Here is a 144179-nt window from a genome sequence, read left to right as displayed (position 1 = left end):
ATCACAGGAGGAACAAACTCCAACCAGAGACAACTATAACAGCTAACTCCAGAGATTACCAGAGGGTGAAAGGCAAATGGAAGAATCTTACAAACAGAAACCAAGACCACTCACCATCATCAGAATCCAGCACTCCCACCTCAGCCAGTCCTGGATACCCCAACACACCTGAAATGCAAGACTAGGATTTAAAATCATATCTCATGATGCTGGTACAGGACATTAAGAAGGACTTTAATAACTCACTTAAATACAGGAGAACACTGCTAAAGAGGTAGAAGTCCTTAAAGAAAAACAGGAAAACACAACCAAACAGGTGGTAGAATTGAACAAAACCATACAAGACCTAAAAAGGGAAGTAGAAACAATAAAGAAAAGCCAAAGTGAGACAACGCTGGAGATAGAAACCCTAGGAAAGAAACCTGGAACCATAGATGTGAGCATCAGCAACAGAATATAAGAGATGGAAGAGAGAATCTCAGGTGCAGAAGATTCCATAGAGAACATCGGCACAACAATCAAAGAAAATGCAAAATGCAAAAAGATCATAAGTCAAAACATCCAGGAAATCCAGAACACAATGAGAAGACCAAACCTATTGATAATAGGAGTAGGTGAGAATGAAGATTTTCAACTTAAAGGGCTAGCAAATATCTTCAACAAAATTAAAGAAGAAAACTTCCCAAACCTAAAGAAAGACATGCCCATGAACATACAAGAAGCTTACAGAATTCCAAATAGACTGGACCAGAAAAGAAATTCCTCCCGACACATAATAATCAGAACAACAAATGCACTAAATAAAGATAGAATATTAAAAGCAGTAAGGTAAAAAGGTCAAGTAACATATAAAGGCAGGCCTATTAGATTTACACCAGACTTCTCACTAGAGACTATGAAAGCCAGAATATCCTGGACAGATGTTATGCAGACACTAAGAGAACAGAAATGCCAGCCCAGGCTACTATACCCAACAAAACTCTCAATTACCATAGAAGGAGAAACCAAAGTATTCCACGATAAAACCAATTTCACACAATATCTTTCCATGAATCCAGCCTTTCAAAGGATAATAAAGGAAACACACCAACACAAGGATGGAAACTACACCCTAGAAAAAGCAAGAAAGTAATCCTTCAACAAACCTAAAAGAAGACAGCCGCAAGAACAGAATCCCAACTTTAACAATAAAAATAACAGAAAGCAACACTTACTTTTCTTTAATTTCTCTTAACATCAATGGACTCAATCCCCCAATAAAAAGACATAGACTAATAGAATGGCTACACAAACAGGACCCAATATTTTGTTGCTTACAGGAAACCCATCTCAGGGAAAAGGACAGATACTACCTCAGAGTGAAAGGCTGGAAAACAACTTTCCAAGCAAATGGTCCGAAGAAACAAGCTGGAGTAGCCATTCTAATATCAAATAAAATTGACTTCCAGCCCAAAGTTATCAAAAAAGACAGGGAGGGGCACTTCATACTTATCAAAGGGAAAATCTACCAAGATGAACTCTCAATTCTGCATCTATGCTCCAAATACAAGGGCAGCCACATTCATTAAAGAAACTATACTAAAGCTCAAAGCACACATTGCACCTCACACAATAATAGTGGGAGACTTCAACACCCCACTCTCACCAATGGACAGATCCTGGAAGCAGAAACTAAAGAGAGACACACGGATAATAACAGAAGTTATGAAACAAATGGATTTAATTGATATCTACAGAATATTTTATCCTAAAACAAAAGGATATACCTTCTTCTCAGCGCCACATGGTACCTCCCCCAAAACTGACCTTGGTCACAAAACAGGCCTCAACAGATAAAAAAATATTGAAATTGTCCCATGCATCTTATCAGATCACCATGGACTAAGGCTGATCTTCAATAACAACATAAATAATAGAAGGCCAACATTCTCGTGGAAACTGAACAACACTCTACTCAATGATTCCTTGGTTAAGGTGAAATAAAGAAAGAAATTAAAGACTTTTTGGAGTTTAAAGAAAATGAAGCAACAGCATACCCAAACTTATGGGACACAATGAAGGCAGTCCTAAGAGGAAAACTCATAGCCCTGGGTGCCTCCAAAAAGAAACTAGAGAGAGCATACACCAGCAGCTTGACAGAACACCTAGAAGCTCTAGAACTAAAGGAAGCAAATTCACCCAAAAAGGAGTAGATGGCAGGAAATAATCAAACTCAGGGCTGAAATCAACCAAGTGGAAATAAAAAGAACTATTCAAAGAATCAACCAAACCAGGATCTGGTTCTTTGAGAAAATCAACAAGATAGAGAAACCCTTTGCCAGACGAACTAGAGGGTACAGGGACAGTATCCTAATTGACAAAATCAAAAATAAAAAAGGAGACATAACAACAGAACCTGAAGAAATTCAAAACATCATCAGATCCTACTACAAAAGGCTATACTCAACAAAACTAAAAAACCAGGATGAAATGGACAACTTCTTAGACAGATACCAGGTACCAAAGTTAAATCAGTATCAGATTAACAATCTAAACAGTTCTATTTCCCCTAAAGAAATAGAAGCGCTCTTCCGGCCTGACCAGCACCTGGGTAGCTAGAGCGCAGGGCTGGCTGACACCCTCCAACTACCCACGACCCCCACCACAGGATTTTGAGACTTCTGGTGAGTGGAACACAGCTTCTGCTCCAGTCCAATCACGCGGGATCTGAGACTGCTTTGGTTGGGGAGGCAGAAATCCGACCTGAGTAGGGCCACAAGCCTCTTCCGGTCAGAACAGCACCGGGGTAGCTAGGGCGCAGGGTCAGCTGACACTCACCAACTACCCATAACACCCGCAACAGGATCTTAAGACTTCTGGTGAGTGGAACACAGCTTCTGCTCCAGTCCAATTGCTCGGGAACAGAGACTGCTTTGGTTGGGGAGGAAGAAATCCGGCCTGAGTAGGGCCACAAGCCTCATCCAGTCTGACCAGCACAGGGGTAGCTAGAGCGTGGGGTCGGCTGACACCCGCCAGCTACCCACGACACCCGCCACAGGATTTTGAGACTTCGGGTGAGTGGAACACAGAGTCTGCTCCAATCTTTAAACAGTGACAACGATAACAACTAACCCCAGAGAGTACCAGATGGCGAAAGGTAAACATAATAATCTTACTAACAGAAACCAAGACCACTCACCATCATCAGAACCCAGCACTCCCACTTCGCCCAGTCCAGGGCACCCCAACACACCAGAAAAGCTAGACACGGATCTAAAAGCATATCTCATGATGATGGTAGAGGACATCAAGAAGGACTTTAATAACTCACTTAAAGAATTACAGGAGAACATGGCTAAAGAGTTACAAGTCCTTAAAGAAAAACAGGATAACACAATCAAACAGGTAGAAGTCCTTAAAGAAAAACAGGATAACACAATCAAACAGGTAGAAGTCCTTAAAGAAAAACAGGAAAACACATCCAAACAGATGATGGAAATGAACAAAACCATACTAGACCTAAAAAGGGAAGTAGACACAATAAAGAAAACCCAAAATGAGGCAACACTGGAGATAGAAACCCTAGGAAAGAAATCTGGAACCATAGATACGAGCATCAGCAACAGAATACAAGAGATGGAAGAGAGAATCTCAGGTGCAGAAGATTCCATAGAGAACATCGGCACAACAATCAAGGAAAATGTAAAACGCAAAAAGATCCTAACTCAAAACATCCAAGAAATACAAGACACAATGAGAAGACCAAACTTACGGATAATAGGAGTGGATGAGAATGAAGATTTTCAACTCAAAGGACCAGCAAACATCTTCAACAAAATTATAGAAGAAAACTTCCCAAATCTAAAGAAAGAGATGCCCATGAACATACAAGAAGCCTACAGAACTCCAAATAGACTGGACCAGAAAAGAAATACCTCCCGACACATAATAATCAGAACAACAGATGCTCTAAATAAAGATAGAATACTAAAAGCTGTAAGAGAAAAAGGCCAAGTAACATATAAAGGCAAGCCTATCAGAATTACACCAGATTTTTCAGCAGAGATTATGAAAGCCAGAAGATCCTGGACGGATGTTATACAGGCACTAAAAGAACACAAATGCCAGCCCAGGCTACTATACCCAGCCAAACTCTCAATTAACATAGATGGAGAAACCAAAGTATTCCACGACAAAACCAAATTCACACATTATCTCTCCAAGAATCCAGCCCTTCAAAGGATAATAACAGGAAAAAACCAATACAAGGACAGGAACCACGCCCTAGAAACAACAAGAAGGTAATCCCTCAACAAACCTAAAAGAAGACAGCCACAAGAACAAAATGCCAACTTTAACAACAAAAATAATAGGAAACAACAATTACTTTTCCTTAATATCTCTTAATATCAATGGACTCAACTCCCTGATAAAAAGACATAGACTAACAAACTGGCTACACAAACAAGACCCAACATTTTGCTGCTTACAGGAAACTCATCTCAGAGAAAAAGATAGACACTACCTCAGAATGAAAGGCTGGAAAACAATTTTCCAAGCAAATGGTAGGAAGAAACAAGCTGGAGTAGCCATTCTAATATCTGATAAGATTGACTTCCAACCCAAAGTCATTAAAAAAGACAGGGAGGGGCACTTCATACTCATCAAAGGTAAAATCCTCCAAGAGGAACTATCAATCCTGAATATCTATGCTCCAAATACAAAGGCAGCCACATTGATTAAAGAAACTTTAGTAAATCTCAAAGCACACATTGCACCTCATACAATAATAGTGGGAGACTTCAACACACCACTTTCACCAATGGACAGATCATGGAAACAGAAACTAAACAGGGACACAGTGAAACTAACAAAAGTTATGAATCAAATGGATCTGGCAGATATCTACAGAACATTCTATCCTAAAACAAAAGGATATACCTTCTTCTCAGCACCTCATGGTACCTTCTCCAAAATTGACCACATAATTGGTCACAAAACAGGCCTCAACAGATACAAAAATATTGAAATTGTCCCATGCATCCTATCAGATCACCATGGACTAAGGCTGATCTTCAATAACAAAATAAATAATAGAAAGCCAACCTTCACGTGGAAACTGAACAACACTCTTCTCAATGATACCTTGGTCAAGGAAGGAATAAAGAAAGAAATTAAGGACTTTTTAGAGTTCAATCAATGAAAATGAAGCCACAACATACCCAAACTTATGGGACGCAATGAAAGCATTTCTAAGAGGAAAACTCATAGCTCTGAGTGCCTCCAAAAGGAAACTAGAGAGAGCACACATTAGCAGCTTGACAACACACCTAAAAGCACTAGAACAAAAAGAAGCAAATTCACCCAAGAGGAGTAGACGGCAGGAAATAATCAAAATCAGGGGCGAAATCAACCAAGTGGAAACAAGAAGAACTATTCAAGGAATCAACCAATCAAGGAGCTGGTTCTTTGAGAAAATCAACAAGATAGATAAACCCTTAGCCAGACTCACTAGAGGGCACAGGGAAAGCATCCTAATTAACAAAATCAGAAATGAGAAAGGAGACATAACAACAGATCCTGAAGACATCCAAAACACCATCAGATCCTTCTACCAAAGGCTATACTAAACAAAAATGGAGAACCTGGATGAAATGGAGAAGTTCCTAGACAGATACCAGGTACCAAAGTTGAATCAAGATCAGGTTAATGATCTAAACAGCCCTATACCCCCCAAAGAAATAGAAGCAGTCATTAATACTCTCCCTACCAAAAAAAGCCCAGGACCAGATGGGTTTAGTGCAGAGTTCTCTCAGACCTTCAAAGAAGATCTAATCCCAGTTCTTCACAAACTATTCCACAAAATAGAAACAGAAGGTACTCTACCCAACTCATTCTATGAAGCCACAATTACTCTGATACCTAAACCACAAAAAGACCCAACAAAGATAGAAAACTTCAGACCAATAGCCCTTATGAATATTGATGCAAAAATCCTCAATAAAGTTCTTGCTAACCGAATCCAAGAACACATCAAAACAATCATCCATCCTGACCAAGTAGGTTTCATCCCAGGGATGCAGGGATGGTTCAATATACGGAAATCCATCAACGTAATCCAGTATATAAACAAACTCAAAGACAAAAACCACATGGTCATCTCGTTAGATGCGGAAAAAGCATTTGACAAGATCCAACACCCATTCATGATAAAAGTCTTGGAAAGATCAGGAATTCAAGGCCCATACCTAAACATGATAAAAGCAATCTACAGCAAACCAGTAGCCAACATCAAAGTAAATGGTGAGAAGCTTGAAGCAATCCCTCTAAAATCAGGGACTAGACAAGGCTGTCCACTTTCTCCATACCTATTCAACATTGTACTTGAAGTCCTAGCCAGAGCAATTCGACAACAAAAGGAGATCAAAGGGATACAAATTGGAAAAGATGAAGTCAAAATATCACTTTTTGCAGATAATATGATAGTATATATAAGTGACCCTAAAAATTCCACCAGAGAACTCCTAAGCCTGATAAACAGCTTCGGTGAAGTAGCTGGATATAAAATTAACTCAAACAAATCAATGGCCTTTCTCTATACAAAGGATAAACAGACTGAGAAAGAAATTAGGGAAACAACACCCTTCTCAATAGTCACAAATAATATAAAATATCTTGGCGTGACTCTAACTAAGGAAGTGAAAGATCTGTATAAGAAAAACTTCAAGTCTCTGAAGAAAGAAATTATAGAAGATCTCAGAAGATGGAAAGATCTCCCATGCTCATGGATTGGCAGGATCAACATTGTAAAAATGGCTATCTTGCCAAAAGCAATCTACAGATTCAATGCAATCCCCATCAAAATTCCAACTCAATTCTTCAACGAATTAGAAAGTGTCTAGTCCCTGATTTTAGAGGGATTGCTTCAAGCATCTCACCATTTACTTTGATGTTGGCTACTGGTTTGCTGTAGATTGCTTTTATCATGTTTAGGTATGGGCCTTGAATTCCTGATCTTTCCAAGATTTTTATCATGAATGGGTGTTGGATCTTGTCAAATGCTTTTTCCGCATCTAACGAGATGACCATGTGGTTTTTGTCTTTGAGTTTGTTTATATACTGGATTACGTTGATGGATTTCCGTATATTGAACCATCCCTGCATCCCTGGGATGAAACCTACTTGGTCAGGATGGATGATTGTTTTGATGTGTTCTTGGATTCGGTTAGCAAGAACTTTATTGAGGATTTTTGCATCAATATTCATAAGGGCTATTGGTCTGAAGTTTTCTATCTTTGTTGGGTCTTTTTGTGGTTTAGGTATCAGAGTAATTGTGGCTTCATAGAATGAGTTGGGTAGAGTACCTTCTGTTTCTATTTTGTGGAATAGTTTGTGAAGAACTGGGATTAGATCTTCTTTGAAGGTCTGATAGAACTCTGCACTAAACCCATCTGGTCCTGGGCTTTTTTTAGTTGGGAGACTATTAATGACTGCTTCTATTTCTTTGGTGGATATAGGGCTGTTTAGATCATTAACCTGATCTTGATTCAACTTTGGTACCTGGTATCTGTCTAGGAACTTCTCCATTTCATCCAGGTTCTCCAGTTTTGTTGAGTATAGCCTTTGGTAGAAGGATCTGATGGTGTTTTGGATGTCTTCAGGATCTGTTGTTATGTCTCCTTTTTCATTTCTGATTTTGTTAATTAGGATGCTTTCCCTGTGCCCTCTAGTGAGTCTGGCTAAGGGTTTATCTATCTTGTTGATTTTCTCAAAGAACCAGCTCCTTGATTGGTTGATTCTTTGAATAGTTTTTCTTGTTTCCACTTGGTTGATTTCACCCCTGAGTTTGATTATTTCCTGCCGTCTACTCCTCTTGGGTGAATTTGCTTCCTTTTGTTCTAGTGCTTTTAGGTGTGTTGTCAAGCTGCTAATGTGTGCTCTCTCTAGTTTCCTTTTGGAGGCACTCAGAACTATGAGTTTTCCTCTTAGAAATGCTTTCATTGCGTCCCATAAGTTTGGGTATGTTGTGGCTTCATTTTCATTGAACTCTAAAAAGTCCTTAATTTCTTTCTTTATTCCTTCCTTGACCAAGGTATCATTGAGAAGAGTGTTGTTCAGTTTCCACGTGAAGGTTGGCTTTCTATTATTTATTTTGTTATTGAAGATCAGCCTTAGTCCATGGTGATCTGATAGGATGCATGGGACAATTTCAATATTTTTATATCTGTTGAGGCCTGCTTTGTGACCAATTATGTGGTCAATTTTGGAGAAGGTACCATGAGGTGCTGAGAAGAAGGTATATCCTTTTGTTTTAGGATAGAATGTTCTGTAGATATCTGCCAGATCCATTTGATTCATAACTTCTCTTAGTTTCACTGTGTCCCTGTTTAGTTTCTGTTTCCATGATCTGTCCATTGGTGAAAGTGGTGTGTTGAAGTCTCCCACTATTATTGTATGAGTTGCAATGTGTGCTTTGAGATTTACTAAAGTTTCTTTAATCAATGTGGCTGCCTTTGTATTTGGAGCATAGATATTCAGGATTGATAGTTCCTCTTGGAGGATTTTACCTTTGATGAGTATGAAGTGTCCGTCCCTGTCTTTTTTAATGACTTTGGGTTGGAAGTCAATCTTATCAGATATTAGAATGGCTACTCCAGCTTGTTTCTTCATGCCATTTGCTTGGAAAATTGTTTTCCAGCCTTTCATTCTGAGGTAGTGTCTATCCTTTTCTCTGAGATGAGTTTCCTGTAAGCAGCAAAATGTTGGGTCTTGTTTGTGTAGCCAGTTTGTTAGTCTATGTCTTTTTATCGGGGAGTTGAGTCCATTGATATTAAGAGATATTAAGGAAAAGTAATTGTTGTTTCCTGTTATTTTTGTTGTTAAAGTTGGCATTTTGTTCTTGTGGCTGTCTTCTTTTAGGTTTGTTGAGGGATTACCTTCTTGTTGTTTCTAGGGCGTGGTTCCTGTCCTTGTATTGGTTTTTTTTCTGTTATTATCCTTTGAAGGGCTGGATTCTTGGAGAGATAATGTGTGAATTTGGTTTTGTCGTGGAATACTTTGGTTTCTCCTTCTATGTTAATTGAGAGTTTGGCTGGGTATAGTAGCCTGGGCTGGAATTTATGTTCTTTTAGTGTCTGTATAACATCCGTCCAGGATCTTCTGGCTTTCATAGTCTCTGGTGAAAAATCTGGTGTAATTCTGATAGGCTTGCCTTTATATGTTACTTGGCCTTTTTCTCTTACTGCTTTTAGTATTCTATCTTTATTTAGAGCATTTGTTGCTCTGATTATTATGTGTCGGGAGGTATTTCTTTTCTGGTCCAGTCTATTTGGAGTTCTGTAGGCTTCTTGTATGTTCATGGGCATCTCTTTCTTTAGATTTGGGAAGTTTTCTTCTATAATTTTGTTGAAGATGTTTGCTGGTCCTTTGAGTTGAAAATCTTCATTCTCATCCACTCCTATTATCCGTAGGTTTGGTCTTCTCATTGCGTCCTGTATTTCTTGGATGTTTTGAGTTAGGATCTTTTTGCATTTTACATTTTCCTTGATTGTTGTGCCGATGTTCTCTATGGAATCTTCTGCACCTGAGATTCTCTCTTCCATCTCTTGTATTCTGTTGCTGATGCTCGTATCTATGGTTCCAGATTTCTTTCCTAGGGTTTCTATCTCCAGTGTTGCCTCATTTTGGGTTTTCTTTATTGTGTCTACTTCCCTTTTTAGGTCTAGTATGGTTTTGTTCATTTCCATCATCTGTTTGGATGTGTTTTCCTGTTTTTCTGTAAGGACTTCTACCTGTTTGATTATGTTATCCTGTTTTTCTTTAAGGATTTGTAACTCTTTAGCATTGTTCTCCTGCCATTCTTTAAGGGATTTTTGTGCTTCCTCTTTATTGTCTTCTGCCTGTTTAGCAGTGTTCTCCTGTATTTCTTTAAGTGTGTTATTAAAGTCCTTCTTGAAGTCCTCTATCATCATCAGGAGATGTGCTTTTAAATCCGTGTCTAGCTTTTCCGGTGTGTTGGGGTGCCCTGGACTGGGTGAAGTGGGGGTGCTGGGTTCTGATGATGGTGAGTGGTCTTGGTTTCTGTTAGTAAGATTATTACGTTTACCTTTCGCCATCTGGTAATCTCTGGGGTTAGTTGTTATCGTTGTTACTGTTTAAAGATTGGAGCAGAAGCTGTGTTCCACTCACCAGCAGTCTCTAAATCCTGTGGCGGGGGTCGTGGGTAGCTGAGAGTACCCCGGTGCTGGTCCAGCCGGAAGAGGCCTGTGGTCCTACTCAGGCCGGTTTCTGCTTCCCTAACTAATGCAGTCTCAGGTCCCGCGCAATTGGATTGGAGCAGAAGCTGTGCTCCACTCACCAGAAGTCTTAAGATCCTGTGGCGGGTGTTGTGGGTAGCTGGCGAGTGTCAGCTGACCCTGTGCCCCAGCTGCCCTGGTGCTTTTCTGACCGGAAGAGGGTTGTGGCCCTATGTAGGCCGGGTTTCTCTCTCCCCAACCAGAGCAGTCTCAGGTCCGGAGTGATTGGACTGGAGCAGAAGCTGTGTTCCACTCACCAGCAGTCCCAAAATCCTGCGGTGGGGGTCGTGGGTAGCTGGCAGGTGTCAGGCAACCCTGCACTCCCGCTACCCCGGCGCTGATCCGGCCGGATGAGGCCTGTGGCCCTACTCAGGCCGGTTTCTGCTTCCCTAACTAATGCAGTCTCAGGTCCCGCGCAATTGGATTGGAGCAGAAGCTGTGTTCCACTCACCAGCAGTCCCAAAATCCTGCGGCGGGGGTCGTGGGTAGCTGGCGGGTGTCAGGCAACCCTGCGCTCCCGCTACCCTGGCGCTGATCCAGCCGGATGAGGCCTGTGGTCCTACTCAGGCCGGTTTCTGCTTCCCTAACTAATGCAGTCTCAGGTCCCACGCAATTGGATTGGAGCAGAAGCTGTGCTCCACTCACCAGAAGTCTTAAGATCCTGTGGCGGATGTTGTGGGTAGCTGGCCCAGCATTTTCAACAAATGGTGCTGGCACAACTGGTTGTTAACATGTAGAAGAATGCGAATTGATCCATTTCTATCTTCTTGTACTAAGGTCAAATATAAGTGGATTAAGGAACTCCACATAAAACCAGAGACACTGAAACTTATAGAGGAGAAAGTGGGGAAAAGCCTCGAAGATATGGGTACAGGGGTAAATTCCTGAATAGAACAGCAATGGCTTGTGCTGTAAGATCGAGAATCGATAAATGGTACCTCATAAAATTGCAAAGCTTCTGCAAAGGAAAAGACACTATCAATAGACAATAAGACCATCAACAGATTGGGAAAGGATCTTTACCTATCCCAAATCGGATAGGGGACTAATATCCACTATATATATATCAAGAACTCAAGAAGGTGGACTCCAGAAAGTCAAATAACCCCATTAAAAAATGGGGCTCAGAACTGAACAAAGAATTCTCACCTGAGGAATACCGAATGGCAGAGAAGCACCTGAAAAAATGTTCAACATCCTTAATCATCAGGGAAATGCAAATCAAAACAACCCTGAGATTCCACCTCACACCAGTCAGAATGGCTAAGATCAAAAATTCAGGTGACAGCAGATGCTGGCGAGGATGTGGAGAAAGAGGAACACTCCTCCATTGTTGGTGGGATTGCAAGCTTGTACAACCACTCTGGAAATCAGTCTGGCGGTTCCTCAGAAAATTGGACATAGTACTACCGGAGGATCCAGCAATACCTCTCCTGGGCATATATCCAGAAGATGTCCCAACCGGTAAAAAGGACACATGCTCCACTATGTTCATAGCATCCCTATTTATAATAGCCAGAGGCTGGAAAGAACCCAGATGTCCCTCAACAGAGGAATGGATACAGAAATTATGGTACATTTACACAATGGAGTACTACTCAGCTATTAAAAAGAATGAATTTATGAAATTCCTAGCCAAATGGATGGACCTGGAGGGCATCATCTTGAGTGAGGTAACACAATCACAAAGGAACTCACACAATATGTATTCACTGATAAGTGGATATTAGCCCAAAACTTAGGATACCCAAGATATAAGATACAATTTGCTAAATGCATGAAACTCAAGAAGAATGAAGACCAAAGTGTGGACACTGTGCCACTTCTTAGAATTGGGAACAAAACACCCATGGAAGGAGTTACTGAGACAAAGTTTGGAGCTGTGATGAAAGGATGGACCATCTAGAGACTGCCGTATCCAGGGATCCATCCCATAATCAGGTTCTAAATGCTGACACCATTGCATACACTAGCAAGATTTTGCTGAAAGGACCCAAATATAGCTGTCTCTTGTGAGATGATGCCGGGGCCTAGCAAACACAGGAGTGGATGCTCACAGTCAGCTATTGGATGGATCACAGGGCTCCCAATGGAGAAGCTAGAGAAAGTACCCAAGGAGCTAAAGGGATCTGAAACCCTATAGTTGGAACAACATGATGAACTAACCAGTACCCCGGACCTCTTGTCTCTAGCTGCACATGTATCAAAAGATGGCCTAGTCGGCCATCACTGGAAAGAGAGGCCCATTGGACTTGCAAACTTTATATGCCCCAATAGAGGGGAATGCTAGGGCCAAAAGAATGGGAATGGGTGGGTAGGGAAGTGGGGGGCGCTATGGGGGACTTTTGGGATAGCATTGGAAATGTAATTGAGGAAAATATGTAATAAAAAATATTAAAAATTGAAAAAAAAATAGAAGCAGTCATCAATAGTCTGTCAACTAAAAAAAAAAAAAAAAAAAAAGGCACAGTACCAGATGGGTTTAGTGCAGAGTTCTAGCAGACCTTCAAAGAAGACCTAATTGCAACTCTTCTCAAACTATTCCACAAAATAGAAACAGAAGGTACTCTACCCAATTCATTCTATGAAGCCACAATTACTCTGATACCTAAACCACACAAAGATCCCACAAAGAGAACTTCAGACCAATTTCCCTTATGAATATCGATGGAAAAATATGCAATAAAATCCTCGCAAACCGAATCCAAGAACACATCAAAACGATCATTCATCATGACCAAGTAGGTTTCATCCCAGGGATGCAGGGATGGTTCAATATACAGAAATCCATCAACGTAATCCACTATATAAACAAAGTCAAAGACAAAAACCGCATGATCATCTCATTAGATGCCGAGAAAGCATTTGACAAAATCCAACACCCATTCATGATAAAAGTTTTGGAAAGATCAGGAATTCAAGGCTCATACCTAAACATGATAAAAAGCAATCTACAGCAAAGCAGTAGCCAACATCAAACTAAATGGAGAGACACTCAAAGCAATCCCACTAAAATCAGGGACCAGAAAATGCTGCCCACTTTCTCCCTACCTATTCAACATTGTACATGAAGTTTTAGCTAGAGCTATTTGGCAACAAAAGGACATCAAGGGGATACAAACTGGAAAGGAAGAAGTCAAAATATCACTAATTGCAGATAATATGATAGTATATATGTGACCTTCAAAATTCCACCACAGAATCCTAAACCTGATTAACAGCTTCAGTGCAGTAGCTGGATATAAAATTAACTCAAACAAATCAATGGCCTTTCTCTACACAAATGATAAACCGACTGAGAAAGAATTTAGGGAAACAACACCCTTCACAGTAGTCACAAATAATATAAAATACCTTGGTGTGACTCTAACTAAAGAAGTGAAAGATCTGTATGATAAGAACTTCAAGTCTCTGAAGAAAGAAATTGAAGAAGATCTCAGAAAATGGAAAGATATCTCATGCTTATGGATCGGCAGGATTAATATAGTCAAAATGGCTATCTTGCCGAAAGCAATCAACAGATTCAATGCAATCCCCATCAAAATTCCAACTGAATTCTTCACTGAATTGAGTTAGAAAGGGCAATTTGCAAATTCATATGGAATAATAAAAACACATAGAATAGCAAAAACTATTCTCAACAATAAAAGAACCTCTGGTGGAATCACCATGCCTGACATTAAGCTGTACTACAGAGCAATTTTGATAAAAAAACTGCATGACACAGGTACAGTGACAGACAGGTAGATCAATGGAATAGAATTGAAGACTCAGAAATGAATCCACACACCTATGGTCACCTGATCTTTGACAAGGGAGCTAAAACTATCCAGTGGAAAAAAGAGCATTTTCAACAAATGGTGCTGGCACAACTGGCGTTTATCACGTAAAAGAATGTGAATTGATCCATTCTTATCTCCTTGTACCAAGCTCAAGTCTAAGTGGATCAAAGAGCTCCACATAAGATTGGAGACACTGAAATTAATAGATGTGAAAGTGGGGGGAAAGCCTCGAAGATATGGGCACAGGGGAAAATGTCCTAAACAGAACAGCAATGGCTTGTGCTATAAGCTCAAGAATTGACAAATGGGATCTCATAAAATTACAAAGCTTCTGTAAGGCAAAAGACACTGTCAATATGACAAAATACCACCAACAGATTGGGAAAGTATTTTTACCAATCCTATATCTAATAGGGGACTAATATCCAATATATACAAAGAGCTCAAGAAGCTGGACTCCAGAAATTAAAATAACCCCATTAAACATGGGGTACAGAGCTTAACAAAGAATTCTCACCTGAGGAATTCTCACCGAATGGCTGAGAAGCACCTGAAAAAGTGTTCAACATTCGTAATCATCAGGGAAATGCAAATCAAAACAACCCTGAGATTCCACCTCACACCAGTCAGAATGGTTAAGATCAAAAATTCAGGTGACAGCAGATGCTGGGGAGGATGTGGAGAAAGAGGAACACTCCTCCACTGCTAGTGGGATTGCAAGCTTGTACAACCAATTTGGAAGTCAGTCTGTTGGTTCCTCAGAATATTGGACACATACTACTGGAAGATCCAGCAAAACCTCTCTTGGGCATATACCCAGAAGATGTTCCAACTGGTAATAAGAACACATAGTCCAGTATGTTCATAGCAGCCTTATTTATAATATCCACAAGCTGGAAAGAACCCATATATCCCTCAACAGAGGAATGGATACAGAAAATGTGGTGCATTTACACAATGGAGTACTACACAGCTATTAAAAACAATGAATTTATGAAATTCTTGGGCAAATGGATGTATCTGGAGGATATCATCCTTAGTGAGGAAACCCAATCACAAAAGAAGTCATTAGATATGCACTCACTGAGGAGTGGATATTAGCCCAGAATCATAGAACACCCAAGATACAATTTGCAAAACACAAGAAAATCAAGAAGAGGGAAGACCAGTGGGTGGATAGTCCGTTCCTCCTCAGTATAGGGAGCCAACACGAAAGATTGGACTATCCAGAGACTACCCCACCCACGGATCCATCCCACAATCAGCCACTAAACCCAGACAGTATTGCATATTCCAGCAAGATTTTGATAAAGGGATCCTGATATAGCTATCTCATATGAGGCTATGCCAGTGCCTGGCAGACACAGAAGTGGATGCTCACAGTCATCTATAAGATGGAACACAGGGCCCCCAATGGAGGAGCTAGAGAAAGCACCTAAGGAGCTGAAGGGGTCTGCAACAATATATGTGGAACAACAATATGAACTAACCAGTACCCCCAGAGCTTGTGTCTTTAGCTGCATATGTAGCAGAAGATGGCCTAGTCAGTCATCATTGGGAAGAGAGGCCCCTTGGTGTTGCAAACTTTATATGCCCCAGTACAGGTGAATGCCAGGGCCAAGAAGCGGGAGTGGGTGGGTGGGGGAGTAGGGTTGGGGGAGCGTACAGTGAACTTTCGGGATAGCATTTGAAATATGTATAAAGGAAATATCTAATAAAAATAAATATGAAAGAATATAGACAGCAGAGATTGGAATTATTTTTCCTTAAGAAATAAGTTAAATAACATGGAGGTGGTGTGAATCTGGAAAAATAAAATAAAATAAAAAGTTAGTTGCATGAACTTTGCTTCTTGGATTTGCTTCCTTTTCTTTTCTAAATAGCTATGTCAGCTGTTGTGAAGTACAGACTTCCTTTTTCATTTATGTTTTTTCCTTTTTCCTTTAGAATTTTATACTTAAATAAAAATAAAATATCCACTCCTCATTTTCTTCCTCCAAATCCTCCACTTTTTTCTCAATATGACCTTATCCCCACTTTATGCCTTTGGCTTTTATTTTTTGATAACCATCTAAGTCCAATTGGTGTTTCCTGTAAGCATATGGGGATGGGCACACTGGCAGGAGAACGGGAACCCCACCAGTGGCCACACCCTCAGGAAAGGATGAGAGTCTCCCCAAGACCCCATCAACTGTCAACTTCTGATAGCTCCCCAGTAGGAGATGGGTCCTGGAAGTTACTACCTTATCTATGCTGGAAGCTTGGAGTGGCTTGATCTTGTGCTGGTCCTGTGTAGGTAGTCTTAGCTGCTCAGTGCATGAGTGTTAACAGCCATGTTATGTCCAGAACAACCTCCCTTCATAGCACCTCTCCCCGGTCTCCTGCCTTTATAGTCTTCTTGCATCCTTTTCTGAGATGCTCCCCGAGGTGTGTTAATTGGTCTAGAGCACTTAGATGTTTATCTGAGCACTTGGATCATTTGTGTGTCTACACTGATTGCTAGTCACTGCACAGAGAAGTTGGAAACACTAACTGTTGTGCATTTTTGGCCTTTACCTATATATCCCTAGTTTCTAAAATAGTGATTAGCTCTTAGTGGATGGTGATGAATATTACTCAATTTAACTACCAATTTAGATGCCTTTTGTATTTTATAGAACATCTACTTTAACCACATAGACACACCTAAATAAAAGCCACTTAAAATGAAGATTTTTGCTGCATATTTTATTGGGTTGAGACTCTAGGCTTCTTTGGTAAATCATTGCTTTTAAAAATATATCAGAGGTGTTTCACAAGTTTAGGGCCAAGGAGAAAAATTATTTTACTTATACCCTGATATAAGTTCTTATATATGGCAATATCTAATATACTTGTAAACTTTGATATTTCCAAAAGGGACCAGTGTGCAAATCTAAACATTTTGTGTCACAATCTGGCTATATTTTTTATACTAAATAAGTTCCATTAGGCTCATAAAAGACTTAAAATAGGAGAAACTCCTAGATATTCTTTTCCACAGGTTTAAGGAATGGGTTAAATGGGTTCACACTGGATGTAGTTGTATTTTAATAGTATACTTAGCAGGCAACATTTATATTCTCTTTCTTCATTAATTATACATCTTACTATATAGAGACACATCATTGTATTTGATACTATGAAATTTAATTTCATTTGATAATATGATAAAGCACAGACCCTCAAGTTTGCATGCTTTTTTCATGGAGTTGATATTTGGGTATTGTCAGGTTTTTTGTTTTTTAAGTTTTTTTTTCTTTTTATTTCATGTGAATTGGTGTTTTGCCTGTAGATATGTCTGTGTGAGAATGTCAGATGCTCTAGAACTGGAGTTATAACCAATTGTGAGCTGCCATGTGGGTGCTGGGAATTGAATCTGGGTCCACTGGAAGAGCAGCCAGTGCTCTTAACTTCTGAGCAATTTCTCCAGATTACAACTGTTAGATTGTTTAAGAGCATTCAATTACATCTTGGATTCACTGCCAAAATACTTGACAGAATAAATAGAGAGAGATCTCCTGATTCCAATTTAGCCGTAATTAGGAAGGAGGATGACCACTCACTAAGCTATTTATCATAGCCAAAGTGTAAGGGTTTTCACTCTGATTATTATTATTTTTTGACACTTAGCTGTTAATTTCAGATGCTATGTGTGCCATAGTGGTCTTTATGGTTTAAGTACTGGATAACCCTTCCATATAACAAAACTATAGAGATGAGTTAGATATCTTTTAAAAGCTAGTTCCTAGACACAATCCATGGACAGCAGAGGAAGAGGTTTAAACGATACAATGATGTAATTTGGTCATTACATGCTTATGGTTGTAGAGGTGTCTGGAGGTCAACATTCTGACCCTCTTACTTGGAGTTAGTGATGAGATCACACAAGTTGTCTAAAATCAGGAACTCTTCCCTTTGCTTTTGAGGTCCAATTTCTTTGGTAATGCATAATTAATTTTGTTAAATTTGTTTTCTTATGTTTCAGATTTGCCTGCCATTTTCATAAGATGGCAATTTGCTTAAAGTCTGAGATTGTATGGCTCCATCCATATAATACAAACAAAACCAGCTGGCTTCCTAGGATTCTAGGATTGAATCAGACAATCTGATACCAACTTTGAATTTGGAAATGAAAATGTGTGCCAGGATGTGTTAGAAAATCGTTTGCGAAAGCTTCCTTCTTGAGACTCTGAAGATAGAGCAAGATGTCCCATTGGAGGTGCCCATTTCTGTCTTGGGAGAGACTTTTCTAGAGATGTTTGTCCTGTGGATATGAATCAGGTCAAACCAGGCAGCATGCACTGGGTGCTTGCCATGTTCTGCTGAGCTGAGGTGCTTAGTAACTCAATTCAGTCTCACAATGAATCTGTGATGCAGGCACTAACACTCTGCTCATCCTACAGATGAAGACACCAGGTCATATGTTACACAGTGTTTGATACCAGAAAGATATGTGCTCATTCATAGAGTCAGGCTCAAAGTTCTCATCACATGGATTAGAACGCACCTCACAAGTACCAAAGAAATTCAAAAGCTTTTTTTTCCAGATAAAGATGTTAGGGTTTTTAATTAAAATAGAATTACATTACTCCCTCCTCCCTTTTCTACCTTTAGTGCTTCTGAGGTACCTTCCTGTCAGTGTCTTCCATGTATCCTGTCAAGTTGTTAGATTCTTTTTCCAATCATTATTTATTGTTGCATACATACATACCTACATAATAAATAATAATAATAATGATAATACATACGTACAGTTGTAAAGAAGCCTCTCTGCAACAAATAGAGATCATCACAGAAAACTACAGCTGTACACATTGCCTGAGATCAACAGATTGTACAAAGCCTAGCCCCAACAGATATATCTATACCACAACTTCTGCATCTATGACTCAGGAAACATTACAGAAGAGGGGACAGAAAGATTGTAAAAGCCAGAACTCCAGGAAGTCTTCTGAACTAAACAAAACACCACACCCCCAAACCTCTCCTAGAAATGACTGCATACACAAGACCAAAGCAACAGCAAGGTCAATAGACATGCTAAGGTGGAAGGAGGAAAATGTCATGGGGTCCCACCCCTAGGACAAGAGCTACAGGAAATGAGTGACTTCTGGAGAAGTAGATTTAGCTTTTCCTGGGGGTGAGGCCCTTTATTCGTTGTCCAATGCAGACTGCTCAGTCCTGGAAGCACATGCACACAATAGCAAAAAGAGAGTGGGCAGGCTGAGCCCCTTTTTATGTAAGATAGAATGTTCTCAGATAGAGAAGGCTGAATCTCTATAAAACGTCTGTATATATTATCAATGTACTTAATTTATCTTTGTACCTTTCCCTCAACATAGGGGCTTGTGTCCTAACTCCCACAGCCTGGGCTTGGGTATGGTAAAAGAGAACAAGGCTATGGATGGAATTAAGATTCTTAATCAACTGATCTAAGAATGGGAAGATGTTCTTGGATTGTTCAGGTGGGATAAAGTCATCACAAAGATCCCTTAAAGATGGACAAGGAGCCAGAAGAAGAACCAGTGCTAGAAACGTGAAAGGTAACAGACTCTTGACTAGCCATAAGGAGAGGCTTTAAAGACACAAGGAGTCCTAAATCTGTGATGGTGGGCATCTTCTATAAGATGGAAAAGACAAAGAAATGGATCTATTCCTTGGAACGTTCAAAAGCTTCATAGCTCTGGTGCTTCTTGTTTGCAGTCTAGCAAGACCTGAAGAATTACAACATTGTTCTTGACAGAGAGTCATTGCAGAGCTTAGCTCTTCATCAGAATGGTGAGTGTGGACAGCTCTCAGTAACTGCAGTATGCAGCAATGTTGATAGAGATTCAGATTCCAATCGTGGCTGCCTCCCTGTATAGACACTGCCTATGTTACATAATTTTCTGCACCAAGAGGGGATTTGCTACAATGGAAATAGAAACAGTTACTTACTCTATTTGGAATATTTTATAATGCTTATTTTGCCCAAGTGAGGTTAAGTTCTTACTAAAAGCGACTAATGACTGGGCCATGGATAGCTAAAGAAATAGAAAGTGGAGTCACTGTTTGGTGGCCTAGATTGCTTAGGTAAGTGATGGACTTTTGGGGATAGTACTCTAAAGGACTGGGTGACAAAGTTTAACACAAGATAGAAGAAAGGGCTTTTTATGACACCCCACCACCAAGTTTGGCAGTATTCTAGAGCCAGAGGATTAGAAAAAGCTTTCTCTCTCTCTCTCTCTCTCTCTCTCTCTCTCTCTCTCTCTCTCTCTCTCTCTCTCTCTCTCCCTCCCTCCCTCCCTCCCTCCCTCCCTCCCTCCCTCCCTCCCTCCCTTCCTTCCTTCCTTCCTTCCTTCCTTCCTTTCCTTCCTTCCTTCTTTCCTCCTTCCTTCCTTCTCTCTCTCTCTCTCTCTCTCTCTCTCTCTCTCTCTCTCTCTCTCTCTCTCTCCCTCCCCCTCTCTCTCCCTCCCTTCCTTTCTTTTTTTTGTTTTTTGTTTTTGTTTTTCATAAACCTAATGTTCTGAAATGGACATCTTTTGTAGTGGTAACAGTGGAACACCATGAAGAAACTGTGTAAGCATGGTTACACACTCACTCGTAGACATTATCTTATACTTACATGTACCCCACACTCTTTAAATAAGAGAGCATTATGTGTGTATTAAAAGAAATAACTGTCAGTTAGATGGACCAGGCCTGAACCATTGATAATTATGAAACTATTATAAAATAGGCTCTTATTATCTTCATTAATTAGTCAATAACTTTTGTTGAATAATCACTATGTACCAGGTACTGTGCTATGTACTTTTCATTAATTTTCCACAATTGTGAATTAGATTTCTCATAAGCTTTTTGTCTGTACATGCTTTCAAGCACTGAATGCTGTGAAGGAAGACCCCCACTTTAGGGATACATTATGACTGATGATCGAGAGCCTTTCCTGGTCCAGGTACCTAAGATGCCATCAGCTCATGGGCAACTGCTCACCCAGGCATTTGGAGCATCTACCTACACTTTCCAGGGACCAGACAAAACTCATTTTGCTTTCTCGCATCATGGTAAGAGTTGGTGACTTAGAAACTGTGAAGGGAACTGTTCCATGCTGGTCTTGCTCTACCCAGTTCATCTCAGAATGGCCCAGCTGTGTCTTCCACACAGGGTGGCCATGATTAATATAGTAATAAGGAAAACTGAGGACCCATAGAGTCTGATGGCTTTTCCAAAAAAAATTCTAAGATTCTTTTCTAAGTTAGTCATTTGCTTTTCCTCATAATCATCTCTGAAGCTAGAGCTTTGAATGGAAACTTTGTATAACTCAGATGTCTTCTACCATACATGGTATGGCAACACTAAAGAATAATTCACAAATTTTACTGTAGAAACAGACTACTCATCTCTTCATTAATTCGTCAGAAGCTTTTTGAGGGAAGGCCAGAAATCATTCTGAATGACTGAAAAAAAACCTATTAATTTTTGAAGGAATAGTTATAGTATAATCTAACCCAGGTTAAGTGTCCTATTGCTGGAGATAAGAGCAAAATGGTCCCATAGAAGAAGAAGAATGTTCAGGGCTAGAAGTATCACATGTCAGGTATAGCTCACCTGACTTCAAAAAGCATATGGCATTTCACTAAGCAAAGAAGAGACTGTGCTCTGTGCAGGGAGGTGATGTACTCTGTGGCTTATGTCTCTGAAGTGAATGAGTTAGCAATACAGTGGTGGGGACTGCAGCTAGCTGTGTTGGAGTAGTGTGTAATTATCTGTGGAAGGAAGATGGCAGTGGGGTGGAGAAAAAAAGGTTCTCACATAGAAGTTAAGCTCAAGATTTCATTTGAGTATACCTCACCCTTTAATTTCAAGTTATGGACTATGATTATTGACACAGGGGACCTCCAGGAATAAATCCAGATGAATTGTCACTCCTGGGAGGAAAGTGTTTCAAACAGTTACAAAAGGAGATCAGGTGGAACTGAAAACTGGTCCAATCACACTGGAAACCAAGGTGGCAAATTGGCTGTCCTTTGAGAGGCTCAACATGCAGCTTAAAGGGTCAGATGCAGACACTAGCACCCAGTCAATGAACAGAAGATGGGGACCACTGCGATTGAATTGGGGAAAAGCTGGATGAAGCTGAGGAGGAAGGCAGCCCCATGTGAAGACCAGCAGTTTCAAGCAATTTCCCAAGGTCTCTCAGACACCAAGCCACCGACCAGGCAGCATACACCAGCTGATATTAGGCCCCTTGCACATATCCAGCAGGAGACTGCCTGAGACAAGATGGACCTAACCCTTGAGAGATTTGAGGCCCCATGGAGTGGTGAGGTCTTGAGGGGTGGGGGCATGCTCTTGGACACAGAGGAGAGGAGGTATGGGATGGGGAGCAGTTGGGGGGCAGATGAAGTCTGGACTGTAAAAAGAGGATCAAAGAATAAGAATAAGAATAAAAAGCTAAAAGTAAATCTACTAGGTGACTCAGATATAAGGCTCTTTGACATATGCCCAGACTGCAAATGCTACTTCACAGGTACTTGCTCAGCCATATTGATTGCTGCTTGAATCACAATATCTAGGAAACAGCATAAATATCTGTTAACGAACAAATGTCAATGGAGATGTGGTACATGCACACTAGAATAGAATGCTATTCAGCTATAAAGAAAAATGAAATCATGAATTTCATGGTAAATGGATGGAGCTAGAAAAGATCACATACAGCAAGGCAATCTAGACCTAAAGAGACAAAAGCAGCCTGTTTTTCTACATTTGATGTTCCTAGCTTAAAATCTTCTACTGTTGGAATATATCTTAAAGTAACTTCAGAAACCAAGAAAGTAAAAAAGAAACCAGTACTGAGATCTAGGGAGTGTGAGGAAGCACCAGACAGGAGAATAGAAGGGTATAATGATATGATGGGGCAAATGGGCTCTAATTTTGAAGGTGGAGGGCAATAAATAAAAAAGGAGAGAGGGGGTAAGGTAACAGTAAGGATGCCTGAAAAAGTCATAGGAACCTGAGATTAACTATCTACCTAAAGGAACCTATAAGACATGCAAGTCAGAGTCTGAATAAACATATATAATTTTAATAAACTTTTCTCATCTGGGCTGACAGTGATTCCTCTGAGAGACAGAGACAACCTAACAAAAAACCTCAATACAAGACACGAGAGTTCCTCTTTTGAATTTGTCTAGTGCTGGTTCAGAGATTCCCAAAACATACACGCTATTGCGTTCTCTATTACCTCTTTAGATGTCAGACCCTACTGGCAAAGGCATCATGCTCTTCAGGGACAGGACCTATAGATTCATGATCTGGAACTAACTAGAATACTTCCTCCTTAAGTGGTAGATTTCATGGTAGAATGTGCCATGAACCCTTCCAAAGAAGGGACACAACCAAGAGTCCTATCCAGCTGTGATGCCTATAATCCATAGCTTCTGCCAAGCATAGCACAAGTGTTCAAATGTAGCATGCATACTTTGGTGGTAGCCAACAGCTCTCTGATTGGAATTGAAACACACTCTACAAGAGGTAAATCATGGCTGCTGGAAACCTAACCAACAACCTAATGCTAGTGAAGTCACGGATTTCAGAGAAGATCCTGCAACTGGCACTTTACTAAACCAGCATGATCCCTAAGTAAATGATAAATAGCTGTACTTACAACCCAGATAAGTATATTCCTTGCCTCTTGCCAAGGAATCTTCCCTTTACCACAAAAAGCCACACCAATCAAAATGCAGAATTGTGGCATCTAGTTTCAGTGGCTACATCAATAAAACAACTTGAGAAGATAAGGCTTGGGAACATTATGAAAGATGGGAATGGGAATATTGTAAGAGTTATGAGATTCTGTCTCCTAGCAGTGTCAGAAGCTACACTCACAAAAATCTCACCAACGGGGTTTCCTGAACATAAGCTGAACAAGGGTGACAATACACATGCTAACATGGTTGTGGGGCGGGGAGCTCGAGACCTCAATCCTACACAAAAACATACAGGCAACAAAGGAAAGCTGAGAGCAATAGAAATAGTCTTTTTTTTTCCCAGTGAAGAGCATACTAATTTGCTATTCAATACCTGGTAGTCATCCCTAAAAGATACTTACAAGGAACACAAAACAGACTGAACATGTTATATTTATGTAGGTTGTATTTATGTACCACACATGTAACAATTATTAATATGAGAAGAGGCCATGAATTTGAAAGAGAATAAAGAGGGTTCTATGGCAGGGTTAGGAAGGTGGAAAGGGGAGGGAGAATTGTGTAATTATATTATAGTATCAAAAAGAAATAATTTTTAAAAATCCCAGCAAAGTCCAATGCTCTGAGATCTCTTATTTTAAGCAGCAGATCAAGTCATTTTTGATAAAGGAAATGATTGATTCAAATAACAGAGACAATTTATTTTGAGAGTCCAGGACATCCACAGACCTTTCCTAAGCCACCCAGTGCTTCTTGCTTTCAAATTAGAGAATTTCCACCACATCATGTATTTCTAGTATAAAAATCTCGTCTTGTACCACAGCTTTTTTTTTTTTTTTTTTTAACCAGAGTGGAGATATCTGCTAACTTCATCTGAGACATGTTTCTGAAGTTTGAAAACTGAACCTGAATTTTAGTGGAGACTTACTGGAAACTGGTCAAAAGGAGAGAGAACATTCTAGAATCTTGATTTTTTTCTGTCATATTTTTTCCCCCACTAAATCCAGATTTAGAACTCTATGCTCAGAGGTGGCTCAGATAAACTCAGGCTCTTTAGGCAGCCTTTAGTTTTAGTTGCTCATTAAGACAGTGTTAGCAGGTGATGAGCAATCCCCTGAAACTAGATAGGCCCAGAAGATGGTGAAACCATTCCTTCTCACACCACTGGCTGGGAGTTTATTTCAAAAAGCATATAGCATGACACTAATTGTGAGTGAAATAAGACATCAAAAGAATCTTCATAATTAACTTAAATAGTGATCATTACCATAAGAAAATGAGTCATACAGAAAACACATATAATTGCACTCTTCCTGTGTGATGGGAAGCCCAGAGACTGAAGAGCTACATTATGGGAGAGGAATAGAATAGACCATGGTGACATTTGTCATAATAAAGAAATGGGCTTTGCCATTACTGGCTGTGGCATATGACATGTGCCCAAGTGAAAACACATATTTGGGAACCCGGAGGTTGGGTGGATGTCCTGTAATTTCATCCCTGCTAGAGAAAAATGAAAACATGGTGGTGGAATGTCTGATACCCCAGCATTAAGCAGATCAATGAAATGTAGGCCCCCAAGCCAGGCAAACCTGTAAGAGAGGCTTGAGTTTTTCTTCTTGGCCTGCTCCCTTCCTCTTTGATGATTCTAATTGCATAATTTTCTTTTCAAATGTTTTCTTTAAGGAGTAAGAGAAGGCTCTTGTTTACCAATTGTACCTCTGTGTCTATGTAAATAACTATATATCTTTTAGGGAATACTTGCATATTAATTCTTTCCCCTAAATACATCACAAAAGCTCTGCATTTTTTTTTCTTAGAAGAACTTTGGAAATTAGTATAAAAAAGAGGAAGGCAGATGAGACTGTATTTTTCTTAGTGCCTAAAAACATCCCATCTTGGACTTGCTGGGCACACGTTAGAAGAGCTGAGCAGGTAGAGTCACAGAGAGCAATGGAATCTCAGAATAGTGTTCAGTGGGAAGGGATGGTTTACAAAGTTAAGTGAAAGAGATCAGTTTATGGAGTAGATCCTATATTCTTTGGGAAAATTGACATGTCCAGCACAGAGATTACTGATAAACAGAATTGTCATCTTACTTCCAAACAGTAAAATTCACTTTGTTGTTATCGCCTATTAAAATATCTCCTGTGTTTGTATAGCTACCACTACCACCACCACCAGCACCACCACCAGCACCACCAGCACCAGCACCAGCACCAGCACCACCACCACCTCCACCACCACCACTACTTTGGTATGGGATCTTGCTATGCTTCCTAGTCTTGGATTTCTGGGTTCAGTTGTTCTTCCTCCTTCACTCTCTTGTACAGTTTGGGCTACAGTCATATGCCAACATACCTAGATCTAGTTGCCTTCTTTTCTTGGTAGTTTTAACATTTTTAAAATTAATTTTTATTTTATGTGCACAGGTGTTTTGCCTGCATGTATGTCTGTGTTCCATGTTTATGCCTGGTGCCTCGAGAGGTCAGAAAAGGGCATTAGTTCCTCAGGAACTTATGTTATGGATGATTGTGAGTCACCATATGGCTGCCAGAAATTGATCCCGGGTCTTTTGGAAGAGTAACTAGTATTCTTAACTGCTGGACAACCTTTCAGTCCCTAGGTGAGATTTTAATTTTTTGTTGGTGCTTTCTGTCAGATTCAATGCAATCCCCATCAAAATTCCAACTCAATTCTTCACTGAGTTAGAAAGGGTAACTTGCAAATTCATCTGGATTAATAAAAAACCTAGGAAAGCAAAAACTATTCTCAAAAATAAAGAACCTCTGGTGAAATCACCATGCCTGACATTAAGCTGTACTACAGAGCAATTGTGATTAAAAAAAAACAAAACAAAACAAAAACTGCATGATACAGGTACAGCGACAGACAGGTAGATCAATGGAATAGAACTGAAGACTCAGAAATGAACCCACACATCTATGGTCACTTGATCTTTGACAAGGGAACTAAAACCATCCAGTGGAAAAAAGACAGCATTTTCAACAAATGGAGCTGTCACTACTGGCGATTATCATGTAGAAGAATGTGAATTGATCCATTCTTAACTCCTTGTACCAAGCTCAAGTCTAAGTGGATCAAAGACCTCCACATAAGATCGGAGACACTGAAATTAATACAGGTGAAAGTGGGGAAAAGCCTCGAAGATATGGGCACAGGGGAAAAATTCCTAAACAGAACAGCAATGGCTTGTGCTGTAAGATCTAGAATTGACAAATGGGACCTCATAAAATTGCAAAGCTTCTGTAAGGCAAAAGACACTGTCAATAAGACAAAAAGGTCACCAACAGATTGGGAAAGGATTTTTTCAATCCTAAATCTAATAGGGGACTAATATCCAATCTATGCAAAGAACTCAAGAAGCTGGACTCCAGAAATTAAAATAACCCCATTAAAAATGGGGTACAGAACTAAACAAAGAATTCTCACCTGAGGAATTCTCACCAAATGGCCGAGAAGCACCTGAAAAAGTGTTCAACATTCGTAATCATCAGGGAAATGCAAATCAAAACAACCCTGAGATTCCACCTCACACCAGTCAGAATGGTTAAGATCAAAAATACAGGTGACAGCAGATGCTGGTGAGAATGTGGAGAAAGAGGAACACTCCTCCATTGCTAGTGGGATTGCAAGCTTGTACAACCACTTTGGAAGTCAGTCTGACGGTTCCTCAGAAAATTGGACATAGTACTACTGGAAAATCCAGCAATACCTCTCTTGGGCATATATCCAGAAGATGTTCCAACCGGTAAGAAGGACACATGCTCCACTATGTTCATAGCAGCCTTATTTATAATAGACAGAAGCTGGAAAGAACCCAGATGACCCTCAACAGAGGAATGGATACAGAAAATGTGGTGCATTTACACAATGGAGTACTACACAGATATTATGAATTTATGAAATTCTTGGGCAAATGGATGTATCTGGAGGATATCATCCTTAGTGGAGTAACCCAATCACAAAAGAAGTCATTATATATGCACTCACTGATAAGTGGATATTAGCCCAGAAGCATAGAACACCCAAGATACAACTTGCAAAACACAAGAAAATCAAGAAGAGGGTTAGGGTTAGGGTTAGGGTTTGTGTGGATATTTCATTCCTCCTTAGAATAGGGAACAAAATACCGATGAAAGGAGTTACAGAGATTAAGTTTGGAGTTAAGTCAAAAGGATGGACTATACAGAGACTACCCCATTCAGGGATCCATCCCATAATCAGTCACCAAACCCAGACACTATTGCATATTCCAGCAAGATTTTGATGAAAGGATCCTGATATAGCTGTCTTGTATGAGGCTATGTCAGTACCTGGCAAATACAGAAGTGGATGCTCACAGTCATCTATAGGATGGAATACAGGGCCCCCAATGGAGGAGCTAGAGAAAGCACCCAAGGAGCTGAAGGGTCTGCAATCCTATAGGTGGAACAACAATATGAACTAACCAGTACCCCCAGAGCTCATGTCTCTAGCTGCATATGTAGCAGAACATGGCCTAGTCAGAGATCATTGGGAAGAGAGGCCCCTTTATATGTCCCAGTACAGGGGAACACCAGGGCCAAGAAGTGGGATGGGTGGGTAGGGGAGCAGGGCGGGGTGGGGGTGGGGTGGGGTAGGTATAGGGAACTTTTGGCATAGCATTTGAAATGTAAATAAAGAAAATATCTAATAAAAAAGAAAATAAATAAATTATCAAAAAAGCTATCAATCTTGTGAAGCTTACCTTTTGCTGAGTAAAATTTTAATAAATAAAATGAAATACTTAAAATTGTCATAAAATTAAAATTATTACTATTGAAAGATATTTATTAACATTTTTACAATTTTTGTGCTGTACATCTTATGAAGACGCTAAATATATGACCTGGTACACAGGCTTGGTGGCTACATAATTCCTGGTAGTGAGGAGCACAAATTCTATTTCAAGGTAACTGCTAGAATTTGCTTTTGTGGCATGGTAGTTCTGATGGAGGGAAGTTTCAGGTACTCTAATACTGCTGCAGTCATTACTTTATACAATACAGAGACATAGTGTATTTAATTAGGAGTAAAAAGCTTATAGCCTATGTTCTGGGCTATCACATCTTTTAGCTTTAGTCATCCTGTGACCTCAGAGTATGTGGTTTTAAATCTAGCAACCCTGGCTGCAGCTCTCCATGAAGCTTTTAATTGTGGTGTAGTGTTCTGCTCTATCTTTTCACCTTTAAGAGTTCAATGTGCTTACCTTTAATCTGGGAGCACACGGAGTACAACAGGAAGCAAATGAGTAGAAGAAATGATGTAGCACACATGCAACCGACCGGAAATGCATGTTATAACGTGTTCAACCGTTCACAGTTCACAGCAGGTGTGTATTTACTAACAGAAAGAAAGTTAAGGGTGTTAGATTAGATGATATGTAAAGTTTAGTCTTGTGCCTGACAGAGTAATGTAGTCTATTAGTTCCAAAATGATTCGAGAGTGGACACACAGTGGGAAATGGATTTCCTACTTTACACATATCTGAAATGTGCCCTGAGTCCACTTGTCTGAAGTTAAGTAATTTCTAAGTATGTCTAATTGTGTGAAAGAAAGACTTGCAGTATGACATTTACTTTTTTAAATTAATTTTTTATACTACGTATTTTATTCCCCCACCCCATCCCCATCCACCCTCTGACTGTTCCACATCCCATACCTCTTCCCCACTTGTCTCTACATGGATGTTCCCGTCCCCCACCCCACCTGATCTCTAAACTCCCTGGGGCCTCCAGTTTCTTGAGGGTTAGGTGCATCATCTCTGAATGAACACAGACCCAGCAGTCCTCTGCTATATGTGTGCTGGGTACTCATATCATGTGGCATATGCTGTCTGTTTGGTGGTCCAGTGTTTGAGAGATTTCAGGGGTCCAGATTAATTGAGACTGCTTACCCTTCTACAGGATCATCCTCCTCCTCAGCTTCTTTCAGCCTTCCCTAATTTAACAACAGGAGTCAGCTGCTTCTGCCCATTGGCTGGATGCAAATATCTGCATTTGACTCTTTCAGCTGCTTGTTAGGTCTTATGGAGAGCAGTCATGATAGGTCCCTTTTTGTGAGTGCTCCATAGCCTCAGTAATAGTGTCAGGACTTGGGACCTCCCCTTGAGCTGGATCCCACTTGAGCCTGTTGCTGGACCTTCTTTTCCTCAGTCTCCTCTTCATTTCAACCCCTGTAATTCTTTCAGACAGGAACAATTATGGGTCAGAATTGTGACCCATCCCTCACTTGATGTCCTGTCTTCCTGTGGAAGGAAGGCTCCATAAGTTCCCTCTCCCTACTGTCAGGCATTTCGTCTTTGAGTCCTGAGAGTCTCTCACCTCCCAGGTCTCTGGTGCATTCTGGAAGGTCCCCCAACCTCCTATCTCTCAAGGTTGTCTGTTTCCATTCTTTCTGTTGGCTCTCAGGGCTTCAGTCCCTTTCCCTCACCCAACACCAGATCAGGCTCCCCTTTCCCTCCCACTCCCACCCACCATCCACTTTCCCTCCTAGGTCCCTCCCTTCCTCCCCACTTGGGATAGCTTTCTTCTCCCTCCCAAGTGGGACTGAGGCGTTCTCCCTTGGGCACTTCAGCTTGTTGACCTTTTTGAATTTTATGGACTGTATCTTGGGTATTCTGTACTTTTTTTTTTCATTAATATCCACTTATTAGTACACACTGTGTATGTTGGGTCTGAATTACCTCACTCAGGATGATATTTTCTAGTTCCATCCACTTGTCTGCAAAACTCAGGATGTCCTCATTCTATTTATTTATTTATTTATTTATTTATTTTCAATTTTTTATTATTTTCTTCATTTACATTTCAAATGCTATCCCGAAAGTCCTCTATACCCTCCCTCCTGTCCTTCTCACCTACCCACCCACTCCCACTTCTTGGCCTTGGCATTCCTCTGTACTGGGGCATATAAAGTTTGTAAGACCAAGGGGCCTCTCTTCCCAGTGATGGCTGACTAGGCCATTTTCTGCTACATATGCAGCTCTAGACATGAGCTCTTGGGGTACTGGTTAGTTCATATTGTTCCACCTATAGGTTTGCGGACCCCTTCAGCTCCTTGGGTACTTTCTTTAGTTCCTCCATTGGGGGCCCTGTGTTCCATCCAATAGATGACTGTGAGCATTCACTTCTGTATTTGCCAGGCACTGGCATAGCCTCACAGGAGACAGCTATATCAGGGTCCTTTCCGCAAAATCTTTTTGGCATGTGCAATAATGTCTGCATTTGGTGACTGACTACTGGAAGATCCAGCAATACCTCTCCTGGGAATATACCCAGAAGATGTTCCAACTGGTAATAAGGCACATGCTCCATTATGTCCTCATTCTTAATAGCTGAGTAGTATTCCATTGTGTAAATGAACTACATTTTCTCTATCCATTCTTCTGTTGTGGGACATCTGGGTTGTTTCCAGCTACTGGCTGTGTAAAATTGTGTAAAAGAAAGAGTTGCAGCATGACATTTTCATACACATAATGCCCTTCGATCATTTCTCAGTTGCCTAGTGTTTTGAGCTTCAAGACTGTAAGACAAGTTTTCAAGAATAGGTACCAAAACTCATACTCAAGTGATGTAAAATAATTTGTCAGGGTCTGCATGTGAGCAACTTTATAAGAAAATGATAATTAGTGATGTTCTTTCTTTCTTCTCTGTAAACCTAGGAGGAGGAGACTGACAAGAGAGCTGTTTGTGGGTCTCCTTGGAGACAAAGTCCGATCTGCACGTGAACCAGATGCAGCTTTACCCTCAAACCTCGAGCAGAACACGGGGTCCCAGGGTGGCTTCAGGCACATAGCTACTTGGCTTAAATGAGCTTATAGAGACAAAACATTATGTGTAACTTAGTATGTTTTGAAATTTTGATGTTAAACCTTCTAGAAGCATACATATTAATTTAAATAATATATTTAATTACCTCTTACATTCTTGTAATAATAGCTCTGTGTATAATGTACACACATACAACTTGATGGAATCTGATAACTTCTATTTTGGGGTTTGAGAAGTTACAATTAAGTTATTGAAGAAGTAGAACTTGCTTCAATGAAAATCTCATGGTCATGGAAGAGGCCAGATAAGGACATCACTCTACCAGAAGCATGCCTTTGAGGAGAATAGTACTATTTCCCTAGGGAGAAACCCATCATGGTTGGCTTGTACACATCACCTCTTGTGACTTACAAACATTTGATACGAAGAAGCATCTTCGTTAAGTGTAGCTGCAACTACACTGCTCATTTGTTTTTCAAAACTACAAGGTAAAATTTATGGCTCAATATATTTCTCTTTTCTAGTTCATTTTTTCCCTGATTGAACTGCACTGCCTAACTCCCTAAACTAAGCTTTATGTCTTACTGAAAGTAGAATTACAAATGCAAGTTACAAAACTCATTCAAATGAGGACTTAAAGATTTTTTTAACCATTGAATGTAGCAGGGTATCTTTAATCTACAGATAGAACACAATTGAGATAAAATAGACACCCAAGATGTTTGCAGTTGTGGTATTAACCATTTAACCCAAACTGTGAACACTCCTCTGTCTTCTTCCTTCTTGACTTTCCATTAGTATTTGAACAGGTGAAAACTCCCCCATCAGCTCCAAGTCCCTATACCAGTCCTGTTTCCCTTCTCTTTTGTTACTGCTTCCTATACCTCCCTTGAGATACTGTTTAATTCTGGATACTCTTCTCCATTATTCATATCTTATCTATATGATAGTACTTGTTGCCCAACCTTTCCATGAGTTACATTCTTATGGTAAAACTCAAGCTTTACCAATCTCTTTATCTGTTACCCTACGTGTCTTGAAATTTCAGATATTGAATTATTGTGAAAAGCAACAAGGCCTTTTTGCAAAGTGAAAGTGCAGGTCCTTTAACCCAGCTTTTTTTCTCAGGACTTTTAAGTGCGTTGTTATGCCACAATTAGCTTAGATATTTCCTACAGGAAATATCAATGCAATCCTAAGTTGTTATCAGGAAGTTATATCCACTTATCATTGTTTTTCAACCCCTTCTTGGACTACGAATTAGATGCAAACACGCTGAGACAGACCATTTGTTGATAGGCTAGTGGACAAAAAAGTATTTCTTTTGGCTGCTGTAGGAACTCATCAGTAGAGTCTCTGAAATAACTTTGTGTCCAAAACAGGTGGTCTTTTTACTGTCTCTTAATTCATGTCATGTGGACAGCCTTATATAAGCAGAACATGTTCAGCCTTTCCTGTATGCTGCAAAAGCACTGAGAACTTCATGAAAGCACTAACATGTAGCTTGCTTAAATATTCATTTTCTGTCTCAGACAGACGTATGTTTTCAAGGATCTGCTCATAGTAATAGGAACATGTTACCATGAGGTCTGAGAATTACTGACATCTATAACAGAATTATCTTTGTATTAATTACATTTGGGATTTGATTCTGCTTTAATATCCTAATAGTGTTCACATCACAAAAGCAAGTTACAAGAATAAATATTTTAATCTACCTGTATTAGTTAGGTTTCTCTAGAGGAACTGATAGAATATCTCCATCTATCTATCTATCTATCTATCTATCTATCTATCTATCTATCTATCTATCTATCCATCTATCTATCATCTATTTATCAGAGGGACTTACGGGCTGTGGTCCAACTATTTTGGTAATGACTGTCTCCTGACAGAAAGTTCACAAATCTAGTTGCTCAGTTCATGAGGCTGGATGTTTCTGCTGGTCTCAGTTACACTGACATCTGCATGAAGTAGTTTCTAACAGTAAAGGGATGCTTCATCAGCAGGTGAGATGAACTTACGTTTGCCAGTCAGAGTGAGGATAAGCCAACAAAAACCAAACTTTCCCTTTCCATATCCTTTTATGTAGAGTGTCACCAGAAGGTGTGGCCCAGACTTAGTGTGGGTCTTCCTACATCAAGTGATCCAGTCAAGAAACTCGTTCACCTTTGTGTCTTGCTACTTGGATTTTAGTTGATTCTAGATACAGTCCAGGTGACAATGAAGATTCACCACCATACCTAACCCAGTGTAACTAGCACTTTTAGGGCTTAATATGATTTTAACTCCAACCCTAGCCTTCAAGGATACTGGCATTTTTTCACTATTAGTATCAATTTCTTCTCTTAATACTTAAATATGTCCCACATATATAATTTACATTATTGTTGATACTGATAGCAGTTATTCAGAAGCCTAGAAGCAGGATCCAGTGCAAGTGATTAATTCTAATTTTGAAAACATGTTTGACATTTGCACTTTATGTCTTAGACTCAATTCCTCAAAAAATTGCCTGATTCAGTCCTGCTGCTCTCCTTGGTGTCTTATTCAGAGTTTCTATTCCTGCACAAACATCATGACCAAGAAGGAAGTTGGGGAGGAAAGGGTTTATTCAGCTTACACTTCCATACTGCTGTTCATCACCAGAGGAAGTCAGGACTGGAACTCAAGGAGATCAGGAAGCAGAAGCTGATGCAGAGGCCATGAAGGGATGTTCCTTACTGGCTTGCTTCCTCTGGCTTGCTCAGCCTGCTCTCTTATAGAACCTGAGACTACCAGCCCAGGGATGGCACCACCCACAAGGGGCCCTCCCTTCTTGATCACTAATTGAGAAAATGTCTCACAGCTGGATCTCATGGAGGGACTTCCCCAACTGAAGCTCCTTTCTCTGTAATAACTCCAGCCTGTGTCAAGTTGACACAAAACCCAGCCAGTACACTTGGCCATGATACCTGTGACCCTTAGCTGCAATCACATTCTATAAATGAGCCCATGAACACAGTCTAAGAAGTAGAATATGGGTCAGGCAAGTAACTTTGGAGGTAAAGATGCTTTCAACTTCCTAATTTTTGGTTGATGCTTAAAACCAGTCTAAAGCTGATCTTTTTAAGTCATGTGTGGTAGCTCATGAAATGAGTACTTTTTCAATTAGATTTTTCTGAATTCACAAAAATGCCAAAGTTAAAACAACTGACATTAAACAAATTCTTCTGAAAATGTGTGGTATTTTGTTTTTGTTTTCAGCTGTTTATCAGAAACAAAGAAGTCCTTTTACTTTTAAAATTGAGTTGACATTTCTTTTGTTCATTTGTTTGTTTTTTGTTTGTTTGTATGTGTGTGTGTGTTTGTTTTTTGTCTTTTGTATTTCGAGACAGGGTTTCTCTGTGTAGCCCTGGCTGTCCTGGAACTCACTTTGTAGGCCAGGCTGGCCTCAAACTCAGAAATTCGCCTGCCTCTGCCTATCGAGTGCTGGGATTAAAGGCGTGCACCACCATGCCCGCTGAGTTGACATTTCTAAGTTATCATGTAGTTAGATAGCATACTATCTTATTCAAAACTGAAATATTAAAGTCCAAATTAATGGAGAAAAGTTATGTAATCAGTGATTTATTCACATGCTGGTGATTCATTTTATTGTTACAAATAATGCACTGTTCAGATGCTTTCGATCCATAAAAGACTATCGTGACTCCATTTGTGCATTGCTCCATTCTAAGAGACAAAGTATTCCACAGCATTATATGCCCCTAAACAAAGAATCATTTAAAAATCAATATTGCATCTTTATCACAGAGACTGAAGTTCACTGTATTTTACTCAGCAAAATACAATCCTCCTGCATGAAAATTTGGATCAAACAGCTTTCTGTCTTGGCAGACATTATCACAACCACATAGTAACAAGGAAATGAACAGAAGTTTTTTTAAAAAAAAATAGCTAAAGATCTAAAGGTGGTTTGGTGGGTGATTTTCCTGTTCTTATTATCCTACTGGTAATGAGAAAATAGCATGGATATTCATACATCATCTTTGGTCTTAGGTTTCTATGGATTTATAAGGAAGAAAGACAAGGGAGAATGATTTGAAATAGATGTTCAAATGCTTTACTCTCTGTGAAGGCAGAAGGTGACCCCATGTGATGAAATACTCTAGAACATCTGGCTGTCTGTACCCAAGGGGTCTAGAGATGGAAAGTCACTTGTAATTTGAGGGGAAACATAAAGTTTTGGAAATATCATTAGCATGACATAAAGAAGACACCACTGACATTTCGTGATCCATTAGTAATGCCATCTTCATTTTCGGACTTAATTTCGATTTCTATTCCTTGTCAATATTATTCTAGAGATTTGGGGGAAGCGAAATGTGTTGTAGGCTATTTGGCTGAGCAAGATCAAACTCTAAGGAAACAACTTAACACACATAAGCAGATGGAGAGTCTGGTCAGCACAGAAGTGGATGTCCTGGAAAATATGCTTTCTGATAAGCTCATAAGTGCCTGACTGTTGACCTCCTTGAACTAACTTATCAGGCCTTACTGTCCAAGAGCTTGCACACACCCACAGGTTCTCTAAGTGATGCTCAAGAAAAAAGGATTCTAAATGACTTTTATAATTTTCCCAGTTCTTCACAGTCATTCAAACAGGGACTCATGATATTTTCTTTTTAAAAATCATCGACAAACCTGTCTTTAATAAAAAATCAATAATACAACTTAATTTAAACATTTAATATAATAAAATACAGATTTATCCAAAAGCTTGATTATTTTGGAGAGATTCTCCAAAACCTAGTGCTTTGATTTGAATCTGGAATGTCTCTCACAGGCTCATGGTTGAATACTTGGTCCTAGCCTGTAGGGTATTACTTTAAGAGATTGAGCCTTGCTGATGGAAACAAGCCACAGAGGCAAGCATTTAAAACTGATATAGCTCTCTCTAGAGAGGCTCTGCCAGTGCCTGACAAATACAGAGGTGCATGCTCTCAGCCAACCACTGGACTGAGCACAGGGTCCCCAATGGAGGACCTAGAGAAAGGACCTAAGGAGCTGAAGGGGTTTTCAGCCCCATAGGAGGAACAACAATATGAACCAACCAGTACCCCCAGAGCTCCCAGGGACTAAACCACCAACCAAAGAATACACTGGAGGGACCCATGGCTCCAGCCTCATATGTAGAAAGAGGATGATCTTGTTAGACATCAATGGGAAGAGATGTCCTTGGTCCTGTGAAGGCTCCATGCCCCAGTGTAGGGGAATGCCAGGATAGGGAAGTAGAAGTGGGTGGGTTGATGAGCAGGGGGCAGGGGGATAGGATAGGAGGTTTTCCCAGGGGAAAGGAGGAAAGGGGATAGTGTTTGAAATGTAAATAAAGAAGATATCTAATAATTTTTTTCATTTAAAAACGAAGTTATTCCTGTCCTGGCTTCCTGTTTTGCTCCGATCCTTGGTCTGCCATGTTGTGCACAGCCTGTTGACATGATCTGATTGGCTCACTGTGCCTTCCCTGCCAGAATGGAGTGAAACTTTCAAAATCATGAGCCAGATTGATCTTTCTTCCCATAGTTGATTCTGTCAGGTATTGTGGTCACAGAGTTCACATTCCTCAGGCAAACCCTGCTGTCCCTTCATACGAGGTCTTCTGGGTCTGCGAATTGACTCAGGTCTGGAAGTTGGTTCACTGGCTGGAGATTCTCTTTTGCCATGGTCCAATGGAGATTTCTTTCACTTGTTTGTACATTTTTCTGCTTACACAGATCAAACAAAAATGTAGTAGGCTTCTTATCTATTTTCTGCCTAGAAACACAATGATTGATTAGCTAGTACCAAAGGTCTATGTGAGTCATGCCACCATAAAATTGACTTTGAGCTGCCCTTTATGGGACAGGACGTCATGGACATTGCAATCGATTATGACTTATAATAACTACGAACACCTTACATTTTGCTCGTTAGTGCTGCCACCTGGCTCCTGCTCTTTTGAGGCCCAATTACACCTATTCACCAATCATCCAATTAAGCAACAGCATCTCTGACCCTAAGGTCTAGCACAAGGAAAAGTGCAATAAAAAAGTCTTCAAATGCGCTGGTGCCCTTCTCACCGTTTTGTGTCTTACAGGTCTAGTGAACGGCACATCTTCTGGGCCTTCCCATCGTGGAGGATCAGGTTTTACACAGTGTGCCCACTCTAGTGCTGCAATTTCCATGAGCCTTAAGATCCCTCATCAACACTAAGCCAAGGGATATCAGGCATCTCCAACTCTTTTTCAGTGGGTCATATTTTGACTAATCCTTCAGCCAATCATTCAAGCAAACCTTTACATGTATATATTTTTTAAACTGTGAAGGCTTTTACATTAAATCTAGACCATCCACTCAGAGTGCTCATATCAATAAGCCCATCTACATCCAGTTTTCTGCTCCTTCCACCATTATGTCACATACTAAAATTCATTCCTACACATGAATGTTCTTGAAGGAATTAGCAAAGTTATTAAGCTCATTAGAGATGAAGTGAACCTCCTATCTAGGAGCCTACTTAGACTTAAGTCGAGTTATAGGTCTAGAAGCAACTATTCCTGGGCTTTGAGGGACATCAGTATTGTCTTGCCTGGTAGCTCCTTCAGAGATAGTCATTGCTGGATTATCATGCAATGAAGGAATAATTTTCCCAGTGAAAGGCAGAAAAGGCAATATTTTGGGGGGTAGGGTAGAATTTAACCACAAAAATGTTATCATTCCTTTTCTTAATGAATTCATTTCCATTCTAATTTTCTTTCATATTTTAATCTAATGATTTTATCACTGTATAATTATATTTATGAATATCAAAGTAAATTTTATATGGTAGCGGCATATAAAGAGGAAACATAGCTCTATATTTGTATTGAATATTGCTAATTATAGGAATGAAATAGAGTTTGAAGTTCCATAAATGTAGTTTACAAAAAGAATGAAGGCTACAAAAATACACTGATTTCTTCCATATTCTCATGATTCTAAGCTTACCAAATCTGTGATAAGAATTAATTAGCAAACAGAATTTGGTGACCAGTGACAGCTGTCAGAAGACTTGGCATTTAATTGTAATGTATGCATGGCTCTATCCATGCACAGTAGTGAAAGCAGAGGTGCAGTAAGGTGCGTCCTGGTTGCTGCATTCTTTGAGTGAAACCAGGGGTCTGGACACTTCATTGCTTTCAATGGTTCCCAACAGTTTAGCTTTCGAATATTTAGGTGTAACCAAATTAGATGCTAATTTGAAGACCTCTAATTATCTACCATCTTTTACGAGTATAATTGATGCCCAGATGAAGAGAAATACAAAGAATAATATAAAATGTCTGTAGTTAGGAATGTGCATTTTATTTTTTAGTAGAAATTAAAATATCGAAAAGAGAAAAGGCAAGGCAGGCAAGATGGCTTGGTGGTTAAAAGCTACAAAAGACTGGTGGCTGGAGTTTGATAGTTGGAATTCATGTAAAGGTGGCAAGAAAAAACCTGTCCAGGGCTGCTCTCCAACCTCCACACATGTGCCGAGGCACACACAAGTGCACTCACACCCACATATACCACACATATGCAAACAATAATAATGATAATGAAGTTGAAGTAAAAAAAAAAGATAGAATGGATTGTTTTCAAAGTGAAAATAAAGTTCATGCCAGCAAATACTTCATAAATGTTTCTAGGAGACAAAAGGCAAATCAAACACATGTGAGAAAAATTGATTAGATTCTCATCACATTATCAGAAAGAGAGACACATGAAAACAAGAAAACCAAACTTGAGCACAGACGGCCAGTTGCCCCTTCCGGTCATTGAGTTTATCATGACTTTAGCAGTATACAGGCATGCATTGGCCAACTTACAGCCCACGGTGGGTGATGGGACTTGGTCACATGTTTTCTCATAGATTCTGGGGATCACCAGGAAAGATCTTTCTAAACCAGCAGACTTCCAATGGTCCATGTGAGGCCACTTATTCTAACCCAGTAGGCACCTGTGCAGACTGTGCTCCTACAGTCTCTCAAGTATTCAGAGATGTGTTGGAGTTCACAGACTACTCTGCTAGGACTGCAATTTAGCGTCAGTAATTGATAGGGGCAGCATGGCAATGAGAGTGGCCATGGGAAGACACTCAGAGCAATAGCTCTGAATCAGGGATGGGTGGGTTCAGGAGCTGCATCTTAGTTAGTAAATCAAGCATGTAGTTTCAGCTTGTATACTTGCGTATAATTGGTTTGGTGTTCATTTTTATAGATTATATTATGGACACTAGTTCTCCTTTTTCCACTCCTCACACCCTTCAGTGTCTCTCCATTCTTTGTGCTTATGTATATTAAGCTTAAGTCAGGTTATAGTCAGTTTGTAAGCAATGCAACAGTCCAATCACTTGTCCCTTTACTCATCTATCTAGGACATAGACGTACGAAGCACTTGGCTTTGGAAATAAATTGGTGGACGTGGCAGTGATTGTCTATGAGCTCATAGACTTTAAGATATCTTCAGATGATTCATTCCGTCAGGAAAAGAAGAGTCTAGTCATTATTCATGGTTGTATTTTGAGTGTTGTGGGAGTTACTTTGGATAGCATGGCCACATATAAATTTGTCAACTCGGTCATGGTTCTAGTCCCTTTGGGTTGCTCTATATCTCCCAGTGTATATCAGAATACAGGAAACTGGTGCTCAATATGCATGTCCTTATTCCTGCATTTGGAGCTGAAATGATTGATGACCAATAAGTTATTCTAGAAAATGATGCCCAGTAATTTTTTTCTGTAATTGTGTTTCAAGCCTGTGCCTGCAATTCTCATGGAAGCCACTGCCCTTCCCTACACTTGTGCTCCTGCCACAGTCCATGTTTAAATAAGAACAGCTAAATTCTTGTCTCTGATTGGTGGTTTATTGGTTACTGGCTTCATAGCATTGTTGTTCATGAAGACTCCTAAGAGCCTGAAAACAGCTTTTCAATGTATCTTTGCTTCACTTGTCCTGCCAGACAGCTGAGACTTCTGCTCCAGGCTGTGCTCATTTGCCTAGCCTTGAAGAGGATTAGCTGCGTGGTAAGGAGCACCCGTGGGAACTCAAGGTATTTTCATGTTAGTATAATGCCACAGCAAATAGTTGCCTATGAGTTGTAACCTGTTAATGAGTTTCTGTTTTAACTCAGTCACTAAAAAAACAAACTATTTTTACCTTGTTCTTAGCAGTAGGACGTGGTTGTAGGTAAACACTTTTGATTGTATCTTTCAAAGGGCATTGAACATCTGCCTTCTTTATGGTCTACCAGGACACACATTTATTATAGGAACATGCCCCCTGTGGACTTTTGTACAATATCTGTCTTTGCCACCGGAAATAAGACAGACTAGACAAAAATTCATTTGTGTATATTTTCTGCATATCTTCTTACTCTGGGGGCTTAAACTATGCTATAAGTGAGCCAGTAAATGAATATATGTAATTACCAAATATGGTGCTATTTATGATGAAGCTTTCTCAGGAAACTCACAAAAGCTTTGACAAAGAATTCTGTCAAAGGTTTTTCTACCCAGGATACATTCCATAGAACTCAAGAAGGTTAACAAGCCAAATGGCCCACGTGAGGATGCTTCAGTCCCACTTGGGAGGGAGAAGAAAGCAATCATGGGAGGCAGAGGGAGGGAGGGATCTGGGTGGGAGAGGGGAGCTGGAGAGGCAAAGGGGAGCATGATCAGGTATTGGGGGTTGGGGGCAGGAGAGAAGCCCTGAGGGTCAACAGAATAAATGGAAATAACCTCAGAGGGTGGGAGGTGGGGCGACCCTCTAGAAAGTACCAGAGACCTGGTCGGTGAGAGTCTCAGGACTCAAAGGGAGGAACCTTAGAAGACATGCCTGATAGTGGGGAGAGGGAACTTGTAGAGTCTACGTACAGTAGAAAGACAGGGCATCAAGTGGAGGTATAGGGTTGCCATTCCACAGTCAAAAATTCTGACCCAGAATTGTTCCTGTTTAAAAGAACTGCTGGGACAAAAATGGAGAAGAGACTGAGGGAAAGGAGCTCCAGTGACCAGCCCAATTTGAGATTCATCTCAAGGGGTGGCTCCAAGGCCTGACACTATTACTGATAATATGGTGTGCTTACAGACAGGAGCCTAGCATGGCTGTCCTCTACAAGGCCCTACCAGCAGCTGACTGAGACAGATGCAGATCCTTACACCCAACCATTGGACTGAAGTCAGGGATCTCTGTGGTTGAATTAGGGAAAGGCTGGAAGAAGCTGAGGAAGAGGGCTACCCTTTAGGAAGACCAGCAGCCTCAACTAACCTGGACCCCTGGGATCTCTCAGACACTGAGCCACCAACCAGGCAGTGTACAAGAAGTGGTCTGAGATGATCCCCCTTCTCCCCCAGACATATATACAACTGAAGACTACCTGGTTTGGCCTCAGTGACAGAAGACTCACTTGAGAGTCTTGAGGCCCCAGGGAGTAGGGAGGCCTGGTGGGGGTGGGGTGGGGACATCCTCTTAGAGACAAGGGGAAGGGGGAATGGGATGAGGAAATGTGTGAGGGCTGACCAGGAGGTGGGTAATGCCTGGACTGTAAAAAAAAGAAAAGAAAAAAAAAAGAAGTCTGTTTCTCCTTTTAGTATGAAAACAAACAAAAAGATGTGAATTAAAGTCTTACCAAACACAGCTTCATTGCATGAATAGAATATAATAGAGCATATATTCCTTTTTTTTTTTTGTGGCGAAAAACTTAGTCTCTTAAAGCTGAATATATAATCTTGGAGTATGCTTTCAGGCAGTAAAACTGGATCAGCAACTTAAAGATTAATTGTTCACAATTTCCTGTAAGGGTTGGGAAAATCGCTTAGTGGTAAGTGCATGCCTAGTATGAATGATGCCCAGGGTTTAATATCCTGCACTGCCAACCCCCAAAACTACTGAACTGACTTAGCCTTTTGGATTTTCAGATAATTGAATTGTTAAAATTTTTAAATAGATTACCTCATGTTGTGAAGAAAGTAGCATAATACAGAAAACAATGTTACTCTTTTTATCTAAAAAAGAAAAGTATAGTTTATTTTGACTTTAGTTTTGGTTACACTTTAATACATTTAAGAACAACACTTCTCCCTTCCCCTTTCTTCCCCCAGCCCCTCCCATGATCTCCCACTCTCACAAAAATAGCTTTTTCTTTGCTTGGGTGTTTTTTTTTTTTTTTTTTTTTTTTTTTTTTTTTTTTTTTTTTTTTCCCCGAGACAGGGTTTCTCTGTGTAGCCCTGGCTGTCCTGAAACTCACTGTGTAGACCAAGCTGGTCTTGAGCTCAGAAATCCGACTGCCTCTGCCTCCCAAATGCTGGGATTAAAGGTGTGCCTCAGCACTGCCTGGCTTTTTTTGCTTGTTATTACAAATGTATATATGTGCAAACTGACAAATCTTGTTTTGTTGTTTGTGTGTAGTTGATTTCAGGATTGGCTGCTTCGTGTTGGCTAACTATTAATAAGAGTTTTTTCCTTTGAGACAAGCTAATTCTTCCAGGAGCTGGGATTAGTTACCTGTAGTTGTTTGTTTAGTGCTGGGATCCCCTGAGTTTTCCCCTTTCATATTAGCTCTATTGATATCACCATTGCTGTTCAGGTTTTGTTTGTTTGTTTGTTTTTGTTTGTTTTTTAAAATGAAGCTATTTCACAGCAGACTTCATGGTATTTTGAGTCTTTTAACCTTTCTGTCCCTTTTCTGTTATGTTTCCTGAGCATCACTGTACATTACTGCACTGGGACCTCCATGATCCATTGTCCTCTGTGCTGTGTCCAGTTGTGACTTTCTGTGCTGGTCCTCACTTGCTGCAAAGAGCAACTCCTTTGATGTGGCCTGGCAGTTACACTTATGTCAGATGTTTGGAGCTAAGGATCACAGACAGGTGAAAGGCACTAAGTTGGCATTTGTCTCTCTGTGTCTGCATTATCGTATTGGATATAATATTTTCTGTTTATGCATTTATTTCATTTCTTCTGTATCTGAATAGTATTGCACTGTGTATATATGTAAGGCATTTTAATAATTCATTAATCTGTTGAAGGTAATTTAGTTTGTTTCTCATCTACTGGACATAAGGTAGTGATAAACATGGGAGAGTAAATATCTCTATAGAATAGAATTCTGATCCCTTGAGAATGCACCAAGAAGTGGTATACCTGGAGCATATGGAAGATTTTATTTATTTATTTATTTATTTATTTATTTATTTATTTATGTCGAGAGGTTTTTTTTCATTTTTTTTATTAGATATTTTCTTCATTTACATTTCAAATGCTATCCCAAAAGTCCCCTATACCCCCACCCTGCCCTGCTCCCCAACCCACCCACACCCACTTCCTGGCCCTGGCATTCCCCTGTACTGGACCATATAATCTTCAGAAGACCAAAAGCCTTTCATCCCAATGATGGCTGATTAGGCCACCCTCTGCTACATATGCAGCTAGAGACACAGCTCAGGGGGAGGGGGAACAGGGGTGGTACTGCTTAGTTTATATTGTTGTTCCTCCTATAAGGATGCAGACCCCTTTAGCTCCTTGGGTACTTTCTCTAGCTCCTTCATTGGAGGCAGGCTTCTTGTATGTTCATGGGTATCTCTTTCTTTAGGTTAGGGAAGTTTTCTTCTATAATTTTGTTGAAGATATTTGCTGGCCGTTTAAGTTGAAAATCTTCATTCTCATCCACTCCTATTATCCGTAGGTTTGGTCTTCTCATTGTGTCCTGGATTTCCTGGATGTTTTGAATTAGGATCTTTTTGCATTTTGCATTTTCTTTGATTGTTGTGTCCATGTTCCCTATGGAATCTTCTGCACCTGAGATTCTCTCTTCCATCTCTTGTATTCTGTTGCTGATGCTCATATCTATGGTTCCTGATTTCTTTCCTAGGGTTTCTATCTCCAGAGTTGTCTCCCTTTGTGATTTCTTTATTGTTTCTACTTCCAATTTTAGATCTTGGATGGTTTTGTTTAGTTCCATCACCTGTGTGGTTGTATTTTCCTGTAATTCTTTAAGGTATTTTTGTGCTTCCTCTTTAAAGATTTCTACATGTTTAACAGTGTTCTCCTTTATTTCTATAAGTGAGCTATTAATGCCCTTCTTAAAATCCTCTACCAGCATCATGAGATATGATTTTAAATCGGAATCTTGCTTTTCAGGTGTGTTGGGGTATTCAGGACTCACTGTGGTGGGAGTACTGGGTCTCGATGATGCCGAGTGGTCTTGGTTTCTGTTAGTAAGATTCTTACATTTGCCTTTTGCCATCTGGTAATCACTGGTGTTAGATGTTCTAGCTGTCTCTTCCTGAAGCTTGTTCCTCCTGTGATTCTGTTAGCCTCTGTCAGCACTCCTGGGAGTCCAACTCTCTCCTGAGTCCCAGTGGTCAGAGCCCACCCTGGAGGCCGACTCTCCTCTGGTGGGGAAGGTGCCCAGAGCTCTGGGTCTCAGCTATGTGCTATGCCTCTTGGCTGAGGATGAAGGCCCGAAGGGTCCCTGTCCAAGAAGCTCTGTTGCTTCTGAGGCCTGCGTGCTCTCCTGCTTGGACTGGTCTCTGAGAGACCCGGGATACAAGATGGCAATCTCACCTGAGTCCTGGGATCAGAGCTCGAGAGTATTCTTTTTTTTTTTTTTTTTTTTTTTATTATTTAAGACCTTTATTAACAGGTGCTTGCAGTTTGTTGACTTTTTTGAAAAAATCAAGTTGTAAACTTTATTACAAATTAAAAATGAAGTTCTTAAAAATCTCAACTTGACCAGATATGAAACAATTTAAAAACCGTTAAAGGTGTATTGAGAAAAACCAGGCCTTTTTTTTTTTTCTTAAAAAACACGTTTGTCGTCATTACCAAAAAGAGACATCTTTAGGTAAAAATAATAAAAACCCCATGCTGCATAGATAATGCAGATAGTTCTAATGTTATCTGGTCAGCGGGCAAAAAGCAAGCACTTAAGGTCTTCAGCTCCAATCTTCGTTTATTTCTTATTGCTGGAATTTCATATTCATTTCTTCTTGTTGGATGACCAAACCGGATGATGGTAGAGATGGTAAGCCGGCATTTACTCAGCCCCGCCCTGCTCAGCCTCGGGAGCGGACGAATTCTCAGCTGGTGGATCGGCTGCTTTTGTCTCTTTGCCATCTTGTGGTTTAGGGTTCTCTGGGCGTCTGCGTCGGTAATTGAAGTTGCGGCGATACCGACGTTGAGGTGGCTGCTGACCTTGGGTATCATCTCCTTGGTTTTCTTTGTCCTCTTCATTGCCATCCTCTCTAGGCTGTCTTTGGCGAGGAGGACCCGTTCAGAATCGTGGTCTGTAACCCCGATACATATTCTGTCTCACTGGTCTACCTTGCTCTCCTGCACCCTGGTTGTCAGCACCCTCCATCACTTCTCCTTGCACAGGGGGGTTGGAATACTGTGGTCGACGCGCATTGGGTCTCCGCATGTAGTAAGGTGGGAACCTTCGCCTGCGATAGGGCCGGCGTTGTTGGGCCTGGCCTTCAGGAGCGCTTTCCGATCCCTCGTTCTTTTCCCCACTCTCACTATTCTGGTAATTTTGCTGGTAATTGCGCGGAGGACCCCTACGACGTGGATAGCGTCTATAATGGTTACGGTCTGCTGCGTATTTACGTATTTACTGCCTTGAACTGGAACTCCACCAGGGCCTGTAACATTTGCTGCCTCCGCACCCTTTTCTCCTTCAACAACATCAAACTCCACAGTCTCTCCATCGCCTACACTGCGAAGGTACTTCCTGGGGTTACTCTTCTTTATGGCAGTCTGGTGTACATATACGTCTTCCTTGGTGTCATTCCTGTTGATGAAACCGTATCCGTTCCTTACATTGAACCATTTGACTGTTCCCAAAACCTTCGTTGCGATGACCTTCTTGTCCCCGCCGGCGGGCGCCGCCGATGTGAGGCCGCCCGGGCCGCCACTACCCGCGCTGCTGCCCGTGGAGCCGGGCTTGGTGTCGGCGGCGCTGAGGGCGGCGGTGGGGGCGGCGGGCGGCTGCTGGGTCTCGGCCTCGCTGCTCATGGTTGCGGTGATGGTGACTGGGGCCTGCGGCTCCTCCCAGGTGTGATGGTGACTAGGCCGGCGGCGGCGGTGGGGCTCTCAGGGCTCTCTGGGGTCCGCTCTCCGCTCCCGCTACCGATCGAACTCGAGAGTATTCTTAATATAGATTTTAAGAGTGGTTTCACAGTGAGTGAAATTCCTCTTTCTCCACAGCCTTTTTAGCATTTCTTTTCTCTCCCCTCCCTTGTCTCTCTGTCTCTCTATGTCTCTGTGTCTCTATCTCTCTGTCTTTCTCTCACTCTCTTTTTCTCATTAGGTGTGTGTGTGTGTGTGTGTGTGTGTGTGTGCCATAATGGAGCCCATAGCATTGCATGCTAACTTCACAAATTAACTTAAAGAAGAAAAACATCTTGGTTATCTTCAACTATACTTGCTATCAAAAAAGGTTTTGAACAAAGGTATTGAACCAATGAGAATGCTTTAGATAACTGAGTATCTGGAAAAGATGCAGATATAGAAGGAGAAATGGTCAGGCATAGATGTCAGTGTTTACACAAGGAAAAGGACAAACATATGCAGACAGCAGACCGGAAGTAAAACATGGCATAACCAATCAGAAGACAAATGGTTATGAGAAGAATATGTTATTATTTATTTAAAGGTCAAAGCACTGCCATTCTTTAAAAGCTTATCTATGAAGATGGGTAGAATGGTAAGGATTAACATTGCATAGAAAATTTCTTGGTGTGCTGGGGGGAGTGTTACACTATCGTTCAAAGTTTATTGTATACAACACCAATTTTACATTAATGTTCTGGTCAAATGCCAGGAAACACCTGGTCAAATGCCAGGAAACACCCATGAAACATATCTGCTATTGGGCAGTAAGCAATTGGTTTATGAAGAAGCATATTTTAAGGATATTTTGTATTCATCAACATTTAGAAGTAGCCTCCATGGTTGACAGAGCACTTTAAACAGAAAAATGAAACTATGGGCATCTGCTAATTGCATACTTATTCAAAAATCTTTTTAAAAAATTCTGTATAAGAATCCAGCAATTGCATGATAACAGACAGCCCTACCTACAATGCTTAAGCTCCATGCCTTACTACACCCTCAATTTCCTGGTTCACCTTAGACACATTACTCAGCGTTTCTCTCACTATCAAGTTCTACAGAAATGACACTTGATTTCTTAGGTCCTTCTGTTCCATTTTAATGTTGATATTCCTATCTGTGCTGTATTTGGTAAGAGTAAGGTCAGTTTACTAAAAGTTCATTTTTAATATAGAGCTAGTTACAAAGCATTCCTAAAATATGATGGTACTTCAGGGGAATGCCAGGGCCAGAAAATAGGAGTGGGTGGGTTGGAGAGTGAGGGGAGGGTATAGGGGGCTTTGGGGATAGCATTTGAAATGTAAATGAAGAAAATGTCTAATAAAAATAATGAAAAAGCTCTTCCAGTCAGAAAAGCACCTGGGTAGCTAGGGCGCAGAGTTGGCTGACACTCGCCAGCTACCCACAACACCCGCCACAGGATCTTAAGACTTCTGGTGAGTGGAACACAGCTTCTGCTCCAATCCAATTGCGCGCGGGACCTGAGACTGCATTAGTTAGGGAAGCAGAAACAGGCCTGAGTAGGGCCACAGGCCTCATCCGGCCGGAACAGCACCAGTGTAGCTAGAGCGCAGGGTCAGCTGACACCTGCCAGCTACCCACGACCCCCGCCACAGGATTTTGAGACTGCTGGTGAGTGGAACACAGCTTCTGCTCCAGTCCAATCACGCGGGACCTGAGACTGCTCTGGTTGGGGAGGCAGAAATCCAGCCTACGTAGGGCCACAAGCCTCTTCCGGTCAGAAAAGCACCAGGGTAGCTAGGGCACAGGGTCGGCTGACACTCGCCAGCTACCCACAACACCCGCCACAGGATCTTAAGACTTCTGGTGAGTGGAACACAGCTTCTGCTCCAATCCAATTGCGCGCGGGACCTGAGACTGCATTAGTTAGGGAAGCAGAAAACCGGCCTGAGTAGGACCACAGGCCTCTTCCGGCTGGACCAGCACCGGGGTACTGCCAGCTACCCACGACCCCCGCCACAGGATTTTGAGACTGCTGGTGAGTGGAACACAGCTTCTGCTCCAATCTTTAAACAGTGACAACGACAACAACTAACCCCAGAGAGTACCAGATGGCGAAAGGTAAACGTAATAATCTTACTAACAGAAACCAAGACCACTCACCATCATCAGAACCCAGCACTCCCACTTCGCCCAGTCCAGGGCACCCCAACACACCGGAAAAGCTAGACACGGATCTAAAAGCATATCTCCTGATGATGGTAGAGGACTTCAAGAAGGACTTTAATAACACACTTAAAGAAATACAAAGGAACACTGGTAAACAGGTAGAAGACAATAAAGAGGAAGCACAAAAATCCCTTAAAGGATTGAAGGAGAACACTGCTAAAGAGTTACAAATCCTTAAAGAAAAACAGGATAACCTAATCAAACAGGTAGAAGTCCTTAATGAAAAACAGGAAAACACATCCAAACAGATGATGGAAATGAACAAAACCATACTAGACCTAAAAAGGGAAGTAGACACAATAAAGAAAACCCAAAATGAGGCAACACTGGAGATAGAAACCCTAGGAAAGAAATCTGGAACCATAGATACGAGCATCAGCAACAGAATACAAGAGATGGAAGAGAGAATCTCAGGTGCAGAAGATTCCATAGAGAACATCGGCACAACAATCAAGGAAAATGTAAAATGCAAAAAGATCCTAACTCAAAACATCCAAGAAATACAGGACACAATGAGAAGACCAAACCTACGGATAATAGGAGTGGATGAGAATGAAGATTTTCAACTCAAAGGACCAGCAAACATCTTCAACAAAATTATAGAAGAAAACTTCCCAAATCTAAAGAAAGAGATGCCCATGAACATACAAGAAGCCTACAGAACTCCAAATAGACTGGACCAGAAAAGAAATACCTCCCGACACATAATAATCAGAACAACAAATGCTCTAAATAAAGATAGAATACTAAAAGCAGTAAGAGAAAAAGGCCAAGTAACATATAAAGGCAAGCCTATCAGAATTACACCAGATTTTTCAGCAGAGACTATGAAAGCCAGAAGATCCTGGACGGATGTTATACAGACACTAAAAGAACACAAATTCCAGCCCAGGCTACTATACCCAGCCAAACTCTCAATTAACATAGATGGAGAAACCAAAGTATTCCACGACAAAACCAAATTCACACATTATCTCTCCACGAATCCAGCCCTTCAAAGGATAATAACAGAAAAAAACCAATACAAGGACAGGAACCACGCCCTAGAAACTACAAGAAGGTAATCCCTCAACAAACCTAAAAGAAGACAGCCACAAGAACAGAATGCCAACTTTAACAACAAAAATAACAGGAAACAACAATTACTTTTCCTTAATATCTCTTAATATCAATGGACTCAACTCCCCGATAAAAAGACATAGACTAACAAATTGGCTACACAAACAAGACCCAACATTTTGCTGCTTACAGGAAACTCATCTCAGAGAAAAAGATAGACACTACCTCAGAATGAAAGGCTGGAAAACAATTTTCCAAGCAAATGGTATGAAGAAACAAGCTGGAGTAGCCATTCTAATATCTGATAAGATTGACTTCCAACCCAAAGTCATTAAAAAAGACAGGGAGGGACACTTCATACTCATCAAAGGTAAAATCCTCCAAGAGGAACTATCAATCCTGAATATCTATGCTCCAAATACAAAGGCAGCCACATTCATTAAAGAAACTTTAGTAAATCTCAAAGCACACATTGCACCTCATACAATAATAGTGGGAGACTTCAACACACCACTTTCACCAATGGACAGATCGTGGAAACAGAAACTAAACAGGGACACAGTGAAACTAAGAGAAATTATGAATCAAATGGATCTGGCAGATATCTACAGAACATTCTATCCTAAAACAAAAGGATATACCTTCTTCTCAGCACCTCATGGTACTTTCTCCAAAATTGACCACATAATTGGTCACAAAACAGGCCTCAACAGATACAAAAATATTGAAATCATCCCATGCATCCTATCAGATCACCATGGATTAAGGCTGAGCTTCAATAACAAAATAAATAATAGAAAGCCAACCTTCACGTGGAAACTGAACAACACTCTTCTCAATGATACCTTGGTCAAGGAAGGAATAAAGAAAGAAATTAAGGACTTTTTAGAGTTCAATAAAAATGAAGCCACAACATACCCAAACTTATGGGACGCAATGAAAGCATTTCTAAGAGGAAAACTCATAGTTCTGAGTGCCTCCAAAAGGAAACTAGAGAGAGCACACATTAGCAGCTTGACAACATACCTAAAAGCACTAGAACAAAAGGAAGCAAATTCACCCAAGAGGAGTAGACGGCAGGAAATAATCAAACTCAGGGGCAAAATCAACCAAGTGGAAACAAGAAGAACTATTCAAAGAATCAACCAATCAAGGAGCTGGTTCTTTGAGAAAATCAACAAGATAGATAAACCCTTAGCCAGACTCACTAGAGGGCACAGGGAAAGCATCCTAATTAACAAAATCAGAAATGAAAAAGGAGACATAACAACAGATCCTGAAGACATCCAAAACACCATCAGATCCTTCTACCAAAGGCTATACTCAACAAAACTGGAGAACCTGGATGAAATGGAGAAGTTTCTAGACAGATACCAGGTACCAAAGTTGAATCAAGATCAGGTTAATGATCTAAACAGCCCTATATCCCCCAAAGAAATAGAAGCAGTCATTAATAGTCTCCCAACTAAAAAAAGCCCAGGACCAGATGGGTTTAGTGCAGAGTTCTATCAGACCTTCAAAGAAGATCTAATCCCAGTTCTTCACAAACTATTCCACAAAATAGAAACAGAAGGTACTCTACCCAACTCATTCTATGAAGCCACAATTACTCTGATACCTAAACCACAAAAAGACCCAACAAAGATAGAAAACTTCAGACCAATAGCCCTTATGAATATTGATGCAAAAATCCTCAATAAAGTTCTTGCTAACCGAATCCAAGAACACATCAAAACAATCATCCATCCTGACCAAGTAGGTTTCATCCCAGGGATGCAGGGATGGTTCAATATACGGAAATCCATCAACGTAATCCAGTATATAAACAAACTCAAAGACAAAAACCACATGGTCATCTCGTTAGATGCGGAAAAAGCATTTGACAAGATCCAACACCCATTCATGATAAAAGTCTTGGAAAGATCAGGAATTCAAGGCCCATACCTAAACATGATAAAAGCAATCTACAGCAAACCAGTAGCCAACATCAAAGTAAATGGTGAGAAGCTTGAAGCAATCCCTCTAAAATCAGGGACTAGACAAGGCTGTCCACTTTCTCCATACCTATTCAACATTGTACTTGAAGTCCTAGCCAGAGCAATTCGACAACAAAAGGAGATCAAAGGGAAACAAATTGGAAAAGATGAAGTCAAAATATCACTTTTTGCAGATGATATGATAGTATATATAAGTGACCCTAAAAATTCCACCAGAGAACTCCTAAGCCTGATAAACAGCTTCGGTGAAGTAGCTGGATATAAAACTAACTCAAACAAATCAATGGCCTTTCTCTACACAAAGAGTAAACAGGCTGAGAAAGAAATTAGGGAAACAACACCCTTCTCAATAGTCACAAATAATATAAAATATCTTGGCGTGACTCTAACTAAGGAAGTGAAAGATCTGTATAATAAAAACTTCAAATTTCTGAAGAAAGAAATTATAGAAGATCTCAGAAGATGGAAAGATCTCCCATGCTCATGGATTGGCAGGATCAACATTGTAAAAATGGCTATCTTGCCAAAAGCAATCTACAGATTCAATGCAATCCCCATCAAAATTCCAACTCAATTCTTCAACGAATTAGAATGTGCAATCTGCAAATTCATCTGGAATAACAAAAAAAGTAGGATAGCAAAAACTCTTCTCAAGGATAAAAGAACCTCTGGTGGAATCACCATGCCGGACCTAAAGCTCTACTACAGAGCAATTATGATAAAAACTGCATGGTACTGGTATAGTGACAGACAAATAGACCAATGGAATAGAATTGAAGACCCAGAAATGAACCCACACACCTACGGTCACTTGATCTTCGACAAGGGAGCTAAAAACATCCAGTGGAAGAAAGACAGCATTTTCAACAAATGGTGCTGGCACAACTGGTTGTTAACATGTAGAAGAATGCAAATCGATCCATTCCTATCTCCTTGTACTAAGGTCAAGTCTAAGTGGATCAAGGAACTTCACATAAAACCAGAGACACTGAAACTTATAGAGGAGAAAGTGGGGAAAAGCCTTGAAGATATGGGCACAGGGGAAAAATTCCTGAATAGAACAGTAATGGCTTGTGCTGTAAGATCGAGAATTGACAAGTGGGACCTCATGAAACTGCAAAACTTCTGCAAGGCTAAAGACACCATCAATAAGACAAAAAAAAAAAAAAAAAACCACCAACAGATTGGGAAAGGATCTTCACCTATCCTAAATCAGATAAGGGACTAATATCCAATATATATAAAGAACTCAAGAAGGTGGACTCCAGAAAGTCAAATAACCCCATTAAAAAATGGGGCTCAGAACTGAACAAAGAATTCTCACCTGAGGAATACCGAATGGCAGAGAAGCACCTAAAAAAATGTTCAACATCCTTAATCATCAGGGAAATGCAAATCAAAACAACCCTGAGATTCCACCTCACACCAGTCAGAATGGCTAAGATCAAAAATTCAGGTGACAGCAGATGCTGGCGAGGATGTGGAGAAAGAGGAACACTCCTCCATTGTTGGTGGGATTGCAAGCTTGTACAACCACTCTGGAAATCAGTCTGGCGGTTCCTCAGAAAATTGGACATAGTACTACCGGAGGATCCAGCAATACCTCTCCTGGGCATATATCCAGAAGATGTCCCAACCGGTAAAAAGGACACATGCTCCACTATGTTCATAGCAGCCCTATTTATAATAGCCAGAAGCTGGAAAGAACCCAGATGTCCCTCAACAGAGGAATGGATACAGAAATTATGGTACATTTACACAATGGAGTACTACTCAGCTATTAAAAAGAATGAATTTATGAAATTCCTAACCAAATGGATGGACCTGGAGGGCATCATCTTGAGTGAAGTAACACAATCACAAAAGAACTCACACAATATGTATTCACTGATAAGTGGATATTAGCCCAAAACTTAGGATACCCAAGATATAAGATACAATTTGCTAAACGCATGAAACTCAAGAAGAATGAAGACCGAAGTGTGGACACTGTGCCCCTTCTTAGAATTGGGAACAAAACACCCAGGGAAGGAGTTACAGAGACAAAGTTCATAGCTGTGATGAAAGGATGGACCATTTAGAGACTGCCGTATCCAGGGATCCATCCCATAAGCAGCTTCTAAACGCTGACACCATTGCATACACTAGCAAGATTTTGCTGAAAGGACCCAAATATAGCTGTCTCTTGTGAGACGATGCCGGGGCCTAGCAAACACAGGAGTGGATGTTCACAGTCAGCTATTGGATGTATTACAGGGCTCCTAATGGAGAAGCTAGAGAAAGTACCCAAGGATCTAAAGGGATCTGCAACCCTATTGTTGGAACAACATGATGTACTAACCAGAACCCCGGAGCTCTTGTCTCTAGCTGCATATGTATCGAAAGATGGTCTAGTTGGCCATCAATGGAAAGAGAGGCCCATTGGACTTGCAAACTTTATATGCCCCAATATAGGGGAATGCCAGGGCCAAAAGAATGGGAATGGGTGGGTAGGGAAGTGGGGGGCGCTATGGGGGACTTTTGGAATAACATTGGAAATGTAATTGAGGAAAATATGTAATAAAAATATTAAAAATTAAAAAAATAATGAAAAAAATATGATGGTACTTATTATGTACTAGGCACGTAAGATACACTCTTTAATGACAAGAGGCAAGAGAACACAATAGTCAGAGAGTGAATTCTGGAAGTTTGATCTTATCCATGTATTACTCCAAACCAGGTGGTCTCAGGTGCTTCAGAATCTTTAATAATTATAGGAATCATTAGTATCGAAAGCAGTTTACACATCAGTAAAAGGAGGTGGGGCTTGAGAGCTTGTATTTCTAACAAGCTCTCTCTCATGTGAGGCTAATGTGTCTGCTCCTTGGATTGTATTGCTGTCATTCAGTTTTCCTTTCTATAACTGTTTAGGGGCTAAACAGTTATAGAAAAGTTACTCTGAATGTACTTTAGAAATGGCTAACATTCAGTAAATACTACTGTTACTTATTAGTATGAGTGGTCTTTATGTAAGTTCCTCAGGACAGGTGCAGTTATTAACTGTTTTCTCTAACGTCAGTGACTTGTTTGAGGATTGAGGACAGAAAGTTTGTGTGTCAGTTTCTATGACTTTCACAGGAAGCTGTGGTATGGACTTCCTTGTTTACTATGACTATGACTACGACTACTACAACTACTACAACTACCACTGCTGCTACTACTACAAATACTACTGCTACTACTGAAATATTTCATTCCTCAAACTCAAGTTCTTAACCCTTCTGTTCCCTGTTCAGTGGACTCATTTCTTAGTAGTTTTCCCAAGAGTCTATTAATCATAGAAAATTTCCTCCTCCTAGACCCTGTGACAACCTAAGTCATGACTTTAATGGACACAGCGACCTGTCTTCTCTGCAGTTTTCAATGTGTGTTGACAGCTTCTGATCCTTTATAAGCCACTTGCTCCTCTCAGCATAGTTTGTCTTCAAACTTGTATTAACTTTACTATATTGCAAAAGGAGAAAGAACCAGAAACGATGGGTTTAGATGAGAGGGTTTTTGAAAGGAGATTTTTTGGGGTGGGGTTGGGGGGGAGAGGCTATGCTTTCTACCCTCTTCATTGCTCTCATGGTCACTGGGGAATCTCTGGGGTGGCCTTATCAGGTTTAACTGTGGGGTTGGGCCTTCCTTAGGTGAAATTTTATTAGAGTGACTGATTTGAACATTTAACATCTGGTAAGTTCTCTCTGGATTCAAAAGAGCTTAAAAAGAATGTGGACAGTGGTCAATAAACCCAGGATGCTAATGAGAATGTGAGTCAAGCCTGGCTCAAGTTTTTAGTGTTTTATTGAAATAGCAATGATCCAAGGCATTTTTATAGGGGCTAATGTTCTTTGTGTACCAGAAAGAAAGTGAATAAATGTTTCCTATTCCTAAAAACATTACTTGTTTACGTTTGAAATTGAGTTTGGGCTTGAAAAACAAATATAAAACATTGGCTCAAAACAGTAAGTTGAAAAACACCCCAACTTATTTCTTATTTATTCTTTTCTTGGAGACTGTTGCCAGGAACAGTTTTCTGTGGTTCATTCTCTCTCAGCTTCAACAGAGCAAAGCACTTGCTCTCTTTCAGATTCAAAGTTAGCTTTTTCCTTGCCTTTAGATTTACACACCAGTAGTTAGCTACAAAGTCAGTGGCTGATAACTAATATATTACTGAAGTTTAGGTGTTTGTTATTTTCAGAGAGCAATGATTTAAAAGTGCAACACGCCAACTTGAGCTTATTTAAAGCGATTAACAGAAGAGAAATCAGATATCTCAAAATAGCAATGCTAAGCAGACTTTGCCAGTAATTTAAGGGGAAGTGATCAAATCTGAGAAGTGAGGGTTCTTGCTATAAATCTTAGCATCTGACTTTATCACCAGTTTCATTTCCTCATGAGAGATTCCAAAGACATGTTAAGCATGAACACTGTGCTTCTGTCTTTGACCTCTATGGAATAATTTCTCATCATTCCCTTCACAGACCAATGCAGTTGTATACACTTATTTGTTTTTTCACGAACCCATCCATTCCATGCTTGTGAATTGAGATCATTCTACAAAATAGCCTTGCCAACAGACTGAATGTGGGGAATCCAGAAAAAGTAAACATAGCAAAGACAACCCTAAGATGGTCGACTTGATAAAGGGGTTTGTAGTGGAGTACTTATTGCTAGGCACAATTACCTGAGAGGGAGGAGACATTCATGATGATACTAACACATGGTCCATGGGCGATAGAATAAAAGATCTTGTGTTTAAGTGCTAGGTCAGGGCTGGTGAGCAAGGGATCATTACCATAGGGGAAAAATTAAGCTGTGGGAAAAGATGAGAGCTCTGGAAAGTGGGTGTTATTTTAGGTAAGAAGGCTATGGTAACTCTGTCACTTGGTGGCACTTCAGAATGGAAGAGGCATCCTACAAATTGGAAGGGAAAAGGCAACCCACGAACCAGAGACAGACAATGAAGCAGGGTGTGCTGGGAGCTAAGACAAGATAGAGTTCCCAGAAGGACATCATTGTTTATGCTTACTACTGCTGAGTGTTGGAGTGGCATGGGCAGGCAACCATGTTGCATAAGCATCCTCCATGAGAGGTTAAGAAGATCTAGATGTAAACCCTCACCTTTCTTACTCTCTTCTCTAGCCCTCTTTCTCTTTCTCTCCCTTCCCCACTCTCTCCACGTGGCCATGTCCCATCTCTCTCTCTTTTTACCTTCTCTCTTTCTCCTTGTCTTTCTACAATAAAGATCTAAAACCATTAAAAAAAAAAAAGAAAGTAGAAGACCTAGATGATTCGTCTACATTTTTATCTATAGGGATTATGCTACTAGTAAGAATAGTGCTAAGTGCTGGAAAAGGGTGGGGTCAAGAATGGTATTTTCAAAGTGGGAGGGATTATAGCATAGCTTCATGATTATCAAATATGATGTTGTAATAAAAAAAGGAGATGCCTGAAGGATCAAAGTCTTTCAATGGATAGAATAGAATAAAATCCCAATATTAAGAAAAGGGCTAGTACTTAATAGGAGTATGTCAGTTTATTCAAGGCACAAGAGGGAAGGTAGAGGATATGGTCACAGGTATATGTAGAGATAAGTTTGGTATGTGGAACATATAGGAATTACCTCCTAAATACTTCTATTTTATTTGTAAAAACAAGAGGCAAATCTTCCAATTTAAAGCAAGTATGGATCCTATTTTGGAGGTTGAAGAGAAGAAGAAAGGTATAAAAGGAATATTTGAAAAAAAATTCTGAATATCCTTACATGTGGCAGTTAAAGCATTTGCTTTCAGAAGTGGATAATAAAGTAGTGGTTAACAGTGGTTTAGGGAAATGTGGGCAATGGAAGTATGATGGTAAAAAAGTTAACCATGATATACTTGGCAGGAGAGTATATGGAGTTTTGGGGATAGCATTTGAAATGTCAATGAAGAAAATATCTAATGAAAAAAGAAAAAAATGATATACTTGTATAAGAGGAATATCTTCATATGTTCTATAGCACTATGGGTAACTATGAGTGATAACAATTAACTATACATATATTGTAATTGCTACTAGAAATATTTTAAATGTTTCTAATACAAAAAACAAAACAAAACAAAACAAAACAAAACAAAACAAAACAAAACAAAACCATGATGACTGTTGAAGTTTATGGATTTTCCAGTTGCCTTGATCAGATCATTTTACACATTGTTCATATTTTGAAATACAGTATATTTAATAATGATATACAATTATAGTATGTGTCAACTAAGGATAAAAATATATTTGAAAACAAGAAAAATAAAAACATGTCTGAAGAAAATATCAGAGGAACGGGTACTGTTGCTAGGCAGTATTTGTCCTTTTGAGGGTTAAGTTTATATTTGAAAGAACAGTCACAATAGTTATCCATTTACCTCCAGCCTCACCCAACTGCTCAATTATAGACATATAACCAGCACCTGAGTTGGATTAAAGTAGACGGGCCTTTGTCTATCACGACAAGGGTAGCTGGAGATGTATGGAAAAAGTGATTTAAATGATGGAATTTGGTATCTAAACTTAAAAGGAAAAAAGAGGGAATTTAGAAGAGTAGATGGTAAGAACAGTGGAATGAATCTCCCCAAAGCTTCTCTAGACATAACTGATAAGTTTGTACTTGAGAAGGAGAGAAGGCAAGATCAACCGAAATGGGCAAGTTAAGAAGCTTCCATACTATAGAGTGAAGTTAGATTGTGCAGAGCTTTTGGGGCTGCTTCTAGGAATTTGGCAGGAATTTGACATTGGGCTAGGACAAGGAAGTAGGATCGAGGTAAATACAGCTGAGGAATGTATGGTTTTCCTTTTATCTTGGTCATCCTGACAAACCCCTAGATACAGTGACCTCAGGACTTTGTTTATTTCCTTATTTGTCCCTAGACTATTTTTTCCTATGCTTTGTTTGTTCCTTGACTACTTTGTCTTTGATCTAGAACTAACCCTATTCTTTGCATGTGTCTAGAATGGTATAAAAACAGACTGGGAAAACATAAACCAACTTCAGCTTCAGCACTGGCTGGAGTCATGTTATAATGTTGTCTAATTGTCTTTTCCTTTTTCAATCCTCACATCCTCCCTCTAGACCCTGTTGACTGGCTGAGCTGTCTTGGGCATTAGATCTTGGTATGAAAATTACAAATAAATCAGGAAAATGGATCAAAAAATGAGAATTTCAAAGTTTGACTTTCTGAGGAATGAAAATATGTAGTGAAGGCATTTGGTAAAGGAACTGTGGCAATCATCACTTTAAAGGAAGTCATAACTCTACTCATGTATTTATGCATATTATCTTGGCAAATTTAGTTTTTCAGACAGAGACCTAAAATAGGTATATTGTAAGGTATTACTAGTTCTAGATGTTTGTTAAATAAGTGTGTTGAGTATATGTTGAGCATGAAGGGTGTGTTCAAGAGGGTCATTCTGATTAAAGGTCAATAAAATTTGAACTGGGTAAGAAAAGAAGCAAAGAGACTAGATGATCAAGAAGAAGAGAAGGATGTCTGGCAATTTTCAGTGGGTTAGAAGTCTGTACAATTCGAAGTAGAGGATATCATGGATATGGATGAAAAAGAAGAATGAACTCAGAAGATAGAACCTGGTGAGAAATTTGAAGCTTAGCTGTTGAAAGCAGTGCCATTGATAGTGATAATAAAATCATTATCTAAACTATGAGACTGGACTGGAATGGAGGAAATAATATCTGGACACAAGGAAGTAGGTAATCCAGAAATCACAGCATTGATCTCACTAGATGTTTTGACATGAAGGGGTAGGGGTGGAAAGAAAGATACAGGCACTAATCTGGAAGAAGCTATAAGAGGTTACTAAGTTTTGTAGATGACAGTAACAAGCAGTAGGCAAAAATAGAAAAAAGAAAAAAAAAAAAGGAAAGAAAAAGCACTAAACCTAGGAAGCAGACAATAGTGTAGGCTTTGGAGGTTGCAGAGAAGAAATGGATTATGGAGGGAACAGTGATATCCAGGAACAATGATATTTCACCATCAGGTTTTACATATAAGGAATAGAAAGAAAAAATTCCATCATTTATTGAGGATTGTTGAATACATTGCCATGTGGAGCTAGTCTTTAGATAAGTTCTATAGTAGCTGCTGCAGACATGTAACAGAGCTCCACACTCTGGGTGGGTCACAACAACATAAACTTATTGTCTTATCTTTTAACTAGGAGTGATTGAAGTCTTATATTCCTATTTCAGGCTTTAGGCAATGAACTACTCCAGAGAGCATGAGTCTAGTGAACACATGACATCCTCTCTGTGTGAAGGTGTCTGTGCCTAAATCTTCCCTTTTAAAATTAAGGACACTTGTCATGTTAGAGTCAAAGGGCATTTTAGTACAATATGACCTCATTCAAGCTCAATATCTACAATATCTGCTATATCTAAATAAATACATTTCCAAATATGATCATGGTACTAGGATTCCAACTAATAACAATGAAATTCTACTTGTTTCCAGCAAACAAGGTTGTTTGTTGATGATAGTAGAGTGGACACAGTAGATTTTGAAGACAGAAGATGGCTGGGAAAGTGGGTCAGGGTGGTTGATACAGAGGAAACTTTGGGTGATGAGTTGTATGAGAACTCAGCTCAGCTCTCTGATTAGTAGATGATATAAATTTGAAGCACAATGATATTAGGTCTGATGACTAACCAGTATGATGTGAGGTCACGAGCAGGTGCTTCTCATTTGCAGCTTGTAGCAGTGTGACAGCCAAGAGCAAAGTGAAAGAAGCCATGTGTGATGACATCCAGAAAAAAAGGAAACATAAATGTTTATTTCTTTTTGTTTGGGATCACTGGGATCTTAGACAAGACGCTACACAGGAGGCTGAAAAATTCTCTCCTTTGTAGGGATTGTACCATGCTAGTAGGTGCATGAGATGTGAAAATTCTTTACCATGAGATAGCTTGGTACCATGGTACTTATCAATTAGACGACCTCTGCAATCTATGTTTTGTCAGCTGTAGGGTAGAGTACAATGTGTGATATTATGAAAACACCCTGAACACATTTCATCAGTCGTGAAGCCCTCATCAGAAGGAGTCAAGCGTATGACTTTGGGGTGATAGATATTTTATTGGGTACCAGTACATGAGGTTCTCTAACGTGCTCAATATTATCTGATCCTAAAGATTAGTGAGTGTTGTATGTTTGTCAAGGCAAGTGTGATGAGATCTCTATTTATCAGAACAATGTCCATAAGATTTTTTCAAACAGAAGTTTGGTTTGAATGACCATCTATTCTGTTTCCTTCTATACTCTCACCCCACCTGTGACACACTGCTCCCCTTTTGCTTACCATGGAGTCTTCACCTGCCTGATACTTTCCTTTTCTTCATCCTCCATTTGCTTCATGAACTGTCCCAAAGTGTTTTTAGACAAATATATTTATTGAAGTAATTGTTTTTTAAAGGAAGAATGCAAACTAAAATTTATTAACCATTAGCTATGATGTTAGATACTTTCACAGTGTTCTTTCCTAATTTCCATTACTCCTTGAAGATTGTATCCTCTTTAATATATGAGGAAATTAAGCCACAAATAGACTAAGGGATATTGCTTAAGGTAATGCATCTAGTTACAGGCACTTTATTAAAAATCAGGCTGATGGGCTTTTAAGCCCCTTCCACTATTATGTATTTCACTCCCTGGTATAAGGATCGCCTTTGGGTCACCCTGATGGTTACTTGAATGGGAAGAAGCACCAAACTGTATGCACTGTATGTACTGTATGTACTGATGTAGTAAAGGCAGCTTCTTCCACTGGAGAACGGAGACCCTGGAATTATATCTGTCATTATCACTTAGTAGGCACAGACTACCTATCTCTAACTGTAAATTAGTGTTCATTATATCTCTCCCCAAAATTATGATGATGAATGATGAGATGGAAAGAGCCAAGGGAATTTGCACCTACAACATTTGTTTAATACTGAATTTCCTTTTTCTTTGCTATTAGTTATTTAGCTAGAATCAAAAAGCTTATTGAATCAGAGAAAGCAGAACTTCAATTGCAATGATGGACCATGGAACAGGGAAGGAGGAAAAAAGATATATCTATATCTGTATCTGTATTTGTATCTGTATCTATATCTATCTATATCTATTTCACTACAAAGCAATCTACATCAAGACTGAAAACTCAGCTCTGAAAGTTTGGTGTTAATTGATACTTTATAATGCATTATTAGGGGTAAAAAAGCTCCCTTTCAAATATCTGCTGATTCTGGCTACACTAAGGGTAATGCGACTTTAAGACATTAATCAAATCTTTACTGTGTTCACCTATTAGGTATGACCCAGCTATTAATAAAGGAAATTCAGGGACATACAACAATTTTCTTTCAGCATAAGAGCCAAAGGAATGCCATTGGCATGTGAACTTGATTAGAAGTCAGAACACACTGAATGGGACTCAGAATGGAGTTTTATTCTTTTCGGATTGAATCATGCTCATCTCAGTCTGTACTCAGACCTTAGGAATGACATAGGCTTGAGGTCAATCCTATGACAGCTCAACAATCAAAGTTAATATACTTGTGGAATCCTCTGAGAGATGCTTCTCTAAGAGACTTTAGACCATGACACACTTTATCATGCCTAGGCCTTTGCTTGCTGCAAGTCCCAGCAGGGGCTGATCAGAAGCTCTGTCCATGATGTGTTAGGGAAAACAGATCAACTGGCAGAAAGAAGCTCAGTGTGTGACACATGAGGTCATTTTAAGAAGGTGACTAATGCATTTACAGTATTCTTTCTTTATTTCCTTCTTTAATTATTTCTAAAGGTAGGATCTCACTGTATCCTTGGCCAACCTGAATCTCACTATATAAACCAAGCAGATCTCAAAACTTATAGAGATCCCCGTGCATCTGTGTTGGGATTAAGGTGAGTGCCGCCACTCCATGCTTGAACTTTAGATCATAGCACGTCATCTAATGCAGAACAGGGTTCTTAGTATAACCTACTGGATAGACAACAGTGGCAATTCTGCATGGGGGATTATTATTACTTCAAGGAAAGTGTCAGGAACATTTATGTCCTATATAGAACTTTAGCAGAAACAATGGCTAAATATTTTTCTCTAGCTCCCTCAATCACAATTATCCATCATGATGAAAACAGCATGATCATTAACAAAGTAATGTCTCAGCCTTAAAACTATGCTTTCCAGAAAAAAAAATCAAGTTTGTTGATCTAATGAGACTTCCTTTTAATTTCACACCCCTTAGGGGCATGGAACCAACAATCAGATTTATAAGACTAGAAATGTCATCAAATGCCACGTAATGTGTTCCTCGCCTTTGGCAGAAGGTCCTCTAAATCAACCTATTGCAACCTGTTGCAACATCTGAGAGGACCAGCAGAACTTGCCCTTGTGCAAATGGGGCACTCCAATTACACCCAGCTCTCCCATTTCTGCATATCAGGTTGTATATTTTTATATGAATTAATTATTGATTCGTGTCATGTTATTAGGATGGGAAAGGGTGCGAGGGTTTATATCTGAGATTTTGAAGTACCTGGCAAACATGGTCTTCATAAACAATGAAAGAGTTTTTTTTTTTTTGTGGATAAAGATTTAAGCACTCGTTCTTTAGGGGATAAAGAGGAGGCTCAGAGTACATGGCAGCAGCCACACTAGAGATGCTCTGTTTGCTTAGGCAGTGGTACCTTCACGGGAAAGTTCTTTACCTTTACCTGTCCACAAAGTCGGTGGGAGTGATTAGGGTTTCACAGGGCCAGCGTTAATGGCAATCAGGTGTGACCTCCAGGTTTCACATCCGTTTTAATTGTTCTGCATCATCTGTTTGTTCCAGATCATCTTCTTAGAAAGATGCTAGTGTGAATGGTACCAGAGCAAGATAAGGATGGGGACAAAGCAAAGATCAAAAGCCAGCCAATCATACTCCAAACAGGTTGCTGCAAACTGTGGAGTTAGCTGTTTGTTTTTTTGTTTGTTTGTTTTGTTTTGTTTTTGGTTTAAGTTTTATTGCATCATGATGAGAAAAGATACACAATTTCAATTTATCTGAATTTGTTAACATTTAAAAACACGTTTTGAGTAAAAAGACTTATATCCCATTCTTCTCTCCCTTTTGTACCTCAACTCCTTCTGGAGAGCCTCCCCCTTCAAATCCTGCAATACCTTTAGATTTTTTCATATTCTTTAAAATTCATAAAATATTGTAACAATAAAAATGGGTATTATAAAAGTTGTTTGATATAAAACAACAATCAATTGGACAGTCTTATGTAGATGTTTGTCTACAGCAATACTGAAAATATGTTTTTCTCAATATAAATTTTAAATAACTCCAAATGTACTAACTGTATGACATTTTAAAATAATATATCACTATTAGTTTTTTTAATGAACATAAATAGATAAAGTATTTTTGTTTGTTTGTTTTGTTTTTAGGAGAGCTTAAAATCTTGGCTCTTTCTGTGATACAAACACAAAATAAGAACAGTTTTTGGAAATTGGATTTCATTGTAATAAGGCTGTACTATAGTGTCCCTCACATTACCAAAGGATTTTACCTCCATAGTAGATAAGTTAAGAGTTGACAGTTCTGCTGCATCAAGGAATGAATTGCAGGCACAATTTTTGGATACAGATTTCCTGCTATGGTCAAAGCTATTTGACTTGAGTGAATGTCATCACTCTCAGCCCACAGGGAACAGGTTACATTTATTTAAGAAATGGTGTGTGTATTAAGATGGTCTATCCATGAAGTCATTCATCAATTGTTTCAATGAACAATGGTTCTGCTTGGAGGGTGGCACAGACATTAGGTGAGGGTAAGATTCATTGCCTGTGATGATTTTGAAAAGCATTCATCTCAGAATAAGAGTAACTTTTAAAGTCCTCTTCTTCAAAATTGATACAATAATTACAAATATCAAGCAAAGCCTTCAGTCTCACTCTTTGCTGTTCTCTTACAAACCACGTCCCAAATTAATTGTCTACATTTCTTTTGGCTATGTAAATAATTTTGAAATATGTAAGCTGTTTTGAAATCCATACTATAGTGTAAAAACATCAAATAAACAGTCCTACTAATAGAGAGGCTGAGATAGGAGAAGCATGATTTCAAGACCATTATGTGGGACACAGCAAGACCCTGTCATGTACAAAGATGCAGAAAGTGTATATGGGTTGTACAATATTGGACCTATGACTCCCATTACCAAATTAGAGAGACCACATGATGGCAGCCAACAAATTTCTAATTCCTCATATTTTTGAATTTCAGTCGACTAGGATATGTTGGTAATGTTAATTATCATATTAAGAGATATTAAGGAAAAGTGATTGTTACTTTCTGTTAATTTTCTTGTTAGAGGTAGTATCATGTTTGTGTGGGTTTGTTGAAAGATTACTTTATTGCTTCTTCAAGGGTGTAGTTTCACTCTTTGTGTTAGTGTTTTCCATCTATTTTCCTTTGTAGGGCTTGATTTGTGGAAAGATATTGTGTAAATTTGGTTTTGTCATGGAATATCTTGTTTTCTCCATCTATGGTGATTGAGAGTTTTGCTGGGTATCGTAGCCTGGGCTGGCATCTGTGTTCTCTTAGGGTCTGTACGACATCTGTCCAGGATCTTCTAGCTTTCATAGTCTCTGGTGAGAAGTCTGGTATAATTCTGATAGGTCTGCCTTTATATGTGACTTGACCTTTTTTCCCTTACTGTTAAAAATTCTTTCTTTGTTTAGTGCATTTGGTGTTTTGATTATTATGTGATGGGAGGAATTTATTTTCTGGTCAAGTCTATTTGGAGTTCTGTAGGCTTCTTGTATGTTCATGGACATCTCTTTCTTTAGGTTAGGGAAGTTTTCTTCTATAATTTTGTTGAAGATATTTACTGGCCCTTTAAGTTGGGAATCTTCACTCTCTTCTACACCTATTATCCTTAGGCTTGGTCTTCTCATTGTGTCCTGGATTTTTCGGATGTTTTGGATTAGGAGCTTTTTGCATTTTCTTTGTTGTGTCAATGTTTTCTATGGTATCTTCTGCACCTGGGATTTTCTCTTCTATCTCTTGTATTCTGTTGCTGATGCTCACATCTATGGTTCCTGATCTCTTTCCTAGGTTTTCTAACTCCAGGGCTGTCTCCCTTTGTGATCTTTTTATTGTTTCTAGTTCCATTTTTAGATCCTGGATGGTTTTGTTCCTTTCCTTGGCCTGTTTGATTGTGTTTTCCTCTAACTCTTTAAGGGATTTTTGTGTTTCCTCTTTAAGGGCTTCTAGCTGTTTACCTGTGTTCTCCTGTATTTCTTTAAGGGGGTTATTTATGTCCTTCTTAATGTCCTCTATCATCATCATGAGAAGTGATTTTAGACCTGAATCTTGCTTTTCTGGTGTGTTGGTGTATCCAGGACTTGCTATGGTGAGAGAACTGGGTTCTGATGATGCCAGGTAACCTTGGTTTCTGTTCCTTATGTTCTTATGCTTGCCTTCCACCATCTGGTTATCTCCAGTGCTACCTGCCCTGGCTATGTCTGACTGGAACCTGTCCTTTCTGTGGTCCTGATTGTATCAGAACTCCTCCAAGTCAAGCTGTCTCTGTGATTCTGTGATCCTGTGATCCTGAGATCCTGAGATCCTGGGTGTGTCCGAGTTCCTGGGGTCCTGCCTTTGGGACCTTGAGATTCTGATGTGACCAAGCTCCTGGGGTCCTGTGATCTTCTGATCCTGGTGTGTTAGAGCGCCTTAGAGTGGAGCTACCTCTGGGTGTTGTGGGGCTGGCTGCGGACTTTGCGCCCGTGGTCTGCTCAGGGTGCTGGCTGAGACAGACCAGAAGGAGCCCGTGCCATCGGTCTGGTGGAGTTCCTGCATGCCTGGGTCCTGCTGATCCCAGTTACTCCCAGTATTGGGGTTAGATGTTGTGTCCTCCTCACCTCTAATTCTCTGATCCTGGGCACTTTGGAGCACCTAGGTGTGGAGCTGCCTCTGGGTGTTGTGGGACTGGCCAGAATTAGTAGTTTTATACTGAGATGACATCACTATTAACCCCCCTGCCAAGCTTGTGTAATCAAATAGGGTACCCTAATAAGCAGTAGTGTTCAATAAGAGCTTATAGTCCTTTAAGCCAGATTAAATGGTGAATGAGGTGAGTTATTTGGGGTCTGAGAGAGGCATCATTGAGTGATGGCACTTGCCACGCAAGCCTCGATCCCTGAAATTCACATACAAGTAGAGAAATGACTCAACATGTACCAAGGTTTGGGGCTTTAGTGGTCTCATGCCCTGTGGACTACTGGCTTAGTGTCTGTCTCAATTAGGGTTACTATTGCTGTGATGAAACATGACCAGCAAAAGCAACGTGGGGAGGAAAGGGATTATTTCACTCACAGTTCCATATAACAGTTCATCATTGAAAGCAGTGAGGGCAGAAACTGATGCATGTACCTGGAGGCAGGAGGTGATGCAGAGAACATGGAGGAGCGCTGATTACTGGTTTGCTCATCATGATTTTTTTTCCCCATTAATTTATTTATTTGTTCACTTTAAATGTGGATCCCTGCCCCACTCCTCTGGTTCCTCCATCCCAAGTCCTTTCACTCTCCCCTCTCCCCTTCTCCTCTGAGAAGGTGGAGATATCCTGGGTAACCTTCCATCCTGACATATCAAGTCTCTACAGTCTGCTTTTTAATAGAACCTAGGACCCCCAGCCTAGAGTGGCACCAAGCAAAATGGATTGGGCCCTCCCCCATCCACCATTTATTAAGAAAATGCCTTACAGGCTTATGGAGACATTTTCTTAATTGAAATTCTCTCCTCTCAGTGACTTTAGTTTGTGTCAAGCTGACATAAAACTGTCCAGCACAGTGTCCACACTGGGGCTCAGGATCAGTCAACTCTGTTCTTTGTGTGTCTACTCTGGGTCAATGTCCCCATGAACTTGGAGAAAATATTGCGCTGTCAGAAAGTAAAAGCACCCAAGACTTTATTTAGTGTGCTGTTTGTGTTTCACAATAAATATTTATTACTTTGGAGGAAAGAAGTTTCTTTGTGTGTGGTATCCCATCTTCCGGGAAAAAAATGTTGAGATAAAAGGATATTTATTGGTTCTCACTGTTTATTTATTCTCAAAAGGAAAACAACCTCCCTATCTGGTAATAGTGACAGAACAGAGTCAAGGGTGTAGTGAGGTGATGACCACTTAGCCTGTGTCAGCGACACAATTCTTCAACATAACATTGCCTTCACATGAGCACATAGCTACTCTGCTTTCCATTGTTCAAGTTTATGGCGCATCTCTCTTCTAGACCGTATGATCCTGGGAAGGTCACATCTGCTCTGAGCCACAGGCTCTCCATTTAAAACATACTAATTGGAGTTGTGACCTCCTGTTATTTTTCACGTACAATTACTGTAATTACCATCTTCTAAAGCCTTGAGCCTATTTTGGGGCGTGGGATGGGGAGTATATAAAAATCCCTTGAAATGCTTGAAGTATAAACAAAATTGCCCATATTCCATGTGCTGTATAAGAGCAGATGGTGTTGAGATGGGCACTTCTCTCTTAGCAGTGATCTTGGGAGGTCTGCTCTTCACTCATGGGACCCTCTGGACTGCAGAGCAGGGTTCTGCTATTGAGCAAAGGGATCGTCACTTCTTTCCTGTTTGTGCTTCTCTTCCAGTCTCTGTGTTATTTGCTCCTCCTTTTTTTTTTTTTTTTTTTTTTTTTTTGTATCAACCTCTGAGCTTTGTGACTCTGCTTGGATCACTTATACTTCCATAATGTAATACCTACATATTTATAATGCACAGAAATGTATTTATCTGATTCATAGTTATGAAAATGTGTTGCTGGCATCAGGTGAGGGTCTTTGGCTGCAACTTGACATGGTGCAGTGCAGCACTGCAGAGGCTGGGAGATGACATGACAGCAAGCTCATTAAAAAACCACTTCTTATGACAATGGCATCAGTTCTGAGTTCTCTCAGTTGTCTAGTCATCTCTTTTTTACTAGATATTTTCTTTATTTACATTTCAAATGTTATCTCCTTTCCAGTTTTCCCCCCTGTCCCCCTATTCCATCCCCTCCCTCTGTTTCTATGAGGGTGCTCCCCCCCATCTACTCCTGCCTCCCTGCCCTGGCATTTCCCTACACTGAGGCATTGAGCCTTCACAGGACCAAGGGCCTCTCCTCCCATTAATGCCTGACAAGGCCATCCTCTGCTACATATGCAGCTGGAGCCATGTGTACTCCTTGGTTGGTGGTTTAGTCCCTGGTAGCTCTGGGGGCTGCCCTGGCATTTCCCTACACTGAGGCATTGAGCCTTCACAGGACCAAGGGCCTCTCCTCCCATTAATGCCTGACAAGGCCATCCTCTGCTACATATGCAGCTGGAGCCATGTGTACTCCTTGGTTGGTGGTTTAGTCCCTGGTAGCTCTGGGGGCGGGGGGTCTGATTGGTTGATATTGTTGTTCTTCCATGGGGTTGCAAACCCCTTCAGCTCCTTCAGTCCTTTCTCTAACTCCTCCATAAGGGACCCTCTGCTCAGTCCAATGGTTGGCTGTGAGTATCCGCCTCTGTATTTGTCAGGCTCTGACAAAGCATCGCAGGAGACAGCTATATCAGGTTCCTGTCAGATACAATAGTCTCTGGGTTTGGTGAGTGTATATGGGATAGATCTCCAGGAGGGGAGATGTCTGGATGGCCTTTCCTTCAGTCTGTGCTCCACACTTTGTCTACATATTTCTTCCCATGAGTATTTTGTTCCCTCTTCTAAGAAGGACTGAAGTGTCCACACTTTGGTCTTCCTCCTTCTTGAGCTTCATGTGTTTTGTGAATTGTATCTTGCATATTCTGAGCTTTTGGGTTAATATACACTCATCAGTGAGTGCATACCATGTGTGTTCTTTTGTGATTGATGATATTTTCTAGTTCCATCCATTTGCCTAAGAATTCATCTAGTCATCTCTTAATGGTCATACCTCTAAAAATTGCAACATCTTGGATTAAGTTGTCAATTTCTAGCCTGATACATTTGGTATACAACTGTAATCCAGGTATTTGGAACTTGAAATGGGAAAATTAGTAGTTAAGTGTCAACCTTGGTTGCAAAACACATTAGATGTCATTCTGGGTTATATAATACCACCACTGACAACCATGAAATAGGTTTGCCAAGTGCCAAAGAGAACCTGGGGCACCACATTCAAAACACAACATCAAGTCCTTTCTTTCCATTTCATCTCAACCCATGAAAGTGGAGATTTTGATGTGGAACATTTAAGTGGACAGACAGCCTGGTTCTTGAAGACATGTCTTATCAGAAGGTTATTTCACACTGAAGAACACCATGGTGACAGATGACACAATACTATAGCAATAGAAGGCTGTCATTCATTTCAACGTGGAAACTCAGGGCCACTTGAATATCCTGGAACCATAGAGTCTTCTTATAGATAGAGTATTTGAAAGTCTTTGGGATTATTGGTAGCTAGAGAAAGGTAGATAGGATGAAATATACTGAGAATCAAGTCACGTGAGTCTAGCAGAGGGAGGAGAAATTTGATGTGAATGCAAAAAGACTAAATAGTAGAGGTGATTCTAATTTATTCAGCCACAGGACAGATGCACAGAAAGAAGGTAACACCTTCGGTACTCATGAGGGTAGAACCTGTTCTTGGTTGGGGTTCTTAGGAAACAAAGATGGTCTCAATAAACAAAAGTGTCAGGGAGTTGGAGGCAACTAACAGTTAACAATAATTTACTTCATTGACATTTGTCCTAGGTAGTAAAGAGCATCCTGGCTTTGGAAGCAAAAGAGCCAGCCAGGTGGGGAGAGTGGGCTTCTGCATTAGCCTGGAGGTTGAATATGATGACAGCTGAGGTTTTGAGGCTATGAGATTCCACGAGATAATGGACTGGGTAATTGTATTTTGCTTAGTTGAAAACTCACTTTGCATCTTCAGTGATAATGTTAAACCCAAACGACTTTAAATAAACAATAGCTTCCAGGGTTCATTTCTGCCACATAATTCAAATTTCCTGTTACAAGATACTTTTATTGCAGAAAAATTCAATACACTCAATAAGCCCGACACAGTACATGAAGAGGCTCTTAGGATGCTACAGTTTGGTGACTGCAATGGAAATAAATCAAGCTCAAGTGAATTGGATATTTGTTTTTAAGCTCTCAAATATGCTTAAATATTAAATCTTGAGAATTGGCATACCATATGTCTTAGGTTTATCACTGCTTTGTTTAAACATCATGGCCAAAATAATTTGGGGAGGAAAGGTTTTATTTCGTTTATGCTTCCAAATCACTGTTCATCGTTGAAGGATGTCAGAACAGGAATTCAGGGTAGAAACCTAGAGGCAGAAGTTAATGCAGAAGCCACGGAGGGGTGCTGCTTACTGGATGGCTCCTCATGTCTCGCTCAGCCTGCTTTTCTTTTAAAGAACCCAGGACTACCAGCCCAGAGCTGGTACCACTCATAATGGCTGATCCCTCTTAGTCACTCTAAAAAAGAGTGCCCTATAGCTTGATCTTTACTTGAACTTTCCTTCTCTCCGATGACTTGATCTCATCAAGTTGACGTAAACTAACTGACACAGCATATATGACATTCAATATTCCCTATATTGATTTAATATTAGACTCCAATTAGCATAAATCTACCACATCAGAGATTTTAGATATTTAAGCAAACATTAAAAGCAATTTGCCATCTCCACACTTCCTTTTTGTCATTTCTGAAGTCTTTCCCTGGTCCCAGCATGACACTGATCTACTGGTCAGTTTCTTTATAATGTCACCTAAGGTTCTTTAAAGTGCACTGAAGGGACCTTTTTCTTTTCCTTTGGCTTCACAGAACAATCTCAATTAGAAAGGAGACAAAAAATTTAAGGGGCATTCCACTATAATGGAAACAGCAAGTCTTTGTATTGTGGAGTTTCTCTAAGAAGCTATGAGCAGCTCTGCTGCTTTCAGATTCAGTACACACAGTGTGAGTAACTTCACATTTCTGTTTGCCTAGAAAGCCCCATCTTTCTCCTCCTGCATCTATCACTACACACAAAAACAAAATGCAGAAGCTTCATTTCTGGCAGAAGGAAATATGATTTTCTCTTGTTCTTTCCATTTGTTTTGAAGTGAGTTTTGAACAAGGAGGAGAAAATTGTTTTAAAAATTTTAAATAAAGAAAATATCTAATAAAAAAAGAAAAGAGAAAAAAATTTAAATGGGAGAATATAAGTGGGAGAAAGTTAGTCCATAGGCATCAAGTTATATCTAGATAGGAAAGTAAGACTTGGTAGTCTGTTGCATAGCAGGGTGCTATAGAAAATAACAATACTATGAAAATTTTAAAAAAATCTAAAAGAAGTGGTTTTAAGTATTTATGTTCCAAAGATATGATATATCTCTGAGGTATAGCTAAGTTAACCCTAATTTGAACATGATACAATGTATATATGTTAAATATCACATGGTATACCATAAGTATGCCTAAGTTTTGTTTTACAATATGAAATCAAGAGGTGTTATGTATGGTATTCTTTAAATCTGAAATCAACTCTTGCTTTTCTGGTGAGAAAAAAATATTTATTAGTACTTCCTCTTTAGTGAACATCTTACATTAGGAAATACTCTCATTTGATGTCTGCCCATTCCAACTGCCACCCTTAGCTAACTTTAGTCTGTGCTGATGCTTCAGACAAGCAACTTGGGGAATTCCGTATGTTACAGCCAGACAGCTTCAAAGAATTCTATAGCTGAGTCAAATGGTTTTCTGAGAATTGGCTTATGACTCTCAGAACACCAAAATAAGGAGTTTAGGTCATTTATATAAGAACTCAGATTTCTGCCCTGCAGATACTTACACTTCTAGACATAGATGAATGCTGCTCTCAGCTGCTGTCAGTGAGGCTTATCTTTTGGTTAGTGGGCAACTCATCCATACAGAGACTCACAGCTTTTTCAAGTGAGGAGAGTAAGCGTCTGAAGAGTGATTGGTCTTAAACAGGACATCTGTGTCAACTGCTCAGGGCCATCATGAAAGAAGAGTGGTGCAAAGAATGCAAGAGTAGAGGATGTGAAGAAACTATGCGAGATAATAAGATTTGCACAACATTGGGTATCCTCATTTCAGCATGCCTGCTGAAGGAGCGTATGAGACTTCATCTTCACTGAAGAACTATGAATAGTTAATTATTGCTAGTGGAGGGTTATCTTTTTCTTTAGTGATATAGCCAATTTTAAGTTGCCTATGTTCCAGTAAATTACCTTCCACCCAAGTTCATGATAATAATTACAGTTAACTCAGTGGGACACACACACACACACACACACACACACACACACACACACACACACACACACACCATCAAAATTAAGGCAAGAGGAAGGGTTTAATTTACAGAGGGAGGGAAATAAGGTGGGTATTGGGGGATAAAAATGACCAAACATTTATTACGTTCACTTATATATACATTGTTAAAGAATAATAATAAAAATGGAACTTGTATTTCTTGATTTCCGCATGGTGTTCCTTGTTTTATGACATGAGTGTGATGACCACATATTTCTTTTAAAGATCATTTTTATAAATAAATTTACTTTATTTAAAAATAAATATTACTCCGTCACGTGAGTAATATGGATTTTTGCCCATTGGTACAAAATGCTATGAATTTTATTGCATACATGGACTTGTGTAATGTTTGCTATCCATTACTTAGGGAATTATAAAAATATTAACAGATGTCTATCAAATGGGTCTGTGCATAGTGTAAGCTTTGAGTCTGGCATTGTACTGAGCATCATACACTTGAGATTTTTTTCAGTAGTTCCATGAATTGTTCATTTGCAGTTTGTTATTGTCAGTTGATTTTCATCATTTGGTCTCATTGTAGCTTGTTCACCCATCAACCCATTGAGAGACAATGGCATTAGCTTCAGAGGACTGGTAATTAATTGGCAGGAACAGATTGGATTGATGGGATAACATACGTGGGGTACAAAACCCTGCAATATTCTAACTTCTAGTTTAGGGAGGTCAGTGTTCACTTGCTTCGAGAAGTGCCTCTTACATTACTGTACACATTGTCCTTAGTAGAAGCCTAAACCAATGGGCTATCTGATCTCAACCTGGAACCTTTAGAATCATGTATCCAAACAAATCACTTTTTACTTCTTCTTTTTTTTTTTAATTTTTTTTATTACGTATTTTCCTCAATTACATTTCCAATGCTATCCCAAAAGTCCCCCATAACCTCCCTGCTACTTCCTTAGCCACCCATTCTTTTTTTGGCCCTGGTGTTCCCCTGTACTGGGGCATATAAAGTTTGCAAGTCCAATGGGCCTCTCTTTCTAGTGATGGCCGACTAGGCCATTTTTTGATAGTATATCTCAGGTATACTGTTTCTGGGCTAATATCCACTTATTAGTGAGTACATATCATTTGAGTTCTTTTGTGATTGTGTTACCTCACTCAGGATGATGCCCTCTAGGTCCAACCATTTACCTAGGAATTTCATAAATTCATTTTTTTAATAGCTGAGTAGTATTCCATTGTGTAAATGTACCACATTTTCTGTATCCATTCCTCTGTTGAGGGGCATCTGGGTTCTTTCCAGCTTCTGGCTATTATAAATAAGGCTGCTATGAACATAGTGGAGCATGTATTCTTCTTACCAGTAGGAACATCTTCTGGATATATGCCCAGGAGAGGTATTTCTGGATCCTCCAGTAGTACAACATCCAATTTTCTGAGGAGCCACCAGACTGATTTCCAGAGTGGTTGTACAAGCTTGCAATCCCACCAACAATGGAGGAGTGTTCCTCTTTCTCTACGTCCTCGCCAGCATCTGGTGTCAACTGAATTTTTGATCTTAGCCTTTCTGACTGGTGTGAGGTGGAATCTCAGGGTTGTTTTGATTTGCATTTCCCTGATGATTAAGGATGTTGAACAGTTTTTCAGGTGCTTCTGAGCCATTCGGTGAGAATTCCTCAGTTGAGAATTCTTTGTTTAGCTCTGATCCCCATTTTTAATGGGGTTATTTGAATTTCTGAAGTCCAGCTTCTTGAGCTCTTTGTATATATTAGATATTAGTCCCCTATCAGATTTAGGAGTGGTAAAAATCCTTTCCCAATCTTTTGGTGGCCTTTTTGTCTTATTGACAGTGTCTTTTGCCTTACAGAAACTTTGCAATTTTATGAGGTCCCATTTGTTAATTCTTGATCTTACAGCCCAAGCCATTGCTGTTCTGTTTAGGAATTTTCCCCCTGTGCTCATATCTTCGAGCTTTTCCCTACTTTCTCCTCTATAAGTTTCAGTGTCTCTGGTCTTTTGTGGAGGTCTTTGATCCACTTAGACTTGAGCTTTGTACAAGGAGATAAGAATGGATCAATTTGCATTCTTGCACATGATAACCACCAGTTGTGCCAGCACCATTTGTTGAAAATGCTCTTTTTTCCACTGGATTGTTTTAGCTCCATTGTCAAACATCAAGTGACCATAGGTATGTGGATACATTTCTGGGTCTTCAATTCTATTCCTTTGATCCAACTGTCTGTCACTGTTCCAGTACCATGTAGTTTTTATCACAATTGCTCTGTAGTACAGCTTAATGTCAGGCATGGTGATTCCACCAGAGGTTCTGCTATTATTGAGAATAGTTTTGCTATCCTAGGTTTTTTATTTTTCCAGATGAATTTTCAAATTGTCCTTTCTATCTCAGTGAGGAATTGAGTTGGAATTTTGATGGGGATTGCATTGAATCTGTAGATTGCTTTTGGCAGGATAGCCATTTTTACTATGTTGATCCTGCCAATCCATGAGAATGGAGATCTTTCCATCTTCTGAGATCTTCAATTTCTTTCTTCAGAGACTTGAAGTTCTTATCATACAGATCTTTCACTTCCTTAGTTAGAGTCACACCAAGGTATTTTATATTATTTGTGATTATTGTGAAGGGTGTTGTTTTCCTAATTTCTTTCTCAGTCAGTTTATCATTTGTGTAGAGAAAGGCCATTGATTTGTTTGAGTTAATTTTATATCCAGCTACTGCACTAAAGCTGTTTATCAGGTTTAGAAGTTCTCTGGTGGAATTTTGGGGGTCACTTATATATACTATCATATCATCTGCAAATAGTGATATTTTGACTTCTTCCTTTCCAATTTGAATCCCCTTGATGTCCTTTTGTTGCCAAATAGCTCTAGCTAAAACTTCAAGTACTATATTGAATAGGTAGGGAGAAAATGGGCAGCCTTGTCTGGTCTCTGATTTTAGTGGGATTGCTTTGAGTGTCTCTCCATTTAGTTTGATGTTGGCTACTGGTTTGTTGTAGATTGCTTTTATTATGTCTAGGTATGGGCCTTGAATTCCTGATCTTTCCAAGACTTTTATCATGAATGGGTGTTGGATTTTGTCAAATGCTTTCTCAGCATCTAACGAGATGATCATGTGGTTTTTGTCTTTGAGTTTGTTTATATAGTGGATTACGTTGTTGGATTTCCATACATTAAACCATCCTTGCATCGCTGGGTTGAATCCTACTTGGTCATGATGGATGATCGTTTTGATGTGTTCTTGGATTCAGTTTGTGAGGATGTTATAGAGTATTTTTGCATCGATATTCATAAGGGAAATTGGTCTGAAGTTCTCTTTTTTTGTTGGATCTTTGTGTGGTTTAGGTATTAGAGTAATTGTGGCTTCATAGAATGAATTGGGTAGAGTACCTTCTGATTCTATTTTGTGGAATGGTTTGAGAAGAGTTGGAATTAGGTCTTCTTTGAAGGTCTAATAGAACTCTGCACTAAACCCATCTGGTCCTGGGCTTTTTTTGGTTGGGGGGCTATTGATGAGTGTTTCTATTTCTTTAGGAGAAAATTTAACTTTGGTACCTGGTATCTGTCTAAGAAGTTTTCCATTTCATCCTGGTTTTCCAGTTTTGTTGAGTATAGCCTTTTGTAGTAGGATCTGATGATGTTTTGAATTTCCTCAGGTTCTGTTTTTATGTCTCCTTTTTCATTTTTGATTTTGTTAATTAGGATACTGTCCCTGTGTCCTCTAGTTAGTCTGGCTAAGGGTTTATTTTTCTTGTTGATTTTCTCAAAGAACCAGCTCCTGTTTTGGTTGATTCTTTGAATAGTTCTTGTTTCTACTTGGTTGATTTCACCCCTGAGTTTGATTATTTACTCCTATCTACTCCTCTTGGGTGAATTTGCTTCCTTTAGTTCTAGGGCTCTTCATACACATGCTGGTGTATGCTCTCTGTACTTTCTTTTTGGAGGCACCCAGGGCTATGAGTTTTCCTCTTAGGACTGCCTTAATTGTGTCCCATAAGTTTGGGTGTGTTGTGGCTTCATTTTCATTAAATTCTAAAAATTCTTCAATTTCTTTCTTTATTCCATCCTTGACCAAGGAATCGAGTAGAGTGTTGTTCAGTTTCCACGTGAATGTTGGTTTTCTATTATTTATGTTGTTATTGAAGATCAGCCTTAGTCCGTGGTGATCAGATAGGATGCATTGGACAATTTCAATATTTTTGTATCTGTAGAGGCCTGTTTTTTGACCAATTATATTGTCAATTTTGGAGGAGGTACCAAGTGGCACTGAGATGAAGGTATGTTCTTTTGTTTTAGGATAAAATGTTCTGTAGATACCAATTAAATCCATTTGTTTCATAACTTCTGTTAGTGTCTCTCTTTAGTTTCTGTTTCCAGGATCTGCCCATTGGTGAGAGTGGGGTGTTGAAGTGTCCCACTATTATTGTGTGAGGTGCAATGTGTGCTTTGAGCTTTAGTATAATTTCTTTAATGAATGTGGTTGCCCTTGTAGTTGGAGCATAGATATTCAGGATTGAGAGTTCATCTTGGTAGATTTTCTCTTTGATGAGTATGAAGTACCCCTCCATGTCTTTTTTGATAACTTTGGGTTGGAAGTCAATTTTATTCGATATTAGAATGGCTACTCCAGCTTGTTTCTTCAGACCATTTGCTTGTAAAATTGTTTTCCAGCCTTTCACTCTGAGGTAGTGCCTGTCCTTTTCCCTGAGTTGAGTTTCCTGTAAGCAACAAAATGTTGGGTCCTGTTTGTGTAGCCATTCTATTAGTCTATGTCTTTTTATTGGGGAATTGAGTCCACTGATGTTAAGAGAAATTAAAGAAAAGTAATTGTTATTTTCTTGTTAAAGTGTGGATTCTGTTCTTGTGGCTGTCTTCTTTTAGGTTTGTTGAAGGATTACTTTCTTGCTTTTTCGAGGGTGTGGTTTCTGTCCTTCTGTTGGTGTTTTCACTTTATTATCCTTTGAAGGGCTGGATTCGTGGAAAGATATTGTTTGGATTTGGTTTTATCATGGAATACTTTTTTTCTCCATCTATGGTAATCAAGAGTTTTGCTGGGTATAGTAGCCTGGGCTGGCATTTCTGTTCTCTTAGTGTCTGCATATCATCTGTCCAGGATATTCTGGCTTTCATAGTCTCTGGTGAAAAATCCGGTGTAATTCTGATAGGCCTGCCTTTATATGTTACTTGACCTTTTTCCTTTACTGCTTTTAATATTCTATCTTTTTTTAGTGCATTTGTTGTTCTGATTATTATGTGTCGGGAGGAATTTCTTTTCTGGTCCAGTCTATTTGGAGTTCTGTAGGCTTCTTATATGTTCATGGGAATCTCTTTCTTTAGAATTGGGAAGTTTTCTTCTATAATTTTGTTGAAGATATTTCCTGGCCCTAAAATTTGAAAAATCTTCATTCTCATTTACTCCTAGTATCCGTAGGTTTGGTCTTCTCATTGTGTCCTGAATTTCCTGGATGGTTTTATTTATGATCTTTGTGCATTTTGAATTTTCTTTGATTGTTGTACCGATGTTCTCTATGGAATCTTCTGCACATGAGATTCTCTCTTCCATCTCTTGTATTCTGTTTCTGATGTTTGCATATACGGTTCCAGATTTCTTTCCTAGGGTTTCTATCTCCAGAGTTGTCTCACTTTTGGTTTTCTTTATTGTGTCTACTTCCCTTTTTAGGTCTTGTATGGTTTTGTTCAATTCCATCACCTGTTTGGTTGTGTTTTCCTGTATTTCTTTAAGGAATTCTACCTGTTTAGCAGTGTTCTCCTGTATTTCTTTAAGGAGTTTAAAGTCCTTCCTGATGTCCTCTACCAGCATCAAGAGATATGATTTTAATACTGAATCTTGCATTTTGGGTATGTTGGGTATCTAGGCCTGGCTGAGGTGGGAGTGCTGGGTTCTAATGATGATGAGTGGTCTTTGTTTCTATTAGTAAGATTCTTATGTTTGCCTTTTGCCATCTGGTAATCTCTGGAGTTAGTTGTTATAGTTGTCTCTGGTTGGAGCTTGTTCCTCCTGTGATTCTGTTAGCCTCTGTCAGCAGACCTGGGAGTGTACCTCTCTCCTGAGTTTCAGTGGTCATAGTACTCTCTGCAGGCAAGCTTTCCTTTTGCAGGGACGGTGCACAGATATCTGGTGTTCAGACCTCCCTCCTGGCTTAAGATGAAGGCCTGAAACAGGGCCTGTCCCAGAATCTGTGTACCTTCTGTAGTCTGTACTCTCACCTGAGCAGACTAGTCTGTGAGGGATCTGGGACCCAAGATGGCTCCCCCAGGTGCTCTGCAGCAGAGCCCTCCTCTGGCAGGGAAGGTGCCTGGATGTCTAGAGACTATAAAATTTTACTTCCTGGTTCCTGTTTTCTTCTGTGTAACTCTTCAACTTTACCCCGTATCCTTGTTTCCTTTTCTGTAAACCCCTCAAAAGCATAGACTTTTCCCTGAAAAGGAAACTAGAGATCCTGTTCTCCAAGTCCTTCACCTTACAGATGAGAACCTCCAGGCCAATGTTGATTTATTAACACCCGGAAGATGAATAAAGTAATAGCAGAAGTGAAAGATTAGGATCTTTTGAGCATAGTTGCTGTCAACGTGGTTTGACTCTTCTCAGAGCTCTGAGTCACTGTCTGTGTGATTGCACATTTGATTAAATACATACAATTCCTTCTATAATTAGAGGCAGGTAAAAATAGCAAAGTGACTTGACCACTTCTCCATTTCCGTGGAGCCCATGTCACAATTATCGTCTTCCTTTTGACAGCAATGTTACAGTTTTATATTAACTATTTTATTCGATTTTGGGGGTTTAATATAATTACTGCCTGGGGCCACTGAGGATTAGTGAAACATATGTAAATAAAATCTGGGTGAGTTCAGAAAAGCACGAGGAGGGGAGATGTAGGAAACCCCCTTTAGCATTGCAGAGGTGTCAGGGCAGAAGTGAGAGCTGCAAACATGTCACAGCATGGCGATGCTGTGTCATAACCTACAAGTCAGGAGGTCTGGATTCCCTGTTACTGGGTGCAGGTCTGAACCTTTGAAAGTTGATGACTTTTAGCTGTCGTTGGTGGCTTTCATGACTAGAATGAGCTAAAAGAGAAGGGACCTTTAAAGTGACCTTTTCCACCAGAACCTATGACCCAGATGATGTCATGCATGACAGGCCCTGTCACAGGGATTTTTCACACGATCAGCTGAGGTGCTACAATATCAATTTTGAACTTGTCCTGTAGTTCTCAAAAGAATGTACTAATCTTTGGCCGTGTGTGTGTGTGTGTGTGTGTGTGTGTGTGTGTGTGTGTGTGTGAACTGGTTCTTCCGTATGAGAATGAGAAGATGTTGGGTGAGAGCCTCCTTTAGGTGACAGAAAAATAAGTTACTTCATCCAATCTACATTAATGATGAAAGTTCATTTACTCCTATTTTATTAATATATTTTTAGTTAAAAGAGAATTATATTCCTTTCCCACTACCCCTTTCCTCCCTCCAGCCCCGTCCCAGATATTTTTCCTCCAATCCCTCCTATGACCTTCCCATGCTTACATTGCTAGCCTCTATTTCTTTAATTATTACTGTTTCATATATATATATATATATATATATATATATATATATGTGTGTGTGTGTGTGTGTGTGTGTGTGTGTGTGTGTGTGTGTGTGTGCATAAGTATCCACAAATATATAATCAACTTTCTGGGTCTTTTTTTGTTGTTTGTGTGTATATGGACCCGTATTCATTGAGTAACCAATAAGGGGACTTATATCCAGGAGAGGCTAATTCTCTGGCTGCTATTAGTTGCCTGTGGTTATTTGTCTATGGGTGGGTCCCATGACATTTTACCCACTTTCATGTCACCAGATTTATTGATAATGAAATTGTTCCAGTCTTGTTTACTCAGCCATTTCTAGGAGAGACTGTTTCACAGCCAACTTCCTGGTATTCTGGATCAGACAATCTTTTTACCCTTTCTTCCAGAATACTCCCTGAGCCAAGCCATAGATATAGGAGCTGTGGTATAAGTGTATCCACTGAGGCCGGGCTCCTCATGATCTGTCGCTGTATTGTGTTCAGTTGTGGTTTGTTTGTTTTTGTGATAGACTCCATTTGCTGTAAATAGAGGCTCTGTTTGATGAGGTGTGGGAGCTACCCACACTTATCTGTACCCACAGCATTGAAGGATGAGATTTGAGTTGTAGTGAGTGATTACTCTGGTTTAGCCAAGTCATGGTGGTAGATTCTTTTCTAAGGTCCATGCCCTCACAAACCTTGAGAAGCTAGCTAGGTTTCCCATACAAGGCATGCATTCCTTCCTGTTGCATGAGACTTAAGTCTAATTAGACAGCTGTTGGTTATTACCAACACACGAGGGATTCTCATTTCATTCTTTGGATATCTTATCATGCTGATCATTGTTGTGCTTCACAGGTTTTGCAGCTGGGTAGGACTCTTGAGTTGCCTCCCTCCACTGACAACTTGTATACCATAGAAGCTAGAGTCATCTGAGTTCTGAGTCCTAAGTGTGTGGTGTTAGCAGTAAGCCCTTCTCTTAAGCAAGGACTACATTGATAGTAGTCTGTATTGTTTTAGGAGTCACTTGAATAACTCTTAAACATTCCAAAGAAAAATTTTCATTCTGGCTCCTGGATTTTGTTGTTGTTAGCCTATGTTTGTTTTGGGGAGGCAATTTAGAAACTAGCATGTAAGTGAATGGAGTGTTCAGCAACAGTGACTTACCTCCCACCGCAGGGGCAACCAAGGGCAGGCCAGTAGCCTATAATGTTTTGGGATTTTCTTGGAAAACACTGACGAAAAACTCAAACGAGAGCTTCCTGTGCTTGGTGTTAGGGTTATGGTAGTCTATGACTCCTCAGGGAGCACTGTATCAATGGTCATCTCTGAAAACATACACATACAAGTAACATTGCATGTACTGAGCAGGTTGTATTTATATATTTATGAATATGTATATATGTATGTAAATTCATTACACTGTGTAACAACTCTTTTTATTATTTATTAGGTATTTTCTTCATTTACATTTCCAATGCTATCCCAAAAGTCCCCCATATCCTCCCCCAATCCCCTACCAACCAACTCCCACTTCTTGGCCGGGCATTCTCGTGTACTGGCACATATAAAGTTTGCAAGACCAAAGGGCCTCTCTTTCCAATGATGGCTGACTAAACCATCTTCTGCTACATAAGCAGCTAGAGACACTAACTCTGGGGATACTGGTTAGTTCATATTGTTGTTCCACCTATAGGATTGCAGACCCCTTTAGCTCCTTGGGCACTTTCTCTAGCTCCTCCATTCGGGGCCCTGTGATCCATCCAATGGCTGACTGTGAGCATCCACTTCTGTGTTTGCTAGGCTTTTCCACACTTTCTCATCCATAAGTTTCAGTGTCTCTGGTTTTATGTGGAGCTCCTTGATCCACTTAGATTTGACCTTAGTACAAGGAGATAGTAATGGATCAATTCGCATTCTTCTACATGATAATCGCCAGTTGTGCCAGCACCATTTGTTGAAAATGCTGTCTTTCTTCCACTGGATGTTTTTAGCTCCCTTGTCAAAGATCAAGTGACCGTAGGTGTGTGGGTTCATTTCTGGGTCTTCAATTCTATTCCATTGGTCTATTTGTCTGTCACTATACCAGTACCACGCAGTTTTTATCACAATTGCTCTGTAGTACAGCTTTAGGTCGGGCATGGTGATTCCACCAGAGGTTCTTTTATCCTTGAGAAGAGTTTTTGCTATCCTACTTTTTTTGTTATTCCAGATGAATTTTCAAATTGCCCTTTCTAATTCATTGAAGAATTGAGTTGGAATTTTGATGGGGATTGCATTGAGTCTGTAGATTGCTTTTGGCAAGATAGCCATTTTTACAATGTTGATCCTGCCAATCCATGAGCATGGGAGATCTTTCCATCTTCTGAGATCTTCTTTCATTTCTTTCTTCAGAGACTTGAAGTTTTTATCATACAGATCTTTCACTTTCTTAGTTAGAGTCATGCCAAGGTATTTTATATTATTTGTGACTATTGAGAAGGGTGTTGTTTCCCTAATTTCTTTCTCAGCCTGTTTATTCTTTGTGTAGAGAAAGGCCATTGACTTATTCGAGTTAATTTTATATCCAGCTACTTCTATTCTCTTTCTTTAGGGGATATAGGACTGTTTAGATCATTAACCTGATCCTGATTTAACTTTGGTACCTGGTATCTGTCTAGAAATGTCTCCATTTTGTCCAGGTTTTCCAGTTTTGTTGAGTGTAGCCTTTTTTAGAAGGATCTGATGGTGTTTTGGATGTCTTCAGGATCTGTTGTTATGTCTCCCTTTTCATTTCTGATTTTGTTAATTAGGATGCTGACCCTGTGCCCTCTAGTGAGTATGGGTACGGGTTTATCTATCTTGTTGATTTTCTCAATGAACCAGCTCCTTGTTTGGTTGATTCTTTGAATAGTTCTTCTGTATCCACTTGGTTGAATTCACACCTGAGTTTCATAATTTCCTGCTGTCCACTCCTCTTGGGTGAATTTGGTTCCTTTTGTTCTAGAGCTTTTAGGTGTGTTGTCAAGCTGCTATTTTGTGCTCTCTCTAGTTTCTTTTTTTAAAAATTTATTTATTTTTTTTTAATCTTTAATAATTTTTATTACATATTTTCCTCAATTACATTTCCAATGCTATTCCAAAAGTCCCCCATAGCGCCCCCCACTTCCCTACCCACCCATTCCCATTCTTTTGGCCCTGGCATTCCCCTATATTGGGGCATATAAAGTTTGCAAGTCCAATGGGCCTCTCTTTCCAGTGATGGCCGACTAGGCCATCTTTCAATACATATGCAGCTAGAGACAAGAGCTCCGGGGTACTGCTTAGTACATCATGTTGTTCCAACTATAGGGTTGCAGATCCCTTTAGCTCCTTGGGTACTTTCTCTAGCTTCTCCATTGGGAGCCCTGTGATACATCCAATAGCTGACTGTGAGCATCCACTCCTGTGTTTGCTAGGCCCCGGCATCGTCTCACAAGAGACAGCTATATTTGGGTCCTTTCAGCAAAATCTTGCTAGTGTATGCAATGGTGTCAGCGTTTAGAAGCTGATTATGGGATGGATCCCTGGATACGGCAGTCTCTAAATGGTCCATCCTTTCATCACAGCTATGAACTTTGTTTCTGTAACTCCTTCCCTGGGTGTTTTGTTCCCAATTCTAAGAAGGGGCACAGTGTCCACACTTTGGTCTTCATTCTTCTTGAGTTTCATGCGTTTAGCAAATTGTATCTTATATCTTGGGTATCCTAAGTTTTGGGCTAATATCCACTTATCAGTGAATACATATTGTGTGAGTTCTTTTGTGATTGTGTTACCTCACTCAAGATGATGCCCTCCAGGTCCATCCATTTGGCTAGGAATTTCATAAATTCATTCTTTTTAATAGATGAGTAGTACTCCATTGTGTAAATGTACCATAATTTCTGTATCCATTCCTCTGTTGAAGGACATCTGGGTTCTTTCCAGCTTCTGGCTATTATAAATAAGGCTGCTATGAACATAGTGGAGCATGTGTCCTTTTTACCGGTTGGGACATCTTCTGGATATATGCCCAGGAGAGGTATTGCTGGATCCTCCGGTAGTACTATGTCCAATTTTCTGAGGAACCGCCAGACTGATTTCCAGAGTGGTTGTACAAGCTTGCAATCCCACCAACAATGGAGGAGTGTTTCTCTTTCTCCACATCCTCGCCAGCATCTGCTGTCACCTGAATTTTTGATCTTAGCCATTCTGACTGGTGTGAGGTAGAATCTCAGGGTTGTTTTGATTTGCATTTCCCTGATGATTAAGGATGTTGAACATTTTTTCAGGTGCTTCTCTGCCATTCGGTATTCCTCAGGTGAGAATTCTTTGTTCAGTTCTGAGCCCCATTTTTTAATGGGTTTTTTTGACTTTCTGGAGTCCACCTTCTTGAGTTCTTTATATATATTGGATATCAGTCCCTTATCTGATTTAGGATAGGTGAAGATCCTTTCCCAATCTGTTGGTGGTTTTTTTGTCTTATTGATGGTGTCTTTAGCCTTGCAGAAGCTTTGCAGTTTCATGAGGTCCCACTTGTCAATTCTCGATCTTACAGCACAAGCCATTGCTGTTCTATTCAAGAATTTTTCCCCTGTGCCCATATCTTCAAGGCTTTTCCCCACTTTCTCCTCTATAAGTTTCAGTGTCTCTGGTTTTATGTGAAGTTCCTTGATCCACTTAGACTTGACCTTAGTACAAGGAGATAGGAATGGATCGATTTGCATTCTTCTACATGTTAACAACCAGTTGTGCCAGCACCATTTGTTGAAAATGCTGTCTTTCTTCCACTGGATGTTTTTAGCTCCCTTGTCGAAGATCAAGTGACCATAGGTGTGTGGGTTCATTTTTGGGTCTTCAATTCTATTCCATTGGTCTATTTGTCTGTCACTATACCAGTACCATGCAGTTTTTTTTTTTTTTTTTTATCACAATTGCTCTGTAGTAAAGCTTTAGGTCCGGCATGGTGATTCCACCAGAGGTTCTTTTATCCTTGAGAAGAGTTTTTGGAATTTTGATGGGGATTGCATTGAATCTGTAGATTGCTTTTGGCAAGATAGCCATTTTTACAATGTTGATCCTGCCAATCCATGAGCATGGGAGATCTTTCCATCTTCTGAGATCTTCTATAATTTCTTTCTTCAGAGACCTGAAGTTTTTATTATACAGATCTTTCACTTCCTACTCCTCTTGGGTGAATTTGCTTCCTTTTGTTCTAGAGCTTTTAGGTGTGTTGTCAAGCTGCTAATGTGTGCTCTCTCTAGTTTCTTTTTGGAGGCACTCAGAGCTATGAGTTTTTCTCTTAGGAATGCTTTCATTGTGTCCATAAGTTTGGGTATGTTTTGGCTTCATTTTCATTAAACTCTAAAAAGTCTTTAATTTCTTTCTTTATTCCTTCCTTGACCAAGGTATCATTGAGAAGAGTGTTGTTCAGTTTCCATGTGAATGTTGGCTTTCTATTATTTATTTTGTTATTGAAGATCAGCCTTAGTCCATGGTTATCTGATAGGATGTATGGGACAATTTCAATAATTTTGTATCTCTAGAGTCCTGTTTTTCGACCAATTATATGGTCAGTTTTGGAGAAGGTACCATGAGGTGCTGAGAAGAAGGTATATCCTTTTGTTTTAGGATAAAATGTTCTGTAAATATCTGTTAAATCCATTTGTTTCATAACTTCTGTTAGTTTCACTGTGTCCCTGTTTAGTTTCTGATTCCATGATCTGTCCATTGATGAAAGAGGTGTGTTGAAGTCTCCCATTATTATTGTGTCCTGCAATGTGTGCTTTGAGCTTCACTAAAGTTTTTTTAATGAATGTGGCTGCCCTTACATTTGGAGCATAGATATTCAGAATTGAGAGTTCCTCTTGGAAGATTTTACCTTTGATGAGTATGAAGTGTCCCTCCTTTGTCTTTTTTGATAACATTGCATTGGAAGTCAATTTTATTCAATATTAGAATGGCTACTCCAGCTTGTTTCTTTAGACCATTTGCTTGGAAAATTGTTTTCCAGTCTTTCATTCTGATGTAATGTCTGTCTTTTTCCCTGAGATGAGTTTATCGTAAGCAGCAGAATGTTGGGTCCTGTTTATTAGCCAGTCTGTTAGTCTATGTCTTTTTATTGGGGAATTAAGTCCATTGATATTAAGAGATATTAAGGAAAAGTAATTGTTGCTTCCTATTATTTTTGTTGTTAGAGTTGGCATTCTGTTCTTGTGGCTGTCTTCTTTAAGGTTTGTTGAAAGATTACTTTCTTGGTTTTTCTAGGGCTTGGTTTCTGTCCTTGTGTTGGTGTTTTCCCTTTTCCTTTCAAGGGCTGGATTCATGGAAAGATATCGTGTGAATTTGGTTTTATTGTGGAATACTTTGGTTTCTCCATCTGTGTTAATCAAGAGTTTTGCTGGGTATAGTAGCCTGGGTTGGCATTTTTTTTTTCTTAGTGTCTGTATAACATCTTTCCAGGATCTTCTGGCTTTCATAATCTCTGGTGAAAAGTCTGGCGTAATTCTGATAGGCCTGCCTTTATATGTTACTTGACCTTTTTCTATTACCTTTTAAAATATTCTATCTTTTTTTAGTGTATTTGTTGTTCTGATTATTATGTGATGGGAGGAATTTCTTTTCTGGTCCAGTCTATTTGGAGTTCTGTAGCCTTCTTGTATGTTCATGGGCATCTCTTTCTTTAGGATTGGGAAGTTTTCTTTTATAATTTTGTTTAATATATTTGCTGGCCTTTTATGTTGAACATCTTCATTCTCATCTACTCCTATTATTAGTAGGTTTGGTCTTTTCCTTGTGTCCTGAATTTTTGGATGTTTTGAGTTAGGCTCTTTTTGCATTTTGCGTTTTCTTTGATTGTTGTGCCAATGCTCTCTATGGAATCTTCTGCACCTGAGATTCTCTCTTCCATCTCTTGTATTCTGATGCTGATGCTGGCATCTATGGTTCCAGATTTTTTTCCTAGGGTTTCTATCTCCAGCGTTGCCTCACTTTGGGTTTTCTTTATTGTGTCTACTTCCTTTTTTAGGTCAAGTGTGGTTTTGTTCATTTCCATCACCTGTTTGGATGTGTTTTCCTGTTTTTCTTTAAGAACTTCTACCTGTTTGGTTGTGTTTTCCTGTTTTCCTTTAAGGACTTGTAACCCTTTAGCAGTGTTCTCCTGTATTTCTTTAAGTGAGTTATTAAAGTCCTTTTGATGTCCTCTAGCATCCTCATGAGATATGCTTTTAAATCCGGGTCTAGCTTTTCTGGTGTGTTGGGGTGCCCAGAACGGGGTCAGGTGGGAGTGCTGCGTTCTGATGATTGTGAGTTGTCTTGGTTTCTGTTATTAAGTTTCTTATGTTTGCCTTTTGCCATCTGGTAATCTCTTGAGTTAGTTGTTACAGTTGACTCTAGTTAGAGCTTGTTCCTCTCGTGATTCTGTTAGCCTTTATCAGTAGACCTGGGAGACTAGGTCTCTCCTGAGTTACTGTGGTCAGAGCACTCTCTTCTGGCAAAGTCTCCTCTTGCAGGGAAGGTACATAGATATCTGGCATTTGGACCTGCCTCCTGGCAGAAGATGAAGGCCTGAAACAGGGCCTGTCCCAGAAGCTGTTAACTTCTGTAGTCCACACTCTCACCTGTGCAGACTTGTCTTGGAAGGACGAGGAAACCAAGATGCCCCCCCCACCCCCAGGTGCTCTGGCAAAGCCCTCCCAGGCAGGGCGGACACCTCTCCTCTGGCAGGGAAGGTTCCTGGATGTCTGGAGCCTGAATTGGGGTCTGCCTCAGAAGCTGTCCTCTATGGACCTTGGGAGTGTCTGTTGACTCAGCGCCCAGGTGACCCACTGCTGGCACGGACAGGAAGGGATTTGTGACTCTGGTCAGGCTGGGTTTTCTGCTTCCCTAATGCTGTCTCAGGTCCCGAGCGATTGGATTGGAACAGAAGTTGTGTTCCACTCACCAGAGGTCCTAAGATCTTGTGGAGAGTCCTCTAGGGACCTTGGGGGTGTCCTCCAACTCCGTGCCCAGGTGACCTGGTCTTAAATAAAGATATTATGAATTTGAAAGAAAGAAAGGTGGGGTAGTGTATGAGAGGAGTTGGAGAAAGGAAAGGGAAGGGGAGAATGATATAATTATATTATAATCTATGTGTTGGTGTGGGTATGAGTGCATGTGTGTGTGTGTGTTTGTATGTGTGCACAAATTAAAACATGTAGAAAGTAAAAAATATAGCAGCTTAGGTAATTTGAAAATAAAGGCATCCTGAATTTGGACTTATTAAGGGTAGGCTGACCACAAGAAGTGAGAAGTTTACAGTTTTGCATTGGTTGTCTATCAAAATGATGTCATGGGCCACTCCCCCTCCTTCACCTTTTTCTCCCTCCATCTTACTGAATCCAATTTCTGTTTCTTACCTACTCCTCAGTGCGGGTTATGCCTTGGAATGTGGTCATTCTACCAGGGGTCACATCATTAAAGAAAACTCTCCTGGACTCTCATATCCCTCCTCAATCTCTTTCAAATTAGTTTCTCACTAATTGTTTTTGCAAGCACATGTATATGTATATGAATATGTATACGTATACGTATATGTATATGTATAGTATATATGTACATATATAGTATATAATGCTACTTATGTATGTTTCAGGGCTCACCACTGGATATGTGATATGTGGTAACTAATTGGTGGGCTCATCATTGGAAGAGTATTCTCCAGCTCCTAGCTTTCCTCTTTTATCTGTGGTTCTTTATGTAAGGTTTATGAGTTTTCTCCATCCACAGTGGCATGTCCATTGGTGTCATCCTTGTTCAACACGACTTTGGCCAGTGATCTAAATATGTATGCATATATGTACATAAGTACACTGTGGAATTCTATTTACCTGGAAGAAAAATGAAACCATGAGCTCTGCAAATAAATAAATGTAACTAGAAAAGATCATATTGAGTGACGTAACTCAGACTTGAAGGTCATAGATTTCATGTTCTCTCTCATTGGAGCTCCTAGCTCCAAATCTTCAGACAGGAGCACATACCCTAGAGTAACTGCAGAAACCAGCAAAGTACAAAGGGGCCATTTCTAGGATAGAGGGTGGGAAAAAATAGAGAAGGGAAGTACAGGAAGAATTATATTTTAAAGTCAAGTAACCTTTAATATATATAATCAGAGAACTAGCAAATAAAATTGGGCCCCAGTTACTCCTTTGGAATACAAAGATCTTATTATTAAATCTGCCAGAAATTGATCAGTTTGAGAACAGGATTTCCGCCAGATCTAGCAAAATGCAGCTTGTTTGACATCTGCTGTCAGCTTCAAAATAGATCCTGAGATCCTAGCTGTGCCATGCAGTACTGTTCATGTATAGACTTGAACTAACACATAGACACTGTTTTAAGATAATAATCTGTGTTTGTTTGTTTTTTTGTTTTGTTTTTTTGTTTTTCGAGACAGGTTTTCTCTGTGTAGCCCTGGCTGTCCTGGAACTCACTCTGTAGACCAGGCTGGCCTCGAACTCAGAAATCTGCCTGTCTCTGCCTCCCGAGTGCTGGGATTAAAGGCTTGCGCCACCACACCCCCGCCTAAGATAATAATCTGTGTTAACTTAACACACTTCAATAGAAAACCACTGCAATGCTAATACCAGGAAAAGAAATGCATGTCTAGACTCTGTACAACAGGAAAGAGAGATTAAAAAAATCATAAACACAAAGGCAAGTCACCAACAACATTTAATTATTTTTATTTTGGGACAGGATTTCATGCAGTGTAGGATGTTCTTAAACTCACTGTGTGGCCGAGAATGACCTTGAATTCTTGACCTTCCTCTTCCTGTTTCATGAGTGCTGGAGTTACATACATAACCTACCACCCCCGGAGCCATACAGGACTAGGGATCCAACCCAGAGGCTCTAGCATGCCAGTCAACCACTGTACACACTGAAATACACTGGTAGCTCTGTGTCTAGCCACTGGCATCTCAACAGCAATAGTAAAGTCTAAATAACCACAAAATCATATTGTCAAGCATGTGAAAGAAAAGAAGTTTGTTTAGAGAAGGGATTCTCAACCTTCCTAATGCTGCCACCTCATGTTATGGTGACCCCAAACCATAAAATTATTTCAATGCTACTTCATAACTGCAATTTAGATATTGTTAGCAATCATAATTATCACAAATGCAGGATATCTAATATGAAACACCTGCCACAGGTTGAGAGGCACTGGTGTAGAGCTACATGACCAGACAAACCATCTTAAATAAGTTGAATAAAAATGCTTTCAAGAACAGTTAAGATGGAGTGTTTTCCCCTAATAGTCACTGATTAAAAAGGTATTTTGGAGAAAAGCAAAATGGTCGGAAGGAAAATCTGAAATACCTAGAAGAAAGATAAGCTAAGAAAATGGTAACTATGCTAGCTTTGAAAACTCACTACACACACACACACACACACACACACACACACACACACAAATTCAAATGTGAGATAGAACAAAGCCTGAACGATGATAATGACCAAAACCTGGAAGCTGTGATTGGAAATTTGTGGTCATGTCTGAATTCACATCTACACATCAGAAATATAGCATGGCATGCCTAGGATCTCCGGGTCTACCTCGAGAAAGAAGCCAAGAAGTTGAACAGGCTAAGTTCTGCTAGGCTCTGGGGAAAGCACTGCTCCCAAATGAATCAGTGTCTTGGCAAATTTAAGTTCCTCTGTTTGTAGGAATGAAGACACATTTGTTCATAGGTGGTTGGCCAGGGTTGTTTTCTAATTTCTAGAAACGATCTTCATGCCTTATCCTGCAGCTTCTTACCTCTTCCAAACAGTAGTCGCCAAGTCTTTTTGCAAGTCTCTGACTTCATTTCTGATTTTGTTCCTAGATATAAAAGATTTATATGCTTCATTCAGATTATCTACTCAAGCAAATCTTATTTTCTTCCAGTAAAATGTGTCATCTAGTACAATCTAATCCTAGGAGTAAAACTGTCCCTAGTCACAGTCCCAGGAACCAGGCAGGACATAGACACTAAGAAGTAGATTTGTATCTGAACCTTGTGAGATCAGGTGAAACTTCTGGTCCACAGCAAGCTATTTCCACATAGTTATTAATTCTGAGCTGCATCATGCTGAAACCCAGTAAAGCACCCTTTCTCACTTAGTAGAAAAGTTATGGTTAGCAATACCTTTTTTCTTTTCTCTTTCAATTGTAATATGTTTCCCTTAACCTTTTTAAATAATAAAGTCACCTATCACTAAGATGTTAAGAATTCTGGATAGATGAGTTAAGATGTTTATACTCATTAATTTTTTTTTTTTTTTTTAGGAACTCTAAGACACATTGATAGGTGGCAAGAGTTACCAACTAGGGCACTTTTATCTTCTATATGACATATTTGTACTCTACATTGTTTAAAGAAATCTACACATATAGATCATTTAATAGCGTAGAAACACTAGTAGCAGTTGGCTTGTTCTGAAATCCCATTCTCCCCTTCCAGGCAATAGACCACAGGAAGAGGAGAAGGTTGTTACTACTACAAATCAACTATCTGAACCCAGACTTCCAGAGAATGGCAGAAGCATCCAAGCAATCATAACTAAAGAGGCACAGCCATCACAGCTCTCTGAGATGCAGCTGAGGACCCTGACCCAAGGGGCAAGACTGAGCTCTGGGAGCACTGACTGATTACCTTCGTTTTGCTCCTTCCTGATAAATCCAGGCTGGATGGAGGCGAGACACAAAGTAGTCTGTTGTTTGTTTGTGTTTGTTTTTTTTTTTTTAAAGACTGTTAATATCTGCCTTCTCAGACCTTGAGATCTCTGAATCAGAGCAACTTAACAACTGAATCGCCATCATTGTTCATTGTCTTCTGTGATAGAGACAACACGCTTTAGTATTCTGGTTGCATATTGTGGTGGTGCCGCCAGAATGCTTCTGGACTTCTAGGCAAATTAACAAGGAGTTTTGATTTCTGCCTAGATTGAGATGTCCCAGAGTTCTAGGCTTGGAAACTCCTTACTGGCTGTCAAGTGACTAGACTTGGGAACTTCCTTTCCTTGGCAACCCCTTTCTCTGACTTGCTCACTTGACAAATTCAAATCACTGCTATGTTTTTATGTTTTCTGTGGTTTTTTTTGTTGTTGTTGTTGATATTGTTGTTTTCTGAGAATAGAGTGAAGTCTTTCTTGGATAATAACACAGTTTTGATGTTCTACTCTGCTTTTCAATCTGCCATTGAAGTGAACGCCTACTCCAGTTGCAGAAGAAAAGCAGAGAATTTGGTAATATTAGCAACAAGAGTTTCCATGTCAAGTACCCATTAACTTCACAGCTCTTGTGACCTCTGGGCGGTGCTGGGTGGCAGAAATGAGTCATGCATGGTCCCACTGATAACGGTCTTGACATGTACTGAGCAGCCTGTCTTTAGGACTTGCTGGAGCTTGATTTCTGAAGAATTTCATCATTATTGTTTTAGTTATTGCTGTGCTGGTAGAAGTTCAAAAAAAGGGAGAACAGAGGGAGATGCCTCTGGTCTCCATTTATGCATGCGGCTCTCAGCTCAGGATTGTGGTATAATAATTGTTACCACACTGAAGGCAGGAAAACTAAGTGTTGAATGACAATGTTCTACCAAAAAGACGATGGTGTTGAGAACCTTTCTTGTGGTGGTCATGTTGACGTTTATGGTGTCACAGATCTTGTTTATTGACTTCTAGTCTCATTACCTAGGTAGTAAGGGTCACAGCTCATTCTCTAATTCCAACTGTAGTCTTCTGCTCTCCACCTCAGTACAGGCCAGCTGGTGGCTATCTGAGTATTGGAAGTCTGTGTGACTGCCATTGCCCTTGTCTTCACCATCCTTATGGACACAGCCATTGGTTTAGGTTACTTGGTTTTTCATTTGGTGCCATGGTGAACCTCATCAACCAGACGTTGTTGTCTTTATTTTTTTCATCTTATCTTCACACTGACAGACACCTGTCATGGTTACTTTTATTAGTTAAAAAAAATAAATCTGCATGGCTGACAGGCTTATTTTGATTCCATAAAAAGAAATCTGGGAACCAGGAACTTCTGGAGTTTCCTGACACTTAGTGTGTGATTTTGGAGAAGCTCCGAGGTCCTTCAGAATCAGCGGTCTTAGCTGTATAAAGGAGGAAGCCCAGAGCTGCAATCTCTAACATTCGGTTTTTAATCACAGGATTTTTGTTTTATCATTTTGCTGAAATGATTTAATTGGACAGGCAAAAATCAGTTTACTGTAGTGGAAACAGCTTCCCTATTACTTTTGTGGCTCTGGAGACTGATATAGGTTTTCTGTAAGGCACTGCTATTATATTACTAGGTTGCTCCAGGATTGTACTTGTTCTCTATTGAAGACCTAATCTGGAGTTCCTGAACTATTCAACATTTGCCTGAGGGTTGAAGTTTGGCTAGGGTTTTAGTGGGAGTCATTAAGAGGCTGGACTCAGTAGACAGGAAACGGATTAATTCCTAGCTGTAACTCCATACCATCCAGGTTACTTTTGGAAAATACCTTAATCTCTGTGTACCTGTTTCTGTATCTTTAAAGTACTACTACTACTACTACTACTACTACTACTACTACTACTACTACTAGTATCTGCTTTGGGGTGTTATTGGGAATATTAAATATGCAAAATATTTGAAACAGTATCTGAAACTATATAAGTACTAGCTGTTAGAAACCCACAGACAAACATTAGGTGGAGTTTAGGGAATCCTGTGGAAGAGGGGGAGGAAGGATTGTAGGACCTAAAGGGATCAAGGACACCTCAAGAAAACCCACAGAAACAAGTAACCTGGGCCCATAGAGGCTCACAGAGAGTGAACCACCAACCAGGGATCCTGCATGGACCTGATTTAGGCCCTGTCCACATATGTTACAGTTGTACAGCTTGGCCTCCTTGTGGGACTTCTAACAGTGGGAGAAGGGGCTGTATCTGACTCTGATACCTACCTTTAGGACCTCTTCCCTCTACTAGATGCCTTGCCTAGCCAATTGAAGAGGAGGTGCCTAATCTTACTACTGTTTGACTGTCATGGCTGGTTGATATCATTGAGGCTGGCTCTTCTCTGAGAGAAATGGAGGAAAAATGGATGGTAGGGAGAGGAGAGGAGGGGAGTAGGGAGGTAAAACTGAGGTTGGGATATTAAATACAATAAAGTTAGCTACTGTTCCTATTGTCTTGAGGGTCTGACAAAGATTTGCAGGGATTAAGCTTAACAACTATTACTTAACTGGCTGAAGAAGAAAGGGATGCATGGAAGAGCTCCCTGATGTCATATGGTTCCTGTGTTCCAGATTTGTATATATGGAGATTTTCCTGGGCTATCACCACTGAGAATGTAGTTTCTCTCAACAGGACAGCTCAACTTTTTAAACCAGCGTTTCTGGGGGAGAGGTCAGGAAATATACATCCTTATAAATGACGGATAGGATATTTGTAATCAGGTAAGTTCAAGATGGAAGCAGGAGCACATAACTGCTACACTTCATGTTTGCTTATGAATAAGATTGGTTGTTCTGGTCCTGGGCCCCATTCTTTTCTTACTGTACCTCTCTCTTCTCTGTGGTGGCTCTGCTACTTTGGTCCAGGTGCCTGAGGATGTCTGAATACAAGAGACAGTTCCAGGACAACTTTACCAAAATTATACATGGCAATATGCAGAGCTCAGCTGTCTGGCATACAAGAACTTCCTTCTGCAGGCAGACTTTGAGTGCCACAGACCCTCTTGGGTCCCTTGTCTGTGTAGGATGGGTCTCTGGGTGCAGATGGGCAAGGAGTTGGCGGGAATGACAGACAGATGCACACAGGAGATTGTGTAGAATCTGAATGTAATTTGTCAAGTCGAGCATCAAACTTTTTATACAGGGACCAGGCCATTGCCACTAAGAAGGGAGCCAGGTGTAAAGCTAGTCTATTGTTAAGGCCACCACCAGGGGTTCTGCTCTAGCAGACCTTCTCATGAATAATGCAATACCACAACCCCCCTATTTCCTAGCCCTTGATAAATTCTTGTATGAGTGTAACTTTGCTGTTCTTTTAAGTATCTGTGGAGAATCTCCATTTGTCACAAGAATTCACCAAATTACTTCTAATATGCAATATAACCTGCTATACCTGGCTGTACTGAAGATTCCTGTCTCAGTGGGATTCCCTAACTTTTACATGGTAAACCCACCCATTAGCTAGGCCATTGTGTATGGGTGAGACTGGCTACTGCCTAAAGTAAACACTCTGTAGACTAGCTCTGAGCTATTTTAGCTCTGTTCTTTGTAATGCTTAATTAGTTTCACTGTCTCTACTAGAAGTAAATTTGAATGTTACTGAATAGTTAACCTTCTCACTGAATTCCTACTGAATTCCCAGTTTGCCAGCTTCAAGGGTTTTCTGGGACATTGGAACACTGGCAAAGGCTTAGCTATGTCAGAATTCAATCTTAAAAGGCACTTATAATAAGATAATACTAAAAGAGAGCACATGGATCCATACACCAGACTAATGCAGGGATAGGGTATGAGTATATGGGTTATGAGAACGCCAAAGTTCCAGGAGGTGAGTTTCCGTGAAACTCTGCCTCGTGAGTGCTCCCAGGCCTCTTGGACTGCCAAGCAAACTTCACTGGAGTGTGCATAGCATTTGAGATTACCTGTTTATTCTTGGCCTTGTTTCTAGAATAATAGAATAATGGTCTCCGGAAACATGCACTTTCTGAAAGATTTCTGAGTCTGGAAACTGTTTTTTTTTTTTTTTTTTTTTGCTGCCCAGTTCACAAAGGAACAACAATATATTACGAAATGCAAGCTGCTGCCAAGACAGTGGGAATGGGTGGGCAGGGAGAAAAGACAAAGCCATGAAAAATGTCAAAGCCACTTGGCTACTTTGCATCATGTGAACCACGATGATGCCCAAGGACAGAAACCAAAATATGCTTCTGTTTAGAGGGCATCCAGGAGCACTAATTACTAGTGTTATTATTGTTATTATCGTTGTTCCTCTTCTAAAAAATGGAGAGGTAGGTAGCTAGACTATTTCTTACATTAGTTCTGCAGGAAGTGTGTGGAGGCATGCATGACCCATAATTCAGCCTGCAGTGGCAGCTCTCAGTGCTCTTGCATATAATTATTCTACTAAGTTTTGATTTCTCTATGAGTTCAGTTTTCTACACCTGGATTGTACTAACAGGAAAGAAACACACATTCATCTGTATATACACATGTATGTACACATGGAATCAAAACCCATGTCTAAGAACAGGTTTACGATCATATCATTAGGAAGGATTCGATGAGAGGAAGTTGAAGTCAGGAGAATCCAAGGGAGCATCAGAGTTCAGCTCTTCATTCCTGGAGTCCTGGAGAGTAGGTGGAGTCCTTGAATTTGACAGAATTTAGAGATCAACAGAGTAGATGTAATTAGAGTCCAGGTACTTAGGGAAGTGCCAATTTAAACTCTGTAGGTGGGATTGGATGTACTGCAAGTGGAAGAAGAAATGCAACAGTGAATGCCATAACAAACCAAGCCAAACCTCACCAGAATAAAAACTGAAGCACAGGTTTGTGGGGCTAGACCTTTATTCACTCAGCCAGCCCACTCCAGAAGATTTAGATGACAGATCTGACTTCTCCCAGGAGAGAAGGGAAGCTTCTTGTCATCATCTTCTAAGAGCTCCCCCCTCTCCCTCCCTCCACTCTCTCTTCCCTTTCTCTTGTCTCTCCCTCTCCCTCCCCTCTCCCTCTCTCTCAGGCAAGGAAAACAGTTTAAATTGTGTTAGGCAGGGCTATGCTCTCTCCTTCCCTGGCCACTCTTTCCCCACCAGCTTCCCCCTTAACTACCCTCTCAAGGGAGTTTGGTTTCCATTGTAGTTTCAAGAACTATACCTATACGTGCATACACAACCTATACACACATCAATAAACATTAAACATCACGGAACACATTCACCTTGGCTTGGGCTTAGGGTGGACCCTCAGTGTGGTCATGGCCAGAGCCAGGAGAAGGGGTGTGTGTGAGCTCTGCACAAGGAGCCTGGGGTGGGCAACAGGAAGGGAAATCGAAAGCACAGCTAGAAACCTGCCAAGGTGGATATGTTCTGGGAAGACCAGTGTAGCAAGACAGAGAACCTGCTTGGGAGCTATTTCCCCAAGAAGATCTCATATTTGGATGCATTCTTTTTGTGTGTGTGTGTATTTAGCTTTTTATTTTTTTTCTGTGAACTTATTTTTATTACGTATTTTCCTCAATTACATTTCCAATGCTATCCCAAAAGTCCCCCATACCCCACCCCCCCACTTCCCTACCCACCCATTCCAATTCTTTTGGCCCTGACATTCCCCTATATTGGGGCAGATAAAGTTTGCAAGTCCAATGGGCCTCTCTTTCCAGTGATGGCCGACTAGGCCATCTTTCGATACATATGCAGCTAGAGACAAGAGGTCTGGGGTACTGGTTAGTTCATCATGTTGTTCCAACTATAGGGTTGCAGATCCCTTTAGCTCCTTGGGTACTTTCTCTAGCTTCTCCATTGGGAGCCCTGTGATCCATTCAATAGCTGACAGTGAGCATCCACTTCTGTGTTTGTTTGGCACTGACATAGTTTCACAAGAGAGAGCTATATCTGGGTCCTTTCAGCAAAATCTTGCTAGTGTATGCAATGGTGTCAGCGTTTGGAAGCTGATTATGTGATGGATCCCTGGATATGGCAGTCTCTAGATGGCCCATCCTTTCATCAAAGCTCCAAACTTTGTCTCTGTAACTCCTTCCCTGGGTGTTTTGTTCCCACTTGTAAGAAGGGGCACAGTGTCCACACTATGGTCTTCATTCTTCTTGAGTTTCATGCGTTTAGCAAATTGTATCTTATATCTTGGGTATCCTAAGTTTTGGGCTAATATCCACTTATCAGTAAATACATATTGTGTGAAAGTGGACAGCCTTGTCTAGTCCCTGATTTTAGAGGGATTGCTTCAAGCTTCTCACCATTTACTTTGATGTTGGCTACTGGTTTGCTGTAGATTGCTTTTATCATGTTTAGGTATGGGCCTTGAATTCCTGATCTTTCCAAGACTTTTTATCAGGAATGGGTGTTGGATCTTGTCAAATGCTTTTTCCACATCTAAGGAGATGATCATGTGGTTTTTGTCTTTGAGTTTGTTTATATACTGGATTAGGTTGATGGATTTCCATATATTGAACCATCCCTGCATCCCTGGGATGAAACCTACTTGGTCAGGATGGATGATTGTTTTGATGTGTTCTTGGATTCGGTTAGGAAGAACTTTATTGAGGATTTTTGCATCAATATTCATAAGGGATATTGGTCTGAAGTTTTCTATCTTTGTTGGGTCTTTTTGTGGTTTAGGTATCAGAGTAATTGTGACTTCATAGAATGAGTTCGGTAGAGTACCTTCTGTTTCTATTTTGTGGAATAGTTTGTGAAGAACTGGGATTAGATCTTCTTTGAAGGTCTGATAGAACTCTGCACTAAACCCATCTGGTCCTGGGCTTTTTTTTTTGGTTGGGAAATTATTAATGACTGCTTCTATTTCTTTGGGGGATATAGGGCTGTTTAGATCATTAACCTGATCTTGATTCAACTTTGGTACCTGGTATCTGTCTAGAAACTTCTCCATTTCATCCAGGTTCTCCAGTTTTGTTGAGTATAGCCTTTTGTAGAAGGATCTGATGGTGTTTTGGATGTCTTCAGGATCTGTTGTTATGTCTCCTTTTTCATTTCTGATTTTGTTAATTAGGATGCTTTCCCTGTGCCCTCTAGTGAGTCTGGCTTTGGGTTGTAAGTCAATCTTTCTTGTAGATTTTCTCAAAGAACCAGCTCCTTGATTGGTTGATTCTTTGAATAGTTCTTCTTGTTTCCACTTGGTTGATTTCGCCCCTGAGTTTGATTATTTCCTGCCATCTACTCCTCTTGGGTGAATTTGCTTCCTTTTGTTTTAGAGCTTTTAGGTGTGTTGTCAAGCTGCTAATGTGTGCTCTCTCTAGTTTCTTTTTGGAGGCACTCAGAGCTATGAGTTTTCCTCTTAGAAATGCTTTCATTGTGTCCCATAAGTTTGGGTATGTTGTGGCTTCATTTTCATTGAACTCTTAAAAAGTCCTTAATTTCTTTCTTTATTCCTTCCTTGTCCAAGGTGTCATTGAGAAGCGTGTTGTTCAGTTTCCACGTGAATGTTGGCTTTCTATTATTTATTTTATTATTGAAGATCAGCCTTAGTCCATGGTGATCTGATAGGATGCACGGGACAATATCAATATTTTTGCAATTGTTAAGGCCTGTTTTTTGACCAATTATGTGGTCAATTTTGGAGAAGGTACTATGAGGTGCTGAGAAGAAGGTATATCCTTTTGTTTTAGGATAGAATGTTCTGTAGATATCTGCCAGATCCATTTGATTCATAACTTCTGTTAGTTTCACTGTGTCCCTGTTTAGTTTCTGTTTCCATGATCTGTCCATTGGTGAAAGTGGTGTGTTGAAGTCCCACTATTATTGTGTGAGGTGCAATGTGTGCTTTGAGCTTTACTAAAGTATCTTTAATGAATGTGGCTGCCTTTGAATTTGGAGCATAGATATTCAGAATTGATAGTTCCTCTTGGAGGATTTTACCTTTGATGAGTATGAAGTGCCCTTCCCTGTCTTTTTTGATAACTTTGGGTTGGAAGTCAATCTTATCAGATATTAGAATGGCCTCTCCAGCCTGTTTCTTCATACCATTTGCTTGGAAAACCGTCTTCCAGCCCTTCACTCTGAGGTAGTGTCTATCTTTTTCTCTGAGATGAGTTTCCTGCAAGCAGCAGAATGCTGGGTCTTTTTTGTGTAGCCAGTTTGTTAGTCTGGTAGGCTTGCCTTTATATGTTACTTGGCCTTTTTCTCTTACTGCTTTTAGTATTCTATCTTTATTTAGTGCATTTGTTGTTCTGATTATTATGTGTCGGGAGGAATTTCTTTTCTGGTCCAGTCTATTTGGAGTTCTGTAGGCTTCTTGTATGTTCATGGGCATCTCTTTCTTTAGATTTGGGAAGTTTTCTTCTATAATTTTGTTGAAGATATTTGCTGGTCCTTTGAGTTGAAAATCTTCATTCTCATCTACTCCTATTATCCGTAGGTTTGGTCTTCTCATTGTGTCCTGGATTTCCTGGATGTTTTGAGTTAGGATCTTTTTGCACTTTCCATTTTCTTTGATTGTTGTGCCAATGTTCTCTATGGAATCTTCTGCACCTGAGATTCTCTTTTCCATCTCTTGTATTCTGTTGCTGATGCTCGCATCTATGGTTCCAGATTTCTTTCCTAGGGTTTCTATCTCCCGTGTTACCTCATTTTGGATTTTCTTTATTGTGTCTACTTCCCTTTTTAGGTCTAGTATGGTTTTGTTCATTTCCATCACCTGTTTGGATGTGTTTTCCTGTTTTTCTTTAAGGACTTCTACCTGTTTGGTTGTCTTTTTCTGTTTTTCTTTAAGGACTTCTACCTGTTTGATTGTGTTATCCTGTTTTTCTTTAAGGACTTGTAACTCTTTAGCAATGTTCTCCTGTAGTTCTTTAAGTGACTTATTAAAGTCCTTCTTGATGTCCTCTACCATCATCATGAGATATGCTTTTAAATCCAGGTCTAACTTTTTGGGTGTGTTGTGGTGCCCTGGACTGGGCGAAGTGGGAGTGCTGGGTTCTGATGATGGTGAGTGGTCTTGGTTTCTGTTAGTAAGATTCTTACGTTTACCTTTCACCATCTGGTAATCTCTGGAGTTGTTATAGTTGTCTCTCTTTAGAGATTGTTCTTCTGGTGATTCTGATTATTGTCTATCAGCAGACCTGGGAGACAGGCTCTCTCATCTGAGTTTCAGTGGTTAGAGCACTCTCTGCTGGCAAGCTCTCCTCTTACAGGGAGGGTACACAGATATCTGGTGTTTGGACCTCCTCCTGGCCAAAGATGAAGGCCCAAAACAGGACATTTTCCAGGTTATTGTGTTGCTTTGGCAGGTCACAGAAGCTGTCAGCTTCTGTGGTGCACACTCTCACCTGTGCAGACTAAGTTCCTAAGTTCGGTGGAGTCCCGGAACCAAGATGGCGCTCCCTGCTCCTGAGGCAGAGGGCTCCCATGCAGGGCGGACTGGTGTCCTCCCTGGCTGGGAGGGTGGCTGGATGTCTGTGGCCCAAAAAGGGTGCTGCCTCAGCGGTTCTGTGGCTCCCGCCTGTCCCAGAAGCTGTCTGCTTCTGTGGTGCACACTCTCACCTGTGCAGACTAAGTTTCTAAGTTTGGCGGAGTCCCAGAACCAAGATGTTGGATGCATTCTTAAAGGAGCCAGTTCTCAGTGAAGCCAACCTGAGCAATCTGAAGGCTCCATTGGACATCCCAGTACCTGATCCAGTCAAGGAGAAAGAGAAGGAAGAGCAGAAGAAGCAATATGAGAAGGAAGAGAACGATGAAAAGAAGAAGGGGGATAAAAACGACAAAGGTCCTCCCTGTGGCCCAGTGAACTACAATGAGAAGATCGTGGTCCTCCAGAAACACCTAAAACCTGAGATCAAGGATGCTATTGAGCAACTCAATCTGGTCACTACCTGGTTGCAGCTACAGATACCTTGGAGAGAGGATGGGAATAATTTTGGTGTGGCTGTCCGGGAAAAGGCGTTTGAGCTGATGACCAGCCTTTGTACCAAGCTGGAAGGCTTCCACACACAGATCTCTTAAGTATTTCTCCTAGAGGGGTGATGCAGTGGCCAAAGCAGCCAAGCCAGCCCCACGTGGGTGATTATCGGCAGCTGGTGCATGAGCTGGACAAGATAGAGTACCAGGAGATCCGTCTAATGGTCATGGAGATCTGAAATGCTTACACTGTGTTATATGACATCATCCTGAAGAACTTTGAGAAGCTCGAGAAGCCCCGTGGGAGAGCCCCTGTCTCATTCTGTGATGGTTATAGCAGAAACCTTCCTGTTTTTCACCAGGAACTCTAGACTAGACCCAGTCTTCTTCCTGCTGTGGTTTCTCCCTCACAAACACAATAAATACATAGTTGCCAACAAACAAACAAACAAACAAACAAAACAAAACCAAATAAAAAAACCAAAAAAACCCATTAAACTTTAGAATGCACACAAGAGACAATAAGGTATTTATTCAAGAAAAAATAATTAACTTTTACATCAGTCAAATAATTTTATTGAAATTAGGTTTTGCTTCTCTTTGCATGACACAGTGCAAGCTCTGGGTTTCAGAGGTTATGTTTTTGGATAAAGCACCCAAGTATGAGCTAACACAGCTATGGTTCTGTATAAGACCAGGGCAGATGCAACATCAAGAGACTATTTTGTCCCACATAAGATGTTAGGCTTTCATGGTGATACTGAATTTGTCTACAGTCTTTAAGTTGGTTTATTATAAATGAAAGAATGAAGTTTGTCATGGTGGGTAAAGGAATATAATAAAAATTTATATTTGTCCTTTAAAAGATGAAGTGTGTTATATAAGAAGAAACTAAATATAAGATTTAGCTTAACATTTTTGAGAATTTCATGTATGAGTGTGTATTTACATCATTTCTACCCATCAGTATCCCCCTTCCAACACCTCCAGTGACTCTCCCAACTCCCATTCAAAGTTGATTTCCTTATTATTACATCCCTTTACACACACACACACACACACACACACACACACACACACACACACCACACACAATGTGTTGAGTTCATTTATGATTTTAGAAGTTAAAGATACTGACTAATTCCAACTCAATAATAGTAGGTGATTTTAATACTCATTTTCTCCAATAGATAGGTTATCTGGATAAAAAAATAAACAAAGAAACATGAAAATTAAGTGAAATCATATATTGAACTGACATATCATACAATATTCACCCAAACATCCAAGAATGAACACTCTACTCAGCACCCTGTGGAAGCTTTTCTAAAATAGACCACATATCAAGACACAAAACAAATTTAATAAATTCAGAAAATTTGAAATAATTCCATGTATTCTTTTTGACCACAATGCAACAGAGGTTAAAAACAACAGCAAAGGAATCTCAAGAAATCAAGAAGGAAATAATATACATTCCTGGAACTAAGTGAAAATAGAAACAAAATACAATAAAACCTCTAGGATACATTAAAAGTAGTCATAAGCAGATAAATTATAGCACCAACATGAAAATTCAGAAAGAGCACAAATAAATGACTTAATGATGCACCTCAATAATTTGAAAAAAAAAAACAAAACAAGAACTAACCAAACTCAAGTTCAGTAAACAAGAAGAAATGATAAATAGCAGAGCAGAAATTAATGAACTAGAGAACAAAAGACCATAAGAAATAATGAAGCTAAGAGCTGGATCTTTGAGAAGATAAACAAGATCGTCAGACCTTTTCACTGACTGACTAACTAATTAACTAACTAACTAACTAACTAACTAGCTAGCTAGCTGGCTAACTAAGAAAGCAGAGATCCTAATTAACACAGTCAAAAATGTATAGGGAAATGTCAAAACAGACACCAAGGAAATTCAGTATTTTATATGGGACAACTTTGAAAGCGTATTATGTTAAGAATTTTGAAATAAATGCATGAAATCCTAGATTTATCTAAACCACCAAAACCAATGCAGAAGAGATCAACAACTTTACAGACACACAACAAATATGGAGAAACAGCATTGAAACAGTATTAAAAACAATGCAGCTGAAAGAAGACCAGGTCTGGGTATATCCATAGTAGAATCCTAGCAGACTTGTAAAGACTTAAAACCAATACTCTAGTCTAACTCTCTTATGACCGAAAGCTCTGGAATGCTAAGAAATGTGGGGCCAATGGCCAGCATGACTGAGCAAGCCTCTTTTTCTTCAGTCAAAAATTCCTTTGAAAAATTTTGTTCTTTCATTTGAATAAACTTTAAAAAATTTAGATAAAAGGGGTTTTGATTTTTGAGAATTGCATGCATGAGTGTTGTATGCCATTTCCGCCGTTCTCTATCCTCCTTCCACACTCTCCACTCTCTCAAATTCATGACCTATTTATTGTTTCTCTCTCGCTTCTCTCCATCCCCCCTCTCACATACACATTTAAACATATATACAACTTGCTGAGTCTATTAGTATTGCTCTTGTGTATATATGTTTACAGATGGCCACTTGGGACTGGGTACTCTTCCCCAGAGAAGACTTCTTCCATAGCCTTTAATTGCCTTTAGCACTTTATCAGAGGGAAGGCCTTGTGAGATTTCCCACACCGGTGTTGGCATGCCAACTGGGGCTGTATTTAATACTAACAGCACATTTTCTGGCCCCTTGGCTCTTATATTTCCCCATTTCCTTTTCTGTAGTGCCCCCTGAGCACTGTCAGGGTTTCATTACAGACATAGCTATTATCCCATTACCACTTGTTCTCTGAATTTTGAGCAGTTGTGGCCTTCTGTAATGGTCTCTGTCTGAGGCAAAAGGACGTTTCTATGATAAGGGTGAGGACTTCACTTATCTCTGTGTATAAGGTGAGTATTTATAATGCAATTAGATATCATTTTGGTTTAGGAAAGTGGGAATAGATCTCCTCTATGATCTGCAACTTCATCAAACATAGGTTGGCTAGGTTGACCACGCCAGGCATAATGCTTTCCTACTGATAGGGCTTTAAGTCTAACTAAACCACCGAGGAGTATGCCAAGATGTAAGTGCTACTATTACAGCATTGAGACAGAGGCTTGCTAGCTTGTCTGTCTAGTTCCTTTGCTGAGCTTCAGGCCAGTGAAAGACTCTGCTTGTCTCAAAGGAGATGAACAGTATTTTTGAAGATGATACCCGAGGTTATCTCTGGCCTCTGCCTGTACACATATAAGTATATATATACACTTGTGTGCATGCGTGTGCACACACATACACACACATTACCACCACCACCATTGCACACATGAACAAACTTATATGTACGCAGAGATATCCACGCATGAAATGATTAAATGTAGAAATTCTGTAGTAGTCTTGACTTTTAAATAAAGAAATGAAAATGCAAAGTAGCAGCCGGAGGACAGTGATCTGCCCTGCAGGGAGCGCCATCTTGGCTCCGGGACTCCGCCGAACTTAGTCTGTACAGGTTAGAGTGAGGACCACAGAGGCAGACAGCTTCTGGGACAGGCGGGAGCCACAGAGCCGCTGAGGCAGCACCCTTTTGGGGCCACAGACATCCGGCACCCTCCCAGCTGGAGGACAGTGATCTGCCCTGCAGGGAGCGCCATCTTGGCTCCGGGACTCCGCCGAACTTAGTCTGTACAGGTGAGAGTGAGGACCACAGAGGCAGACAGCTTCTGGGACAGGCGGGAGCCACAGAGCCACTGAGGCAGCACCCTTTTGGGGCCGCAGATATCCGGCTCCCTCCCAGCTGGAAGACAGTGATCTGCCCTGCACAGGAGCCCTCTGCCTCAGGAGCAGGGAGCACACCTTGGATCCAGGACTCCACTGAACTTAGGAAGTTAGTCTGCACAGCTGAGAGTGTGCATCACAGAAGCCTACAGCTTCTGTGACCTGCCAAAGCAACACAGCATCTGGGAAAGGTCCTGTTTTCCGCCTTCTTCTTCAGCCAGGAGGAGGTCCAAACGCCAGATATCTGTACACCTGCCCTTTAAGAGGAAAGCTTGTCAGCAGGGAGTGCTCTAACCACTGAAACTCAGAGGAGAGAGCCTGTCTCCCAGGTCTGCTGACAGACAATACTCAGAATCACCAGAAGAACAACCTCTGAACAGAGACAACTATAACAACTCCAGAGATTACCAGATGGCGAGAGGTAAACGTAAGAATCCTACTAACAGAAACCAAGACCACTCACCATCATCAGGACCCAGCACTCCCACTTCCCCCAGTCCAGGGCACCCCAACACACCTGAAAAGCTAGACCTGGATATAAAAGCATATCTCATGATGATGGTAAGGGTCATCAAGAAGGACTTTAAAGAACTACAGGAGAACATGGCTAAAGAGTTACAAGTCCTTAAAGAAAAACAGGAAAACACAACCAAACTGGTAGAAGTCCTTAAAGAGAAACAGGAAAACACATCCAATCAGATGAAGGAAATGAACAAAACCATAATAGACTTAAAAAGGGAAGTAGACACAATAAAGAAAACCCAAAATGAGGCAACACTGGAGATAGAAACCCTAGGAAAGAAATCTGGAACCATAGATGCAAGCATCAGCAACAGAATACAAGAGATGGAAGAGAGAATCTCAGGTGCAGAAGATTCCATAGAGAACATGGGCACAACAATCAAGGAAAATGGAAAATGCAAAAAGATCCTAACTCAAAACATCCAGGAAATACAGGACACAATGAGAAGACCAAACCTACGGATAATAGGAGTGGATGAGAATGAAGATTTTCAACTCAAAGGACCAGCAAACATCTTCAACAAAATTATAGAAGAAAACTTCCCAAATCTAAAGAAAGAGATGCCCATGAACATACAAGAAGCCTACAGAACTCCAAATAGGCTGGACCAGAAAAGAAATACCTCCCGACACATAATAATCAGAACAACAAATGCACTAAATAAAGATAGAATACTAAAAGCAGTAAGAGAAAAAGGCCAAGTAACATATAAAGGCAAGCCTATCAGAATTACACCAGATTTTTCACCAGAGACTATGAAAGCCAGAAGATCCTGGACAGATGTTATACAGACACTAAAAGATCACAAATTCCAGCCCAGGCTACTATACCCAGCCAAACTCTCAATTAACATAGATGGAGAAACCAAAGTATTCCACGACAAAACCAAATTCACACATTATCTCTCCACGAATCCAGCCCTTCAAAGGATAATAACAGAAAAAAACCAATACAAGGACGGGAACCATGCCCTAGAAACAACAAGAAGGTAATCCCTCAACAAACCTAAAAGAAGACAGCCACAAGAACAGAATGCCAACTTTAACAACAAAAATAACAGGAAACAACAATTACTTTTCCTTAATATCTCTTAATATCAATGGACTCAACTCCCCGATAAAAAGACATAGACTAACAAACTGGCTACACAAACAAGACCCAACATTTTGCTGCTTGCAGGAAACTCATCTCAGAGAAAAAGATAGACACTACCTCAGAATGAAAGGCTGGAAAACAATTTTCCAAGCAAATGGTATGAAGAAACAAGCTGGAGTAGCCATTCTAATATCTGATAAGATTGACTTCCAACCCAAAGTCATCAAAAAAGACAGGGAGGGGCACTTCATACTCATCAAAGGTAAAATCCTCCAAGAGGAACTATCAATCCTGAATATCTATGCTCCAAATACAAAGGCAGCCTCATTCATTAAAGAAACTTTAGTAAATCTCAAAGCACACATTGCACCTCATACAATAATAGTGGGAGACTTCAACACACCACTTTCACCAATGGACAGATCATGGAAACAGAAACTAAACAGGGACACAGTGAAACTAACAGAAGTTATGGATCAAATGGATCTGGCAGATATCTACAGAACATTTTACCCTAAAACAAAAGGATACACCTTCTTCTCAGCACCTCATGGTACCTTCTCCAAAATTGACCACGTAATTGGGCACAAAACAGGACTCAACAGATACAAAAATATTGAAATTGTCCCATGCATCCTATCAGATCACCATGGACTAAGGCTGATCTTCAATAACAAAATAAATAATAGAAAGCCAACATTCACGTGGAAAATGAACAACACTCTTCTCAATGATACCTTGGTCAAGGAAGGAATAAAGAAAGAAATCAAGGACTTTTTAGAGTTCAATGAAAATGAAGCCACAACATACCCAAACTTATGGGACGCAATGAAAGCATTTCTAAGAGGAAAACTCATAGCTCTGAGTGCCTCCAAAAAGAAACTAGAAAGAGCACACATTAGCAGCTTGACAACACACCTAAAAGCACTAGAACAAAAGGAAGCAAATTCACCCAAGAGGAGTAGATGGCAGGAAATAATCAAACTCAGGGGCGAAATCAATCAAGTGGAAACAAAAAGAACTATTCAAAGAATCAACCAATCAAGGAGCTGGTTCTTTGAGAAAATCTACAAGATAGATAAACCCTTAGCCAGACTCACTAGAGGGCACAGGGAAAGCATTCTAATTAACAAAATCAGAAATGAAAAAGGAGACATAACAACAGATCCTGAAGACATCCAAAACACCATCAGATCCTTCTACCAAAGGCTATACTCAACAAAACTGGAGAACCTGGATGAAATGGAGAAGTTCCTAGACAGATAGCAGGTAGCAAAGTTGAACCAAGATCAGGTTAATGATCTAAACAGCCCTATATCCCCCAAAGAAATAGAAGCAGTCATTAATAGTCTCCCAACCAAAAAAAGTCCAGGACCAGATGGGTTTAGTGCAGAGTTCTATCAGACCTTCAAAGAAGATCTAATCCCAGTTCTTCACAAACTATTCCACAAAATAGAAACAGAAGGTACTCTACCCAACGTATTCTATGAAGCCACAATTACTCTGATACCTAAACCACAAAAAGACCCTACAAAGATTGAAAACTTCAGACCAATATCCCTTATGAATTGATGCAAAAATCCTCAATATAGTTCTTGCTAACCGAATCCAAGAACACATCAAAACAATCATCCATCCTGACCAAGTAGGTTTCATCCCAGGGATGCAGGGATGGTTCAATATACGGAAATCCATCAACGTAATCCAGTATATAAACAAACTCAAAGACAAAAACCACATGGTCATCTCGTTAGATGCAGAAAAAGCATTTGACAAAATCCAACACCCATTCATGATAAAAGTCTTGGAAAGATCAGGAATTCAAGGCCCATACCTAAACATGATAAAAGCAATCTACAGCAAACCAGTAGCCAACATCAAAGTAAATGGTGAGAAGCTTGAAGCAATCCCTCTAAAATCAGGGACTAGACAAGGCTGTCCACTTTCTCCATATCTATTCAACATAGTACTTGAAGTCCTAGCCAGAGCAATTCGACAACAAAAGGAGATCAAAGGGATACAAATTGGAAAAGATGAAGTCAAAATATCACTTTTTGAAGATGATATGATAGTATATATAAGTGACCCTAAAAATTCCACCAGAGAACTCCTAAACCTGATAAACAGCTTCGGTGAAGTAGCTGGAAATAAAATTAACTCAAACAAATCAATGGCCTTTCTCTACACAAAGAATAAACATGCTGAGACAGAAATTAGGGAAACAACACCCTTCTCAATAGTCACAAATAATATAAAATATCTTGGAGTGACTCTAACTAAGGAAGTGAAAGATCTGTATAATAAGAACTTCAAGTCTCTGAAGAAAGAAATTCTAGAAGATCTCAGAAGATGGAAAGATCTTCCATGCTCATGGATTGGCAGGATCAACATTTTAAAAATGGCTATCTTGCCAAAAGCAATCTACAGATTCAATGCAATCCCCATCAAAATTCCAACTCAATTCTTCAATGAATTAGAAAGTGCAATCTGCAAATTCATCTGGAATAACAAAAAACCTAGGATAGCAAAAACTCTTCTCAAGGATAAAAGAACCTCTGGTGGAATGACCATGCCAGACCTAAAGCTTTACTACAGAGCAATTGTGATAAAAACTGCGTGGTACTGGTATAGTGACAGACAAATAGACCAATGGAATAGAATTGAAGACCCAGAAATGAACCCACACACCTACGGTCACTTGATCTTCGACAAGTGAGCTAAAAACATCCAGTGGAAGAAAGACAGCATTTTCAACAAATGGTGCTGGCACAACTGGTTGTTATCATGTAGAAGAATGCAAATCGATCCATTCCTATCTCCTTGTACTAAGGTCAAGTCTAAGTGGATCAAGGAACTTCACATAAAACCAGAGACACTGAAACTTATAGAGGAGAAAGTGGGGAAAAGCCTTGAAGATATGGGCACAGGGGAAAAATTCTTGAATAGAACAGCAATGGCTTGTGCTGTAAGATCGAGAATTGACAAGTGGGACCTCATGAAACTGCAAAGCTTCTGCAAGGCAAAAGACACCATCAATAAGACAAAAAAACCACCAACAGATTGGGAAAGGGTCTTTACCTATCCTAAATCAGATAAGGGTCTAATATCCAATATATATAAGGAACTCAAGAAGGTGGACTCCAGAAAGTCAAATAACCCCATTAAAAAATGGGGCTCAGAACTGAACAAAGAATTCTCACCTGAGGAATACCCAATGGCAGAGAAGCACCTGAAAAAATGTTCAACATCCTTAATCATCAGGGAAATGCAAATCAAAACAACCCTGAGATTCTACCTCACACCAGTCAGAATGGCTAAGATCAAAAATTCAGGTGACAGCAGATGCTGGCGGGGATGTGGAGAAAGAGGAACACTCCTCCATTGTTGGTGGGATTGCAAGCTTGTACAACCACTCTGGAAATCAGTCTGGCGGTTCCTCAGAAAATTGGACATAGTACTACCGGAGGATCTAGCAATACCTCTTCTGGGCATATATCCAGAAGATGTCCCAACCGGTAAGAAGGACACATGCTCCACTATGTTCATAGCAGCCCTATTTATAATAGCCAGAATCTGGAAAGAACCCAGATGTCCCTCAACAGAGGAATGGATACAGAAATTATGGTACATTTACACAATGGAGTACTACTCAGCTATTAAAAAAGAATGAATTTATGAAATTCCTAGCCAAATGGATGGACCTGGAGGGCATCATCTTGAGTGAGGTAACACAATCACAAAGGAACTCACACAATATGTATTCACTGATAAGTGGATATTAGCCCAAAACTTAGGATACCCAAGATATAAGATACAATTTGCTAAACGCATGAAACTCAAGAAGAATGAAGACCAAAATGTGGACACTGTGCCCCTTCTTAGAATTGGGAACAAAACACACATGGAAGGAGTTACAGAGACAAAGTTTGGAGCTGTGATGAAAGGATGGACCATCTAGAGACTGCCGTATCCAGGGATCCATCCCATAATCAGCTTCTAAACGCTGACACCATTGCATACACTAGCAAGATTTTACTGAAAGGACCCAAAGATTGCTGTCTCTTGTGAGACTATGCAGGGGCCTAGCAAACACAGGAGTGGATGCTCACAGTCAGCTATTGGATGTATCACAGGGCTCCCAATGGAGAAGCTAGAGAAAGTACCCAAGGAGCTAAAGGGATCTGCAACCCTATAGTTGGAACAACATGATGAACTAACCAGTACCCCAGAGCTCTTGTCTCTAGCTGCATATGTATCGAAAGATGGCCTAGTCGGCCATCACTGGAAAGAGAGGCCCATTGGACTTGCAAACTTTATATGCCCCAATATAGGGGAATGCCAGGGCCAAAAGAATGGGAATGGGAGGGTAGGGAAGTGGGGGGCGGTATGGGGGACTTTTGGGATAGCATTGGAAATGTAATTGAGGAAAATATGTAATATAAAAAAATAATTCTTTCCAAAAAAAAAAAAAAAAAAGAAAATGCAAAGTAATGAAATGATTTGGTGGAAGTCACACTGCTTGCCAGTAGTAAAGTAGAGCCAGGCAGACAGAAGGAAAGAAAAAAATCCTAAGGTTCCAAGATCTCCCACTTCGGAGCATGTCCATTCCAAACTTCCTATTTGTTCCTAGCTCTTGAAGTTTCTTTATCTCTCAAAAGAACCAAATTGGAGACCACATCTTTCATATAGATGTCTTTTGAGAACATCTAAGATTCAAATTATAGCATAACAAGTGTGCAGGACAAGAAGAAATATAAACCCAATGCTAATTCTCCCAGTACTTAATATCTACAGATTGATATAAGAGTTACAGGATGAACAAATAGTGAACAGTACAACCCAGTGGTTCTTCTCAAGTTTCATGAGCATAAAAATCACATATGCATTTTGCTATAAGCACAGATTTTATTTCAGAGGGTCTGAAATATGGTGAGTCTGGGTTTCTTATAAAATCTCAGGTGAAAGACAAACTACTAAAAAAGATGTATTTTTAGTAACAAGACAAGGCAGAAGACAATTAACCTTAAATTACATCATACAACTAGACAACAGGAAGGAGTTCAAAGGAACAAGGCGCAATCATGGTCCTTTTAATGAAACAGATTGCATTTGAGACCATACTGCTTGGGACAGATGGTACAGCAGGGCTGGGAAACGCCCTTTGTGAGAGTCTCCACGGGTTCTCTATAGTATTGTCTGTATAAAAGAATAAGCCAGAGCAACAGGGCCATCATATCCAAGGTCGGCTTACAAAGAGATATCACCTTTCATCTTGCTCACTCTGCCCCACTGGCCTGTTATAAGCTGCCAATCACTGAGGCTATGTGAAAAGCAAGCAACCAGCTGTGATCTGAGATCTGATGAGAGTCACAGGAATGAGCCAGAAGTAGATCTTTGCCGAGCCAAGTGTTGAGATGATCATGGTTCCAGGACAGCGAAAGCCTGAACTGGAGGATTCTTAATTCAACTCTCAGATTCCCCCTCACAGGTATATTAGTCATTGTTTTAAGCTGCTGAATTGCACAGCCATAAGTAATTGATACAGCTAAAAATTATCTTAAAAGGAGAAAGAGTGTGAAATTTGATTCTGGAGCAGGCAAGGGCTTGGCTGACTGCTGAAAAGAATATGAACATGACACAGAAGCCAGTTTATGTTCTCTCTCTCTCTGCCTCTGCCTCTGCCTCTGTCTCTCAGTCTTGTGTTCTCTCTCATTCTCTCTTCATGACTGTAGGAAGCTACAGTTCACATACAATACACATAGAATATATTTCAGTCATACAAGTGCACAGCTCACTGTTTTTCAGCATGTTTAAAGAGTTTTGAAACTCACCAACTCACCACAGTCCATATTCAGATACTGTATTTTCATTCGAGACAAATCTCTTACTAAAGAGAAAACATATCTAATTTCTTTCGATGCATTCAAGCCCAAGAGAAAGGGCTTCTCTGTGTAACAGCTACTGGAACTTGCTTTGTATACCAGGCTGGCCGGCCTCGAACTCTCAGAGATCCACCTGCCTCTGTCTCCCAAGTGTGGTTTGATGAGGGGTAAGAAGTACCCTTACCTTCAGGTATAAGGACAAATATTTAGAATGTAATTAGTGATTATGTTGGTCTGTGGGGCGGTGGGCTGTGCACAGACAGCCTGGTCCCGGTAGAGCAAAGGTCTGGAACTCCGGTGACCCGCTGGGTGGTGACTTCACCTGCATGGGACAGCAGGTGTTCAGCCATGCCTCTTGGGCCCCTGGCTCCTGTCATAGAAGCTACAGTACCCCACAGTCCCCTGCAGAGAGGTATGTGGCCATCAGTCACGCAGGAGCAGCACCAAGTCCTCCCACATGCAAATGAGGTTTCCCCAAAGCTCTCAGTCCAAACCAATGAGAAGCACCTGTTGTCAGACCCTTATCCACCCCAAAACTGTATATAAGAATCCTATCCAGAAGGATCAAAGGTGTGGGAGAACTATTCTGTCATCTGAGCCTTCTGTCCAAGGAGCTGTAACACTTGGGAAGAGGTCTGCTCTCCCTAAGCGCTGCCTGAAGCTCCACCTCACTCCTCACTGGCTAGTTGGCCTTTAGTCAGCCAAGCCCGACCCAACTCAGTGTAGGACTGCCCGGGAGTAATCCAGTACCCTGGAAGATGCGGCAGAGACAGAGGTGGAGCCAACTGCAACAACAGAAGCGACCTCCCCTCCCTCCCAGCACTTGCTTCCCTTCACTGGAACTCTCGCACCAGGCCCGGCCAGAGATCTCCGTGGAATGCCTCTGGTGCACAGGCCCAGAGACTCGTGGTTGTAGATTCTTCTCTAAAATCCATGACTTCAGAAGCCCTGATTGGTTAGCAAGATTTCCAATACCAGGTATGACTTCCCTTTTGTTGAGTGGGTCTCAAGTGAAATTGAGAGCTGTTGATGACTGCTTCGGATGGCAATTATTGTGCCATGCTAGTCGCTGTTGTAGTTCATAGCATCATAGCTGGTTACTTCCCTCCTCTGGAAGCTTGTGATGACCCTTTGGTACCATGAAAGCTAGTCCTCATGGAGGTAGAATTCAGGTCCAATCCAGTTCAGGGACCTCTGTACCTTGTATCTACAGTGCATGTTGTCTTCAGAAATAGATGTTTACCTTCCTGTATGTGTTGGGAGTCTCTTGGACAACCCGGACTAACAACTCAAAAAAGGGTTTCTTGTGCCTGGTGTTGGTGTTTTGTTGGGAAATTTTCCTTTAAACTCTATGCATACATGATTTATGCGTATGACAGGTACTTTAGGTAGATAGTATGACTTCTAAGGACTTTTTCATATCCTTACTATTATTTGTACCATGTTTCTTCGAGGTTTACTTTCTTCTCCCACCTTTATTGGAGAACCACCCCTTTTCAGTTTCCCCTATCAGATCACCTGTAGCCCCCTTCCCCCCCCCCCCCCCCCCGTGTTCCTTCTTAATTGGTCCTCCCCAACTTGCTATAATGGTCCCGTTTGCTGTTCTGGTTTCTGTAGTTACTCTAGGATTTATACCCACATGTGAAGATTTAGAGCAAGGATCCTCCAATAAGAGACACTTGTCTTTCTGGGCCTGGGTTACCTCACTCAATCTCATCTTTTATAGTACCATCTATTCTCCTGTAGATTTTGTTTTGCCTTATAGTTGAATAGTCTTCCATAGAGTATATGTGCTACATTTTCTTTCTTTTTTTTTAATTAGTGATTTTATTTATCTGCGTACTAGATGTTGCCCCCACTCCCTGTCATTACTCCCACAGTTCTTCATCCCTTTCCTCCTCCCCTTTGCCTCTCAGAGGGTGCTCCCTGCCTAGGCATCCCCCTTCCCTGTGGTCTTAAGTCTCTACAGGATTAGGCTCATTTGCTCCATCTGAAGTCAGATAAGGAAGTCCTCTCCTACATATATGCTGGGGGCCTCTGACCAGCCCTTCATGCTCTTTGGTTGATGGCTTAGTCTCTGGGAGCTCCCAGGGGTCCAGGTTAATTGAAACTGTTGGTCTTTCTTTGGGGTTGTCATCTCCTTCAGCTCCTTAAATCCTTCCCCTAACTCTTCCATAGGGGCCCCCTGTCTTCAGGTTGTCTCGAAGTATTTGCATTTGTCTCAGTCAGCTGCTGGTAGGGCCTCTCAGATGACAGCTATGCTAAGCTTCTGTCTGTAGGCACAACATGGCATCGGTAACAGTGTCAGGCTTTGGTGCCCCAACATGAGATGGATCCCAAGTTAGGCCGGTCACTGTACAGTCCCTGCATTTAGTCCTTTTAGACAGGAACAATTCGGAGTCAGAAATTTTGATGGTGGCCTTGTAACCCCATCCCTCCTCTTGGAGCCCTGTCTATCTACTGGAGGTGGACTCTTCAAGTTCCCTCTCTCCATTGTTGGGCATTTCATCTAAAGTCACTCCCATTGAGTCCTGGGAGCCTCTCACATCCCAGGTCTCTGGGACTTTCTAGAGGGTCCCTCCTAGCCCTCAACCCCAGGAAGCTGTACATTTTCATTCATTCTTCTGGCTCTCTGGGCTTCTCTCTGGTCCCTCTGCCCCCACCATACCTGATCCTGACCCATTTTCCTCTTCCTCTCCCCTTTCCCACCCAGGTCTCTCTCTCCCTTTGCTTCCCATGACTATTTTGTTTCCCCTTCTAAGTGGGATTGAATCATCCTCACTTGGGCATGTCTTCTTGTTAAACTTCTTACAGTTTGTTGGTTGTATCCAGGGTATTCTGTACTTTTTGGCTAATATCCATTTATCAGTAAGTATATACTATGTATATCCTTTTGATATCTGGGATACCTTCCTCCAGATGATATTTTCTAGTTCTATTTACTTGCTTGCAAAATTCATTATGTCCTCATTTTAAATAGCTGAATAGTATTCCACTGTGCAATTGAACCATATTTCTGTATTTATTCTTCCATTGAGGGACATCTGGTTTGTTTTCAGCTTCTTGCTATTACAAATAAGTCTGCTATGAACATAGTAGAGCATGTGTCCTTGTGGTATGGTGAAGCATCTTTTGAGTATATGCCCAGGAGTGGCATATCTGGGTCTTCAGGTAGAACTATTTCCAATTTTCTGAGGAACTGCCAGATTAATTTTCAGAGTGGTTGTACCAGTTTGTATTCCCATCAGCAATGGAGGAGTGTTCCTCTTTCTCTGCATCCTGACCAGCATGTGCTGTCACTTGAGTTTTTGATGTTAACCATTCTGATTAGTGTAAGGTGGAATCTCAAGGTCATTTTGATTTGTATTTCCCTGATGACTAAGGATGTTGAACATTTCTTTTAGTGCTTCTTGGCCATTTGAGGTTCTTCTGTTGAGAATTCTGTTTAGCTTGCAACCCCATTTTTTAAAAATTGGATTATTTGATTTTTTTTGAAGGATAACTTCTTGAGTTCTTGGTATGTTTTAGCTGTTAGCCCTCTATCGGATGTAGGGTTCGTGAAGATTGCTTTTCCCAATCTGTAGGTTGCTGATTTGTCCTATGACAGTGTCCATTGCCTTACAGAAGCTTTTCAGTTTAATGAGGTCCCATTTATCAATTATTAATCTTAGACCTTGAGCCATTGGTGTTCTGTTAGGAAAATTTCCCCTGTGCCAATGTGTTCAAGGCTCTTTCTCACTTTCTCTTCTATTAGAGTCAGTGTATCTGGTTTTATGTTGAGGTCCTTGACCCACTTGGACTTGAGCTTTGTGTGAGGTGATAAACTTTATCATATTATGTATATTATATAATATAATGATCATTGGTTATTTCTATTAATTTCTATTAGGTTGTTTCTGTTTTCTAACTGTTGTATCTAGAGCAACAATAAACATGGCTGGGCAAATATTTGTGGGTGCCTGTCAAGGAGTTGTTTAGCTGGGTGATATGGTAGTTTTATTATGTTTAGCTTTTTGAAAACTCTCCACACAGACTTCCAGAGTGGCTGCATCAGTCAGTGGTGCCACCAACAGTGAATGAAAGTTGGGAAACGTTTCTGTAGTTACTTATGTTTGGGAAATTGTATGAAACAGTCTTTATGATTTACTCCCGTGTTTACTTAGAAGAGGTAATACTGCTCACACTTAGATCTAATATCCCTTTACAGATATTTCTTGTGCATGGCATAAGCATTACACTTATTTCCTTCATGTGTGGATGGTAAAGTTCCTCTAACACCATTTATCATAGTGACAGTTTGCCCTTTGAGTTTTCTCAGTACCCTTTGAAAATCAATTGACCAGCAATGTGTGAATTTATTTTTAATAATTTCATTAAAGTTGCAAAGTCTAATAATTACAACCATAATGACTTTTATTTTATTTTTGATCTATGTGTAGCCTTATGTTAGGACAATACATTCTCAGTAATAGTTGCAGTTTTGACAATACAAGGATGAGTTTCTGGGTTTTATCCCCAGTACAATACAGACATACATGGACATGCCCACACACAGACACATAAACTCAAACACAGACAATGAAGATATAGACACACATACACTCAGACCCAGACACACAGATATACACAGATGCAGACACACAGACACACACACACAGACACACACACACACACACACCTAGATGATATTTTTGAGAAAATTTGCATTGATTTCTTTAGAAAAATTTAAGAAAGATCATTAATTATTCCAGTAATGAATGCAAACATTTTTGCATTTATTTAAAGGCTTTAAAGTTTTTTCAATAATTTACATAATTCTGCAGAGTATAAGTTTTTCACAAACTCTATTACTTTTATCCCTATGCATTTTATTATTTTGATTGTTGTTATAAATGACATGTTTTTCTAAAGTTCATTTATTCATTGCCAGTGGGTGCAAAAACATTGATTTTTGTATATTCATTTTGTACCTTACCACACAGTAAGGTTATAGCTATAACCATATATATATATATAGTGAGTCTTTTTGATCTTTCCTAGAGTGTTCTTTATATGTTTGCAAGAGTAAGGGGGACACTCAGCCATTGCTAACAGGAATGCAAACTTGTATAACCACTATGAAAATCAGTGTGGCAGTCTCTCACGAAGCTGCAAATAGATACACCTCAAGATCCAGCTATGGAACTCTTGGGGATATGCACAATGGATGCTTCATCCTACCACAGAGACAGTTGGTCAATCACGTCCATTGCTCCTCTGTTCATAGTAGCCAGAAATTGGAAATAGCCTAGATGCTTGTCAGTGGATGAATGAATAAAGAAAATGTGGGGTCACATTTACATAATGGAATATTACTGAGAGGTTAAAAATGAAATAATGAATTTCACAGGTAAATGAGTGAACTTAAAATAAATCATCTTGAACGAAGAAACTAAGACCCAGAAATTCAAATGTGGTATGTACTCATATGTGGATGGTAGCTGCTAAGTCTTTGATAAAGACGCTACAATCCATATAGTCACAGAGGTTTAATATAGAGTAAGGGACGGGGCGGGGGGAGCAGATATATCTCTCTAGGAAAGGGAAATAGAATAGATAGTTATGGATAAATGAAGGGTCAGAAATGGGATGATAAAACAGGAGAGGAGGTAAGGGAAGAAGAGGTAATGCATGGATTGACAGCTAAAACTAAGGTTCATTAGAAGTGTTGTTTAGAAACCTAATAACAGCTTTCTAAGGAGAGACAGACAAGGTGTGGATTTGGATTGAAGGGACAATGTAGAGAGGATCTTGAGGGAGTTAGAGAAGAGGAAGTCATGATCAAAAATACATTGTATGAAGAGAATTTATTTTCAATAAAAGAAAAATAGAAAAAAATGTCCATGAATGTACTGCCTGGTTTTGTGTGTCAACTTGAAGCAAGCTAGAGTCATCAGACAGGAAGAGGCCTCAGTTGAGGAAGTGTCTCCATGAGACCCAGCTGCAAGGCATTTTCCAACGAGTGAACAACAGAGAAGGGCTCTGCCTACTGTGGGTGGTGCCATCTGTGGGCTGGTGGTCCTGGTTTCTACAAGAAAGCAGGCTAAATAAGCCATGGGGACCAAGCCAGTAAGCAGCACCTCTCTATGACTCTGAGGCAGCTCATGTGCAATAGGTTCCATCCCTGCCAGACTTCCTGTCTTGATTTTGTTTGCTGATGAACAGCAATGTGGAAATGTAAGCTAAATAAACCTTTTTCTCTCCAACTTGCTTTCTGGTTTTGGTGTTTTGTTGCAACAATAGAAACCCTAGCTAAGACAATCATCTATATTAGACACAGAATAATTTCTTCTTCTTTTCCAATTTAGTGCCTCCAGTTTCCTATTTTCCTTGCCTAACTGACCACACTGAGCAGAAACACCAACAACAGACAATCTTGTCAGCTCAAGATAGTGGCAACACTGACAAGAGAATAGACAGAGAAGGCCACTTGTGTGCCTAGAACTCCAGAGATGTTGAGGATAGAAATAGAAGGATGCCTGGGGGCCTTTTTTTCTGGCTAGCCTAGAGGAACTGAGCTCCAGGCTTAATGAAAGAGTCTTTCTTAAAGGAATAAGACTGAGAATAATAATTCAGTACACAAAGGTGTGTACTTCCTCCTCTGACCTCCATATACAGGCACTCATGGGTGTGTGTGTGTGTACATAGATCACACACACACATGCCACCTTCCACACAAAATTAATAGATAGAATTATTAAAGGAACATATGATGATATATTTTTGTCCTTTGTTTTATTGACATAATACAGTGCATGCCTTATTGATATACTATAATGGTATTTCATTGATAAAATTTGACTGTGAAGCCAATTTAGCTTATTATTAGGATTAATGCCACTTAGTATGATAGCATTTTCTGAAAATTTTGTGTCTATGTATAAAGGATACAATGCCCTATGTTTTTCTTTTCTTTTCTTTCTTTTTTTGTAATATATTTGCTTGGTATCGTTATGAGGATAATAGTGATCTAGAAGAATTAGTTGGGAAATAATGTTTTTCTTTGACGAGCTCACAAAGGATGGCGATTATCTATTTAAATATTTAGAATTCAGTAGGAAATTCATTGAATCTAGTTTTTTTTTTTCTTTATGGAAAGTTTAAAAATCACTAAGGTAATGTCGTTAACATATATATGTATATACACACACACATATCTGTATGTGTATAGAGAGCACACTCTCTATATATAAATGTCTATCTCCTCTTGGGACAGTTTAGAAAGCTTTGTCATTCCCAGAATTTGTGTACTTCACTCAAGTTGTTTACCTTAGTGTTATGAGTTCACCACATTACCTGATATTACTCCTGATGTCCTCTTTTCCCAACATTAGTAGCCTGAATGTCTATTGTGCTTCTTAGTCAGAAAGCTAGTTTGTCAATGAAGTCTTTTTAGAGGAATGTTTTTGACGTCGTTGCTTTTCCTTCTTGCCTAGCTGTCCCCAGTTTCACCAGCTCCCAACTGCTACCTTCTTCCCTCCCTCTACTTCAACTTAACCTGCCCTCCTCTTTTTCAAGCTGAGTTCTGTTTTCTTCCCTCAGTTTTTAGTAGCATTGAAAATATTTCTACCTATATATTTCCCTCCAAGCAATACCTTCATGGTATCTCACAATTTTTGATTGGTTACACTTTTGTTTTCATTTAGCTGACAGATTTTAATATTTCTGTGTGATTTTATTTTGATCTGTTGATTATTCAGAAAAGTCTTGTTTGATTTCCAGATACATGAAAACATTCTGTATTTTCTTCTATTGATTTCTAATTACATCCCATAGTTGTGTGGTAGAAATTTTACATAATTTCATTCCTTTTCAATTTATTGAGACTTCCTTGTACCATATGGTGGATCCTAGAGAAACTCTGATGTGTATGCAAAATAGGTGCCAATTCTTTTGTTACTGGTTAGAGCACTTAGTAGAGATGTCAGAGGCTGATTTCAAGTGTTCCACTCTTACCTCCCCCTGCTACTTTCTACATAAATCTAAAAATAATCAACTCTCAGTATCACTCACTTGGTTCTCCTTTAAAAATGTAAAACTTTGCTTTTGTGCTTTGTTCAAAGCATACATGTTCCTGAGTGTTCTAATTTTCTGATAGACCAACTATCTTATCATTTTGATGCTCATTCTTATCTCTGTAAGTTTTGTTTAATTTTAAGCCCAGAATAAATGATTTGGTAGAACTATTCCAGCTTTCTTGTTTTTGCTGTTTGTATAATTTAGTCTTTCTTTCACTTTCAACCTTTTGCATCTTTGAACATACTGTGTCTCCTGTACATAGAGCAGGCCTGGTTTTCAAGCCAGACTGTCTTTGATTTATTTAATTTATGTACATTTAATGCAGTTAGTCAAATTACTGAATTCACACTCACTATTTTGCTTGTTTTCTCAGCCTCACATTCTTTTCTCTTTTATTCCTCTGATTGATTCTGCTTTAATGCTTGCTTGCTTGCTTCTTTCCTTCCCTTCCTTCTTTGTTTCCTCCCTTCCCTTCCCTTCCCTTCCCTTTCCCTTTCCCTTTCTCCCTTTCCCTTTCTCCCTTTCCCTTTTTCCCTTTCCCTTTTCCCCCCTTTTTTTCTTTTCCCCCTTTTTCTTCTTTCCCCCCTTCTTCTTCTTTCCCCCCTTCTTCTTCTTTCCCCCCTTCTTCTTCTTTCCCCCCCTTCTTCTTCTTTCCCCCCCTTCCTTCTTCTTCTTTCCCCCCTTCCCCCCTTCTTCTTCTTCTTTCCCCCCTTCTTCTTCTTTCCCCCCTTCTTCTTCTTTCCCCCCTTCTTCTTCTTTCCCCCCTTCTTCTTCTTTCCCCCCTTCTTCTTCTTTCCCCCCTTCTTCTTCTTTCCCCCCTTCTTCTTCTTTCCCCCCCTTCTTCTTCTTTCCCCCCCTTCTTCTTCTTTCCCCCCCTTCTTCTTCTTCCCCCCTTCTTCTTCTTTCCCCCCCTTCTTCTTCTTTTCCCCCCTTCTTCTTCTTTTCCCCCCTTCTTCTTCTTTCCCCCCTTCTTCTTCTTTCCCCCCTTCTTCTTCTTTCACCCCCTTCTTCTTCTTTCACCCCCTTCTTCTTCTTTCCACCCCTTCTTCTTCTTTCCACCCCTTCTTCTTCTTTCCACCCCTTCTTCTTCTTTCCACCCCTTCTTCTTCTTTCCCCCCTTCTTCTTCTTCCCCCCTTCTTCTTCTTCCCCCCCTTCTTCTTCTTTCCCCCCTTCTTCTTCTTTTTCCCTTCTTTTTCCCTTCTTTTTCCCTTCTTTTTCCCTTCTTTTTCCCTTCTTTTTCCCTTCTTTTTCCCTTCTTTTTCCCTTCTTTTTCCCTTCTTTTTCCCTTCTTTTTCCCTTCTTTTTCCCTTCTTTTTCCCTTCTTTTTCCCTTCTTTTTCCCTTCTTTTTCCCTTCTTTTTCCCTTCTTTTTCCCTTCTTTTTCCCTTCTTTTTCCCTTCTTTTTCCCTTCTTTTTCCCTTCTTTTTCCCTTCTTTTTCCCTTCTTTTTCCCTTCTTTTTCCCTTCTTTTTCCCGTTTTCCCTTTTTCCCGTTTTCCCCTTTCCCTTTCCCTTTCCCTTTCCCTTTCCCTTTCCCTTTCCCTTCCCTTCCCTTTCTTTCTTTCTTTCTTTCTTTCTTTCTTTCTTTCTTTCTTTCTTTCTTTCTTTCTTTCTTTGGATAAACTGCATCGTTCATGTGTGCTTTAGCCATCAGGCTTTTCATTGTTTTGGGATGAAGCAGTGAATGAAGTTCATTTCTATGGAGTTGGTATTCTCAGATAGGACTACGATTGGATATTTAGCATCAGGCATGGGCAAGCATACAAATGTGTGTATGTGTCAGGAGGGAATGGGTGGAGACAAAGAAGGATGAGGAAGATGAGGAGGATGAGGAGGATGAGGAGGGAGGAAGGAGAAAGATAAATCAGGATGGGCGGATACATTTGGTTCATAGAAACACTATAGTATAGAGAAGAGAGTTAGAGACGCTGAGGGAAGAGCTGTGGGAAGTTTGTAAAGTGCTTTAAGCCAGAAACTCCCAACTTTCCTAATGCTGAGACCCTTCAATACTTTTCCTCATGCTGTGGTGACTTCCAGCTTAAAAATTATTTTCATTGCTACTTCATAACTGTTAGCTTGCTCTTGTCATGGACCAGAATGTTCATATCTTTGGAGATAAAGTTTTGCTAAAGGGGTCTGGACCTACAAGTTGAGAAACTCTGCTTAAAGTAGTGATGTGGAATTTCATAATTTAGCAGGTATGAGTCAGCTTGTAAGCTGACATCTATACAATGAAGTCTCCTGTGAACACAAGTAGCTAATACTAACTACCATTCCCGTGTGTCCATGGGAATCTTCATAATTAATAAGAAAGTTTAGTTTTGTCAGGGTTACTTTTATTTGAATAGAGAAATGTTTCCATGATTGAAGGTGGTGGAGATCTGTAGATGCAACCCAATGTTAGTGATACAGATCTACTGCATTTTCTAAGTCGGGCTTTTTCCCAGTGCAGAGATGGCGGACCATGATTGCGCCTTGCGTTTTCCCCAGGGAAAGCAGGTGCATTTATATTACTGGCTTTGATGTGGTCGTAGGCACCCACTTGCTGTCTGTCATTATTCATTCTTTACCTTGTTTCTCACAAACTGTTCTCAGTACATTTTCATGGATGAAAAGTTGTTTTCCAGATCTAGGCATCTTATGGGCTTTGGCGCTGTGAACTCTGTTACCAAGAAATGTAGTGAGAACCGTGAGTGTAGGTGAGCCTTTTATATGAATGTAAGGGCGTTACTTAACACAGATCATGGCTAATAACTGTCATTCATCTGAGTGTTCAAACTTGGTTTCTGTGGCAATTCCAGTTTCCTTATGAACTGTTCTTCCTCTATAAACCCCACACTTAGCTTTGATCTCTGATAAAGGACTCCATTAAAATGAGGGCAGCATTCTTCTGCAAAATAAGAGCTTAAAGAATATTAAACTGTTTGATTTTTAAATCACAAACTTCAGTAATGACAGTGAAAAGCTTTTGAAAGCATTACGTATTTCTGGACAGAATAGCCTTGGGAAGTGCGTCAACATTTTATTATTCTGTACGAGGCCTGATTATCCAGGGACAAGCAAAGGGGCCAAGGAAAGTTTATGTAAGATTAGGTGAAGACAAAGGGTTAAACTCATGTCATGATGTCCTTGCTCTTGCCCTTCCTCTTTGAGCTGCTTCCTTCCTACATGAGATTTTGTTCCCTGATATCAGCCATGATCTTCACCAGACTTCATTCTTGGTGGAAAGAAGAAGGTAAAAGGTTGACAATGCTTGTCATAAATGAGTTGATAACTGATTACATGGACTGGAGGTGGAGGTGACATGAATAATTAGTCACTGAGATGAAGCTAGAACTCCAAGTTAAAAATTTAGCTTTTCAATGATGAGTAGAGTCCTATCTTTGTTATAACTATACAGCATCCTGCACATGTAACAGGCACCTCATAAATACCAGGTCATGAAAACACAAGGGTTCTAGATTAGATTCACATCACCTAGGTTTGTGGTTGAAGGAAGACTGTCTTGAGAAGACTGTCCCCATGTATTCCCAAGTCACTCACAGGCTCACAAATACCCATGTAAATTCTCTTTTGTATTATCATTTTTAAAACCTATTAGCAATTAAAAGATGTTATTACATTTGAAATGTATTATCAATTTAATACTACCATCAGAAGAAAGATTTGTATGTCAAAGGCACATATGCAGTAAGACATACCCCAATATTTTAGGAACATCAAAATATTTAAAATATATATTAGAATGAAAAGAATCAAGGTGTGGGAATAGAAGAAATGTCTAAGCTAAGCTGTTAAGAGTGCTGGCTGCTCTTCCAGAGGACCTAGGTTCAAGTTCCAGCACCCACATGGGAACTCACAACATCTGTAACTCTTGTTCCAGGGAAGCTGACATGCTCTTCTGGACTCTGTGGCATACACATGATGCACAGACATATACGTAGGTAAAACACCCCTATACATTAAATAAAAATATAAAATGAACAATGACAACAACATATCAACAATAACAATAACAACAACCAAAACCCAAGGCATTTGTTGAGAATTCTTTTACCTTTTTATTCTTGCTAATTATGCATGTCCCACAAGGCCACCTTCAAAAGGAATGTAAAACAAGTCCTGTTTCTGTGATCTTGAGTCAAGAGCAGGCCCACCAGTTAGCTATGATAGTATTCCCTAGACAAAGATGTGAGACTTTCTGAATTCTATTGCATGTGCTATGTTGCAATATAAATTTTCTTACATTAGTAAATTTCTCAAATCTGGAACTACTTAGCCACTGCAACAAACAAACAAACAAACAAACAAATAAGTCAATAGACAAAGACAACGAGTCACAATATTTCTTGGTTGGAGCATGGTCCAAGAATAAAATTGTGTGAGGAGATTTCTGAGTGTTGGTGAGAAAATTCCAAGAGAACAGGACACAAGTCTTATGACCTCAGTTTCTTTTTTTTTTTGTTGTTTTGTTTTGTTTTTTTCGAGACAGGGTTTCTCTGTATAGCCCTGGCTGTCCTGGCACTCACTTTGTAGACCAGGCTGGCCTCGAACTCAGAAATCCACCTGCCTCTGCCTCCCGAGTGCTGGGATTAAAGGCGTGCACCACCACGCCCAGCTATGACCTCAGTTTCTTTAGGACAGAATTGTTCCTGGAATGTGTTTTTTGTGCTTTCCCCCAAGCATAGAGAACAGGAGTGTGTTCACTTTAACTGTTGTTATTCATATGCCTTTATGGAAAAACCTATTTTTGCCACTTAAAGTTTGTTATTGTGGTTGTATACTTTATTCAGGTGATTCCTCTTAATCCTCAGAGTATAAATTGCCTGATGCTCTGAATAAACTGAACTATTGCATAAGATGTTAGTCGGCCTCATTTTTAGACTCCTCTTTCGCAGGTATACGCTGCCAACTAGAGTGGTAAACATCTCCTGAAGCCTTACAGTTAGTGAGATACCTGCTCATCAAGTAAATTATAAGGAATCACTTATTTTATGTGTTTCTATTTGATGGCTTTTCCATAAATAGGAAAAATTCTCTCCCTCATTAAATTGTTAAGAAATATTGTAACGACAAGAAATGAAAAAAACCAAACCTATGTAATTGAATGTTAATGTAGACTACAAACCTCTGGTGTCTATGTCCATGGCTCTCTTTTCAAACAACAGTGATTTTGTGCTTTGATGCATACACACACACACACACACACACACACACACACACACACACACACACACACACACACATATATTTCCTAATGAACCTGAAGCCGTGCATTTGGTGACCACAGCAGGAGGCAGGGAGAACTACTCTGTGCAATGTAATGTCAGACTCATTGGTAAAGAAAGTATCTTGGTCTTGCAGTGTCTTGTTGATTTAAATATGGCATTACTTGCTATTCAAAGCCCTTCTGCTAAGTCTTTCATTTGAACTCAGGTGTGTGTATGTATTTGCATTCATCTATTGACTATACTGTATTTCTCTCCACAAATTCTGGTACACAGTATCAGAAGAGATGCTTTAGACATGGAAGCCAGGTATAAGCTGTTTGAAAAAGCTCAATGAGCACTTCTGGTACCCTTCTTGTCTTATCTTATTCTTGATTTCCCCAGTGAGGTTTTTTGGTAAGAAACAAATGAAGTATTTTGTGAAACCTCATGTAATGTAGAGATAGTTCCAATATCTTTCGAATTATGCTTTTATTGTACACATCTTATAGTCATTTATAGACCTGAGTTACTGACTTAACTTATAACTTGGTACATTGTCAGGAATAATGCCTATTTTTTCTAGTCAATTTCATCATCTTTCCTGTGTCTTAAGTCTATTTCTAGTTTCACTGATCCATTTTCTTGTCTTTGTATAAAATTTCTAAATTTATCATCATCATCATGCCACTTTTTCTCTGACTTCTCTGAGATTTTTCTCAATGTCTTTCATCCACTGAGGTTTCTGTCTGAATACTCCAGCACTTACTATTTTTATCCTACATTAGATATCTAATCACTTGCTGTTTTATGTTGTTTTCCATCTGTTTCCTGCACTTGTACTGCATTTCCAATGTTCCTTCAGGGCTCCTAGAGAGCAGATAAAGTGTTGTGTTTTGCATTCATAAGCTCCAAAGTAGTTAACATACTATCAACAGTTTTCTTGTTCAGATTTTGATTTTATGAAATTCTTTCATTACACATTGTTGCAGCATAAAAATGTATCAGCCTAAGAAATGTGTGTAAGCAAGCCAGCATCATTTTAGCCTGGACTAAATGTAGTAGTCTCTACAAACCTTTGGTGTCCATGACTGTCTTTCCAAACAGCAGTCATTTTGTGATGCTCAACGTGCTTAACTACAATTTCTTATTTCTGACTGAAGTTATACATACGCACATGCACACGCACACACACACCACGGAACAATGATAACTACTTGGATATACATGCAATGAAACTATATTTTCATAACATAGTCAAAAGACAGAACTTTGCACCATAGTCATATTAACAATCACATTTTGCCTAATGAGCACAAGCAATTTTTAGAGAATTTGAGACTTGTGAAAAATTGTGATATTTTTCATATAAAAAAAGCACTAGTGGAAAGGCATAAAAATGTTCTTGCTAAGCAACAGTAAACAGGCTCATGCAGTCAGAGATAATGCATTTTCTATGCAGATATATATGCACATTGTAGTAGTTGAATGAAAATACCACTCTCATAGGCTTATAGGGAGTGGCAATTATTTGAAAGGATTGGGACTTGTGGCCCAGCTGGAGGAAGTATGTCACAAGGCTTTGAGGTTGCAGAAGCTCAGTCCAGGACCAGTGGCTCACTCTCTCAGTCTACTCTCTGTTCATCTAGTCTGTTCATCTGTTTGTAGAAGTCTTGGCTCCTTCTCCACCACTGTGCCTGCCTGCATGCTACTGTACCTCTTGCCATGATGATAATGGACTAAATCTCTGAACCTGAAAGCCAGCCCCATTTAAATGCTTTTCTTTATAAGAGTTGCTGTGGTCAAGGTTTCTCTTCATAGCAATAAAGCACTGACTAAAGTACACATATATGATACTTTTTTTATGAAAAATAGATTCCTTTCTCATATATTATATCCTGATTACAGTTTTCCATCCCTTTCCTCCTCCCACTTCTTCCCAACCTCCTTTCTCATTTATATCCATTTCCTCTATCATCAGAAAAGAACAGGTTTCTAAGAGATAATAAGAGAATATAAAATATAATTAAAAATTATCACATTGAAGTTTGATAAGATAAACTTACAGAAGGAAAATAATCCAAGAGAAACCACAGATATCAGAGACCCACTTGTTTTCATATTTAGAAATTCCATAAAAATACTAAACTGGAAGCCATAATTTATACCCAGAGGACTCTGTGCACATCCATGCAGGCCCTGCAAATGCTGTCTCGGTTTCTGTGAGTTCATGTGAGCTTTTATCACGTTGATTTAGAGGCCCTGTTTTTTGAGTGTTCTCTAACCCTTTTGATTCTTACACTCATTCTGCCTCCTCTTTCATGGAGTTCCTTAAGCTCTAAGTGGAGGAATTTGAAAGAGACATCCCATTTAGGCCTGACTGCTCCAAGATCTCTCACTGTCTGTATAGTTTCTGGCCCTAGCTATACATATTTGTTCCTATCTGCTGTAGGAAGAAGCCTCTCTAATGATGGCTATACAAGGCAGTGTGAGTATAGCAGAATATCATTAGAAGTCATTTTATCACTAATTTTTAAGACTAGTAGTATCCTAGGTCCAGAAAAACAAGCATGGTATGTATTCAGTTATATGTGGATATTAGATATTAAATCACTAATAACCAAGATACAATCTGTAGAGGCACAGAGCATAAGAATAGAGTAAGGGATGAGAGGGTAGCAATAGATCTCCTTAGGAAAGGAAAACAGAATAGATAATTATCGATGGGACGGTGGTTGCTAGAATGGGAGGATAGAGTGGGAGGGGGTGGAGATGGGTTGTGAGAGGGAATATGGGGAGAGACAGATGAAACTACCAACCATTTGAGTGGTAGTTTGAAAACTAAAATCAGTAGAAGTTTCCTAAAATATATACATATATGAAGGTAATCTAAATGAAGTTGCCAAATAATGAAGGAGAGAGAATCCCACCCGGCTATCTCTTGTTACTCAGTGAAGCTTCCAGTACTGTATTGGGTTCTAAGTGAGTCATTGACCAAAGGGGTCTGATGGGGATCCCCAAAGAATTCACCCTGTTGCCAAGACAATAGATTGTTCTTCACAAACTGACTGCAAGGTCTCATTGTTGAATAAGACACCTTTACAACTCATTGAACATGGAGAAGTTGAGCTGGAGTCTACCTAGAACCTTAACTTTTATACTCTAGTGTGTTTGGTACACAAGGAACTTTGTACTCTACCAAAGGAAAGAAATAACACCAGCCTGTGATCTATAATGGTGTTCTGCCTGCAAGATGTTCTGGAGAAATGGGGGGGCTCAAAGCTTGTAGCCAACCAATATCTGAGCTGACCAAAGCTCTGTGCTATAAGATTGAACCCATACCTGATACTGCTTGGGTGACCAAGAACTGAGATTAGACAGCACAGACATATATTGTAGGAATTTCAGGCTGGAAGTGGACTTAAAGCAGTGTTTTTTTTTTAATATTATAAGCATAAATTTAAAAAAGTAGAAGAAACTGATTTGTAAAATGTTAAAAATTCCTTATTAGAGAATTACATTTATTAATCAGAAGCCAGTTTCTCTTTCTTTTGTTGTATGAATGGCAGACTTCTGTTTTAAACTTATATTACTTCACTTTGAAATCAACCTGTATATTGTTGGTATTCATCACATTTATTGGGTTGTGACTCATGTGTCCAATTGCAGTTAGATGTTCGAGAACATGTAGGGGAATCTGAGAATGTGGTTGACTGATTCTTTTTAATGCAAGTCACTTGAAAAAATTAAACTGTAAAAGACAACTCCACCATCTTCCATCTCTTCCCTTGCCTCGGGGCATAATCATGCAAGATTGTTTTGAGAAGAAAAGGTTATTGCCTGCTCTAACAGCTTGTGATATTGAAAACATTCCATCTCAACACTTCCAGCAATGGAAGGCTGTCCTTCCTCAATACTATGATGTAGTTGTCAACACTGTGAGATTAGGAAGGGTATAAGTGGTGGAAGAAAACCATTTATCAGGGCTTTTTAGAGGGAACCTTCTAGGTTCCTCACTATGCCTTTGACATGTATTCTGTCCCTAAGTAGATTTTTATCAGGATTCTAATGGCCTCAGTCACTTAAGTAGACAAATTCCGTAGCTGTAAGAACATCTTTCCTTCTTCCACTTTAGTATCCCCTGTATGTGTTAGACTGTAAGAGTCTGTCTTGGGCTTGTTATCCCTCTCCATACTTTTCTCCTAACATACTTTCTCATTTCATATATTAACGTTTTTGCCATCTTTGGAGAACTAATCAAAGATTAACCAGTCTTTTCTACTTCGTCAGACTTACTACTCCTTTTCTTTACGTTGTAGAGAGGATGCACAAAAGTATGAGGGGAAAAACTCCAGGCTGAGGGTTTTAATCATTTTGGTTTCAAGGATCCCCCAAAATTATAACAACTCTATAGCTTCTCTCCATTTTCAAGGTACTCATAAAAGTTAAAAAATACAATTTCATAGGTTGTATGCACTTCCCACAATGCCTGGATCTGTTAGGTCCTAGATTATAAATCTCTGTCTAAGGGGCTCAATCTTTAGAGTTTCTGCTGGGCAAGCATTGGATCCCCAGTTCTCATGTAACTGCTGGGAGTGGAAGCAAGTACCTGTAACCAGAGATGGCAGGTCAGCAGGCCAGAAGTGAAGACAGGCAGGTTCTTGAAGCTCATTGGTTGGTAAGCCTGAACAAATTGATCAATTTCAGGTTCAGGAAGTGATGCGGTCTCAAAAAAAAAAAAAGCTGACATCTATACATGAAGATAACTACAGTTGATCACTGATAGGCATGACACACACCTGTACATATACACACACATAAATAAACAATGCAACACACACACAGACACCATGTGATATAGTTTATTAATTCTATAGATGGCATACAGCCTTAGGAGATGAAGTTACTATATTGAAGAAAAATCAGCACTCTCATGAGTACTGCAGCAGTATAAACAATAGCTAAAGTAAAGAATTAACCTAAGAATGAAAGATGTGTCTCTATTGCTGAAAACAACTAGCACTTTAGAAACAGGGTCCTAAGATGGTATTGATACAAATGGTACCCTCCCTGAGGACTAGATTTCATGGTACTTGCCATGCAAGCTTCCAAAGGAGGATGGAGTCATCAGACCGACCCAGCTATGTTACCTATGAACAACATCAATGACAAGAAGAGCATGATAACCCTAAAGCTTAGCAATGGCACACACATCTTTGCAATACCCAAACACTTTCTAATTGGAATTGAGAGCTGCTCAACAAGAGGGTACTAAGCCTCATACTTTAAACATAGCTACCTAATCAGTGATAGTGACACTGTTGAAGAAGAATCTGCAACCACTAATATAACCAAACCAGCATATTCCCTAATAACACTCTATAAATATTTGCTCTTATACCCACGGATAAATGTAGTCTTCATCCTTCATTATGGAAATTTTCCTTTTTCAAAATTAGAGACAGACCACAACCAGTCAATATGCAAAGTTATGGAGTTGCCAGTCCCAATGATATATCTACAAAACACCCCCACACCAAGGATCAGGGAACATTGCAGGAGGCAGGGGGCAAGTAAAGATTATAAAAGCCAGATCAGTGAGTTTATTGTGAGATTGTGTCTTCTAGTAATATCAGAAGCTATACCTACACAGTTTTGTTAACATGACTGCCCAAATGTGAGTGAAATAAGAATACCAATAAACATGCCAAACTGAACAGAGAAAAGTCCACGAGGCCTTAGCTCTACACAAAGAACTACAGGCAAGTGGGTAAAGCTTAGAGCTGCAGAGGTCACTCTCCTAGGGAAGAGTATACTAATTAGTTGTATAGTGCTAAATGGTTAGCTCTGAAAACATACATATAAGTAACATTATATGGACTCAACAGATTATATTTAGGAATATATATGTATATACAAATGTGTATATAATAACAATGAAAAAGAGGCTATAAATTTGAAGGAGAGTGGATAGGGGTATATGGGAGGATTTGAAAGAAGGAAAAGGAAGGGAGAAATGTTGCAATTAAAATGCAGTATCAAAACCAACCAACCAACCAACCAACCTAAGTATTTGTAAGTACATGCATTCATAAAACACATATGGTGTCTTAGTATTGACAGTCTCAAATGACATTGAAAAAGAAGATGAGCTGAATAATAAACTTTATCAGGTTGGTCTGTGAGGATGTCTATGAGGGATTGTCCTGATTAACAATCACATAAAAGGGCCCAGACCACTGTGGTTGGTAAAATTCCCTGGGAGGAATAAAGAAGATACCAGAACCTGAGTGAGCCAGAGAGAAGAGCCAGCAAGCAATGTTCCTCCAAGGTTTCTGCATCAGGTTCCTGCCCTAACTTTGATCAATGATGGATTGTGAACTGAAAATATAAACTAAATAACCCTGTATTTCCAAAGTTGCTTTAGCTGTAAAGGCTTTGTCATAGCAACAGAATGGAACTAGAAATTGTCCTTTATCATAAAGGCTGTGTTCTAAGATGTCTTAGAATGATAGGAACGGCAGATAATAATAGAGCTTAAATACACTTTGCTTACTATATGTCCTGCAGTGTTATCACATAGTTAATCTGGTTTTGTAGGCTTTATGTACTTATGATGTCATTTTTGCTTTATTGCACTTGTGATGTGGAGGCCACTGTGAAGAAAATTAATAGATACCTGAACTTAGGCACAGTGACTCAAGCGCATGTAATAAACAAAATGGTTGTTAAGTGGATAATGGTTGGGTGCTATACACAGTGTGGATTCACTGGAGAGGATTTAGGTCTTGGTGGGATGGGGAAATATTTCACTATGCTACTCAGAATGACATGCTATTTAAAATTCATAGATTGTTTATTTGTGGAACTGTTAATCTTCTCTTTTTGACAGTAATTTTATTTATTTTTGTAAATTCATTTTTTTCTACTTTTGAAGAATGGTTGACTGTGGGTAATGAAGCCATGAAAACCACAGATAAGGGTACACAGAGTGGAATATTATTGACTCTCAAAAAGAAGGAAATTATATTATTAGTGAGAGGATGATGACCCTGGAAGGGAATGTTACCAGTGAAATAATCTAATCTTACTACATTTTTAACTACTCTCATCATTATTTTCAAGATGAAATTGAAAATATAACTATCGTGATCTAGTAAGAGGCCCGTGGCTTGTTGTATCCCTTACCCTCAGTTTTCTGTTCTTGGGAAAGTTTCTTCTCACAGAAGTTTCAGGTTCAGTCACTAATATAAGAAACAACTTTATCTCCAGAAATATTAAACAGGTGTAGTGTGGTCCATACCCAGAAAGACAGGGAGAAGATAAGATGTTGTCTGTTTTTGGCACTAAAATACTAATCATGCAAAGAGACAGTTTCAGTAAATTAAAAACCTTAAAATTAGAAAAGATTGGTCTAATTAACCTTCTGCATTTTACCAACAGTTACAAACACATAAATAATATTTATTATTTTGAGAATTTTTCTTTATATTTCTGAAATTATAAATATATTCCAGGTGACTAGTAATACTTGGTGTGTTATTTTTGGGAAAAGGCAGAGTATGTTACTCTAATTTATCCTAAATTTGTAAACTTGGTTTTTATTTTTCAAAGCTCTAAAACATTACTTTTATTGACTTTATGTTTTCTTCACAAGTGTTCATGGGTGTGTGATGTGTGCATGCTAGAGTTTGCATGTGTTCATGGATGTGTGATGTGTGCATGCTAGAGTTTGTGTGTGCTCATGGGTGTGTGATGTGTGCATGCTAGAGTTTGCATGTGTTCATGGATGTGTGATGTGTGCATGCTAGAGTTTGCATGTGTTCATGGGTGTGTGATGTGTGCAGGCTATAGTTTGTGTGTGTTCATGGATGTGTGATATGTGCATGCTAGAGTTTGTGTGTGTTCATGGATGTGTGATATGTGCATGCTATAGTTTGCATGTGTTCATGGATGTGTGATGTGTGCAGGCTATAGTGTGTGTGTGTGTGTGTGTGTGTTCATGGATGTGTGATGTGTGCAGGCTATAGTTTGCATGTGCTCATGGGTGTGTGATGTGTGCACGCTAGAGTTTGCATGTGTTCATGGATGTGTGATGTGTGCATGCTAGAGTTTGCATGTGTTCATGGGTGTGTGATGTGTGCAGGCTATAGTTTGTGTGTGTTCATGGATGTGTGATATGTGCATGCTATAGTGTGTGTGTGTGTGTTCATGGATGTGTGATGTGTGCAGGCTATAGTTTGCATGTGTTCATGGGTGTGTGATGTGTGCAGGCTATAGTTTGTGTGTGGGAGTCGGGATTGCTTCCTTCTTCCATCTGTGATAGGAAAATATAAGCAATAAGACATTCAACCCTAGGGGATGGTTCCCTGGGTGAAGTGTTTGCTGTGTAAGTGTGAGGACCTGACACTCACACAAAAAGCTGCATATGCTGATATATGCCTGTGCCCTGGTGTTGGGGATTGGGAGGGGGAACAGATATATCCCAGCGGTTCATTGGCCAGCCAACCAAGCTAAAAGGCAAACTCCAGATACAGTTCTTTTTCTTTTCTTTTCTTTTTTAAATGATGTGGAGAGCAATAGAGGAGGATGCCTAGAGTTGACCTCTGGCCCCCACAGAAACACACACATGTGCAAATGCATCTTTATACACATGTGCACACACTGTGTACACACACATACCACATAAAGTAACACAGTTGAACATGAACATTAATCACCCATGTTAATTCACTCATTAGGTGTGATTATGAAGATTTAGTGGTAAAATGTAAGTCTTACTCTCATATTGGAGTGAGGAAACCATGGCTATTTTGGATAACTCTCTGAACATGAATGGGCAGTTTTTGTTTGTAGTGTTCTTTGGAGAGAATGAAAGCAGAAACATATGCGGAGCCCAGTTGTTTTAAAACAAAGCTCATGCCAACCACCTCCATTATAAGCATCCATGTGGCAATGACACCAGGCGTCACTCACTGGCAAGGAGCCTACCCACTTTTCATAGCACTAGTCCTATTGGAATGAAATGAAATCTGAGTGCTAACTTTCAGAACACAGCTGAGAACCCTGAGGCTGCCTGGACTTTGAGTTCCTGCCAGATTAAGCATTTAACTTCTATGGCCACACATCTCATGAAACAGCAGAGTTTCCTTGAAGTCTTTTTCAGTCTTTATTACTGCATAGATGATGGATTTAAAAGCAGGTAAGATGAACTTAGCAACACATGGGAAAGGGAATTTATGCCATTTTAGGAAAGACATAACAGCACAGTCTATTGGTAAAATGGTTGGGGTTTTTTCAGAATATAGATACTGGTTGATGTTCTAGAACTTTGTGCCATTCTCTTGGGAGATCAAGGATTAAGTAAGAGTTTCTCTTCCAGAACCAAAGCTGATTTAAGTCATCAGGTGAATAATACCCATGAGGAAGATCTAGGTGTCTTCCTGATTGGTTAGTGGTTATTAGATTGGTTATAAAATATAGTATAAATATGAACTTCTATCAATAGTAAACTCAGATATAGGCAGTCAATGGCTTCTGAGAGAGAAGGAGAAAGAGAAGGGGGGTGTCATAAGACATAACAGGGAATTGTGGGAACAGGGAGGGACCAGGAGGGGTAGGAGGGTCTGTAGATCATTTAAGCAATACTCATGGATGAAAGTCTCAAAGTGATAAAAATTAAATAACAGCAATAAAACCCACAGTTTATATTGTATGTCCAATTTATGATGTTTTCTCCTGCTATGTGTTCATGTGCATATAGTCCAGGTATCTATATGGATGCATGCACACACATGCAGGTAGAGGACAAAAGCCAACCTTGGATATCAGTACTCAAGAGCTGTGTACCTTGGTTGTTTTGTTGTTTGTTTGGTTTTGAGAACCTTGTTTGTTCTCTCTTTTGAACCTGGGACTCACTAATTAGTCTACACTATCTGGCCAGCAAGTATAGGGACCGTCCTGTTTCAGCTTCTCCAGCACTGCAGTTACAAGGGCATAACACTGTGCCTAGCTTTTAAAGTGGGTGCTGTGGCCCAAACTGAGATATGCATACTTCCATGGTAAAACAATGACTGGGTTTGCAGAGCCACACAATGCATTCATATTCATTACAGCCCTATACTTAGACAGGACTGGGTGTGGTGGGAGGAGCCAGTGTTTGTCAGTCTAGCGTTGATCTGTTTAGTTCTGCTTCCTTGGCTATCTTTGTTATGTTACCTTTATCTTCTTAGGATCACCTTGGTGATAGTATATGTGGCTGGGTGTGAATTGAGGGGGCAGCAGCAAGAGTTGCTCTAAACTTTGTTAAGATCTGAGTGCCAGAGGCAGAGAGAATTGGCTCTCAGAAGGAGGGGGTGTAGTTGGGAATGTGTGGGAGGGCTATTAACATCTGTTTTCTTTCCTGCTGGCTTGTTCCACAAACTTCCTTCTTCTAAGACATCTCTGTGTGTCTTATCATATTCATTTATTTTTCTCTGCTGAGCATCCAAGGAAGCTAAGAACTGGCTAAAGTTTGCAAATGAAGATCAGCTATAAACCACACTCTCCCTTAGTAGTGTGGTGCTTGGAGGAGAACTTACATGTTCTCCATCCAACACAAGGCTGTAGAGCACACAGTAGCTGATGTCACACCCTCTTTTTGACATCTACACCCTATTTTGTAAAGTTAGAAGATCTCAAGACCGTAAAAAATGTCCTAGGGTACTGTCCTAATTCAAATAAACATGCATGGACATACGCATGCACACAAGCACTTATGCACTATACATGCACACATGCACACATGTTACCTTCTGCAATGATTTCTTATCTGTGACACATTCTTTTGCCCCTTTCTTCACATTTTGAGCCTTGGCTTCACAAAATCACCTTGGCTTCTGGGTGGAATTGAAAATAATGACAACTCTCTGTTCTTCCCATGGGGTCACCTGCTGATGGTGGAATGAGCTGGCATCCATTCTGAAGCTGATATCTGTTGGAATGCTTTCAGACAAAGCAGGAAATAAAGAGGAAAATTTTAGGAATTAAAGACAATTTCCATGGAATAAGAAAATCCCTATTGATAATTTCCCCAGACATACTTAGAGAACCTATGTAAACAGAAAAAGAAAAATTTCAAAGATTTAATCAGAGCCAAGGCCCAGAATATAACAGAAAGGCTAAAGACATTACAGGGAAGGATGTGGTCTTCAGAAAAGGATCAGAGAGAGTTTAAGAACAGTGATAGGGCTGTAATAGGCTCCAAACTTTCTGTAGTCTTCAGTTTTGCACACTAGTTTATGTTGACTAGTACCAAGAAACTGAAATCCTAGCAGTTGGGCAGACCTAGGATTCCAACTAAGGTGGCTAATAGTCTATTGGGACTATGGGAGCACTTGGTTTGTGGCTAGTATAGACTGTGACATACTCAAAGTGTAAAATGCTCACCATGTTCTGATGACTGCATATGGGGAAAAAACAGCAGAAAAAGGTGCTCATTAATAGTCCAACATTGATTAGATACTGAAATGATGAGTATTTTGAACATGTTAAGTTAAAATGTATTACTGAAATTAATCTTAATCTATGAAAAAAAAAAAAACCTGTCCTTACTAGAAAATTGAAAACTATACCTGTGGTTCCTGTGAGTAGCCTGTATTCTATTTCTACCATGTAGTGTAGACTTGGGCACAGCAAAGCTTTGTGTAGGAAGCTTAGCTGGCTGGGCTTCAGTGTATGCATCTCTGAAAGTCAGGAGTAAAGATGACTAGATGGACCTGGTCCTCAAAGGCTTTGATCACATTCTTTCTTCAGTCCATGATTAACCTTGAGAAAATGACTTCTTATGAATATCGACTTATGCTTTCAAGTTGGTGACACATTACCTTGGACATATTAGGTCTCCCACTGTTAGTCAGTTTGCAAATAATCTCTAAGTATAGCTCATTATTTATGGCAGCAAATGGAGATGTGCAGCTCAACATATTGAGAAACCCAGGGTGGAGAGCATAGGGCAAGGGTCACAGAGTGAATCACAGCCTGGGTTAGGATTGGCATCTCTATGAGTCATTCTTGAGTTTAACCACTAGACAAATTTCCTCTTGAGAAATACTAAGTGTGATGGATCTTTCCCACCAGCATTCCAAGGACTGTTGAATCGGTGTCTGCCAAGATAACTATTAAGTAATAAAAGTGAGGTGGGCGACATGAAATTTTGTGGATCCTAGCCAGGAGCGATGTGTTATCTGTGTAAGAAACTGGCCCAATCTGAGAAGTTTAAAGGGAACACAATGATGTTATGTCTTTAGGGAGACATGGAGGGAATCCCACTGCAGAAGTGAAAGTGCTACTTCCTGCTTTTTAAAAAATCATTTCAAAATGATTTAGAAAAATACCAAGACTAGGTTCATGGAGCTTTTTCACAAGGCCGAGGCCCCAGTTGGGTGGGAGTGAGAATTTGCATAAATTCTTTTCTGTCCCAAGAGGTATTTGAGCAGTGTGCTTCTACATGATGAAGCCGGTTACACCTGTGAAGATGGTTACACCTGTGAGGTGGGCATATTTAAGCTTTTGAGGGTTGTAGTTCATGGCACTGAGCTTTGGTCTCATGATACTTTATGCACAACTTTCCTGTGGCAGTGATTGCAATCCAGTGGGTACCAGCATCTCTGCTTGCAGCTGCGCTTTGCATCCCGCAGGTGAAGGAATTTAGTGTTTCTTTAGCATTTATTTTTTTAATACTGAGGAATGTAGGTACTTTAGCCACATTGGTAGTGGTTTGTGAGAATTGAGGAATTGAGCCCAGCTATGTGACCACCCTCCACCCCCAGAAAAAAAAAAAGGAAAGGGAAGAGAGAACTCAGGACGTAAAAGGCCTCTCATTGAGAGACTAGCCAGTTGGGATAGGAAGCCATGAGCTGCCAATCCACAGCACCCACCTATTGTAGCTAGAAAAGGGTGGGATGACGATGGCTTTTACATCTCTAGGATGGAGGTGTTAGAAGCTGGATCAGGGATGGATCAGAGGATCAGGGGAGGTAAGGTAATTTGTATGAGGAATTAGAGTTGCAGATACTTATGGGAGCTATGGGGAAGGACCAACCTAGAGCAGTGATTCATGCAGATAAAGATGGTAGGCTACCTGATCAGGGAGTCTAATACTTAAGTTTGAAGATTTTGTTCTCTCTCTAGTGTAATCTCTGTCATATAACCCTATATTTAGACAAGAAAGAATTCACTATAGAGGCTGATCAGTGGTGCTCCAGGAACTTGGCTACTGTGGGGTGGACTCATGATAACCTATTTAAGGCAGCAGCCACTAGAAGAAGGAAGAGTCAACACAGATTGCAAAGCATGGTATTTTGTTTTTATTTTTCAAGCTACTTCAACTTGGATTTAATGGGTAAGTTACAGTTAATTTTTAAAATTTTATTTATTTATTTACACTCCAAATGCTGCTGCTCCTCCTACTGGTCTTCCCTTCATGGAGTTCCTCCCGTCCTCTCCCACTGACACATGACAAGGTATGCAGCAGCCCTCTGCTACATACGTGCCAGGGTCCTTGGTCCAGCACAGGTATGGTGTTTGGTTGGTGGCTCAGCCTCCGAGAGCTCCCAGGGGTCCAGGTTATTTGACACAGCTAGTCTTTCTGTAGGGTTCCTATCCCCTTCAGGGCCTTCAATCCCATAAGGGTCCTGGCTGTGGTTATCTGCATCTTTTTTGGTCAGCTGCTGAGTGGAGCTTCTCAGAGGACAGTCATGCTAGGCTTCTGTCTGTAAGCTTAACAGAGAATCATTAATAATGTCAGGAATTGCTGCTTGCCTAAGGGATGGGTCTCAAGTTGGACCAGTTATTGGTTGGTCATTCCTTCAGTCTCTGCTCCATCTTTGGCCCTGCATTTCTCTTAGACAGCACAAATTTTGGGTTGAAAGTTTTGTGGGTGGGTTGGTGTCCTTATCCCTCTGCTGGGGTCCTGTCTGTCTACCCGGGAGGTAGTGTCTTCAGGTTCCATGTTCCCACTGATAGGCATCTCCACTAGGTCACCCTCATTGACTCCTGGGAGTCTCCCCCATCTTAGGTCTCAGGGACAGTTTCTCCATCTATGGTAATTGAAAGTTTGGCTGTGTATAGTAGTCTGGGCTGGCATTTGTGTTCTCTTAGTGTCTGTATAACATCTGTCCAGGCTCTTCTGGCTTTCATAGTCTCTGGTGAAAAATCTGGTGTAATTCTGATAGGCCTGCCTTTACATGTTACTTGACCTTTTTACCTTACTGCTTTTAATATTCTATCTTTATTTAGTGCATTTGTTGTTCTGATTATTATGTGTCTGGAGGAATTTCTTTTCTGGTCCAGTCTATTTGGAGTTCTGTAGGCTTCTTGTACGTTCATGGGCATCTCTTTCTTTAGTTATGGAAAATTTTCTTCTATAATTTTGTTGAAGATATTTGCTGGCCCTTTAAGTTGAAAATCTTCATTCTCATCAACTATTATCTGTAGGTTTGGTCTTCTCATTGTGTCCTGGATTTCCTGATTGTTTTGACTTTGGATCTTTTTGCATTTTGCATTGTCTTTGATTGTTGTGCCAATGTTCTCTATGGAATCTTCTGCACCTGAGATTCTCTCTTCAATCTCTTGTATTCTGTTGCTGACGCTCGCATCTATCGGTCCAGATTTCTTTCCTAGGTTTTCTATTTCCATCTTTGCTTCACTTTGGGTTTTCTTTATTGTGTCTAGTTCTCTTTTTAGGTCTAGTATGGTTTTGTTCATTTCCATCTCCTGTTTTGATGTGTTTTCCTGTTTTTCTTTAAGGACTTGTAACTCTTTAGTAGTGTTCTCCTGTATTTCTTTATGTGAGTTTTTAAATTCCTTCTTGATGTCCTCTACCATCATCATGAGATATGCTTTTAAATCCGGGTCTAGCTTTTCAGGTGTGTTGGGGTACCCAGGACTGGCTGAGGTTGGAGTGCTGGGTTCTGATGATGGTGAGTGGTCTTGGTTTCTGTTAGTAAGATTCTTACGTCTGCCTTTTGCCATCTGGTAATCTCTGGAGTCAGTTGTTATAGTTGTCTCTGGTTAGAGCTTGTTCCTTTCGTGATTCTGTTAGCCTCTACCAGCAGACCTGAGAGACTAGCTGAGTTTGAGTGGTTAGAACACTCTCTGCAGGCAAGCTCGCCTCTTGCAGAGAAGGTGCCCAGATATTTGTTGTTTGGATTTGCCTCCTGGCAGAAGATGAAGGCCCAAAACAGGGCCGGTCACAGAAGCTGTTAGCTTCTCTCATCCATACTCTCACCTGTGCAGACTAGTCTTGGTGGGATCCGGGGAAGAAAGATGGCTCCTGCAGATGCTCCAGGAAAGCCCTCTCCTGTCCTGTCTGTCAGCAATATTCTCTTTCATCCTCCTCTTAATTCTCAAATAGAAAATATTTATAGAACTGTAGACTATAGTGCTAAAAACCTTACAAATGCTATAACTAATATTGTTCTTTTATTTTATATATAAGAAAGTAGATGACCAGAAGCATTTCTTGTCTTTTAGAATCAGAACTAAGGAAGAAAGAACAGAAAGCTGAATTCTTTTTTTAAAATTTTTTAAAATATTTTTTATTACGTATTTTCCTCAATTACATTTCCAATGCTCTCCCAAAAGTCCCCCATATCCTCCCCCCCACTTCCCTACCCACCCATTCCCATTTTTTGGCCCTGGCGTTCCCCTGTACTGGGGCATATAAAGTTTGCATATCCAATGGGCCTCTCTTTCTAGTGATGGCCGACTAGGCCATCTTTTGATACATATGCAGCTATAGTCAAGAGCTCCTGGGTACTGGTTAGTTCAGAATGTTGTTCCACCTAAAAGGGTTGCAGATCCTTTTAGCTTCTTGGGTACTTTCTCTAGCTCCTCCATTGGGAGCCCTGTGATCCATCCAATAGCTGACTGTGAGCATCCACTCCTGTGTTTGCTAGGCCCCGGCATAGTTTCACAAGAGACAGAAAGCTGAATTCTTATGTTGAATGAAGCAGCACATTCTTCCCAAGTGATCATTGCTGTATCCACACCATGCCTGGTAGTCACCATATCAACCATGGGGATGCTCTACTGCTTAGGTTCATGTTACTTTTAGTTTATGTAATAATGGTCCAAAGAACATGATCAATGAAGCTGGTGATTTAATTACCATACAGCGTCATACTTGTTCTATTTAGTTTGAAATTATGTTACTGCTCTCATATTACGTGTAATCTTAATGTTCCTAATTTATAAATTAAGCTTTATCATAAGAATGAGTTCATCTGTGTATGTCCAGGTTTCCAGCATCCACTCAGAGTCTTGGGATATATTGCTTGTGGCAAGAAAGGACTATTATATATTGTATTATTCATTATAAATTGAATTACTTAAATTAGTTCCATTTTATACAAAATGTTTGCAGTTTTAAGATTTATCATATCTAGTAGTTTTCCTCTAATTTACTATAAATGTTTTATTATATATATATGACTATATGTAACTTGAAGAATTGCCAAGTTTACCTTATATTGTCTTCAGAGAAATACCAAAAGTACCAAAAAACCTTCCTCCAGTCTGGTTGAAATACTCATGTAGTGTATGACTTCTATCAGACTGGTTGAAATGCTCATGTCAATATCACCAACAAAAGGGCCAAGCCAGAGAACTTAGAGCTATGGTGCATCAGGTGGAAAGGTGGACAAATATTCCAATGCCTACCAATTAATCAGAAGAGCCATTCAAAGTCCAAGGTGATTGTCCCAAGGTCAATTGGATTGATGGCTTCACACAAACCATGATGAGTGACTAGGAGACATGGGGAAGCAGTTCTTAGCTTTCTGAGGAGATTTTGCTGGCTGGGTAACTCCTTCTAGGCCTTATATTAATTTGCTTTGCAAATCTCTCAGTCCTCTTAGTGAACTATTGCTATAGAGAGTCACAGAGTTTCCTTTCCTTCTTTTGTCTGTCACAGCACCTAGGACTAGAGACTCCCTTAGTCACTAACTGCTCTTTCTTTATAAAGAGTAGCATATAAAGGTCACATCAGGCTGTTACAGGTTCTGGTCTTCACTTCCTGTATCTCCTTTCCTAGGGCACTTTCTCATGTTTCTCAT

The 144179-nt window shown here is 40.0% G+C and overlaps 2 pseudogenes; one reads left to right on the top strand and one right to left on the bottom strand.

The window, feature by feature from the left end:
* Positions 1 to 45611: 45611 nt before the first annotated feature.
* Positions 45612 to 46667, bottom strand: LOC147000816 (Y-box-binding protein 1 pseudogene; annotated as a pseudogene).
* Positions 46668 to 46687: 20 nt separating this feature from the next.
* On the top strand, positions 46688 to 102921 carry LOC110310728 (proteasome activator complex subunit 1-like; annotated as a pseudogene).
* The last annotated feature ends 41258 nt before the right edge of the window (positions 102922 to 144179 follow it).

Source organism: Mus caroli, unplaced genomic scaffold (genome assembly GCF_978045245.1).
Source record: "Mus caroli unplaced genomic scaffold, Mus_caroli_1 scaffold_16, whole genome shotgun sequence".
Taxonomy (NCBI): domain Eukaryota; kingdom Metazoa; phylum Chordata; class Mammalia; order Rodentia; family Muridae; genus Mus; species Mus caroli.
Note: the sequence above shows the minus strand (reverse complement) of the source record. Positions and strands in the feature narration are given on the sequence as shown.